This window comes from Bufo gargarizans, chromosome 1 (genome assembly GCF_014858855.1).
Source record: "Bufo gargarizans isolate SCDJY-AF-19 chromosome 1, ASM1485885v1, whole genome shotgun sequence".
Taxonomy (NCBI): Eukaryota; Metazoa; Chordata; class Amphibia; order Anura; family Bufonidae; genus Bufo; species Bufo gargarizans.
In genome coordinates this window covers 54,230,653-54,374,831 of record NC_058080.1, presented here as the reverse complement: position 1 = coordinate 54,374,831, position 144,179 = coordinate 54,230,653, and positions in this window count along the sequence as shown.

Sequence of the window (144,179 nt, the reverse complement as noted above, 5' to 3'; positions counted from 1 at the left end):
GTAGACTGTAGGTTGTTTTCCTTGGGAATTTGGTCTTCCTACATCCCAAACAGCTACCACATCTGTGAAAGCCCTTCTGTTGGAGCCAGTTAGTTATTGGCCTTTTTTCTTTTTTTCTTTTATTGAAGGAGCTATTTGGATTCCCAAGTTAGGGGCTCTTGAATATATGATTTTGGGGATTGGTGGAAGGAGCGTCCCTATGGTTTTGTCCCTATGTAGATGATGCCAATGGGATTTTATGATGGATTCTATTTGTTTAGCCTGAGTATTGTATGGTAAAATGATTCTAAACTCAGAATTATTTTCTTTTTTACATTTTTGTGTTGGTTCGAAGAAGGTTTTTCTATCCAACTCTTTTACTTTGACAAGGGCCTCATTAATAATTGTATCTGGGTAGTTCTTTTCCTTAAATTGTTTGCTCATACCTATGGCTTCCTCCTCAAACTTGTCCTCTTCCGTGCAGTTGCGCTTAAGGCGGCGGAACTGCCCGAATGGGACGTTGGTTAGCCACCTTGGTAGGTGGCAGCTAGAGAAAGGAATGTAGCCATTTTTGGCCGTGGGTTTGTGGAAAGTGTTACATACATATTTGTTGTTCTTTCGTATGATCTCAATGTCTAAAAATAGCGGAACACCTTAATAATATCTCTAAAGGGTATGAGAAACACTCGCTGTCCAAGCACTTCAAGGACGTACATCAACAAAATTCTAAGGGTCTGTCTTTCATGGCACTGGAAAGGGTGGATAAACATTGGCGAGGAGGCAACCAAATTGAGAGACTATCAAGGGCGGAATCTAGAAAAATCTATGAATTTGGTAGTCTCTTACCTAGAGGCTTAAATGCGGAGTTAGAAATTTTCGGGTTCATGTAGAATATGGGTGGTCCGTGTGGGTGTCGATGTAGAGTCGTGTTAGGCTGTTCTTTTCCAGCACCACGACTCTCCCTCTACCCCACACGTGCCACCCTTTTATCATCTTATCATCTTTTCTACTTTGCCACATACACTGCACAATAGGAGATAGTATATAAATAACACCTCTGAATAAATTTGGACATTTGGGAAGAGAAAGAAGAGAAAGGGCGCATTAAATTTGTAAAAGACGCAGTAAAACCGCATCTGCGTCTTTTGTAATAATGTGCGTTTTTTGTAAGTGAAGTGTGTTTTCTCAATGAAAGGAAGATTCAAATGAAGGATGAATAAATCCTCTAAAAAAGCTTTGGAACAGCAGACTTGAGTATGTTTGGTATTATTTATATTTTTATATTTTTATATATTTTGAAAGTGTATTTTTATTATATGTTTAAAACAAAGAAATGAAATATCAATACCTGATATGATACCCTATATCTGTAGACCAAAATGATAGGTACAAAATATGACAATGATTCAGATCGAGACATGAAAACAACGCATTAAAACAACATCTAAAAATGCTATATTGACCCTGAATAAAACACTCCAGAGTCCAGTCCGGACCTTGGTGACAACCAACACTAGTATAAATTACGAGGCTTTACAAGATGGGAGTATGCTACTGAGGAAGGGGACAGTGTTCCCCGAAACGCGTCTAGCGTCACACCTTTGGACGAATACCCCATCTTCTACCAAGTGCACTATAAAGGAAAAGAAAAAGAAACCCTTGGATCCATTGTTGAAATCATCGGAATACGTCATTCATCAGCGCTGATAGAGAAGGACTTTGCATATCCGGTTCAAATTTCCCGCGGAGAACACGTGGGACGCGACTAGCCCTGCAGCCGGGACGCCGGCCGATTCAGCTAAGCAGGGTCTCGCATTTAAGCCCTTACCTCCATCCGACGGCTTCAACTAAGGTAAGCCCACTATCTTAGTGGGTATAACATTTAGCCAACACCGAATACATACATTGCCTGTGAAGACTGGAACTATCGATACAGCGATATTTCTTACAAAAATAGCGCATCAGTCAGCAGGCATATACGGTGCAGCATTGGCCTATAGCGGTCAATTCGTTTATACTTATTGTGTTCAAAAGCATTTTGCACGGAATATTAGTGCTATATATTATAACATCAAGAAAAAGAATTGAAACAAAGAGTGGGTTCTCGTTCATTTATATGGACTTTGATACAAGTACTAGAGACTCATTTTCCACCATCATCTATTCAATTGAAACTGTATCTAAACCACTGGGTGAATACTTGTGTCAACTTGTCTTCTACATAATAGACTATCGAATCCAGGTGGAGACACTGTAACACTGTTTTCTGTCCAGCATTGAAATTATTGTCTCTTCTGTCATACTTAGAGAATATATATAGGAGATTGTTTCTATTTTCTATTTTACACATTTATATTATTGTTTTTGTATTTTAACTTATATTAGTAATATTAATAAAACCAATATCCTATATTTCCATATAAGAGTGACCAATCCTTCTTTTTTACATATTTACTTACCATTTTGAGGGGTGACTCATTTTTGGATTGGAGCACCTGTCCTGAGGGAAACAGAAGTGAGCGGATCCCCTTGTTTTTTGTCACAGTTCCAACTGTACACTGTAATTCTTCCCAGATATAATGTATGGATTAAAGCAAGAATGGGACTTATGGCCCTCTTCCCTCTCTACCTGTCTCAAGTCTCTTCCTTCAGAATCTATGAAGGGCAATACGACTGGCCAAGCCACGTCCAAGTGTGAAGGGTGTCTTAATAGTGTCCTTCACTGCAGTAAAGTCTTAACAGCTTTTGGTAGCAGATTACCTTATTGACTCAAGTGCTCTGCCTTGCAGACTCTAGATTCTCTAATGCTCTCCTTGGTCTTACTCCGTCTATGACCATGCAGATATCAGTAAGTCTCCGTAGCGTTTTGCACCTAAGAAGAGGGAGCACAAGTCACAGCTTCCTCGCTCTACAAACTCCAGTCTAGACAGGTGGGGCCAACCCATACCTAACCTCCTACAAGGGCTGAGGCAGGATTGTTAACCCTGGCTGTTACATCCATAAATAGTTATGCTGGCTATAATACATAACATGACAATATACAATAAATCATTTGCAGATACCCCCTACTCTATTGTACTGTACTAGGATATGCTATCAATTTCAGATAGGTGTCGGTTTCAACTCAGGAACCCTGTCCCATCTGCAGAATCAGCCCCTGAAATTGAAGAAGAGCAGCTACATATGCATAACACTCTCTGCATTCATTGCTATGGTATTTCTTGAAAATAGCTGAGTGAGCAAGCTTGGCTGCTTTCGGAAGTTCAATAGCGGCAAATGCAGAGTGTACTGCGCATGCACCGCCACCTCTCCATTCCCTACTATGGGAGGTCTGAATTTCTGTCAGCCCCAAAGCAGTGAATGGAGAGGTGGTCGTGCATGTGCGGTGCACTTCTCGCTGCTATGGAACTTCTGATAGCAGTGAATGGAAAGTGTGTAACGCATGCATGGTGCATGCATCCCAATCTTGGCAGTGCCAAATGGATCATATCTTAGGGGATCAACATCTCTGGTACATGTGTGTGATAAGGAGGAAAACACAGTACAAAGCACCTTCATTGTGTTATCTGTGTCAAGAGCAAGGTGGTTGATCAGGATGAACTCCTTCCCTGGTAGAGAATTGTCTCTAGCCAAAGTGGTGAGTGTCACATCCTTGTTTTAAACACCCAAAGCAAGCCCAGAATTACTGCTGGACTCTCATTTTTGGGCTTATTAAATAAATAAAACATCAGATAAGGGCCTCAATTGGGTTGTCTCACAAAGGCAACCCCTCTCACCCCTGGGTCCAAGTAAGGCTTTCCCCTCTAGGACATCCATTTACCCTAATAGGGCCTACAGACAGGGGGTGTCATTCTGAGACACCTCATTTAAAATGGCCCAAAGCCCACAGACCCATTAACCATTGTAAGGGTCTCTAAAACAAAACATCATGGTCTCATCTCTACAGGTCCTTCTAAAAAAATTAGCATATTGTGATAAAGTTCATAATTTTTTGTAATGTACTGATAAACATTAGACTTTCATATATTTTAGATTCATTACACACCAACTGAAGTAGTTCAAGACTTTTATTGTTTTAATATTGATGATTTTGGCATACAGCTCATGAAAACACAAAATTCCTATCTAAAAAAATTAGCATATCATGAAAAGGTTCTCTAAACAAGCTATTAACCTAATCATCTGAATCAACTAATTAACTCTAAACACCTGCAAAAGATTCCTGAGGCTTTTAAAAACTCCCAGCCTGGTTCATTACTCAAAACCGCAATCATGGGTAAGACTGCCGACCTGACTGCTGTCCAGAAGGCCATCATTGACACCCTCAAGCAAGAGGGTAAGACACAGAAAGAAATTTCTGAACGAATAGGCTGTTCCCAGAGTGCTGTATCAAGGCACCTCAGTGGGAAGTCTGTGGGAAGGAAAAAGTGTGTCCGAAAACGCTGCACAACGAGAAGAGGTGACAGGACCCTGAGGAAGATTGTGGAGAAGGACCGATTCCAGACCTTGGGGGACCTGCGCAAGCAGTGGACTGAGTCTGGAGTAGAAACATCCAGAGCCACCGTGTACAGGCGTGTGCAGGAAATGGGCTACAGGTGCCGCATTCCCCAGGTCAAGCCACTTTTGAACCAGAAACAGCGGCAGAAGCGCCTGACCTGGGCTACGGAGAAGCAGCACTGGACTGTTGCTCAGTGGTCCAAAGTACTTTTTTCGGATGAAAGCAAATTTTGCATGTCATTCGGAAATCAAGGTGCCAGAGTCTGGAGGAAGACTGGGGAGAGGGAAATGCCAAAATGCCTGAAGTCCAGTGTCAAGTACCCACAGTCAGTGATGGTCTGGGGTGCCATGTCAGCTGCTGGTGTTAATCCACTGTGTTTTATCAAGGGCAGGGTCAATGCAGCTAGCTATCAGGAGATTTTGGAGCACTTCATGCTTCCATCTGCTGAAAAGCTTTATGGAGATGAAGATTTCATTTTTCAGCACGACCTGGCACCTGCTCACAGTGCCAAAACCACTGGTAAATGGTTTACTGACCATGGTATTACTGGGCTCAATTGGCCTGCCAACTCTCCTGACCTGAACCCCATAGAGAATCTGTGGGATATTGGGAAGAGAAAGTTGAGAGACGCAAGACCCAACACTCTGGATGAGCTTAAGGCCGCTATCGAAGCATCCTGGGCCTCCATAACACCTCAGCAGTGCCACAGGCTGATTGCCTCCATGCCACGCCGCATTGAAGCAGTCATTTCTGCAAAAGTATTCCCGACCATGTATTGAGTGCATAACTGAACATAATTATTTGAAGGTTGACTTTTTTTGTATTAAAAACACTTTTCTTTTATTGGTCGGATGAAATATGCTAATTTTTTGAGATGCTGTATGCCAAAATCATCAATATTAAAACAATAAAAGGCTTGAACTACTTCAGTTGGTGTGTAATGAATCTAAAATATATGAAAGTCTAATGTTTATCAGTACATTACAGAAAATAATGAACTTTATCACAATATGCTAATTTTTTTAGAAGGACCTGTATGTGATGACTTCATGTCCAGAAGATGTCATGTGATCATGGCATTTAGTCACTGCTTTGCGATGTAAAGTTAGTCTTCTCATAATGGGAATTGCATGAAATTACCAAGCTACAGTAAGTCTATTTTTCTTTAAGCCAAGTTCAAACTTTGATAATAAATATGACTGTATGTTGAGAAGAAGGCGATTTGGAGCTCCAGCCCCCTATAAAGGTACTTTATCAAGCAACAATGAGCAGTGGTCAGAAATAAACTGTTCGTTCCTGATAATTGCCAACTCTTTTGTCAAGTCATTATCGGGAATGAATGTTAGTGGGAGCGTTCATTCCTGGTAATTAGATCCTTGGCCTATGTAAATGGGCACTAACACCAGCCAAATCTGACAATTTTTCCAAGACTGACCTACCATCTAATGTCTATTAGAGGTTCAGCTGAAGTTCATTTGGCAGATGTTGGAGACAAAAAGATCCAGTGGTGTCTGGCAATCGGTTAATCCCCATCTTTAATGAAAATACATATGTGCTTGTTTGAACAGGGAGTGCATGTGTATGGGTAGAGCGACCAGTCACTTAGCGATCTATTGAAGGGATGAGCTTGCAGGATCGTCATTCTTTCCAGGTGATCAGTGGCGTACCTACTATGGAGGCAGACCATGCAACTGCTACGGGGCCTGACATAATGACCATAAAGGTGTTGAACTCCTTCATTTTTCTGCAGTCATCACTAGGAGGAGTATAGAGCAAGGAGATTTTTTGCAGCTGCTGTTGCATTCAATGGTAACTGTACAAATTCCTATGCACTGAGCTCCCCCAAATGGCAGCTGCAAGCAGACAGCTTTATATTGTGTGAAGAGAAGCACCTTACATGATTTATGATATCTAAAATATTAATAATGTTCCACTTTTTCCAACATAAAAGTGCAACTTTTTTTCCTTTTCCTCTTCCACAAATCGCTCATTTGTCAGAAGTCCCACTTAGTGGAGAAGCATACACGGTTTTGCTTTGGGGCCCTATGAGATCTGTGTGCACTCCTGGAGGTGATGGCCCCAAATGTGGAAATTTGCTATACAGTCATGTTAAAAAATTAGGACACCCTTTGAAAGCATGTGGTTTTTTGTAACATTTTTAATAAAAGGTTATTTCATCTCCGTTTCAACAATACAGAGAGATTAAAGTAATCCAACTAAACAAAGAAAACTGAAGAAAAGTCTTTTCAAGATCTTCTGTAAATGTCATTCTACAAAAATGCCTATTCTAACTGAGGAAAAAGATAGGACACCCTCACATGTATTCCCTCTTAAATTGGCTCAGATCTCACACAGGTATATCACACCAGGTGCACATAATTAGTAGATCGTTACTCTGCATGTTGAATGAGGCTTGCCCTATTTAAACCTCAGACATTTAGTTTGGTGTGCTCCTGACTGTTGAAGTGAGAGTGAGCACCATGGTGAGAGCAAAAGAGCTGTCAGAGGACTTCAGAAAAAAGATTGTAGCAGCCTATGAGTCTGGGAAGGGATTTAAAAAGATCTCAAAAGATTTTGAAATCAGCCATTCCACTGTCCGGAAGATAGTCTACAAGTGGAGGGCTTTCAAAACAACTGCCAACATGCCCAGGACTGGTCGCCCCAGCAAGTTCACCCCAAGAGCAGACCGCAAGATGCTAAAAGAGGTCTCCAAAAACCCTAAAGTGTCATCTCGAGAACTACAGCAGGCTCTGGCTACTGTTGATGTAGAAGTACATGCCTCTACAATCAGAAAGAGACTGTACAAGTTTAACTTGCATGGGAGGTGTGCAAGGAGGAAACCTTTGCTTTCCAAGAGAAACATCGAGGCCAGACTGACATTTGCCAGAGATAAAGTTGACAAAGACCAGGACTTCTGGAATAATGTTCTTTGGACAGATGAGTCCAAAATTGAATTATTTGGACACAACAGCAGAGGACATGTTTGGCGTAAACCAAACACAGCATTCCAAGAAAAGAACCTCATACCAACTGTGAAGCATGGAGGTGGAAGTGTCATGGTTTGGGGCTGCTTTGCTGCAGCAGGACCTGGTCAGCTCACCATCATAGAATCCACGATGAATTCTACTGTGTATCAGAAGGTGCTTGAAGAACATGTGAGACCATCAGTTAGAAAATTAAAGCTGAAGCGGAACTGGACCATGCAACATGACAATGACCCAAAACATACTAGTAAATCAACCAAAGATTGGCTGAAAAAGAAGAAATGGAGAGTCCTGGAATGGCCAAGTCAAAGTCCAGATTTGAATCCCATTGAGATGCTGTGGGGTGACTTGAAAAGGGCTGTACGTGCAAGAAACCCCTCAAACATCTCACAGCTGAAAAAGTTCTGCATTGAGGAGTGGGGTAAAATTTCCTCAGACCGATGTCGAAGACTGGTAGATGGCTACAAGAACCGTCTCACTGCAGTTATTTCAGCCAAAGGAGGTAACACTCGCTATTAGGGGCAAGGGTGTCCTATCTTTTTCCTCAGTTAGAATAGGCATTTTTGTAGAATGACATTTACAGAAGATCTTGAAAAGACTTTTCTTCAGTTTTCTTTGGTTAGTCGGATTACTTTAATCTCTCTGTATTGTTGAAACGGAGATGAAATAACCTTTTATTAAAAATGTTACAAAAAACCACATGCTTTCAAAGGGTGTACTAATTTTTTCACATGACTGTATATTCCTAAGATAGGAAGACCTCTTCAAGTAGTACATTTATTTACACTCCCAGTAGAGGTAAGGGCCTATTCAGAGATTTGCTATGGAGTATTAGGATTTTTGTGTACACCCTACTGGTGAATTCCAGTACCGACGCCATGAGATTATGGTACTACAGTAGTTTAGAAGAGAACTGAAATATTTAACCATTAAGGTAAACCTCAGAAGTCGTTATCTGCCCGCTATGTCAGAAATCTCGGTTCAGAGGAAATCTTATGTTTTAGCCTATTGGTAATAATAGGTTCCAGACTAGGGGGGTGGGGGGAAATATCCAGCTTAAAAAAAAAAAAAATCTCTCATTTTTGTTCGGCAGTCAGACACAATGACTCTTATTACCCTGAAACAGCAATAAATCTTACTGCGGAAAGTAAGTGCACCTTAATAGCAGCGCTATATTTAACTGTCGGCTTTTACAGCAGGGCTATTGCTGTATTCATGCTATGTCATTATGTAGAATTGGAGATCTCCCACAGCGTGATGGAAATTTGACACACAATGAAGCGCACTATACATGTACTGCTCGGATAATGTTTGTTTCCTATCAGTCAGCTCATTTCCTAATACAGTGGATGGGGCTTTGCAGGATATGGCAGTGTTACAGCTAGATGTGGCCAAATTATCCAAGTCATCTGAGATTTACTGAAGATGATTCAGTTAAAAAGAAGAGTTTCACACCATCCATGGATATTACTCTGCATTCTGTTATTGTTCTGCTTGTGCCATGTAGATGGTGTTTACTGGTTCTCTGTAGTATCAGAAATGCAGGACAGCTTATAATATGGTATATAAAGGTTTCTACACCAGGTTTCGAGGCATTGCCGGACTCTGGAGGACACTGGTGGGGGAGGAGTACGGGAATGGGGAAGATGCTCCTTTTAGAACTGTATTATGTAAAACTTGTTCATGTTCCGTTGGCTAAAAACTCAATGATTTTCTATTATTCCCATTAGCATCCATTCAAATCAATGGGTCCTTCATAAAAATACACAGCAGCTGTGTATTTTTATCAAGGGCCCATTGGTTTGCATAGGCAAGTCTAACATGAGAATCGAAATTAAAAAAGTTCACATTGTGATTTTCTCTGCACCTTGATGTTCGGAAATGTCAACTGGTCTACTAACTATAATGTGTCAGCGTTCAGTCCATATACTGTCCATTCGGCACATGGACGTGAACATGGTTCATGTGAAAAGGCCTTAAATGAGGACGTTCAGTATCTGCAGTAGTTCTACCTGTCCCACAAGACCGTCATGAAGACTTTTTCCTGCTACGATGCAACTTTACAATGCTTGCTGCCCAGGCTACTTACATTTACACTGCACACATGAAAACCACAATGTCCCTTATAGGAGAAGCAGAGAAGATCAAAATGGGCAGGATCACTTAAGAGAACTGGGTAGACTCTGTGATTTTGATGGTTCACTTCACTGTAAGGTGTCTGTTCATATTAAGCTGTAGATTACATGCATTGTACATAACCATCAGTCATCTTAACACACGTCCAGAAGATGGTCGGAAGGTTGGACATGGCTGGCAATTGAGACATTGATATGGTAAGGGAAGTGAGTCCTGAGGTTTAGTTGTTCCTAAAGACCACACCAGGTGATGTGCAGTACCTCAGAATAGGGTACTTGCAAAATTATTTCTTGTGATTTAAATGCTATTTAAAGGACTTGTCCCAAGAAAAATTTTCTACATTTTGAAACCAGTCCCTGGATCTGAATACTTTTGTAATTGCATGAAAAAATTTAGTATAGACAGTGAGTGATTCACTGCAATCTATCTATATTACCTGCTGTTTGCCCTTTTTTTAATTCTTTGTCCTGCTCACTGAGATTGAAGAACATTCTCAGTTTCATCCTTCAACTGCCACCAGCTGTAGCAGAAAGGACACTTCCCCTGAAAAAGGACACACCCTCAAAGCTGCCAAATCTAGCAGAGCATTTGCAGCAGTGAAAGCACTCCAGAACCATACAGAGCTGGTTATTAGTGATGAGCGAGCACCAAAGTGCTCGTGTGTTCGGTCTGAACACATCGCGATATTCGTGAGCACCTGAGTATAATGGAAGTCAATGTGAGGCGACCAGGCACCTCCTGCTCAGGTGAGGGGAGGGTGCCTGGTTCATAGGAAAAGGTCTGAAAGTAATGGAAACGCCTCTGAAATCGATCAGGATCAGCAGGGGGACCATGTCTGGATGCATCTTGGACACCAATGTTGCTGCTGGGAACCAAGTTGGCTGAGTTGTACGCCACTTTTACAGCCTGACAAATAAACGCCCAAAACCCTGCCCCCACAAAAAAATCCCTTTTAGAGGAAAAATTGTTAGGAAACTCTTTCCTGCAGATTCAATTGTATATACAGTGTAAGTGCTGCATAAATTACAAGGAAAAAGAGATACAACCTCTATATCACATAAAGTAGGGCCTCAGTCACATGGTGCTACAATTGTTCAGGTAGTGGGACTCCTACACTCATACAGCCTATGCACTAAGTAAAAGGCCTGCCAAAAATGACAAGGAACAGGCACTCCAATGCACCTTTTATTACACATAAAGGAGGGCATCATACATACCCTTTAAAAATTATTAATAATAACCTGCTGCTGACCCTCAAAAAACATTAGGAGCAAGGGACTGCTGGTTACCCTCTTAAACATTATGGTTGAGGGCCTGCTGGTGAGCTGACCCTGGAAAACATTGGAGGTGAGGGCCTGAAGGTGAGCGAACCCCATAAAACATTATAGTGAGGGCCTACAGGTGAGCAGACCGTATGAAACATTGGAGGTGAGGGCTTACAGCTGAGCAGACCGTATGAAACATTGGAGGTGAGGGCCTACAGGTGAGCGAACCCCATAAAACATTATAGTGATGGCCTTATGGTGAGCAAACCCAATAAAACATTGTAGTGAGGGCCTACAGCTGAGCAGACAGTATGAATCATTGGAGGTGAGGGCCTGAAGGTAAGCAAACCCCATAAAACATTGTAGTTAGGGCCTACAGGTGAGCAGACCGTATAAAACATTGGAGGTGAGGGCCTACAGGTGAGCAGACCTTATGAAACATTGGAGTGAGGGCCTACAGGTGAGCAGACCATATGAAACATTGGACTGAGGGCATATATACTGTATGGAACAGGAGGAGGAGGATGAGGATGAGTAAACAAGATTCAAACATATTCCCTTTTTAAGTGGGGAAAAGTGTGCATCTGAATCTTGTGGATTGAGTACATTGTAAAGCATACATTTAAATTGCGTGTTTGTTCCTCATTAGCTCAGCGTTCCTCTGGTGGAGTGGAGAAGTCAGGGGGAAGCCAGGCCTTGTTCAATTTTATCTGAGTCAACCTGTCAGTATTGCCAGTGGACAAGCAGATACGCTTATCTGTTATGATGCCACCAGCAGCACTAAATACACGCTCAGACAAAATGCTGGCGGCAGGGCAGGCCAACACCTCGAAGGCATAGAATGCAAGTTCGTGCCACGTGTCCAGCTTGGACACATAGTAGTTGTGAGGCACTAAGGGATCATTTAGGACGCTGACACCGTCTGCTATGTATTCCTTCACCATTTTCCAAAACTATTCCCTCCTTGTACCACTAGGCCGCGCTTCAGGTTGAGGTTGCTGGCGGGGCGTCATGAAAGTGTCCCATGCCTTGGAGAGTGTTGCCCTGTTTTTGTTGAAACTGCTGTGTGTTCCCATTGTCTCCCTTCCCTGGTTGCCTAAGGAATTACGGACTCTGCCGCCAGCGTTGTCATATGGAAAATTCCGGAGAAATCTCTCAACCAGTACCTTCTGGTATTGCACCATTTTACTCGTCCTCTCCACCACATGAATGAGAGATTAGAAGTTTTCTTTGTAGCGGGGGTCGAAAAGGGTGAACACCCAGTAATCCGTGTTATCTAAAATGCGTATAATGCGAGGGTCGCGGGTAAGGCAGCTTAACATGAATTCAGCCATGTGTGCCAGAGTACCAACAGGCAAGATGTCGACATCAGGATGACTCTCCATCTCCATCTCCTCTTCCTCCTCCTCCTCCTCTTCGGCCCATCCATGCTTAACAGATGGAATTAAAGTTCCATGGGTACTAGCCTCAGTAGCAGAGGCAACAGTCTCCATCTCCTCCTCCTCCTCTTCCTCCTCCTCTTTGCGTGGCCTGGCCAACATATAGAACGTAGAGTTCCAGTGCGTGCTCACGTCGCACAACAGTCGGTGAGCTGGAAGCCGAAAGCGCTGCTGCAGCATTGACCAACCTGCTGAAGCTGTGGACGACTTGCGGAAATGGGTACACATGTGGCGCGCCTTCACTAGTAGCTCTGGCGAAAATGGGGGTATGTTTTGATAAACCGCTGAACCACTAAGTTTAAGATGTGGGCTAGGCATGGGATGTGTGTCAGGTTGCCAAGCTCCAAAGCCGCCACCAAGTTACGGCCATTGTGAGACACAACCATGCCTGGTTGTAGGTTGAGAGGAGAGAGCTCGGTCTGGTCCCTTATACCCTGCCAAAGCTCTGCGGCGGTGTGCTGTTTGTCCCCTAAGCAGATCAGCTTCAGCACGGCCTGTTTCCGCTTACCCACAGCAGTGTTACACTGCTTCCAGCTAGCGACTGATGGCTGCTGGAGGTGGAAGTGGAGGAGGATGAGGCAGAAGAGGAGGAGAAGTGGGGGTTGGAGCCAGTAACATAGCTGCTTGCAGAGACCCTGATGGACGTAGTGCCCGCAATCCTGGGCGTGGGTAGCACCTGTGCCATCCCAGGGTACGACTCACATCCCAGGGTACGACTCACTTCACCATATTCACCCAGTGTGCGGTCAGGGAAATGTAGAGTCCCTGGCCACCAGCCCTTGTCCATGTGTCCGTGGTTAAGTGGATCTTACCAGTAACTGTGTTGGTCAGGGCACGGGTAATGTTCTGGGACACATGCTGGTGTAAGGAGGGCACGGCACACCGTGAAAAATAGTGGAGGCTAGGGACTGCGCACCGAGGGACCGCGGCCGACATCAGGCTGCGGAAGGCCTCAGTGTCTACAAGCCTATATGGCAACATTTCAAGAGCCAGTAATTTGGCAATTAAGTGCTATGGCCTGTGGGTGGGTGGGTATTTGCGCTTGCGTTCAAGTGACTGTGGTATGGACATTTGGATGCTGCACTGGGACAGGGAAGTGGATATTGTTGCTGCTGGTTCATTCAAAGGACCAGGTGCAGGGCCAGAGGCATCCAGGCCTGCGTCTTGGACAGGGGATTGGATAGCACGTAACACAGGGGAAGAGGAGGCAGTGGTTTGACTCGCAGACCCACATTGTGGACCCAGGCGTTCGGCACACTTAGTAGGGTGTTTGGATGCCATGTGGCGGATCATGCTGGTGGTGGTGAGGTTGCTAGTGTTCATGCCTTGGCTCATTTTGGTACCGCACAGGTTGCAAACTACCACTCTTTTGTCCTCTGCACTTTCCTCAAAAAAGCGCCATACTGCGGAACACCTACCCCTTGCTAAGGTTGATTTACGCATGGGGGTGATCGGTGTAATAGTTACGGGCCTGTTGGTGTGGGCCGGCTTCTCCTTTTTGCAACCCCGTTGCCTCTTCCAGCCTGTTGCGGTGCTGCAGATCCCTCCCCCTCTGTACTGCTGTCCTCACTTTGCTTTTCACCTTCCCATGTGGGGCCAATGACCTCATCGTCCAACACCTCCTCTTCCACTTCCTCACTCTGATCATCCTCCTGTCTTGACCTAACCACAACCTCAGTGATTGACAACTGTGTTTTATCGTCATCCACCTTGTGAACTAATGATTGACGTTCACCACCGTCATCTTCTTGAGACTGTGATGGCTCAAGAGGTTGGTAATCAAGGCTAAATATCTCAGGTCCCTCTTCAAGCATGCTGGCCGCGAGGGCCAAATCTAATAGTGGAGCTGAAAAGAGCTCCTGGGAATATCCGAGTGTTGGATCACTTGTTTGGCAGGCCTCTCCATGGTGGGAGGAAGAATGATCTGAGCGAGGAGTTGGCTGACCAGACTCTTGGCTACAGAGACTGGACTTGGTGGAAGAGAGGGTGGTGCTTAGCCAACTGGAAGCATTATTGTCAGCAAGCCAACTGACCAACTGTTTGCACTGGTCTCACTTGGACAGTGTTGTTGTGCGCCGCTTAGCTAAGTTGGACATGAAGCTGGGTACGGTTTTAATACTTTTTTTTTTGTGCACTGGCAGCAGGCACAGTTTCATTGCGCCCAGTGCCACAAACTCTGCCTGAACCATCAGCATAACGCCCACTTCCCCGTCCCTTAGTGCTGGCCTTCTTCATAGTTATGGATTTTTTACTGATTGTGATGCTGGGTTTTTTACTGTCCACAAAAGACAGTTTTCAGATACAGGGCAGTATATGAAACGGAACAGCACAGATTTTGGACAGTATTTTAGCCACAGATTATTGTAATCTGCAGTACAGACACTGTTTTATGATGTTGTTTATATTTATGACTATATTATTCCCAATATATGGGCCTGAAGCGCACAGACGGTACAGAAATGCAATGCACTGCGATTAACCGCAGACAAGAAAACTGGGTGCTGATTTAGTGGCTCTGGATGATCTGTGGTGCGGCCGGCACTAATGTCTGAATTCAGAAAGTGAAATTTTCTAAAGAGCACAACAGGGTGGCACTGCCCAAAACTTTCTCCCAAGACACAAAAAACCTCCAATGCCGTGTTTTCCTCACTACAGATGGTGCTCTGCCTCCCAATCACAACAACTTATGCCACAAAGGAGAAAACAAAAATGGGGGTGGCACTCGCCAAAATAGCAGCTTCTTTATTTAGACATTATTGTTGCAGACATGGAGCAGACTTGGCATAGCGCAGGCAACAAGGATCGTGGCGACGGCTTGCTAGGGAGTGGGAAGGTGGGATCCAGTGGGCCCAAGTAATTTCTTGCCCAGGGTCCTATTAATATTAAAGATGGCCCTGTATATAGTACCCGATCTCATGTGGTTCGGCTCAGTCTTAGTCAGGGGGAGTTGCAGCAGAAGGGACAGATAGTGTAGGGACAGGAATTGTTTAGTGTTGAAAGGTGTTAGAGACCCAAAAGTCTTTTTAAGGACTATTGTTTTCTCTGGCTGCAATACATATTATTAGCGCAACCTGCACTAAATTGTGTGCAATTGTTTGGCCGCTGCTGACAGTGACACAACCTCTGCTACATACATCTGTTACATTAGCGCATCCTAAATATCTGTGACATTCAGTGCAATTGTTTGGCCGCTGCTGACAGCGACATTACCTGCGCTACATTTTCTATATAATGTTTGCACATCCTAAATATCTGTGACATTCAGTCTAATTTTTTCGCCGCTGGTGACAGCGACATTACTTGGGCTACATCTCCTATATAACGTTGGCGCGTCCTAAATATCTGTGACATTCAGTCAAATATTTTCCCCACTGGTGACAGCGACATTACCTGCGCTACATATCCTATATAACGTTGGCGCGTCCTAAATATCTGTGACATTCAGTCAAATTTTTTCCCCACTGGTGACAGCGACATTACCTGCGCTACATATCCTATATAACGTTTGCACATCCGAAATATCAGTGACATTCATTCTAATTTATTTGTGCATACACTTACAAAACCTGGGTCTGCTGCCAGAGCACAAGAAACACACTCATCCACGATACCTAGCTTCATTTCCCAGTTTGCAGCGTTGTGCAGGACACCACTCTCGAAGTCACACCAGTGCGACTAGGTGATCGGTTGGATTGCAACAGATAATGCTTCCAGTCGGTTAAGCACCACCCTGTCTTCCTCAAAGTCCAGTCTCAGTAGCCACAAGTCTGGTCAACAGAATCTTCACCCTGATCCTCCTTCCTCCCACCATGGAGAGTCTTGGCAAACAAGTGATCCCACACTTGGATATTCCGAGGAGCTCTTTTCAGCACCATTCCTTGATTTGGGCCTCTCGCCAAGCCCGTTTGAAGAGGGATTTGAGGAGATCTTGTGCACTAATTCCCAAACTCTTGAGCATCCACAGTCAGAAGAAGATGATGGTGGGGAACGTGTCAAGGTCTTACCTTATCCTCATGTGCAGACTGCAGTCTCTTATAACCTCTGAGTGTATCATCACTTGCCTGCTGCCTGGGCGTCGCACAGTAATGATGTGGCAACACCTGACTATATCAGTCTGCTCAGGCTTCAGGTTTCTCAGGCTTCAGGTGTTCCTGTATATAATCCGGCCTGGCTGACGTTTCCTCCAGCTCTCGACCCCGAATCAGCAGAAGTACCCGCTTTGGATCTGACCCCGGGTTGGACGACTACCCGCTTTGGACCTGACCCCGGCTTGGACGACTACCCGCTTTGGACCTGACCCCGGCTTGGACGACTACCCGCTTTGGACCTGACCCCGGCTTGGACGACTACCCGTTTTGGACCTGATTCTGGCTTGGATGACTACCTGCATTGGACTTGACCGGCTTCTTCCTAACCTCGCTTTCCCTGATGAATGTTTATTTAGGTTCCTTTAAATAAACAACTTTATTTTACCTGCATTTGCATGTGATCTGGTTTCCTGGCTCCCGTGACAGAACAGCAATTAGTGTTTCACAAGGTGGATGATGATGATGAAATACAGTTGCCAATAAGTCAACGGCAATTAGTGTCTCAAGAGGTTGATGATGAGGATTAGACAGAGTTGTCAATAAGTGAGGTTCTTGTTAGGTCAACAAGTCAGGAGGACGACCAGAGTGAGGAAGTAAAAAGAGGTAGTGGACAATGAAACCACTGACCCAACCTGGGAAGGTGGCAAGCCGAGTGAGGACAGCAGTACAGAGGGGAAGGCATCCGCAGCACCACAACAGGCTGGAAGAGGCAGTAGGGCGGCAAAAGGGAGAAGCCAGGCCACACTAAACAGGCCTGCAACTGTTCCCCGGAGCATCTCCTTGCGGAAATCTCCCTTTCTAAGGGGTAGGTGCTCAGCAGTCTGGGGCTTTGTTGAGAAAAGTGCGGACGATAAAAGAATTGTCATTTGCAACCTGTGCTGTACCAAAATGAGCAGGGGCGTGAACACTAGCAACCTCACCACCACCAGCATAATCCGTCACATCGCATCAACGCACCCTAATAGGTGGGCCGAACACCTGTGTCCACAATCAGTTTCTGCGGGTCACACCACTGCCTCCTCTTCCCCTGTGTTACATGGCCAATCCCCTGTCCAAGATGCAGGCCCGGATGCCCCCCGCCCTGCACCTGGATCTTCGCAAGCACCATCAGCTAGCACATCCACTTCTGTGTCCCAGCACAGTGTACAGATGTCCATACCCCTGGCCTTTGAACGAAAGCGCAAATACCCAGCCACCCACCCACAAGCCATACCACTAAATGCGCACCTTTTCAAATTGCTGGGCCTGGAAATGTTGCAATTTAGGCTTGTGGACAATAAGGCTTTCCGCAGCTTTCCACAGCCTAATGGCGATGGTCGTCCCTCATTACTCAGTCCCCAGCAGTCACTATTTTGCCCAGTGTGCCATTCCCGCCTTACACCAGCATGTGTCCCGTAACATCTCCCGTGCCCTGACCAATGCAGTTATTGAGAAGGTCCACTTAATGACTGACACAAGGACAAGTGCTTTTGGCCAGGGACGCTACATTTCCCTGACGGCATACTGAGTGAACGTTGTGGAGGCGAGGAGAAAGTCATACCCTGGGATGGCACAGGTGCTACTGCAGCGTCCCACTACTTGTGTGTGGGCACTGCTTAAAAGCACTTTTTTATATTATTAAGAGAACTAGGTTGTTGTGTATAACTTTGCATTTGTGTATCTGCAAAATCCCTGTTAACAGGCCTATTAGGTGTAATTTATACATCCCACCACTAGATGGGGATAATGTTCAGGTGCTATATATATACCTAGGTTAGGCCTAGTGAGGGAGATGATGATCAGGTTAGCTAGGAAAATGTAGTTCAGAAGAGAGCAGATCTGAGGCAGTCAGATCAAATTAGTGGGAGGAAAGATAGAGTGAAGACTTTGTAACACAGATTAGTGAGTCGAGCCAACTTCGCTAGGAGGTGATACTCAGATGTGAGGCGCAGAAGAGCGTTTTCCTTCTGTAGCCGGACTATAGACTTGCATCCCTGACCAGTAGGAGAAGAGTTTGCCTCCCTGGAAAAGAAACAAGCATTCCTAGGAATTCATCGGTGATAAGAGCCATTATTGAGGGCCACAGACACCTTTGCATGGTGGAGGTTTTATAGCTTCAGGCAGCCACACCAAACTTCTAAGAGACAGTTGAGTTTTCCTGTCTAATATATTCAGCTTGTAGGGAAAGTCAAGGAATATGATCCAGCACATCTAAAGGAACCAGGTACACCTAACCCACTGCTCCAAAACCAAGAAACCTAAACAGTCTAAAACAGTGGATTTGCAGAATTAACTATGTACCATCTAGAGACTGCATAATTGTAGTGCTGCAACCAAAAGACATCCAAAGTAAAAGTTGTGAGTTACCACTGTCTACCTCATTATTGCTACCTATGGTTGTACCACCATTAACGTTACTGGCGTCACAACAAAAACCATCAAGGGACTCAGCCGCAACAAGCAACCTAAGCATTCTTAACATCAAGGGCACCTCAACCACCATCTTGGCTGAGGCTTTCTACCACAGAGCGTGCCCCGGAGGATTTCGTGCTGTCCACCTCAACATTGTGCTGCCAGCCCAGGGAGGCTATCTGCTAACCGTGAGTAAACTGATGAACTGTGTGTTTTATCATTTGGCCCCTCATCGGTCCACCGTGCACCTCACGTGTTCCCCCTGCGACTGGCTGGCTGCACTACCGTCGCCAAGGATTGCGGGCCCTACTTCCATCAGGATTTCCGCCACCACCTACATTAGAGGCTGCAACCCCCTTCCCCTTCTCCTCTTCCACCTCCTCCTCAACTTCCACCTCTGAATTCTCATCTTGCAGCACCAGTCAGACATCAGTCAGTAGCTGGAAACAGTGTAGCACTGCAGTGGGGAAGCGGCAACAGGCCGTGCTGAAACTAATTTGCTTATTTGTGGCAGAGTTGTGGCAGAGTATAAGGGACCAGACTGAGCTGTGGCTCTCACCGCTCAACCTACAACCAGGCATGGTTGTGTCTGATAATGTCACAAGGAGGGAAAAGTTTCGTAAGATGGTGAAGGAGTACGTAGCAGACCGCGTCAGCGTCCTCAGTGATCCCTGTGTGCATTACAACTATTGGTTGTCCAAGCTGGACACGTGGCACGAACTGGCGCTCTACGCCTCAGAGGTGCTGGCCTGCCCTGCCTCCAGCGTTTTGTCAGAGCGGTTATTTAGTGCTGCTGGGGGCATAATAACTGATAAGTGCATCTGCCTGTCAACTGAAAATGCTGACAAGTTGATTCTTATCAAAATGAACAAGGCCTGCATTGCCCCTGACTTCTCTACTCCACCAGAGGAAACCGGCTGAACATAAAGGCACTTTAAATGTGGCTTTTATGGTGTATTGAATACATTGTATTCCCATGCACCCCTTCCACCACAAACAAGGGTATATGCTCAATCTTCCTTTTCTCGTCCTCCTTCTCCTTCAAATCATAGCAACAGGCTTATTAGGCTTCCCTCGCTCCTAATGTTTTAGAGGGTCAGCTCAGCAGCAGGCCCTCGCCGCTAATGTTTTAGAGGGTCACCAGCAGGCCCTCGCCCATAATGTTTTAGATTGTCAGACCAGCAGCAGGCCCTCGCCCATAATGTTTTAGAGGGTCAGCTCAGCAGCAGACCCTCACCCCTAATGTTTTAGATGGTCAGACCAGCAGCAGGCCCTCACCCATAATGCTTTAGAGGGTCAGCTCAGCAGCAGACCCTCACCCCTAATGTTTTAGAGCAGGCATCCTCAAACTGCGGCCCTCCAGCCGTTGTAAAACTACAACTCCCACAATGCCCTGCTGTAGGCTGATACCTGTAGGCTGTTCGGGCATGCTGGGGGTTGTAGTTTTGCAACAGCTGGAGGGCCGCAGTTTGAGGATGCCTGTTTTAGAGGTTCAGATCAGCAGCAGGCCCTCACCCCTAATGTTTTAGAGGGTCAGCTCAGCAGAAGACCCTGATCCCTAATGTTTTAGAGGGTCACCAGCAGACCCTCGCCCATAATGTTTTAGATGGTCAGATCAGCAGCAGGCCCTCGCCCCTAATGTTTTAGAGGGTCACCAGCAGGCCATCAATCATAATTTTTCAAGGGTGTGTATGATGCCCTCCTTTATGTGTAATAAAGGGTGTATTGTAGTGCCAGTTCCTTGTAATTTTTGGCAGCCCTTTCACTTAGTGCATAGGCTTTATGAGTGTAGGAGTCCCACTACCTGAACAATTATATACAGGTTGTATCGGAGTGCCTCTTCCTTGTAATTTTTGGCAGCACTTGCACTTTATGTACAAGTAAATTTACAGGAAAGAATGTTTCCTAACAATTTTTCCTCTAAAATTGATTTTAACAATTCCGGGAGGGGTATGTTTGATGTTACCGTACTACTATAGAAGGTCTCACTGCCTGAAGAACTTTTGAAATAAAACAAAAATAAACTTTATTAATAAATATCTCTTTTAATTCACTTCTCACACAGAGACAGGCAGATAGTGGGAATATATATATAGCGGGATAAAGCATATGTTATCCGCTAGTACCACTCTAATTCCCACACACTCTAGGAGGAAGGTGCATATAACTATATACCTGCACCTCCTTAAATTCCAACACTTTAGTGTAGAGTGGGGATTGAGTGTTATACCCACTAAATAAACACATATGGTGTCGACAGAGTTGTGCCTATATAGTTCCTTCATCTGTCACACTCTACTGCATTAACATATATATTTAGCCGTACACTATTAGTGCATACCCTGACCCACTTTAAGTTATGGTCATACACCGGCTGATTCTATATGAACTCAAAGGTCCCAGCTGACACTCCAAACCCCTGTGTACCACTGAAAGTCTGTATAGGATCGCTACATGGGGACACCAGTGTTAATCGGAAGACTTATATTTTGCAGGACTCCCTATTTATAGTCAATTGGAGCGCAGCATACCATATTACCACCACGTTGCAGCTACCTAAATATAATACTCTCAGCCCGCTCAACGCGTCTCTGTGTCCATTTGTTTGGATACTTTATCAGGTGCTAGGCTAGGATCTGAAAGGTGGCAGTCTGTCTAATATTTGACTACTCAATAAAGCTACTCAGGTAAAGCTACTCGCTTAATTTAGTCTCTATGGTCTCTCGGGATGAAGACAAAAGATCCACTCCAGTTCTTTTCTGAGTAGTCTCCTGTCCAAATTACCTCCTCTTAGGGATTGGCGCACATGCTCAATGCCTTGGAAATGCATTACTTTGGTATTCCCAGTATGCACCTCACCTACATGCCGTGCAATCGGCCCGCCCACCAGTGCCGTGACATCATCGGCAACACTGCAGGTGGAAGCCTCCATCTAGCAGTGTGAAAATATAAACAAACAAGCCCTTGTCTTGCACAATCCAGCGCAGGGAAAGCGAGAGAAGCCAGAGGGGTGAAAATGGGGTTATGTCCAGGTTCAGAGCCCCTATAAATTGGTTTTCTAAAAATTGAACAACCCCTTAAAGGATATGCCCCTTATAGGATATGGTATCTATATGTATAGAAGATCTTTAGAAAGCCAATTGTAGACATTCTTTCTTGTAAAAATCAGAAATTACAGGTCAGTCTGGAACAGGGGGACATATTTTTACAGAGTTCTATTATAATACAGTCATTCTGTCTTTTATATTACATGGGAATTGAAAAGCAGAAAATGCTGAAAATGAGTGATGGAATAGGAAATGGATTATTTTTTATGTCAATGTCAATTTTAATAGATTTGTATCTTTCGTAAAAGCCATACAGAAAAAATATACAAATTATATCTTACATATTCGTTATTAGGCTTGAGCGAATTGAGGTTCGGATCATAGATCTGAAGTCAATTCTTTAAGAAAAACTTAACAGCATTATTGACAAAGTTTTTTTAACAAATGGACTTTGGATCTATGATCAGAAGCTTGATTCGCTCAAGCCTATTTATTATTATTATAATTTTTTTTATAATTCGAATCAAAAATGGGCCAAAAACATGTCCCATAAGTGACCCATCAGCCACAGCAGGGTTATATGGGTTGTCTTTATGAAGACAATGGCTACATGAGCATCATAGAGGGGGGGCTCCTGCTCAAGTCCCCTCTAGAAGTCAAGACAAAAGCCACCCACATATTTCACAGGTGGCTATTAATCTGCCCACCATGTAATACTATACTTTCTCCGTAGTATATTCTTTATATACTTGGTTCTTACTTTTGTCATATGGAGCGATCACAGACCAGAAGCATATAAAAAAGGTCATGAATAGACCCATTCTAGAAAAGAAAGCCAATGCATGTGAATTAACCTACTCTTAGGGGCAACATGAAAGGCTCAGGAGGGCCATATGTAGCCCCCATTTGGACATTGCTGGCCTAAACCAATAGCAAGTATGATCTAATTAACAAGAAGTTTAAAACTACAGTAAACCATTGATAGGAAAAAATATTGCACTGGAAAATATGGAATTTTATAGATTACATTTGGGTAAAATGTACAAAATGTACAAAAATGTACAAACATATGTGGCAAAAGTAAGGGTGTATATTCAGTATGAATGCAACCTTCCATTACTTGGTTTGTACTCAGAAATTCTTTGATGTGGCCCTCAAGATGCAAAGTTTTTTAAATTCTTTTATCATCTCACATTCTGACTATTTTAGTATATTTTTGCTTCTTTTATACAATATAACTTTTTATGGTTTATTTATTGTGTCATTGTTTTTTTTAATAATAAAAATAACATTCTAAAATGATTATCTTAAAAATAAGTTTCTCGACAAGACAACTAGGGTCAGTATCTTATAGATAGACAGTGGTTGACTGCAGTGGCTTCCCTTTAACTTGCCTGTAGAAAAAAAAATGTTTTGCAATATACTTAAAGAAGCACTGGATTTTTTTTTATATTTTTTTATATTATGTATATTACTAACTCACCACCAGTATTCTAGCAGTATAATTTGTTGCACCCTAACTCAGTTCTATCCATACATTTTAAACCTTTTTATTATGGGAATCTGGTCATGGGACCACAAGTCTGACTCCCTGCTCTAATGTACAAATAGGAACATAGTCTCTCCCATGCGGCTGACTTCCTGTGCTCTACATTAATGACATGACGTCATCACTGATCAAATCCCTCATGGCCGCTCTCAGAGCCCTCCCCTCTCCATCTTCCTTTGTATATCCCTGTATAATGTCTCGCCTATCTAACGGACCAGGAGTGCAGATATAGAAAATGGGTGAGTGTATACAGTGATTAGCTGCACTTACATAAACCTCCTGACTCCCATTGTTGTCTGTACTATCTGTGTGTGCTAACTTTCCAGTTTAGTTCTAAAAGATGTAGCTACAAAGAGGTCTCCCTGCTTTCTGCATATAAGAGCTGACAGGGAATAGAGGAATAATAGGGGAGATAGGTTCAAGCTGCATAAGTGCAGTGTGAGGGGACAGCAGCTGTGGCACTAATCTGTCATGGCTGCTCCCTCAGAATAGTGCAGTCTGGTGAAACTCCACCACCTCTGTCTCTGCAAAGCCAGGCAAGATGGTTAATGTAGGAAAATCATAGCTGGGGAGTAGTGTTGTTCGAGCACCAAAGTGCTCGTGTATAGGGATGAGCGAACTCGAACCGAATTTTGGGGTGTCCGTGACACGGACCCGAACCCGGACATTTTCGTAAAAGTCCGGGTTCGGGTTCGGTGTTCGTCGCTTTCTTGGCGCTTTTGTGACGCTTTCTTGGCGCTTTTTGAAAGGCTGCAAAGCAGCCAATCAACAAGCGTCATACTACTTGCCCCAAGAGGCCATCACAGCCATGCCTACTATTGGTATGGCTGTGATTGGCCAGAGCACCATGTGACCCAGCCTCTATTTAAGCTGGAGTCACATAGCGCCGCCCGTCACTCTGCTCTGATTAGCGTAGGGAGAGGTTGCGGCTGCGACAGTAGGGCGAGATTAGGCAGATTAACTCCTCCAAAGGACTTGATTAACTGATCGATCTGCAGCTGTGGATCATTGAGCTGCTGATCCTCAATTGCTCACTGTTTTTAGGCTGCCCAGACCGTTTGTCAGTCACATTTTTCTGGTGTGATCGGCGGCCATTTTGTGTCTTGTGGTGCGCCAGCACAAGCTGCAACCAAGTGCATTTAACCCTCAATGGTGCGCTTGTTTTTTGGCTAAAGCCTACATCAGGGTGAAGCTGTCACACCAAGTGCATTTAACCAGCAATAGTCTGTTTATTTTTTGGCCATATACTACATCAGGGGCAAGCTGCGCCTGTCACCAAGTGCATTTAAAGCTCAATGGTGCGTTTGTTTTTTGGCTAAAGCCTACATCAGGGTGAAGCTGTCACACCAAGTGCATTTAACCAGCAATAGTCTGTTTATTTTTTGGCCATATACTACATCAGGGGCAAGCTGCGCCCGTCACCAAGTGCATTTAACCCTCAGTAGTGTGGTTGGTCAAGCTATCACACCAAGTGCATTTAACCAGCAATAGTCTGTTTATTTTTTGGCCATATACTACATCAGGGGCAAGCTGCGCCCGTCACCAAGTGCATTTAACCCTCAGTAGTGAAGTTGGTCAAGTTATCACACCAAGTGCATTTAACCAGCAATAGTCTGTTCATTTTTTGGCCATATACTACATCAGGGGCAAGCTGCGCCCGTCACCAAGTGCATTTAACCCTCAGTAGTGTGGTTGGTCAAGCTGTGACACCAAGTGCATTTAACCAGCAATAGTCTGTTCATTTTTTGGCCATATACTACATCAGGGGCAAGCTGCGCCCGTCACCAAGTGCATTTAACCAGCAATAGTGTGGTTATTTTTTGGCCATATCCCAGTCTAATTCTGTCACTAAACCCATACCGGTCACCCAGCGCCTAAATACTAGGCCTCAAATTTATATCCCGCTAAATCTCTCGTTACCGCTGTCCTGTTGTGGCTGGGAAAGTTATTTAGTGTCCGTCAAAGCACATTTTTTGTTCTGGGTTGAAATACAATTCCCAATTTAGCAATTTCATAATTTAGTGGTTTCTCCTATATCAGAGCTATTTGAAATCTATCCCTAAAAGGGTATATAATATTCAAGGTGCACATAGGGTCATTCAGAATAACTTCACACACACACGCTACTGTGCATATCCCAGTCTAATTCTGTCACTAAATCCATACCGGTCACCCAGCGCCTAAATACTAGGCCTCAAATTTATATCCCGCTAAATCTCTCGTTACCGCTGTCCTGTTGTGGCTGGGAAAGTTATTTAGTGTCCGTCAAAGCACATTTTTTGTTCTGGGTTGAAATACAATTCCCAATTTAGCAATTTAAAAATGTAGTGGTTTCTGCTATATCAGAGCTATTTGAAATCTATCCCTAAAAGGGTAGATCATATTGAAGGTGCACATAGGGTCATTCAGAATAACTTCACACACCCGCTACTGTGCATTTCCAAGTCTAATTCTGTCACTAAACCCATACCTGTCACCCAGCGCCTAAATACTAGGCCTCAAATTTATATCCCGCTAAATCTCTCGTTAACGCTGTCCTGTTGTGGCTGGGAAAGTTATTTAGTGTCCGTCAAAGCACATTTTTTGTTCTGGATTGAAATACAATTCCCAATTTAGCAATTTCATAATTTAGTGGTTTCTCCTATATCAGAGCTATTTGAAATCTATCCCTAAAAGGGTATATAATATTCAAGGTGCACATAGGGTCATTCAGAATAACTTCACACACACACGCTACTGTGCATATCCCAGTCTAATTCTGTCACTAAATCCATACCGGTCACCCAGCGCCTAAATAGTAGGCCTCAAATTTATATCCCGCTAAATCTGTCGTTACCGCTGTACTGTTGTTGCTGGGCAAGTTATTTAGTGTCCGTCAAAGCACATTTTTTGTTCTGGGTTGAAATACAATTCCCAATTTAGCAATTTCATAATTTAGTGGTTTCTGCTATATCAGAGCTATTTGAAATCTATCCCTAAAAGGGTATATAATATTCAAGGTGCACATAGGGTCATTCAGAATAACTTCACACACACACGCTACTGTGCATATCCCAGTCTAATTCTGTCACTAAATCCATACCGGTCACCCAGCGCCTAAATACTAGGCCTCAAATTTATATCCCGCTAAATCTCTCGTTACCGCTGTCCTGTTGTGGCTGGGAAAGTTATTTAGTGTCCGTCAAAGCACATTTTTTGTTCTGGATTGAAATACAATTCCCAATTTAGCAATTTCATAATTTAGTGGTTTCTGCTGTATCAGAGCTGTTTGAAATCTATCCCTAAAAGGGTAGATCATATTGAAGGTGCACATAGGGTCATTCAGAATAACTTCACACACCCGCTACTGTGCATTTCCAAGTCTAATTCTGTCACTAAACCCATACCTGTCACCCAGCGCCTAAATACTAGGCCTCAAATTTATATCCCGCTAAATCTCTCGTTACCGCTGTCCTGTTGTGGCTGGGAAAGTTATTTAGTGTCCGTCAAAGCACATTTTTTGTTCTGGGTTGAAATACAATTCCCAATTTAGCAATTTAAAAATTTAGTGGTTTCTGCTATATCAGAGCTATTTGAAATCTATCCCTAAAAGGGTATATAATATTCAAGGTGCACATAGGGTCATTCAGAATAACTTCACACACACACGCTACTGTGCATATCCCAGTCTAATTCTGTCACTAAATCCATACCGGTCACCCAGCGCCTAAATACTAGGCCTCAAATTTATATCCCGCTGAATTTGAATACAATACATTTGGCCAAATAATATTTTTGTTGTTGTGGTGAACGATAACAATGAGGAAAACATCTAGTAAGGGACGCGGACGTGGACATGGTCGTGGTGGTGTTAGTGGACCCTCTGGTGCTGGGAGAGGACGTGGCCGTTCTGCCACATCCACACGTCCTAGTGTACCAACTACCTCAGGTCCCAGTAGCCGCCAGAATTTACAGCGATATATGGTGGGGCCCAATGCCGTTCTAAGGATGGTAAGGCCTGAGCAGGTACAGGCATTAGTCAATTGGGTGGCCGACAGTGGATCCAGCACGTTCACATTATCTCCCACCCAGTCTTCTGCAGAAAGCGCACAGATGGCGCCTGAAAACCAACCCCATCAGTCTGTCACATCACCCCCATGCATACCAGGGAAACTGTCTCAGTCTCAAGTTATGCAGCAGTCTCTTATGCTGTTTGAAGACTCCGCTGGCAGGGTTTCCCAAGGGCATCCACCTAGCCCTTCCCCAGCGGTGAAAGACATAGAATGCACTGACGCACAACCACTTATGTTTCCTGATGATGAGGACATGGGAATACCACCTCAGCATGTCTCTGATGATGACGAAACACAGATGCCAACTTCTGCGTCTTTCTGCAGTGTGCAGACTGAACAGGAGGTCAGGGATCAAGACTGGGTGGAAGACGATGCAGGGGACGATGAGGTCCTAGACCCCACATGGAATGAAGGTCGTGCCACTGACTTTCACAGTTCGGAGGAAGAGGCAGTGGTGAGACCGAGCCAACAGCGTAGCAAAAGAGGGAGCAGTGGGCAAAAGCAGAACACCCGCCGCCAAGAGACTCCGCCTGCTACTGACCGCCGCCATCTGGGACCGAGCACCCCAAAGGCAGCTTCAAGGAGTTCCCTGGCATGGCACTTCTTCAAACAATGTGCTGACGACAAGACCCGAGTGGTTTGCACGCTGTGCCATCAGAGCTTGAAGCAAGGCATTAACGTTCTGAACCTGAGCACAACCTGCATGACCAGGCACCTGCATGCAAAGCATGAACTGCAGTGGAGTAAACACCTTAAAACCAAGGAAGTCACTCAGGCTATTGACATGTTTCAGCAAAAGGTGCTAGCTGGGGTGAAGGCTCTAGTATATCCTAAGACACCGAAAAATCTGGATACAGATGAAGAAAAGGCTCTTAAATGGCTAGGAACCCGTCAGGACATAGTAATAAAACCAGCGGACAAGGCGGGCAATGTGGTTCTGATGACAAAGGAATACTATGTCACAGAAGCCCACCGCCAATTGCATAATAAAGAGATTTATGAGGCCATCCAGACAGATCCCACGTATCGGGTCCAAGGCCTTCTTAGGAGCTTGCTTCACAAACATTGTGAAAATGGCACGCTCTCGCAAAAAATGGCGGAAAAATTATTGCCACCCTACCCATCTAAACCTTCGTGGTACTTTGTGCCCAAAGTCCACAAGTCACTGACCCACCCCCCTGGTAGACCCATCGTATCGGGGGTTGGGTCAGTGACTGAACCCCTGTCACAGTATGTAGATTGGTTGCTCAGACCTATGGTTAGTAGCATACCCTCATACGTTAGGGATACGTCGGATCTTCTCCAGACACTAAGGTTCCTCCCTTGGCAGGAGGGCTTTCAGTTGGTGTCGTTGGACGTAGAAAGCCTGTACACACGCATCCCCCAAGATGAAGGCATCAAAGTGGTAACGGACATTTTGTCAGAGATAGGCAAGAGTATGGCATTCACCAGTTTTATACATGATGCATTGGAATTAATTCTGAAGCAAAATGCCTTCAGATTTGGGGATGCGTGGTACAGGCAGAAGTTCGGCACTGCAATGGGCACGCCAGTGTCATGCACATTTGCAAACCTTTATTTGGCCAAATTTGAAGGTAGGTATGTATATACTGTTTCAAATCCTTTTGTCCAGTATATCCACACTTACCTTAGGTATATTGATGATGTACTGATTATATGGACAGGGACAGAACCAGATTTTGTAAGATTCGTAAAATATCTCAACGAGGTGAATGACATGAATATGTCATTCACTTATAAATTTGGGGGGGATCGTTTAGAGTTCCTAGACGTGTAGATTTCAGTAAGGGATGGTGAGTTGGTGTCCGAGGGCTATCGTAAGCCCACGGCCACCAACTCTCTGTTACATTATTCCAGCTACCACGACCCAAGTGTCAAGAGGGCGGTACCCTATGGCCAGTTCGTGCGATTACGGCGCATAAATAAGTTTGAAATTGACTATCAGCGCCAGGCCCAAGATTTGAAAAACAGATTGCTGGCAAGGGGGTACCCCCTCAGATTACTTAACCAGGCCATGAAGAAGGCCGCACGAGTAAAACCACAAATGTGCCCTGTACCCAGTGATAATGGAGGCCCGCAACAGACGCCCATGGAGAAAGCACACCCCTTTGTCTTCTCTTTCAAGTATGGACCAATGGCCCCCCTCATTAAGAGGGTTATAAGGGACAGTTGGTCCATACTTGAGGGAGACGAGATTTTAAAAGGGGTGTGCAGCACGATGCCCATCATAGCCTTCAGAAGATGCCACACCTTGCGAGACAAGCTAGTCCGCAGTAGATTTATAGAAAAAAAAAACGCTACATGGCTGGAAAACTGGGGCCCAAAAGGCAATCGCAGGTGTGGGCATTGTTCCTGTTGTAAATTTAACCCCCAATGGAAGGTCTTGGAATTTGGTGGGGTTCAACATAAGGTCACTTCTCTCATTACATGCAAAAGTAGGTATGTTGTATACCTCCTGAAATGCAGTTGCGGTAGGTTCTACATAGGAAAGACGATTAGGGGCCTTCATGAGAGAGTTAGAGAACATCTAAATTCACTGTCTACAGGGAGAGGTTGCATGCGTTTAATAGAACATATGAGAGAAGAGCATGCAGGGGATAGCGCAGCGCTAAGCTTTGCAGGTATAGAAATATTATGTAACTTACCACAGGGAGGTGACAAGCAAAAAGAACTCCTTAGACGGGAGAGCAGATGGATTTTGCGCTCTAACGCAATGGGACCCCTAGGGTTAAACGATAAGATTGATATGAGCATATTCCTGTAAATATCTGATGCTCATTTAATATGTGTTACAGATGGCTATAGTATTGAAACATTGTTTTTAATTGTTACATGTGATTCACTCACTCAGTTGGGACGTGGATAGTAATGACGCATACTGGTAAGCGCCGTTAAGGTGTAATGCCGGCCAGGCGCATACATTCCCACGTCACTCACCTGATTGTTTTAAAAGGACCAGGTGAATTGAGCACATGATTACGGGCCAGAGGAAGCACTTCGGTGCGAAACGGCCGTCGCCCATTCACCTGGTTGCATTCCGATGTTTGTGTCTGCTTACCACTGCAAATAAAGAAGCCTTGATTCAGCGCAAAGAAGGGGTGAGTGCCGTCCTTTTCTCTTACTTGTATTCACTTTTACTGGAAGTAACTTGCTAGTTACATGTCGGACAGAGCACCGCCAGCCAGCGCTTTCAATTATACAGCAGACATACTCGAACCTCTCCACACTGACCTGCCCGTGACACCAGAGATAAAAAAAAGGGGTGCGCTCTCAGCACTGCAGTGCCACTCCACTTCTTTTTCTTTGCAAACAGCGAGTCACTCAGGCTCCCCCTGCTACCTCTTCTGCTGCTGCCGCCTCGGCCTCTTCTGCTGCTGCCGCCTCGGCCTCTTCCTCCGCCTCTGGAGGAACGTTGGCACCTGCCGCCCAGCAAACAGGGGATATACCACCAACACCACCACCACCACCTCCGTCACCAAGTGTCTCAACCATGTCACACGCCAGCGTTCAGCTCTCCATCTCACAAACATTTGAGAGAAAGCGTAAATTCCCACCTAGCCACCCTCGATCCCTGGCCCTGAATGCCAGCATTTCTAAACTACTGGCCTATGAAATGCTGTCATTTAGGCTGGTGGACACAGACAGCTTCAAACAGCTCATGTCGCTTGCTGTCCCACAGTATGTTGTTCCCAGCCGGCACTACTTCTCCAAGAGAGCCGTGCCTTCCCTGCACAACCAAGTATCCGATAAAATCAAGTGTGCACTGCGCAACGCCATCTGTGGCAAGGTCCACCTAACCACAGATACGTGGACCAATAAGCACGGCCAGGGACGCTATATCTCCCTAACTGCACACTGGGTAAATGTAGTGGCAGCTGGGCCCCAGGCGGAGAGCTGTTTGGCGCACGTCCTTCCGCCGCCAAGGATCGCAGGGCAACATTCTTTGCCTCCTGTTGCCACCTCCTCCTTCTCGGCTTCCTCCTCCTCTTCTTCCACCTGCTCATCCAGTCAGCCACACACCTTCACCACCAACTTCAGCACAGCCCGGGGTAAACGTCAGCAGGCCATTCTGAAACTCATATGTTTGGGGGACAGGCCCCACACCGCACAGGAGTTGTGGCGGGGTATAGAACAACAGACCGACGAGTGGTTGCTGCCGGTGAGCCTCAAGCCCGGCCTGGTGGTGTGTGATAATGGGCGAAATCTCGTTGCAGCTCTGGGACTAGCCAATTTGACGCACATCCCTTGCTTGGCGCATGTGCTGAATTTGGTGGTGCAGAAGTTCATTCACAACTACCCCGACATGTCAGAGCTGCTGCATAAAGTGCGGGCCGTCTGTTCGCGCTTCCGGCGTTCACATCCTGCTGCTGCTCGCCTGTCTGCGCTACAGCGTAACTTCGGCCTTCCCGCTCACCGCCTCATATGCGACGTGCCCACCAGGTGGAACTCCACCTTGCACATGCTGGACAGACTGTGCGAGCAGCAGCAGGCCATAGTGGAGTTTCAGCTGCAGCACGCACGGGTCAGTCGCACTACAGAACAGCACCACTTCACCACCAATGACTGGGCCTCCATGCGAGACCTGTGTGCCCTGTTGCGCTGTTTCGAGTACTCCACCAACATGGCCAGTGGCGATGACGCCGTTATCAGCGTTACAATACCACCTCTATGTCTCCTTGAGAAAACACTTAGGGCGATGATGCAAGGGGTGGTGGCCCAGGAGGAGGAGGAGGAGGAGGAGGAGGAAGAGGGGTCATTTTTAGCACTTTCAGGCCAGTCTCTTCGAAGTGACTCAGAGGGAGGTTTTTGGCAACAGCAGAGGCCAGGTACAAATGTGGCCAGACAGGGCCCACTACTGGAGGACGAGGAGGACGAGGATGAGGAGGAGGTGGAGGAGGATAAGGATGAAGCATGGTCACAGCGGGGTGGCACCCAACGCAGCTCGGGTCCATCACTGGTGCGTGGCTGGGGGGAAAGGCAGGACGATGACGATACGCCTCCCACAGAGGACAGCTTGTCCTTACCCCTGGGCAGCCTGGCACACATGAGCGACTACATGCTGCAGTGCCTGCGCAACGACAGCAGAGTTGCCCACATTTTAACCTGTGCGGACTACTGGGTTGCCACCCTGCTGGATCCACGCTACAAAGACAATGTGCCCACCTTACTTCCTGCACTGGAGCATGATAGGAAGATGCGCGAGTACAAGCGCACGTTGGTAGACGCGCTACTGAGAACATTCCCAAATGTCACAGGGGAACAAGTGGAAGCCCAAGGCCAAGGCAGAGGAGGAGCAAGAGGTCGCCAAGGCAGCTGTGTCAATGCCAGCTCCTTTGAGGGCAGGGTTAGCATGGCAGAGATGTGGAAAACTTTTGTCAACACGCCACAGCTAACTGCACCACCACCTGATACGCAACGTGTTAGCAGGAGGCAACATTTCACTAACATGGTGGAACAGTACATGTGCACACCCCTCCACGTACTGACTGATGGTTCGGCCCCATTCAACTTCTGGGTCTCTAAATTGTCCACGTGGCCAGAGCTAGCCTTTTATGCCTTGGAGGTGCTGGCCTGCCCTGCGGCCAGCGTTTTGTCTGAACGTGTATTCAGCACGGCAGGGGGCGTCATTACAGACAAACGCAGCCGCTGTCTACAGCCAATGTGGACAAGCTGACGTTCATAAAAATGAACCAGGCATGGATCCCACAGGATCTGTCCGTCCCTTGTCCAGATTAGACATTAACTACCTCCCCTTAATCATATATTATTGGACTCCAGGGCACTTCCTCATTCAATCCTATTTTTATTTTCATTTTACCATTATATTGCGAGGCTACCCAAAGTTGAATGAACCTCTCCTCTGTCTGGGTGCCGGGGCCTAAATATATGCCAATGGACTGTTGCAGTGGTGGCTGACATGAAGCCTCATTCTCTGCTATGACATGCAGACTGATTCTCTGCTGTCATGAAGCCAGATTGTCTGTTACGGGACCTCTCTGCTCTGCCTGTGTGCTAGGCCTAAATATATGCCAATGGACTGTTCCAATGTTGGGTGACGTGAAGCCTGATTCTCTGCTATGACATGCAGACTAATTCTCTGCTGACATGAAGCCAGATTGTCTGTTACGGGACCTCTCTCCTCTGCCTGGGTGCTGGGCCTAAATATCTGACAATGGACTGTTGCAGTGGTGGCTGACGTGAAGCCTGATTCTCTGCTATGACATGCAGACTAATTCTCTGCTGAAATGAAGCCAGATCCTCTGTTACGGGACCTCTCTCCTCTGCCTGTGTGCTGGGCCTAAATATATATGCCAATAGACTGTTGCAGTGGTGGCTGACGTGAAGCCTCATTCTCTGCTATGACATGCAGACTAATTCTCTGCTGACATGAAGCCAGATTGTCTGTTACGGGACCTCTCTCCTCTGCCTGTGTGTGTGCTGGGCCTAAATATATGCCAATGGACTGTTGCAGTGGTGGCTGACGTGAAGCCTCATTCTCTGCTATGACATGCAGACTAATTCTCTGCTGACATGAAGACAGATTCTCTGTTACGGGACCTCTCTCCTCTGCCTGTGTGCTGGGCCTAAATATATGCCAATGGACTGTTGCAGTGGTGGCTGACGTGAAGCCTCATTCTCTGCTATGACATGCAGTCTAATTCTCTGCTGACATGAAGCCAGATTGTCTGTTACGGGACCTCTCTCCTCTGCCTGGGTGCTGGGCCTAAATATATGCCAATGGACTGTTGCAGTGGTGGCTGACGTGAAGCCTGATTCTCTGCTATGACATGAAGACTGATTCTCTGCTGACATGAAGCCAGATTGTCTGTTACGGGACCTCTCTCCTCTGCCTGGGTGCTGGGCCTAAATATATGCCAATGGACTGTTGCAGTGGTGGCTGACGTGAAGCCTGATTCTCTGCTATGACATGAAGACTGATTCTCTGCTGACATGAAGCCAGATTGTCTGTTACGGGACCTCTCTCCTCTGCCTGGGTGCTGGGCCTAAATATATGCCAATGGACTGTTGCAGTGGTGGCTGACGTGAAGCCTCATTCTCTGCTATGACATGCAGACTGATTCTCTGCTGACATGAAGCCAGATTCTCTGTTACGGGACCTCTCTCCTCTGCCTGGGTTCCGGGGCCTAAATATCTGAGAATGGACTGTTCCAGTGGTGGGTGACGGGAAGCCAGATTCTCTGCTATGGAACCTCTCTCCAATTGATTTTGGTTAATTTTTATTTATTTAATTTTTATTTTAATTCATTTCCCTATCCACATTTGTTTGCAGGGGATTTACCTACATGTTGCTGCCTTTTGCAGCCCTCTAGCCCTTTCCTGGGCTGTTTTACAGCCTTTTTAGTGCCGAAAAGTTCGGGTCCCCATTGACTTCAATGGGGTTCGGGTTCGGGACGAAGTTCGGATCGGGTTCGGATCCCGAACCCGAACATTTCCGGGAAGTTCGGCCGAACTTCTCGAACCCGAACATCCAGGTGTTCGCTCAACTCTACTCGTGTACTCAAGTAAAACACTTCCCGACCGAGCAGAATAGAAATCAATGGGAGAACCCAAGCATTAAACCAGGCACCCCCTGCTCTGAAGAGGGGAGGGTGTCGGGGCTATAGTTCGGTTTAGGAGTCTCTGCTCTGACTCCATTTATAGCTATGGATAATAAAATAGAGTTTCTGACAGCACACCACGTGAGATTTTCAATGCAATTAATGTTTTATTCACCCGGACATTACATCATTTTGAACAGCAACGTTTCGGGCTTACATATCATGCCCTTCATCAGGCAATATCTGTTAGAAGTGTATATATGGTACCAGCATCAGATTATGCCTGATGAAGGGCATCTCATCTTATTGATTGGATTCCAGTTGGCTGACACCTCACTCCAATTAGCTCTTGGAGATGTCATAGTCTAGGGGTTCACATACTTTTTCCACCTGCACTGTGAATGTTTACATGGTGTGTTCAATAAAAACATGGTAACATTTAATTATTTGTGTGTTATTAGTTTAAGCAGACTGTGATTGTCTATTGATGTGACTTAGATGAAGATCAGATCACATTTTCTGACCAATTTGTGCAGAAATCCATATTATTCCAAAGGGTTCACATACTTTTTCTTGCAACTGTATATACATATTTATATCATTAGTCCACTTATCCATATATTTTCATACAGGGTCATTTTAATTGTAAACATGATTTATTGGATCATGTGATTTCAGAATAGTTGCAGGGACATTAATGGCATCTGGTGACAAATAAATATACATATATATATATATATATATATATATATATACACTCACCTAAAGAATTATTAGGAACACCTGTTCTATTTCTCATTAATGCGATTATCTAGTCAACCAATCACATGGCAGTTGCTTCAATGCATGTAGGGTTGTGGTCCTGGTCAAGACAATCTCCTGAACTCCAAACTGAATGTCAGAATGGGAAAGAAAGGTGATTTAAGCAATTTTGAGCGTGGCATGGTTGTTGGTGCCAGACGGGCCGGTCTGAGTATTTCACAATCTGCTCAGTTACTGGGATTTTCACGCACAACCATTTCTAGGGTTTACAAAGAATGGTGTGAAAAGGGAAAAACATCCAGTATGCGGCAGTCCTGTGGGCGAAAATGCCTTGTTGATGCTAAAGGTCAGAGGAGAATGGACCGACTGATTCAAGCTGATAGAAGAGAAACGTTGACTGAAATAACCACTCGTTACAACCGAGGTATGCAGCAAAGCATTTGTGAAGCCACAACACACACAACCTTGAGGCGGATGGGCTACAACAGCAGAAGACCCCACCGGGTACCACTCATCTCCACTACAAATAGGAAAAAGAGGCTACAATTTGCACAAGCTCACCAAAATTGGACTGTTGAAGAGTAGAAAAATGTTGCCTGGTCTGATGAGTCTCGATTTCTATTGAGACATTCAAATGGTAGAGTCCGAATTTGGCGTAAACAGAATGATAACATGTATCCATCATGCCTTGTTACCACTGTGCAGGCTGGTGGTGGTGGTGTAATGGAGTGGGGGATGTTTTCTGGGCACACTTTAGACCCCTTAGTGCCAATTGGCCATCGTTTAAATGCCACGGGCTACCTGAGCATTGTTTCTGACCATGTCCATCCCTTCATGACTACCATGTACCCATCCTCTGATGGCTACTTCCAGCAGGATAATGCACCATGTCACAAAGCTCCAATCATTTCAAATTGGTTTCTTGAACATGACAATGAGTTCACTGTACTAAAATGCCCCCCACAGTCACCAGATCTCAACCCAATAGAGCATCTTTGGGATGTGGTGGAACAGGAGCTTCGTGCCCTGGATGTGCATCCCTCAAATCTCCATTAACTGCAAGATGCTATCCTATCAATAAGGGCCAACATTTCTAAAGAATGCTATCAGCACCTTGTTGAATCAATGCCACGTAGAATTAACGCAGTTCTGAAGGCAAAAGGGGGTCCAACACCGTATTAGTATGGTGTTCCTAATAATTCTTTAGGTGAGTGTATATATATATATACTGTATATATATATATATATATATATATATTCTTATGATGGAGCTATATGATATAATTTGATGAGTTAGGATCCATATATTCTCTAATGTTATGATGTCTGCAGTGATATGTACATCTAATTCCGTATTTTTGTTTGTTTCCCTGCATGGATATACATTTGGGTTTAGATATCCCCCCCCCCCTGTATGCAAGAGTATATTTGCCTTTAATATTCCCCTGATAGGCAATTTACACCTTTGTATACTCTATCCCCCCTTCTACCTCACAATCGCAGGTCATTCAATTATATTTTGCTGTTATGTTATTTTCTCATGTAACCGCACAATCAGCAGCGCATGTGCACCGATGCTTTGGTGGCCATATTGGAGAATGGCACTTACCTTATAACAAACAACACAATCCTGGGTGCACGATTTTCTGCGCCAATGAGGATTGGCACTGACGAACACATGAATGTGAGGTGGGAGTATCCTTGGGGATGGGCAAGTGCGCTCCATGCAAGAAAACAATGCAGACGTCACACAGGTGATCTTATTCTATTTTAATTAAATTTGGGGTATATATATAGAGCAACCATCCCACTGTCCCTCACTTCCCCCCTATTTTTCTCTTCCCTTTTTCAAGTATTTTACTATGCAGTATATATGTGACTAGTTGGAAGACATCCCTGCTGTGCTTACCTTGTATACCTATTATACCTAGTCTCATCCCAGCTGTACTTCTTTTACTTTCTCCTGTCCCACTGAAATGGTGGGAACTCCATTGTATATGTTTTTTTTTTTATATGTGTATTTAATAAAGTTATTTTTTTGTTAACAAAATGCTTGTTTGTGGTTTTTAACCTGACTATACACTATATCTATGTAGGTATTATTTATTGATCTGTCAGAAGAAAGGAAAAATGAGACGCACAATAGATCCTTTCTGTGTAGCAGCTGTTAGGTCCATTTGGTAGCCAAAAGCAGGTGTCATGCTTCGGTGTGGAAGGAAAAGGGGTATGGGGAAAAGGCCTGGAAACTAGGGAAAGGAGCAGGACTCCTCCTAGAGAAACCCTAATCAAAGTTTTGACTGACTGCAAGTATGAACTGACCCCAGAGGTAGCTGTGTTCATACACAGGAACCTAAAGTCCTAACTTACCCTGTAGGACCCTGGTAAAAATGTCAGGACAAGATACAACCTGTTCCTCCAAGCAGTAGGACGAACAGGAGTCTCCCTCAGGGCACCCAGGACCGACCTTATCCAGGTGAGACCTGTGAAAAGCTTTCACCTAACGTCTGGCATTTACGTTGGATGCTGGTAGACACATCCTCTCCTCTGGTCCATAACTCTTACAGTGAACGAGATACTGAAGAGATCTACAGAGAATTCAAGAGTCAATTATCTTGGCGATCTGAAATTCCAAACTACCCTCCACCATGACAGGAGCAGGTGGCAAGGAAGTTGGTTCCAAAAGTTCAGCAAATCTCTTCAACAAAGACTTATGAAACACATTATGAATCTTTAGAGCCTGAGGAAGTTCAAGACGAAAGGCTACAAGATTAATCATGGCAGAGATCTTATATGGACCAATAAACCTTGGACCCAACTTCCAAGAAGGTACCTTCAACTAAATGTTTCTTGTGGACAGCCACACAGAATCACCCACTCTTAGGTCCGGACCATTTATACGTCTCCTGTCAGCCACACGTTTATACTTGTTGCCCATATTCATCAAGTTATCTGCCATAAAGGTGACATTGATGACGAAAAAACATTCCTCCTCAGGAATACCAGAAGTATCAGAACCAGAAAATGTGCCAAACAGCGGGTGAAACCCATATGCCCCAAAAAACGGCAACTTATTAGTGGACTCCTGTCTACGATTGTTTATGGTAAACTCTGCTAAAGACAAAAATGAAGACCACTCTTCCTGATTCTCAGAGACAAAACATCTCAAGTAAGTCTCCAGACTCTGATTAGTGCGTTCCGTCTATCCGTTCGACTGAGGATGAAAAGCCAAAGAAAAGGACAGTTGTACCCCCAGTCTAGTACAGAACGCTTTCCAGAATTTAGAAACAAATTGAGTCTCACGATCCAAGACCACGTCAGAAGGAATGCCATGTAGTTTCACAATATTATCAACAAACACTTGTGCAAGAGTTTTAGCATTAGGTAGGCCCAGCAATGCTATAAAGTGCACCATTTTACTAAAGTGATCAAGTACCACCAGAATCATTGTCTTTCCTGAATAATTAGGTAGATCAGTGATAAAATCCATGGATAAATGATTCCATGGCCTGGCTGGGATGGGTAACGGAAGTAGAAATCTGGAAGGCCGAGTATGTGTCACCTCGGAGCGTGCACAGGTACTACAGGCTGACACATAGTCCTCAACACACTTACCCAACCCCGGCCACCAAAATCTATGAGAAATTAGGTCAGCAGTGGATCTGCTCCCAGGGTGTCCCGTAAGAACCGTACAGTGATATTCCTCAAACACCTTGTGATGCAATTTAGATGGAACAAACAATTTCCCAGAGGGAAAAGAATCCGGTGCATCTCCCTGAGCCTCTAACACCTTCACCTCTAGGTTTGGGTATAGAGCGGATATCACCACCCCCTCTGACAGTATCGGACTTGGATTTTCAAAATCACCACCTCTAGTAAAACGACATGACAAGGCATATGCCTTGACGTTCTTAACCCCAGGACGATAAGTGACAATGAAATTGAATCTGGTGAAAAACAAAGACCATCTTGGCCTGCTTCGGTCTCATTCGTTTTGCCGATTCCAAGCCAGATTTTTGTGGTCTGTGAACACCATGATCGGATGATTCGCCACTTGCAACCAATGACGCCACTCCTTAAAAGCCAGCTTAATGGCCAGCAACTCTGTTACCCACATCGTAATTTCTCTCTGCGACAGAGAGTTTTTTAGAGAAAAATGCACATGGGCGCCATTTACAATGTGATAGGCCATGCAATAAGACTGCTCCTACCCCCACCTTGGATACGTCCATTTCCACAATGAAAGACTGTGACACATCCAGCTGCACCAATATAGGGCAAAAGCCAAACACTCCTTAAAGGGAACCTGTCATCCACTTTATACTAACCTCACTGACGGAAGCATAAAATATTGACATAAATGCTGATTTCAGTGGTGTGTCACTCATGAGCTAAAAGTAAGTGGTTTCTGAGAACCAGCATCATAAGCATTGCAGTACATGCCTTGGAAAGAGTCAAATCTACTTGAAAAGTGTCTTGGTTATCCTTAATCTCCTGCACTCTCACCCATCTGCTGATGATTGGCAGTTCTCTCCTAGAGAGAATGGGAGAAAACTCGGTAGAAGACTGTCATTCTTCAGCAGGTGGGCAGGAAGAGCAGGAATTCATCAACAACCATGACTCTTCTTAGGTGGCCTTGACTCTTTTACAGGCCGAGTCTGCAATGATTGTGATGTTGGTTCTCGGCAACCACTTACTTTGAACTTTTAAATGACAGACCGCTGAAACCAACTCACCTGTCTCTACTTTATGCTTTAGTATGGGCACCATAAAGTTGATGACAGGTTCTCTTTAACCGTAGAAAAGGCTCGCAATGCTGAATCGAACCACACTGAGACATCCGTCCATTTTTTAGTCATGTCAGTTAAGGTTCTCATCACTGTCGAATAATTCTTAATACATTTTCGGTAATAGTTGGTGAACCCCAAAAACTGCATAAGAGTCTTCTGATTTCCGGGTTGATCCCAGTCCAATACAGCACGGACTTTCTCTGGATCCATTTGAAATCCCGAAGATGAAAACAGGTAGCCCGAACTGCACCTCCTGTACAGCAAAAACACACTTCTCCAATTTTGCATACAATTTATTATCTCTTAGGATCTGTATCACCTGTCTCACGTGATCCTGATGAGTCTCCACATCTAGAGAATAAATTAGAATGTCATCCAAATACAAGACTACAAACCTCCCCACCAGGTGATGAAAAATGTAATTCACAGAATACTGGAAAACCACAGGAGCATTGGTCAACCCAAAAGGCATGACCAGGTTCTCAAAGTGACCCTCAGGAGAATTGAAAGTCGTCTTCCATTCATCCCCTTCCTTGATCCTGACCAGATTATATGCCCCCCTTAAGTCCAACTTGGAGAACACCTTGGCACCAACAATCTGGTTAAACAAATCTGGAATTAAAGGAAGGGGATAAGGATCATGGACAGTAATCCTAAGGGTTCCGTCCATTTTTTTTAACAAAGAAAAACCCTGCTGTCACAGGAGATTTGGAGGGTCTTATGTGTCCTTTAGCCAAACTATCGGTAATATACTCTTTCATGGCCATTCTTTCGGGTCCAGAAAGTTTATACTGTACAACCTAGATTTGGGCAACTTAGCTTCGGGAATAAGGTTGATAGGACAATCATAATCCCAATGTGGAGGTAAATCCTAGCATCCACTTTCAGAAAATACATCGGAAAAATCAGATATGAAAGAGGGTAATGTTTTAGTGGTTAAAGCAGAAAAAGACATATTCAGACAATTATCAACGCGATAATCACCCCAATCCAGAATCTGTCTAGCTTGCCAATCAATGGTTAGATTATGCTTGCTTAACCACGGTAAACCCAGAACCAATGGAGCAGGGAGACCTTCCTTTACAAAACACGAGATAAACTCCTGACGAAAGTCACCCACACTTAATCGGATGTCATGCACCATCTGAGACAAACACTTCTGAGTAAGAGGTGCGGAATCAATGACAAAAACGGAAATGTTTTTCTCTAATGCACTTGGTGAAAACCCGTGCATACGGACGAACTGACCATCAATCAGATTCACCTCTGCCCCACTTTTGATAAACACCTCAATCCCCACAGTCTTTGATTCTAGCGCCACCTTGGCAGTCAGGAGAAATCGGATACTACCATTTAAAGACAAATGCACGCTCTTTGACTCCCCTCTTACTCCTCCAAGAGTCAGATGGGAATTAGACGTCCCCTTTCCTTTTTGACGCTGAATGCATGGACATACATTGATAAAATGTCTCTTTTGTCCACAGAAAAAACACACACCCTTCCAACGACTAATACTCTTGAAAGCAGATCCAGGAGTAGCTCCACCTAATTGCATGGGTTTGTCCCCAGACCTAAACTCAGGAGAATCTTCACCAAAATTGTTAGTGGAAGACAATACGTTATGTGATAGTACGTCCTGAGAGTGGGGGCCCCTAAATCTCTGTCTCAAGCGTCTATCAATGCATACAGCAAGAGACATAGCGGCTTCCAAAGACTAATGATTCTCATGAAAGGCCAAAGAGTCCTTCAACCTCTCGTTCCACTCAGTATTCGTAGCCCACCTCCTAAACTCAGAGCAATAGATCTCAGCAGAACGCTCTCCCTGACAAAGGCCACGTAACTTGGACTCAGCCAGGGAGGTCCGTTCCGGGTTATCATAGATGAGACCCAGAGGTCTGAAAAATTTAACCACTGACCGGAGGGACTGCGATGTGGCCGGCAGAGAAAAAGCCCAAGACTGAGCATCCCCTTTAAGCAACGAAATAACCACACCAACTCTCTGACTCTCATCCCCAGATGAGTGTGGATGTAACTTAAAATACAATTTGCACACCTCTCTGAACAAAATGAAATTATCACTTTCCCCAGAGAATCTGTCTGGCAACTTTAGGTTCAGGACAGGCCCTGTAACCACCACTAGAACCAGTAGCCTGTTGTCTCTGGATATGTGAGACGGTCGTGCGTAGGTCAGCCACCTCCAAAAACAGCCCCTGCAGTTGTTCGGCCAGTGCACCAATAAGATCCATGGCTGTACTGACATAAGCAAAAAAAGACTGGCGGTTTATAATGTTACACATCAGTGTGGGAGGGAAACCCACACCGAAAGTAGGAGGGAAAGGAGTATGGGGAAAAGGCCTGGAAACTAGGGAAAGGAGCAGGTCACCTCCTAATCAAAGAAAACCTAATCAAAGTCCTGACAAACTGCAAGTATGAACTGACCCCAGAGGTAGGCAAGTTCATACACAGGAACCTAAAGTCCTAACTCACCCTGTAGGACCCTGGTACTAATGTCAGGACAAGAGACAACTTGTTCCTCCAAACAGTAGGACGAACAGGAGTCTCCCTCAGGCCTAATCACAAATGACAGGGAAAAGAGCAACACCAGAAAACCCAAACAATAAACAAAATGGGAAGAAGACACTTAACTTCAAATGGCTATGGAAGCACAGGAACTCCGCCAAACTCCAAACACCAGCTATCCACAAACACTGCACAGCATGGTGGGAGAAGCCACAATAAATAGTGAAGGTTAAATGACCACATAAGCAACATCTGAGGCAAGGGGTGTGGCCATTACCAGAAACAACACAGACATGAAATGATCCACAAGGATCCTGTCAGATCAAACCACGTGCTGCCAGTCTCACAGATCTCCTGGCACCTGTCACTGGAACGTTCGTGACAGCAGGAGTAGGTACAAAACACAAAAGACATACAAATATTTCATTCACGTGTCATCTGTTTTGGATCCGCTCCAGTTTTTTTTTTGCATTACCAACCAATACTGATGATGATGAGAGTCTCAGTGTGGATAGGTAATAAATGTGCATATGGCAAATCCACTTTAAGCTCCCTCTAGTGATGGCTACAGGTGGCTACTGACCAAATGCTGATTGAGTGAAGGCAGGTGCTCCATAGACAGAATCCGTTTTTTGGGGGTAATTGTTCTGATGGATCTGAGGAAGGGAAAAATAATCAGTGACATCAACACTACCTTTCTGTTGACACCCTCTCTACTCTGTCAGGGGGCTCTACTTGTATAAGCGTTTAATAGAACAGGTTCTGTAGACATCTATGTGGAATCAGCTGACGATGGTGTAAAAGGCATGTGCTTCTTCTTGGTGCTAACATCGACCTGTAAGGCTGAGTTCATACTTGAGTTATTTGGTCAGTTTTGGCCCTGTGACTGCCCAAATAAGTGAAGTGTGCAGTAATTCTAAGAGCGACGCCTGTCATCTGCATGTCATACTGACTCACAGTATTGTTTCACTACCACAGCAGACTCCCTATGCGTGTTACTGCTAGGCACAGTGTTGTAAACCACTATAAAGGCTCTCTGCAGCCAGGAAAGAGCCGTTTTTAATTTGTTGAACCGACCAAATTTTTTCAAATACGCTCATCTCTAATTACATCTTTGCTTATTATAAGGATGTTATCTGTTTTTTATTTACTTTATACAGTAGATCATTGACAATTCCTTGACATTTAAACGTAAGCCATAGCAAGAACCTAATCTAAAAGGATTTCAAATAAAACCACAACCTCAAAAAACAATAAAATCCTAAACTGTGTATTTTATAAATTTACCATTAATGAAATGCCATGAAAGATTACTTTTAATCTCACAGTTCCAGAATCTTTTCCAATTATTAAAACTTAGAAAACATGAAGCCTCTGTGAAGGAAGGAGCAATGGCTGGTGCTTACTGCATAATGCTCTCCTGCAAAAAGTGCTGAGGAGAGATACAGCTCTTGCCTTGAAGACTCTCATCTAGGTGCATAGTTGCCGCAGACCCCTTTAAAATGAAGAAGTATTGGCTGCTCAAAGATCAATTAAGAATGCCCATTGATTAATCATACATGCCGTGTCTCCGGGTGATTATGAACTGATGATTTGGAGCCAGTTGTTACTAGGCTAAAAGCAATTCCGGCAGTTTCTAATCATGAGAGCACCACATGGTCTGATTGCTTTTATAGCGGGTTTATCAGAGGTTCTCCTTAGCATTATGAAGGGTTGTTATAAATTTCTTGGCTCAGACGACCTTTGATCATTCATATCTTTATAACACAAGATTACAATGGAGCAACCATAAAACTGAGATATTGTATCCCCTAACTGCAATGTAATAGAAGGGTGTGATCATTCGGCCTTAAGGGGGCTGTCTAGTTTAGGACACATTTTTTAAATATCCTATTAAGACATCGCAGACATTGAAGTCATTTGGTAGGATATGCTATCAGTGCCAGATGGGTGCACGTTCCACCACTTGGATTCACTCTTATCTAGAGAACGTGGTCCCCAAAATGACCACTGTGCACACTCATCATGCTCTCTATTCAGCACTACAGGACTTCCAAAAATAGCTGAGGAAGCACGCTTGGCTATTTTTGGAAGTCCCATATTGGTGAATGGAGAGCACACAATGCAAACTTCAAGGGTCCCTTCAGGATTTAGGAGCAAGTCACAAAGGTGGGATCTGCACCTATCTGACATTGATAGCATATGTGTAGTGTTCCACTAGGTAAATGTGGGCACTACACAAGGGTCAATTGGGCCACGTTGTTCTCCAACTCCTGAGGAACAGTGGCATGGTATTTTACATTACATTTTAATGTATATTGCTATGTTTTTATGTGTATTCTTCCCTGTTATGTGTGTATCAGACCTGTTAGGGTGTAGTTCCTCCTCCTAGACAGTAGAGGGAGCTAGGGAACCCCTAGTATAAATAGTCAGGTCCTGTTCAGGGAAAGTGGTGTGTGCAGAGTTGGGAGTTCAGAGTGTGTCTTTAGCCTGAGTAGAGCTGAAGGCCAACTACTGCCATGCAGCTAGATAGCCCAGGCTTCTAGCTTGTCATCAGGGGAAGAGTTGCCTCCTAAGAGAAACTTAGTTCCTACCAAGTGCAGAGCAGAGCAAACGTGTTTCCAGCCGAACCAGAGAGCTGAAGGGCAGAAGGATTTTATTTAAAGCAAGGAGATATACACCAGAGGAAGTTTCCCCTAACCAAGGATAAAGCCAGCAATAGGGCATATGGGCCTTGGGATTAAGGCAGACAGGAGTCTGAGGAAAAGTGCAGCCTGATCTGTAAGTATTTAACCCTCTGAGTATCTTGCAAGAACATTGTGCCTACCAATTGTTGTAAAGCCTGCTTGTGACTGCTGCTGACATATGGAACTTTGACTAAAAGACTTTATATAGTTAATTGTTCCAGTAAAAGCAAGTTTTGGTTCACCACAACATCGTGTTCCTCAATTATTCCTACCATAAATTAGTGTGCCACCGTTACCGGCACTGGCGTCACAAACTTAAAGGGATCTTGCCACCGGCACATTAAACCTGCAACACCCAGGGCGGAGCCTAGCTGTGACTGCAGATGGTTGTGTGAGACCTCGGCTCCTCCACACTCTAGCGATTCAAACCATTTAAATAGCGGTGACCCACTTAAAAATGGTCAAATACGGGAGAGATAGAAGTGCTGATGCTCCCGACACCCCGAGAACCCAAAAGAGCCAGCAAGCTATGCAGAGATTTCTTAAAAAGAAAGCACTCATCTCTCCAGGCGCAGGCCCTAAGATGGCGGCGGCAGCGGCATGTGAAGAAGGGGAGGACTCCGATGCAGCCAGCTCTCAAGGAGACACAGCGGAATCGAGAGACCCTTCGCCAGTTTCAAAATCCTTTCTCACAAAGGTACTGGGGCAAGCGCTTGAAAAAGCAATAAAACCAGTACTTAATGAACTGTCCGATATCAAATCGGAGATAGCGCAGATGGGACACAGGGTAGAAACTCTGGAAACCGCAACGCAAGAGATTGTGTCACACTCCACAGGAGTAGAGGAATACCTCAATTTTCACACTGCAGAGCTTAACAAAGCAATGTTAATGCTCGAAGACAAGGAGAATAGAGGCAGAAGACGTAATGTACGCATCAAGGGGCTACCTGAGTCCTGGGCCGCTGAATCCCTGCGCAAAGTCGCCCTGGAAATCTTTGCCGATCTACTTGGCGAGGAGTCGGTGGGCTCGATTGTAATTGAACGGATCCACAGGGCTTTGAGGCCCATTCCGAAGCCGACTGACAGGCCCAGAGATGTTATCTGCGGCCTTCTTTCATATGTGGACACCGCACGCATAATGGCGGCTGCCAGGGAAAAAAGACGAATTGTATATGACGGCGCAGACATAGCACTGTACCAGGACATTGCGCCCACCACACTAGCGAAGCGGCGCATAATGAAGCTACTCTTTGACAAACTGAGAGCGCAGAAGATCCCATATGTATGGTTGTATCCATTCGGAATTGCGAATATCAAGAACGGAAAACGCATCGCTATCCACACTCCTGACGACCTAGAGAGAGCCTGGGATGCCATCGGAATTCGCCCTGTAGAAGTCTCCTCATGGATGCCGATAGCACAATCTACGGACTTACCAAGCCTCCCGCAGATGGAACCCTGGAGGAAGATGCAGAAACCGAAGTCCAAGGCGAACAGAACGGCGACTGAGATGCGCTCCCCTCCAACTTGAAAGCTGATCCGGGGTTTGCAGGCCGCATCGCACGATGGACAGTTGGTACAACAACAGCTGACTGCTGTCCCTTAGAGAGCTGTCTCCTCATGCAGAGTTTGAGCTCTGAGTCTTCTCATATTTTCTTGTTTAGTCGTTTGTTACTTAACACAACATAACATATGTGGGAGTCATTAGGGCTCCGATGTGTGTGTGTTATTACAAAAAAAAAAAAAGGGTTCTATACATCTTTTAGATTCAAATGCATATATACATTAACGGTTTGCTTGTAGTTACATACCCCCCACCTATCTCACATAGATATTTCACCCTATAGCGAGTCAGAAAATGCTATCCAACCCAAGGAGGATGGAAAAGTGGTTCAGATTAGTGGGATCACCAATCAGTTGGTGAAATGAAAATTGGTTTGCAGGATGGAGTGTGTGGGGACAGTCCAGTTTCTTTACTCTCTCCCGACTCCTACTTGCTACACCCCTTACCAAGAAATTATTGTATTGATTAATACTTGCATTCTTCTATTTTTTTTCTAATTTTCTTCTTTGCCTAGTTCTATTCTATACCCTACTGCCCCCTTTCCCTTTCCCTCTCCCCCCTCTCCCACTCTGTAAAAGTACACGAATCTACTAAGCCAGAGAGGATAATAAGGATTGTGTCACTGAGAAGGAAATGGCGGAAATTAAAATAACAACCTTCAACGTAAAAGGCCTTAACTCTCCTCAAAAGAGAGGTCAGGTGATGTTAGCCATAAGAAAAATGGGCTCGCACATAGTCTTTCTACAAGAGACCCACCTACGTCAGAAAAAAATCCCAAAGTTACCATCTCGTCCATTTAGCCAATGGTTTCACAGCGCTCACCCTACTTCAGCTTCCAAGGGAGTATCTATTGCCATCCATCACTCGATACCTTTCACACTGAATCAGCAGTTTGCAGATGAAGAAGGCAGACTCCTGATTCTGAAAGGGGAATAGCCTCACGAAAATACACTTTAGCTAACCTATATGCCCCAAATAAGGCTACGGTCCAATGGCTTCTCAAAGCTTTGGAAACCCTAAAACACTTTGCAGAGGGTCAGGTGATACTGGGAGCTGATCTTAATCTAGTTCTCAATCCAGAAATCGATTCTTCCACCTCCAAGTCACACATTGCTCAGAAACACATTAGCAAACTACATAAAAAATTGCAGGACTTACAACTGATCGATGTATGGAGATATAGCAATCCCTTGGTTAAGGATTATTCCTTTTTTTCCAATCCGCACGGCTCCTATCAGAGACTCGACCACATCCTAACATCTGCTTCTCTTTTGCCCGTTTCCAGCAGTGCCGAGATCGGGAGTATCACCATCTCTGACCATGCACCCTGCCACGTGACCCTTGCCCTGGCCTCCTTACCAAGAAGAGAGTGGAATTGGAAACTGAACGAATCTTTGTTGAATAACAAACTTCATACTGAACAGGTCAGATCTCAACTGGAGCTGTATTTCAGGGTCAACTCCACCGCACACAGTACCTCTCCTATCGAATGGGAAGCACACAAGGCATACATTAGAGGTTGTTTCATCTCCATTGGTACTAGGGTCAAAAAAGAACAGCAAAAGGCCATAGATTTCATCCTAGCTCAGATATCGAAAATAGAAAAGCTAAACAAACTGTCTGCTTGCAGAAAAAAACAGGAAGAGCTAGCGGACCTTAGAGCCCAACTTAAAAAACTGTTAACCCATAGAGTGAGGAAACTTCCAGCATAAGGTATATGCACATGGTGATAAGGGAGGCAAAATGATGACCTCGATCTTAAAAAAAACTTAAAAATATATCACACATCTCCAAAATAAAAAAAGCTGATGGTAAAACGTCTGAAATAGCCGAGGCTTTTCAAAAATTTTATGAGGACCTATATAATCTAAATAAGGACAAACCCCCAGACCAAAAAGATACTAGGCAAACACTAATCAAAAATTTTCTGGATTCCCTGAAGCTACCGGTAATACGACCGGAGGACTTAGACTCCCGGACTACTCCAATTACGCTAGACGAAGTGGATTCCATTGTTTGTAGTTTCCCCCCGGGAAAGAGCCCAGGACCAGACGGTCTGCCTTTACTCTACTATAGGAGTTTTTGGGATATTCTATTACCCAGACTTACTGACGTGTGCAACTCACTATTAAAAGGAGGTCAACTCCCTAGACAGACCCAAGAATCTTATGTCACGCTTATACACAAAGAAGGGAAAGACCCCCAGAATTGCGGAAGCTATAGGCCAATTTCCCTTTTGAATTTGGACCTGAGGATTTGGGCCAAAATATTAGCAACTAGACTAGGTAAATTACTACCCTACCTAATAGGCCCGGAACAGTCGGGGTTCATTCAAGGGAGAGAGGGGAAAGACAACGCTTGTAGAATCTTCCATGCAATTCACGCAGCTAAAACAAAGAGATTCCCGTTGACCCTGTTGAGCATAGATGCTGAGAAGGCATTTGACAGGGTCAACTGGAACTTCATGAAAATGACACTTGAAAAATTTGCCATACCAGAACCTTTCATACACTCAATATTCACCCTCTATCAGCACCCACATGCTAGATTGAAGGTCAATGGTACCCTGTCCCCGACCTTTGAAATAACAAATGGTACGAGGCAGGGATGCCCTCTGTCCCCCTCCCTATTCATTCTAGTTGTAGAAACACTCATTCAGCTAGTCAGACAGGCCTCGGAAATCAAGGGAGTTGGCAGAGGTCAAGGAGATCTGAAATGTACTGCTTTTGCAGACGACCTTTTATTTTTGGTAACCAACCCCGAGACAGGACTAGTACATCTAGCCAAAAAAATCGAGATCTTTAGCTCAATCTCAGATTTTAAGGTCAATCATTCTTAGTCTGAAATTTTAAATATCTCTTTCTCTGAACCACGAGCTACTTCCCTAAAGTCCCTCCTTCCATTCCACTGGACCAAAGGCCCATTAAAGTATCTTGGGATTTTGATACCAAGAAATTTGGAGGACTTATATAAATATAATTTTTCGCCTCTCAAAAACGACACCACAAGCCTATTGCAGAAATACAATTTGCCATATTTATCCTGGATGGGCAGGAAGAATGTAATTAAAGCCTATGTTTTTCCCAAGATCCTTTATGTAATGCAAATGGTCCCGATCCACTTACCAAAAACATTCTTCCAGGAGATTAGACAAACCTTTTCTAAGTTCCTATGGAACGGGAAGAAATCTAGACTCTCACATAACCTTTTGATTAGACATAGAGATAAAGGAGGCCTGGGACTTCCGGAAGTATCAAAATATTACCATGCTATTCAGTTAAACAGATGGCTAGAATCAGTGGATCCCAAGAGACAATTAGATGTACAAAACCTTATGCGTCAAAGTGTAGGACCCGCACTCCAGAGACTCCTCTGGCTACCTGACATAAGCCAAAATAAGAAAGATTTGGACCCTCTATTGAAAGGGATTAGAGAAACATGGAAAGAGCTAAACAAAACTCTAGCACCCATCCCATCCCCACTCTTGCCAGCAAATCTCATTCCTGATTTACTAGGAAAAAGCAGAGACATTCATCCGGAGGTCTGGACATCATTAACCCAAGCTAGACTAAGGGACTTACTCCCTGACACAGAAGCAGCTATATTGAGTAGAATACCGGAGCAAATTAAGAATTCTGCGGGCTTTTTCCTAACGAAATCATACTTAGGTGCTGTGTGCGGTGAACTTGATAAGAGGTGCAACCCAGGTAGGTCTTTAACTGACTTCGAAAAGATCTTACTATCGCCACTTCCTAAACAGAGGAAAATTGCGTCACTCTATGCTTTGGTAGGAGCCGAGGGCGAGGTGAGAAAACCTTTATACGTCAGGGAATGGGAAAGAGAGCTTGACACTACCTTCTCGGTTCAGGAACTCAAGAAGGTTTTAGCCTTATCACATGGAACGTCACCATGTATACGCTTACAGGAAAACCATTTCAAGCTTTTATCGAGATGGTACAGAACTCCAGAGTTCTTACACAGGTGTGGTATGGCCCCCGATCGGTTGTGCTGGAGATGTGGCGGAGATGTAGGATCATTATCTCACATATGGTGGTCTTGCCCTCTGATTATACCTCTCTGGGAAAATGTCACTAAGATAATTAATAAAGTTGCTACTCCTGAGCTCAAGATCACATTAGAGATGGTTCTCTTTTCTCTACCATCTGACCTATATAGGCCATCTAAACGCAACTTGGTGACCCACCTTATTTCGTCAGCCAAGGCTATTATACCCCTCCACTGGAGAAACACCAATACTCCCTCAATACAGGAATGGAAAGCCAAAGTAAACCAAATATGCCAATTCGAAGAAATGACGAGCTGGATTAACAGAAGCCATGAGAAGTATTTGAAAACCTGGCAACCTTGGAAGAATCTGATCGAGGGTGAATGCAATGAGCTCACTTTAGGGTTGTTTTGAGGTAGTGAGCAAAGTTGTTGCTCATTATTTCATCATAAAGATACACATCCACTAGGTTCCTTAGATACCAGATAGACTTACTGGTTTTAGTCAGCGGTAAAACAGCCCCTTGTACGTTGTATATAATATTTAGCATTGCAGGTACTAAATTTTGAAGTGGGTAAGTGTTCACACACAGTCTAGTTGCGTTTTTGGTTGCACCGCGCTGCCTCAAAAAGTCCCAGAGGAAAAATCATCAGGTCAGAGCCATTCAAACTGATAGACATGGGTAAACATCGAAAGCCACCCGAAGCCTCCTTCACGTGCTTCTGTGGAGAACCAAAGGTTGCAGCAATAGTGAAGCACTGTCACCCAGGGTCAAATACAAAAGGGGTTTATTAAACTTACAATGTTTTAATAGAATAAAATCAGTGTATACAGAGATCAAACACCCGAACCGGTTTTCGCTCCAAGCTTCGTCAGGGGAGTCTGATCAACCAGGAGGAAAGAGTAGCACAAAAAAATCTGCACAGGTTACATCGAGCACACGGTCAGCAGGGATGAAATGATTGATCTTTGTCTCATTTTTTTACAGCACAGAAACCTGACATTTTAACAGGGGTGTGTAGACTTTTTATATCCACTGTATATATATATATATATGTATTAAGGCAATTTGCCTGGATTTGTGGGAGGGGCTGAGTTCCGCCTCCAGCCTATTTATAGCACTCCCCTTACCTGGCTCCTGCACCGTCTGAGGTCTGAGCTTTTGGAGAGAGAGTCACTTGAGGAGTCACTGGAGAGTTACTTACGAGTTGCTGAATTTCTGGAAGTTCGTCGCCATCGGTGTCCTGGATTTTGGAGCATACCTGTTTCCACTCGTCCTGCTTCACCCAGTTTCACTGTGGGTCGTGTTTGCCCGTTAAACTGTGAGTCATACACACGGTACAGCACGGGGCCTCACCGTTTTGTCCCCCTGTACAAACTCATTTTCATTTCACCACCATTGAACTCATGTCAGGCTTCTTGCTTGCGAGTCAGTTGCCAGATTTTATATGTCTGTCATGCCTTTCTAGGATCATGCATAAGAATACGACTGCACAGGAGCTCCGCTTCATTTACTAACCCAGCAGTAAGCCACCACAGGTGTATTGTGTTCAGTATGTAATTACCACCCATTCCAGTCCTCATTCAGTCCACTAACCTGCAAACTCACACACATCTATGCCCCTTTTTCTTGATAAGCTAGTACCATGATCTGGAAGTTATACGCTTGTACACATGCCCATCGGTTGCTCAATGTAACACATGTCACACTGCAATACACCCTTCCTTTTTCCATGGACTTCACCGCTCGGCATGCGCCGCTGACACAGGGCCCCCTCTGCCTCCGGTCCCGGATCCTCCGCCCCTCCTGTCACGCTGCCGATGGCGGCCGGCCGCGTCTCCATGGCTGGTCTGCGCACGCGCGGCCCGGCGGTACTGCGCATGCGCGGCGGATTCCGTCAGCGCATGCGCAGTGTCCCGACAGGCGTCCGCCGCCGCAGCTAGTACAAGGAGCCGCCGGCGGCTCTGTCCGGCCTCCCGGCTAGCCGGCGGAGCTCCGGAGCCGGCGATCAGCCAACCTACCCCCACCCACATAGGCAGCATGGTTCGTGGGGGCATCCAAGTCATGGTTGCTTCCAGGAACCACTTCATGTTAAAGCTTACCGCCATCAGGACAAGCAGCTCTCATGGGGGACCGCATGCCCAGCTGACTTGCACCCCGGTTGTCAGGCCCGGTCCTGGTATAAGAAAAAATAAATAAAAATAAATAATAAAATAAACCCGCCATATAGTCCTCGTGGTTACACGTTCTACGCTGGGAATTTACAAAAAAAAAACGCCACATAATCCTCGTGGTCACACGTTCCATGCCAAAAAAAAAAAAAAACATATAGTCCTCATGGTCACACGATCCACTTCGGAATACAAAAAAATAAATACAAAAAATACAAAAAATAAATAAACCCGCCATATAGTCCTCACGGTCACACGTTTCACAACGGTAATTCAAGCCACGGCACAGGCCTCATTTCGCACGTCATCCGTCGGTCACCCGCACAGACATCACGTTATGATCCTCTCAAGGTCATGCTGCTGTTCGTACCACAGTCCACTCTCGTCATACTACTTTCTGTCTACCCCCTTTTAGGCGGTCAAGCTTAGACATATTTGCGCTACACGTGTGTCCTGTGACTTTTTCTTGCTACCAGGTACGTACACCTGCTCGTAAACAATTGTTCTCCTTACATTTTGGATGGTCCAGTTGGGGTCAGTGTGCTGGCATTAGGGGCACAGTAATCCCACTAGGTTACCCCCTCTTGGCTTCGCCATCAGTTAGTGGTCCCGCGAGGCCAACACCCCGCCTCAAACGTTTAGAGGCAGCCGCCCATCGAGCCACACGTTAGTAAGCCGCCTCGCATGTTGCATAGAGAGGGCCTCACCTGTCACTCCCTTCCCCTAGTTCTGTCTTAGGCTGGGTTCACACCTGAGCGTTGCGCAAACGCGCGTTTTACGCGCGTTTTTGTCGCGCATTTTTATGCACGTTTTTTGTAATAGTAAACGCACGTTTGACGCGCGTTTGTGTGATTGACTACAGTGTCCTATGGCCACAAACGCGCGTCAAAACGCCCCAAAGTCGCGCATGTACTTTTTTGAGCGTCGGGCGTTTTACAGCGCGATCGTACGCGCTGTAAAACGCCCAGGTGTGAACCATTCCCATAGGGAATCATTGGTTTCTCCTTGTTGAGCGTTTTACAGCGCGTAGGAACGCGCTGTAAAACACTCAGGTGTGAACCCAGCCTTACAGTCACCGAGAGGCCTCACACTCCTGCCACTATGACAAGTGGCCTCATTAACCCCTCGCGCCAACACATAGATAGAGCCTCTCAAGCCGCTTGGCAATTAGCAGGGCCTCATCTGTCACAATGCAAGTATAATATTTTCGCCGTCCGGCCTAGCTAGCTTGCCAGCACAATCCTTTGTTTCCCAACACTAATCAACTGTTTTGTTTTAGTATGTCTCTGGAAGGGGTAGAGAACTTCTCCCTACCTGGCACCCCTGCTAGATCCGTCACTTCAGCCCAGGGAGACGGTCTAGCCAGTCCAGCATCCATCAGATCCTGGACAATCCCGCACATAACAACGGAGTTGAGGAGACGGCAAATCCCCTTCCCCGCCACGGCAAGGAAAGCGGAGCTTTTCCAGCTACTGCGCACGTCAACTAATAACGTGGATGCAGGGGAAGGACCTAGCCAGTCCAGTGCAGGGGATATACATGCCATGCTATCCTCTCTAATGACATCCATAACCAAGGTCAACGCCAGGTTGGAGAGGCTGGAGTCAGTCACCACGACCCTCTCCTTGGCAGGGCCACCACCGGCGGCGTCACCCACCGGCACCATCCGGATTGCCAGTGATCACGCCAACCGTTAACCTGGATGACCAAGAAGTCAGCCCGGCGCACATGATACCGGAGCACATAAAAAGAGATATCCTGGAAGGTAAGGATGTAAACCTGGCTTCCCTTCTGATTGCCTCCCAGGATGTGGTCGAGAACAAAACCTATGCCTACGACGATGTTGCGGTTGTGGTCAAGTCCAGGGATGCCCACCTTAATAGGAAACTGACTATTCCCGAATTTGTTTTGGCCTTTGGCATCTATAGGGATGTCATCTGTGCGGTCTACCCCAACAGAAGGGAGGAGTTCGACCTCTACATGCACAAACTGGTAGACCTGGGCAACAAATATGGGGGGTCAGCCTTCTATGATTATCATAGATCTTTTTCGGCGAAAGTGGCGGGGGCCTTCTCCCAGTACGGAGTCCGCTCCAACTGGGCAAAGATCGACACCGTCATATTTTGCCGACACTTCGCAGGCCTGAGGACACCAGCCTGTGCATACTGCTCCTCCACAGCCCACACCATCAATTTCTGTCCGAACACGGCAGACAGACATGCCCTCTCGCAAGGGGCCGGTCCCTCTGGGGTTTCGGACAAATCAGCCCGGGACAAACTGGGACGGCCAATCAAGTTTCTGGGCAAATCCCAGATTTGCAACTATTTCAACGAGGGGTCCTGCAATTACAGCGGGTGTAGATTACTGCATATGTACCAAATGTTTCAGGGCACATGCCAAGTCCATGTGTCCGAATAAAATGTTTGCAAAGCCGTATCTAACTACCATCAATATGCCAGTTTTCACCGCGTTCATGTCACAACACCCATCCAGGCATCTCACAGATTTCATAGTTTCAGGGTTGACAGAAGGCTTCCACACGGGTATCCTGCACATGCCAACTGGCACCCTGGAATGTCCCAATCTTCAATCCGCCCAACACAACCCCACTGCAATTGACGCCCTCATAACCCAAGAAGTAACAGAGGGCTTCGTGTTAGGGCCTTTCAAAAAAAAAACTTTCGCCACATGGCGCACCAACCCCATTGGCATCGTCACTGGGAAATCTTCCCTGAAACAGAGGCTCATCGTCGACTTGTCGGTGCCCCACGGTTCAGCCAACCCCAGTCTCAACTCCCTCATTCCCTCTGAGGAATTCTCCCTGCAATACACCACCATAGATCACGCCATCATACAAGCAGGGGTTGGAGCATGGCTCAGCAAAACCGACATCGCCAACGCCTTCAAATTACTACCAATACACCCTACACTGTGGCACCTTCACAGCATCAAGTGGTCCAGAGACTACTATTTTTTATCCCGGTTGACTTTTGGATCCAAGAGTAGCCCGGCCATTTTTGACACATTTGCGGAAGCATTATGCTGGTTGCTTTTAAACATAGCAAGGTGCCCGATGGTATTACATTACCTTGATGATTTCCTTCTGGTGGAAGAAAACACTTCCCCCCCCCCCCCCCCTCCAGCCTCAGAGCCACCATCAAGCTGTTCAAGGAACTTGGGGTACCCATCTCCACCAAGAAAACAGAGGGGCCAGACACAGTCATCACCTTCTTGGGTATTCAGTTGGATTCAGACACAATGCAAGCCAGTTTGCCATCCGGGAAGATTCAGGACATTCTCGCCCACATAGACAACTACCTTCAACTCGGCACCTGCAACCTCAAAGAACTACAGTCCCTGCTGGGCTCCCTGAACTTTGCCATGCGTATCATACCTCAGGGTCTCTCATTTATGTCACGACTTCTGCACCTCTTCCCTTTTTTCCTACACGATTCGCACAGGTTGTCCCTGGATGCCCACGCTACGGCAGATCTGGGCATGTGGAAGAGATTTCTATCCACCTGGAATGGCAGGAGCATGTTCCTCCCCAAGCTATCGGACTCCTCCCCCTCTGTCTGGTCAGATGCGGCATCTACCACAGGCTTCGCGGCCATTTTTGGGAACGATTGGCTGTGGGGCAGCTGGCCTTCTGCAGTCCAGGTGTCACGGCTGAGGATGGGGGAAACCCTCAGCCGTGCGATGCCAGGTGGTGTAGTGGCTACTCGGCCATGAGAACAGGATAGGGAGCAGGTCACCTCCTCACGCATCCCTACCCTGACCCTAACTCCTAACCTGCATGGGCCGACCTTGATGGTAGGAGGACCCATGCGCAGGAACCTCAGAGCCCTGTCTTACCCTCCGCAGATCCCTGAGCTAGGAGCTGGGTAAGACGACCTACTCCTCCTTGGCACGGAGGAGCAGGAGTCTCAATGGCCAAGCTGTTGGGAAAAGGGGAACACAAACAGCAATACGGAAATGGCAGGCGAACACCAAGTTCCACCAACCTGCCACAGCCTTGCTGACTGGATCCCTAAACAGACAGGGATCCAGAACCGTATGCTGCACAGAAACATAAGAAGGTCCCAACAGAACAACATGCTACACCACACACATAAAGACATAGGCATAACAACTATAATTTTTATGACCACAGGGGTGGCTCTCACAGGCAGGTCAAATACACAGGAGGCTGCTCCAGCTAGCAGGGCTGAAGCAACCTACTGAACCATGCAAGACACTCAGGCTTTATAGGCCAAGAAGCCACACCCACAGTCGGACACACCCAGTGACATCACTCACACACTGGGAAGAGGGTTAACCCTTCCAGCACCACAGGAAAGGAAAACACCAAACATACAGGGGAAGTGACCAAACTAAGATCACCCTGTGGCTGTTGCCGCTGGCAACGACATGGGTGGCAGCCGTCCTGGGAGACAGCCCGAAGGTCGAGACACTGCCACCACATGTACATAATACCAAACGTTGCCACGGGCAGCCACAGTGAAAGGACGATGTCCGTGCGCACCAAACATAAACTACAGTGCACACCAGACATACAACACAGAGTGCACCCAGACATAACACAGTGCACACAACACACTGACACCTAACATAAAGATAGTTAGATGCAACCGCATGCAACTGCAGCGAGCTGCCTAGCCACGCTCAGGCTGCTGCTGACACATACACATGAGACTACCGGTTGCCCGCGGCAACCACAAGTTAGGCCACACGCCAGCGGCCCTCACCTGTGGTTTAAACCTACACGAAACCGCAGGCAACCGCATGCGGTTAGAGAGTCACGGTCATAGCCATGGCCGTGACACCAGGATCTGGAAGGATTTTCCACTACCTCAGCTCTTCGAGATCTATCCCATCGTGGCGGCTGCCGTGGCGTGGGGTCATTTATGGGCAAACATGTCGGTCCGATGCTATTCAGACAACCAGGCGACCTGTCAGATCATCAACAAAGGTCGTTCCAAATCCCTCACAGTCATGAGGTTCCTGCGGAAACTCACTTGGTTGGCAGCTTGCAACAATTTTTTCTTACATTGCTTCCATGTCCCAGGGGTGTGCAATACGGCAGCTGTCAATCTGTCTTGCTTTAAATTTCAGGAATTTCATCAGGCTCTCCCGGCAGCAACGCCCACGGCCACCATCACTCCATTGTTTCCACAGCTCATTCTGGACTAGAAGTCATCATGCGGCATAGCCAGACTTTGTCCCGATTAGCACTATCAGACAATACGCATAGAACATACAACAGAGCGTTCACACTATTCAACAGGTTCCTGTTGGAACACAACATCACGCACCCTTTTGTCATGACTTCTCTTCTGGGGTTTGCTTCTTTCTGCCACCCTAAACTCAAAATGTCATACAACACCATCAAACTATATCTCACTGGCATTCAACACCATATGCTAATCTTACACCCCAATAACATCAGTTTCATGGCCTCGCACCAAATCAAAACCATACTCAGAGGTATTCAGAAAGCGGAACCCACACATTCAGCCCAGAGGCTACCCATAAACAATCATATTTTCAAGGCATTATCCGACTTACTAGACGCCAAGCCTTTTGAAGCAGATACCAACTCCATCATCAAAACAGCAATTTACTTGGCCTTCTACGGATTCCTGAGGCCCGGGGAATTCACTACAACCTCCACGATCCAAACCACACCTTGTCTCCTTTTTCTCCCACTTGGCGAAACACATGGATCATTACATCCTGACCTTACCTCACTCCAAGAACAGTCAGCATATACCCGTCAACATTCCGTATTACCCCACGCACAACAGATGGTGTCCAGTCAGGGTTCTGGATGCTTACATGCAACGTCACAAGTTTCTACCCTCTCAACCGCTACTTCAACTACATGGTTCGGTACTCACCACCACCACCTTCATGACTCATGTCAGGTCATTCCTCACACAACTGGGCCTCAACGCAGCCAACTACTCAGGGCACTCCTTTCGCATAGGAGCCGTGTCCACAGCCTCCAGTGCCAACATCCCTACTCATGTCATCAAAAAATTAGGGCGCTGGAAATCATCCGCTTACTCGCGATACATTCCCAATCCAGTACAAGAGTTAAGAGATGCTTTCCAAAACATGTCGGGTTGAGCTATTCATGTATTAATTGGCTACAATAAACTGGTTACTTCCATTTTTGCCCTCTTCTTTCTCAGGCCTACCTCATCCTCGGTTTCGGCACACCACAACCGACTGCGCTTATTTCCCTGCTTTCCTAGGGCTCCTCACTGTACTATTGTAAGCGCCTAACACAAATATATATATATATATATATATATATATAGACCTTGTAAAAATGAGAATGCAGCACACTATGACAAATGGGTGCAAGTCAGGCCAGTGTGGACCAGCACCTAGGTCCAAATGAACCAAAAGAGGAAAGAAGGCCAGCAGCACTCCAAAAATATAAAAAAAAACGTGTGGTTTATTAACCCAGAGTCAACAGCGACGTTTCAACAGCTTGAAAAAGACAGCAACAAGCTGTTGAAACGTCGCTGTTGACTCTGGGTTAATAAACCACACTTTTTTTTATATATTTGGAGTGCTGCTGGCCTTCTTTCCTTATTTATATATATATATATATATATATATATATATATATAATGTATAGGGTTGAGCGAACTGTAAAGTTCAGCTTCATACCGAACTTTAGGATTTTTGGACCCCGGACCCGAACCCGAACATTTCAGTAAAAGTTCAGGTTCGAGTTTGGTGTTTGCTGATCTCTTAGCGCTTTTTAAAATCAACAAGCGTTTAACTGTGTGACCTTAGAAGCCATCACTAATGGCATGGCTGTGATTGGCCAGTGCAGCATGTGACCCAATCTCTATATAAGCTGGATTCACGCAGCGCTGCACGTCACTCTGCTGTACTTATTGTAGGGAGAGGATGCTGCTGCTGTGAGGGAGAGAATAGGACAGAATCTGTGATCAGAACTCCAATTTAACTCAGCAATCTACATGGATTCAGTTGTGTGAGTGCAGTGCACAATCTTTTTACCCTGCCCTGAGCCCAGTGACAGAGAAAAATTACTTTTATCCGTCTGTCAGTTAGGTGGGAGGCGGCGGCGGCCATTTTATGCAAGCTCAGTTCACCAGGACTGCATCTGAGCTTTTGTGACATTCAAATCCAAACTTGAAATACTGCAATAATAATCTGGTTTTAAAAAAACACCCTTTTTTGGCAATATACAACATCTGGTGCCTTTGCAGGATTAGTCAGTATGCAACTTCAGGTAGAAATACAGCTATAATTTTTAAAAACACCCTTTTTTGGCAAAATACACAATTTTACAGCCCTTGCTGCATCTGCACTTGAATGAAATTCAAGCGTTATATACCGCTTTCAAATTCTGTTAGTAAAAAAGCACCCTTTTTGGGTAATTTTACAGCCCTTGCTGCATCTGCACGTGTGAAATTCAAGTGTTATATACTGCTGTCATATTCTGTTAGTAAAAATACACCCTTTTTGGGCAAAATACTTAATATTGCAGCCTTTGCTGCATCTTTCATTGTGAGATACACCCTTTACATACTGTTATTCTATTCTGCTATTAAAAAAACACCAATTTAGGGCAAAAACTTTAATTTCGGCCTAGTCTGCATCTGTACGTGTTAAAAATACACCCTTTAGATACTGTGGTTCTATTCTGCTATTAGAAAAACACCCATTTTGGGCAAAAATCTTGAGTTGCGGCCTAGTCTACATCTGTATGTGTGAGATACACTCTTTATATACTGTGGTTCTATTCTGCTATTAAAAAAACACCAATTTTGGGCAAAAAACATAATTTTGCAGCCTTTGCTGCATATGTCATTTTGAGATACACCCTTTAGATATTGTGGTTCTTTTCTGCTATTAATAAAACACCCATTTTGGGGAAAAATCTTTAATTGCGGCCTAGTCTGCATCTGTACTTGTGAGATACACCCTTTAAATACTGTAGTTATATTCTGCTATTCGAAAAACACCCATTTTGGGTAAAAAACATAATTTTGCAGCCTTTGCTGCATATGTCATTGTGAGATACACCCTTTAGATACTGTGGTTCTATTCTGCTATTAATAAAACACCCATTTTGGGCAAAAATCTTTAATTGCAGCCTAGTCTGCATCTGTTCGTGTGAAATACACCCTTTAGATACTGTGTTTCTACTCTGCAATTAGAAAAACACAAATTTTGGGCAAGATCCTAAATTTGAGAAATATGAGGAGAGCATCAAATGAGGGACTTGGCCCCGGTCATGGTGCTGCTGGTCGAGCTCCTTTTGCAGGGAGAGGACATGGTCAATCTGTGCCAGCTACACGCACAAGTGAAAAACCTTCCTCATGTGCGAGTAGGCGACAGAACCTTCAGCGGTATTTGGTCGGGCCTAATGTGGCTCTACGAATGGTGAGGCCAGAACAAGTACAGGCGATTGTAGATTGGGTTGCTGACAGTGCTTCCAGTTCCTTCACATTGTCTATCACCCAGTCTCCTGCTAAAAGATCAGAGCTGGCACCTGCAGCCGATGTCCATCAGTCTTTCACCTCACCCCCTTGCAAATCAGCCAAGCAGTCTGAGCCCCAAGTCATGCAGCAGTCTCTTCTGATTTTTGATGACTCTTTTAGCAGGGTTTCCAAGGGCCATCCCCCTAGTCCTGCCCCAGAAGTGGAAGAGGTTGAGTTCACCAATGCCAATGTTTCAAGATGAGTACATGGGAGGACCATCGCAGCACGTCTCGGATGATGACGAAACACAGGTGCCAACTGCTGTGGCTTTCGAAAGTGTGCAGACCGACAAGGAGGGCAGGGGTGAAGACTGGGTGGAAGATGATGTGGAGGACGATGAGGTCCTCAACCCCACATGGATACAAGGTCATGCGAGTGACCTGTGTAGTTTGAAGGAAGAGGCGGTGTTCGCTAAGAGCCACCAGCACAGCAGAAGAGGGACCAGGGTGCAAAAGCGGAGCAGCCTTCCCCTAGACAGTACGTCTGCTACTCCCCACGAGCACACCAAAGCCAGCTCCAAGGATTTCCCTGGCGTGGCAGTTCTTCAGACAACGTGCTGATGACAAGACACAAGTGGTTTGCAAGCTTTGCAATCAGAGCCTGAAGCGAGGCATAAACGTTCTCAACCTGAGCACAACCTGCATGACTAGGCATCTAAGTGCAAAGCACGAGCTGCAGTGGAGTATACACCTCATAAACCAAGAAAGGTCTCTGGCTCCTCCTACTTCCTCTTCTACTGCAGTCTCGGCTTCTTCATCCACCTCTGGAGTGAGAGTGCCACCTTCCACCCCACAAACAGAGGATCTGCCAGCAACACCACCATCTGGGTTACCAAGCATCTCCACAATGTCCCATGGAAGCGTTCAGCTCTCCATCTCCCAAACACTGGAGCGGAAGAGGAAGTACCCCCCTACCCGCCCGCAATTACTGGCCTTTGAAATGCTGTCATTCCGTCTGGTGGAGATGGAGAGTTTTAAAAGCCTTATAGCGTTGGCTGTTCCACAGTACATCGTGCCCAGCCGCTACTACTTTTCCAGGCGAGCCATCCTTTTCCTTCGCTGCACAACCAAGTGGGGGACAAAATCAGGTGTGCACTGCGCAACGCCATCTGTGGCAAGTTGCACCTCACTACGGATACATGGACCAGTAAGCACGGTCAGGGATGTTATATCTCCATAACAGCACACTGGGAAAATGCAGTGGTGGCTGGGCCTGAGGCGGATAGCAGTTTGGCACATGTCCTTCCACCACCGAGGATTGCAGGGCACTTCACTTTGCCTCTTGTTGCTTCCTCCTCCTACTCCGCTTCCTCATCCTTTACTGGCTCCTCATCCAGTCAGCAAAACACCTTCACCACCAACTTCAGCACAGCCAGGGGTAAACGACAGCAGGCAGTTTTAAAACGTATCTGTTTGGGGGACAAATCCCACACTGGGCCTTGATGGCCTTGAACAACAGACCGATGAGCGGTTGGTGCCAGTGAGCCTCAAGCCCGGCCTGGTGGTGTGCGATAATGTGTGAAATCTCGTAGCAGCTCTGGGACTAGCCGGTTTGACGCACATCCCTTTCCTGGCACATGTGCTGAATTTGGTGGTGCAGAGATTCCTTAAAAATTGCCCCGATATGTCAGTGCTGCTGCATAAAGTGTGGGCCGTCTGTGCGTGCTTTCGGCGTTCTCACCCTGCTGCCGCTCTCCTGTCAGTGCTGCAGTGTAACTTCGGCCTCCCCGCTCACCGCCTCATATGCGACGTGCCCACAATGTGGAACTCCACCTTACACATGCTGGCCAGACTGTGCAAGCAGCAGCAGGCAATAGTGGAGTTTCAGCTGCAGCACGCACGGGTGAGTCGCTCTGCGGAACAGCACCACTTCACCACCAATGACTTGGCCTCCATGCGAGACCTGTGTTCCTTGTTGCGCTGTTTCGATTACTCCACCAACATGGCCAGTGCCGATAACGCCGTTGTCAGCGTAACTATACCACTTCTATGGAGGAGGAACCATGTTCACAGCAGGGTGGCACCCAGACCAGCTTATGGCCATCACTGGTGCGTGGCTGGGGGCATACAGAGGACACAGATGATATACCTCCCACAAAGGACAGCTTTTTGTTGACTCTGGGCAGCCTGGCAGTGTCTCCGCAATGACCGCTGAGTATCCCACATTCTAACTTGTGATGATTACTGGGTGGCCACACTGCTGGATCCCCGTTACAAGGACAAGGTACCGTCCTTAATTCCCTCACTGGAGCGTGATCATAAGATGCACGAGTACAAGTGCAAGCTGGTAGACGCGTTGCTGGTGGCGTTCCCATCTGACAGCGGGGGCACAGTGGAAGCACAAGGCGAAGCAAGAGGAGTAGGAAGAGGTCGCCAACGCAGCTGGGGCACCGCCAGCACCTCAGAAGGCAGGGTTAGCATGGTCGCAAAGTGGAAAAGCTTTGTCAGCACGCAACAACAACCAGCACCACCAGCTGATATGGAATGTCTTAGCAGGAGGCAGCATTTCACCAACATGGTGGAGCAGTATGTGTGCACACGCCTACACGTACTGAATGACGGGTCTGCCCCCTTCAACTTCTGGGGCTTCAAATTGGGCACATGGCCTGAGCTTGCCCTTTACGCCTTGGAGGTGCTGGCCTGCCCTGCAGCCAGTGTATTATCTGAACGTGTGTTTGCCACGGCAGGGGGCGTTATCACAGACAAGCGCAGCCACCCGTCCACAGCCAATGTGGACAAGCTCACGTTCATTAAAATGAACCAGGCATTGATCCCACAGTACTTGTCCGTACCTTGTGCAGAAAAGACATGCATACCGGCCTTACCTAGCCATTGTTATACTACAGCGCAATTGCTCATTGTTGTACTTTTGATATTTCCCACTCTTTTGGAGTGTACCCTAATAAAAATAAAAAATAACTGTGTTGGCTACCTCGTCCTCCTCCACCGCCGCTTCCACCTACACAGCTACACGTACGTCCACCACCTCCTCAATATCCTACTCCATATGAACCTCCACCTCATAAATCAAGTGTTTTTTTTTTATTTGTACGTATTTTATTTTATCTAATTTCATTAAATGGTCTGTTACATTTTCGAGTGAAATTCCCAAATCTTTGGGTTTAATATACCACTGCTATACCTAGTTATACAGGTTCAACAAATTCACTAATTTGCCTGTTACATTTTCGGGTAAAATTCACCAATTTTTGGGTGTGATATACCACTGCTATATCTAGTTGGCAGGTTAAAAAAAATCACAAATTTGTCTGTTACATTTTCGTGTGAAATTCACAAATTTTTGGGTCTGATATACCACTGCTCTACCTAGTAGACAGGTAAAAAAATAATTCACTAATTTGTCTGTTGCATTTTAGGGTGAATTTCAGCAAATTTTGGGTGTGATATACCTTTGCTATACCTAGTATACAGGTTTAAAAAATTCACTAATTTGTCTGTTACATTTTCAGGTGAAATTCAGCAATTTTTGGGTATGAGTTACCACTGCTATACCTAATAGACAGGTAAAACAATTCACCAATTTGTCTGTTACATTTTCAGGTGAAATTCACCAATTTTTGGGTCTGCTTATACCACTGCTAAATCTAGTTGACAGGTTAAAAAAAATCACAAATTTGTCTGTTACATTTTCATGTGAAATTCACCAATTTTTGGGTCTGATATACCACTGCTCTACCCAGTAGACAGGTAAAAAAAAAATCACAAATTTTTTAGGGTGAATTTCAGCAAATTGTCGGTGTGATAAACCTTTGCTATACCTAGTATACAGGTTAAAAAAATTCACTAATTTGTCTGTTACATTTTCGGGTGAAATTCGCCAATTTTTGGCTGTGATATACCACTGCTCTACCTAGTATACAGGTTAAAAAAATTCACTAATTTGTCTGTTACATTTTCGGGTGAAATTCAGCAATTTTTGGGAATGATATACCACTCCTATACCTAATAGACAGGTAAAACAATTGACCAATTTGTCTGTTACATTTTCAGGTGAAATTCACCAATTTTTGGCTGTGATAGACCGCTGCTCTACCTAGTAGACAGGTTAAAAAATTTCACAAATTTTTCTGTTACATTCTTGGGTTGACATTTTACAATTTTTGCCGTGAATAAACCCCTGCTCTGCATAGGTGACAGGGACCAACATTTTTAAAAATAATCTGTTCCATTGGTGGGTGACATTAACCCATTTCTGGCGATGAAAAACCCCTGATCTGCATAGGTGACAGGGACTTAAATTTCTTAAATTCATCTTTATTTGCCCTTTCATTTGATCCTTCTGCTTTAATAATTTGTCCTATAATTCCACTTCATCCCATTGCAGCCATTGACCTCCCTTGGATGAGATCTCCTTTTCTCACGCTCCCTCTCTGGCGTGGAACCCTGATTCGTCCATAACCGTGATCAACATGGTAGGCTCAGAAAAGAACTTCGAAAGTTGATAGAGAAGATATCCAAATGGATGGTAGACGTCAGTCACGACTATGGTTTGGTCGTGACTCTTTGTGTCGCATGCAGTTGTCAGCGGTCTGCTTGTTGTCTACCGCAGGTGAGGGTATTTAGTATTGTTGTCTCACGTGTGGTTGCCGCTAGCAACATGATGTTGTTGGCAGTGTAGCAGCCTGAGCTGGTTGCTAGGCGGCTCGCTGTCAAGGCATGTGGTTGCATCTTGTAACGTGTGTTTATATGTGTTCACTTTCTATGTTTGGTGTGCACGGGATTTAGTTGTGTGTGCATTTCCCCTTTAAGTGACACTTACCTTGTCTGGTGTTGGAAGGGTTAACTCCTTTCCTAGTATGTGTGTGTGGCTGTGGCTGCTTGGGCTATTTAGCTCCTGGTGGATGCCTGTAGCTGAGGGGTTCTCCAGCCATGCTCTATGCTATAGTCATCCTCTTGGTCTCATCCAGTGAGGGCCACCCTTGTGGTCATAAAAATATATGTATGATGTTAAGAAGATGTTTTTATGCTCTTTATATTTATTGCAGCTATGGGTGTCCTGGGTACCTGTGTGATTTGCAGTGTGTGCTGTGTCCTTAATGTTTGTGTGGACATCAGTACTTGTGCACAGGTTCCAGTCAGCGTGTCTGTGTCAGGTAGGTGTAGTACTGGTTTAACTCCCCTGCCATATCCATATGCTGTATATGTTTCCCCTCTCCTTGATCCTTGGCCAGTGAGACTCCTGTTCGTCCGTGTCTAGGAGGAACAGGTCGTCTTACCCTGCTCCTAGTCCAGGGATTTCCTAAGGGCTAGTAGGAACCCTAGGTTCTGGAGTATGAGCCCTCCTACCATCTGGGTTGGCTCATATGGTTAGGACTCAGGGTCAGAATTAGGGACGCGCTAGGAGGTGACCTGCTCCCTGATCCTGTTGTCCTGGCCTAGCAGCTACCCTTATCCTATTGACATCACACGGTTGAGGGTTTCCCCCATCCTCATCCGTGACAACGTGTCACGGCTGAGGATGGGGAAAATCCTCAGCCGTGCGATGCCAGAAGATGTTAAGCGCTGCTTGGCCAGGACGACAGAATTAGGGAGCAGGTCACCTCCTATCGCGTCCCTAACCTGACCCTGACTCCTAACCATATGAGCCAACCCTGAAGGTGGGAGGGCTCATACACCGGATGCCTTGGGGTCCCTGCTAGCCCTCAGGATTGCCCTGGAACAAGGAGCAGGGTAAGACGACCTGTTCCTCCTAGGCCCGGAGAAACAGGAGTCTCACTAGCCAAGCTGCAAAGGGGAAAGAACATAAACGGCCTATGGATATGGCAGGAGGATGAAAAGCACTTCCACACCTACCTGCCACAGACACACAGACTGGATCCTGTGCAATACAAGCAAGTGTCCACACCCAAACACCAATGGACACAGCACACACACAAACACACAGGAACCCAGATCCATAGGTGCATAACATAACAAAGGAAAACATCAAGTGGACATCAACATAAAGCTAAGAGTGAAATATGGAAAATTTCAGCCCGCACAACCCCTAGCAGGTGCAGATTGCTATGGCGAAATAAAGATATAAATGTAAAAACACAAAATGCAATCGCACACTGCAACCAGCACTCTGCCTTGCCTTTATGCTGGATGTTGAATAAGGCATTGGTGTACATTTTGGCCAAAGCGTAATAAGCCACTCACCGCGTCAAGGTTGCCTTCATGAGTGGTCCCTAACACTAGTTCCTACCTTTTATGGGCCATGACAGCCACATAAAGTCCAGGGAGCGCGGGTACAGCATGCATGCCAAGCACACTCTGCTTTTAACCCCGTCCGGTGCCACCGGACGGGGTTAAAAGCAGAGTGTGCTTGGCATGCATGCTGTACCCGCGCTCCCTGGACTTTATGTGGCTGTCATGGCCCATAAAAGGTAGGAACTAGTGTTAGGGACCACTCATGAAGGCAACCTTGACGCGGTGAGTGGCTTATTACGCTTTGGCCAAAATGTACACCAATGCCTTATTCAACATCCAGCATAAAGGCAAGGCAGAGTGCTGGTTGCAGTGTGCGATTGCATTTTGTGTTTTTGTGTTTTTACATAAAGCTAAGAGTCACAGTTAGTTTATGACCACAAGGGTGGCCCCCACTGGCAGATGTAAATACCAGGATAGTGTCTCCAGCAAAGCATGGCTGAAGCACCCCTCAGCTTCTGATCTCCAACAAGGATTTATAGCCCAAAGTGGCCACACCCACGCGGACAAGCCCAGTGCTCACAGCCTAGGAAGGGAATTAACTAGAGTTGAGCGAACACCTGGATGTTCGGGTTCGAGAAGTTCGGCCGAACTTCCCGGAAATGTTCGGGTTCGGGATCCGAACCCGATCCGAACTTCGTCCCGAACCCGAACCCCATTGAAGTCAATGGGGACCCGAACTTTTCGGCACTAAAAAGGCTGTAAAACAGCCCAGGAAAGAGCTAGAGGGCTGCAAAAGGCAGCAACATGTAGGTAAATCCCCTGCAAACAAATGTGGATAGGGAAATGAATTAAAATAAAAATAAAATAAATAAAAATTAACCAATATCAATTGGAGAGAGGTCCCATAGCAGAGAATCTGGCTTCACGTCACCCACCACTGTAACAGTCCATTGTCAGATATTTAGTCCCAGGCACCCAGGCAGAGGAGAGAGGTCCCTTAACAGAGAATCTGGCTTCATGTCAGCAGAGAATCAGTCTTCATGTCATAGCAGAGAATCATGCTTCACGTCACCCAACACTGGAACAGTCCATTGTCAGATATTTCGGCCCCGGCACCCAGGCAGAGGAGAGAGGTCCCGTAACAGAGATTCTGGCTTCATGTCAGCAGAGAATCAGTCTGCATGTCATAGCAGAGAATCAGGCTTCACAACACCCACCACTGTAACAGTCCATTGTCATATATTTAGGCCCAGGCACCCAGGCAGAGGAGAGAGGTCCCGTAACAAAGAATCTGGCTTCATGTCAGCAGAGAATCAGTCTGCATGTCATAGCAGAGAATCAGGCTTCACGTCACCCACCACTGTAACAGTCCATTGTCATATATTTAGGCCCAGGCAGAGGAGAGAGGTCCCATAACAGAGAATCTGGCTTCATGTCAGCAGAGAATCAGTCTGCATGTCATAGCAGAGAAGCAGGCTTCACATCAGCCACCACTGTAACAGTCCATTGTCATATATTTAGGCCCAGGCACCCAGGCAAAGGAGAGAGGTCCCGTAACAGAGAATCTGGCTTCATGTCAGCAGAGAATCAGTCTGCATGTCATAGCAGAGAAGCAGGCTTCACATCAGCCACCACTGTAACAGTCCATTGTCATATATTTAGGCCCAGGCACCCAGGCAAAGGAGAGAGGTCCCGTAACAGAGAATCTGGCTTCATGTCAGCAGAGAATCAGTCTGCATGTCATAGCAGAGAATCAGGCTTCACGTCAGCCACCACTGTAACAGTCCATTGTCATATATTTAGGCCCAGGCACCCAGGCAGAGGAGAGAGGTCCCATAACAGAGAATCTGGCTTCATGTCAGCAGAGAATCAGTCTGCATGGCATAGCAGAGAATCAGGCTTCACGTCACCCACCACTGTAACAGTCCATTGTCATATATTTAGGCCCAGGCACCCAGGCAGAGGAGAGAGGTCCCGTAACAAAGAATCTGGCTTCATGTCAGCAGAGAATCAGTCTGCATGTCATAGCAGAGAATCAGGCTTCACGTCACCCACCACTGTAACAGTCCATTGTCATATATTTAGGCCCAGGCAGAGGAGAGAGGTCCCATAACAGAGAATCTGGCTTCATGTCAGCAGAGAATCAGTCTGCATGTCATAGCAGATAAGCAGGCTTCACATCAGCCACCACTGTAACAGTCCATTGTCATATATTTAGGCCCAGGCACCCAGGCAAAGGAGAGAGGTCCCGTAACAGAGAATCTGGCTTCATGTCAGCAGAGAATCAGTCTGCATGTCATAGCAGAGAATCAGGCTTCACGTCAGCCACCACTGTAACAGTCCATTGTCATATATTTAGGCCCAGGCACCCAGGCAGAGGAGAGAGGTCCCATAACAGAGAATCTGGCTTCATGTCAGCAGAGAATCAGTCTGCATGGCATAGCAGAGAATCAGGCTTCACGTCACCCACCACTGTAACAGTCCATTGTCATATATTTAGGCCCAGGCACCCAGGCAGAGGAGAGAGGTCCCGTAACAGAGAATCTGGCTTCATGTCAGCAGAGAATCAGTCTGCATGTCATAGCAGAGAATCATGCTTTACGTCACCCAACACTGGAACAGTCCATTGTCAGATATTTCGGCCCCGGCACCCAGGCAGAGGAGAGAGGTCCCGTAACAGAGATTCTGGCTTCATGTCAGCAGAGAATCAGTCTGCATGTCATAGCAGAGAATCAGGCTTCACAACACCCACCACTGTAACAGTCCATTGTCATATATTTAGGCCCAGGCACCCAGGCAGAGGAGAGAGGTCCCGTAACAAAGAATCTGGCTTCATGTCAGCAGAGAATCAGTCTGCATGTCATAGCAGAGAATCAGGCTTCACGTCACCCACCACTGTAACAGTCCATTGTCATATATTTAGGCCCAGGCAGAGGAGAGAGGTCCCATAACAGAGAATCTGGCTTCATGTCAGCAGAGAATCAGTCTGCATGTCATAGCAGAGAAGCAGGCTTCACATCAGCCACCACTGTAACAGTCCATTGTCATATATTTAGGCCCAGGCACCCAGGCAAAGGAGAGAGGTCCCGTAACAGAGAATCTGGCTTCATGTCAGCAGAGAATCAGTCTGCATGTCATAGCAGAGAATCAGGCTTCACGTCAGCCACCACTGTAACAGTCCATTGTCATATATTTAGGCCCAGGCACCCAGGCAGAGGAGAGAGGTCCCATAACAGAGAATCTGGCTTCATGTCAGCAGAGAATCAGTCTGCATGGCATAGCAGAGAATCAGGCTTCACGTCACCCACCACTGTAACAGTCCATTGTCATATATTTAGGCCCAGGCACCCAGGCAGAGGAGAGAGGTCCCGTAACAAAGAATCTGGCTTCATGTCAGCAGAGAATCAGTCTGCATGTCATAGCAGAGAATCAGGCTTCACGTCACCCACCACTGTAACAGTCCATTGTCATATATTTAGGCCCAGGCAGAGGAGAGAGGTCCCATAACAGAGAATCTGGCTTCATGTCAGCAGAGAATCAGTCTGCATGTCATAGCAGATAAGCAGGCTTCACATCAGCCACCACTGTAACAGTCCATTGTCATATATTTAGGCCCAGGCACCCAGGCAAAGGAGAGAGGTCCCGTAACAGAGAATCTGGCTTCATGTCAGCAGAGAATCAGTCTGCATGTCATAGCAGAGAATCAGGCTTCACGTCAGCCACCACTGTAACAGTCCATTGTCATATATTTAGGCCCAGGCACCCAGGCAGAGGAGAGAGGTCCCATAACAGAGAATCTGGCTTCATGTCAGCAGAGAATCAGTCTGCATGGCATAGCAGAGAATCAGGCTTCACGTCACCCACCACTGTAACAGTCCATTGTCATATATTTAGGCCCAGGCACCCAGGCAGAGGAGAGAGGTCCCGTAACAGAGAATCTGGCTTCATGTCAGCAGAGAATCAGTCTGCATGTCATAGCAGAGAATCATGCTTTACGTCACCCAACACTGGAACAGTCCATTGTCAGATATTTCGGCCCCGGCACCCAGGCAGAGGAGAGAGGTCCCGTAACAGAGATTCTGGCTTCATGTCAGCAGAGAATCAGTCTGCATGTCATAGCAGAGAATCAGGCTTCACAACACCCACCACTGTAACAGTCCATTGTCATATATTTAGGCCCAGGCACCCAGGCAGAGGAGAGAGGTCCCGTAACAAAGAATCTGGCTTCATGTCAGCAGAGAATCAGTCTGCATGTCATAGCAGAGAATCAGGCTTCACGTCACCCACCACTGTAACAGTCCATTGTCATATATTTAGGCCCAGGCAGAGGAGAGAGGTCCCATAACAGAGAATCTGGCTTCATGTCAGCAGAGAATCAGTCTGCATGTCATAGCAGAGAAGCAGGCTTCACATCAGCCACCACTGTAACAGTCCATTGTCATATATTTAGGCCCAGGCACCCAGGCAAAGGAGAGAGGTCCCGTAACAGAGAATATGGCTTCATGTCAGCAGAGAATCAGTCTGCATGGCATAGCAGAGAATCAGGCTTCACGTCACCCACCACTGTAACAGTCCATTGTCATATATTTAGGCCCAGGCACCCAGGCAGAGGAGAGAGGTCCCGTAACAGAGAATCTGGCTTCATGTCAGCAGAGAATCAGTCTGCATGTCATAGCAGAGAATCATGCTTTACGTCACCCAACACTGGAACAGTCCATTGTCAGATATTTCGGCCCCGGCACCCAGGCAGAGGAGAGAGGTCCCGTAACAGAGATTCTGGCTTCATGTCAGCAGAGAATCAGTCTGCATGTCATAGCAGAGAATCAGGCTTCACAACACCCACCACTGTAACAGTCCATTGTCATATATTTAGGCCCAGGCACCCAGGCAGAGGAGAGAGGTCCCGTAACAAAGAATCTGGCTTCATGTCAGCAGAGAATCAGTCTGCATGTCATAGCAGAGAATCAGGCTTCACGTCACCCACCACTGTAACAGTCCATTGTCATATATTTAGGCCCAGGCAGAGGAGAGAGGTCCCATAACAGAGAATCTGGCTTCATGTCAGCAGAGAATCAGTCTGCATGTCATAGCAGAGAAGCAGGCTTCACATCAGCCACCACTGTAACAGTCCATTGTCATATATTTAGGCCCAGGCACCCAGGCAAAGGAGAGAGGTCCCGTAACAGAGAATCTGGCTTCATGTCAGCAGAGAATCAGTCTGCATGTCATAGCAGAGAATCAGGCTTCACGTCAGCCACCACTGTAACAGTCCATTGTCATATATTTAGGCCCAGGCACCCAGGCAGAGGAGAGAGGTCCCATAACAGAGAATCTGGCTTCATGTCAGCAGAGAATCAGTCTGCATGGCATAGCAGAGAATCAGGCTTCACGTCACCCACCACTGTAACAGTCCATTGTCATATATTTAGGCCCAGGCACCCAGGCAGAGGAGAGAGGTCCCGTAACAAAGAATCTGGCTTCATGTCAGCAGAGAATCAGTCTGCATGTCATAGCAGAGAATCAGGCTTCACGTCACCCACCACTGTAACAGTCCATTGTCATATATTTAGGCCCAGGCAGAGGAGAGAGGTCCCATAACAGAGAATCTGGCTTCATGTCAGCAGAGAATCAGTCTGCATGTCATAGCAGATAAGCAGGCTTCACATCAGCCACCACTGTAACAGTCCATTGTCATATATTTAGGCCCAGGCACCCAGGCAAAGGAGAGAGGTCCCGTAACAGAGAATCTGGCTTCATGTCAGCAGAGAATCAGTCTGCATGTCATAGCAGAGAATCAGGCTTCACGTCAGCCACCACTGTAACAGTCCATTGTCATATATTTAGGCCCAGGCACCCAGGCAGAGGAGAGAGGTCCCATAACAGAGAATCTGGCTTCATGTCAGCAGAGAATCAGTCTGCATGGCATAGCAGAGAATCAGGCTTCACGTCACCCACCACTGTAACAGTCCATTGTCATATATTTAGGCCCAGGCACCCAGGCAGAGGAGAGAGGTCCCGTAACAGAGAATCTGGCTTCATGTCAGCAGAGAATCAGTCTGCATGTCATAGCAGAGAATCATGCTTTACGTCACCCAACACTGGAACAGTCCATTGTCAGATATTTAGGCCCAGGCACCCAGGCAGAGGAGAGAGGTCCCGTAACAGAGAATCTGGCTTCATGTCAGCAGAGAATCAGTCTGCATGTCATAGCAGAGAATCAGGCTTCACGTCAGCCACCACTGTAACAGTCCATTGTCATATATTTAGGCCCAGGCACCCAGGCAGAGGAGAGAGGTCCCATAACAGAGCATCTGGCTTCATGTCAGCAGAGAATCAGTCTGCATGTCATAGCAGAGAATCAGGCTTCACGTCAGCCACCACTGTAACAGTCCATTGTCATATATTTAGGCCCAGGCACCCAGGCAGAGGAGAGAGGTCCCATAACAGAGAATCTGGCTTCATGTCAGCAGAGAATCAGTCTGCATGTCATAGCAGAGAATTGAATGATTTTCCTAAAATATGACGTAAAGTCATGATTTTATGAAAGACACGGAGGCGAGTATTGCTTAACCCTTTCTTTACTACACACAATAGCAGCAAAAAATTCAACAACAAAATCCACTAATGGGCATACAGCCCTCCCCCTTAGTCACAGTATAAAGGGAGCACCCCTCAAGTCCTTCCTCCTCTTTCTTTGTCTTCACAACTCCACCAACGAAACAAACTGGAACAACAGGAACCAGGAGAACTCTAACGGAAAGTCCAACGCGTCTTGAACCACCGACTCGAAGGAAAGGCGGCAAACAGAAACTGCAGAAGATCCTCTCCACTCTTCACCGAAGTCGATGAGGTCAACCTTAAAAAGAAACAAACAGATAACTTCCAGCAACGCAAAAGCGTAAATCCTATTCACGTCAGATAGTATCAGACAAGGCAAGAAAAACATCAATAAGTTAACCATATTCACAATAGCCATAAATAACAATAATGACAAAAGATATATACATAACACAATAAACAAATCACATAACCCCAGGGAGGGATAATACATGGGCGGGGCAATACTCACCTCCGTGTCTTTCATAAAATCATGACTTTACGTCATATTTTAGGAAAATCATTCAATTTTATCTCAAGACACGGAGGCTCATATTGCTAGCTTAAAGTTGATTCACAATAGAAGCGAAAACATGTGGATCCGGCCTAAAGTAAAATTCCCTAAACGTGGAGACACGCGACCAGTCTGACAACTTCATGACGTCCTCCAGGCGCGCACCGGACAGAGTCAAGGAAATCGCCGAAGCGCCGCGAACAGAATGTGCCGTAAAAATAGAAGTGTCGATACCAGAGAGAGATAAAATCCACTTCACCCAACGCGACAGAGTTACAGCGGCAACCGGAGCAAAAGGCCTACGGAAAGAAATAAACAACTGGGAAGCAGAGGAGGACCTTAAGGACCGAGTTCTGGACTCGTATTCCCTCAGATATGAGACAGGACAGAGCGCCACTGAAGAAGGAAAAGAGGGATAAGACACCGACGTGATATTAGTTTTGGTACGCCGGGAAATATTGAATGTTACACCCTCTGGAGTAAAGGACCGGGCGTCATGATCTAACGCCCGGACGTCAGAGACCCTCTTACAAGAGATTAGGTGAAAAAGTGTAACCAATTTGGCCGATAACTGGCGAAGGGATAATTCTTCATTGGCATGCCAGGCTGACAGGAAAGATAAAACGGATGAAACGTCCCAAGAGCTAGAAAACCGAGGTCTGGGAGGCCACGCAAAGCGGGAGCCTTTAAGTAACCGGCACACCAGAGGATGACGTCCAGCAGAACAACCATCAAATCCCCTATGTCCGGAGGAAACGGCCGATCGAAAAACATTTATTGTACGATAGGCTTTACCTTCTTCGTAAAGAGAACTGAGAAACTGAACCACATTGCCTACAGCGGCCGTAGTGGGATCCAGGTTCCGAAGGCTGCACCAACCAGCCCAAGATCGCCAAGCCGCCCTATAGGCTCTTCTGGTCCCTGGGGCCCACGCACTCTCCAATAGGAAAATAGTCGTCTTCGAAAGTCCCTCGGTCTGCCAGGACAACCCGACACTCTGCAGGCCAGAAGACGTAGGGACCCCTCCAGCACCAGCGGATGAAGATGGTTCAGTGGATCCAGAAGTAGCGATGTCTGGAGAGGAAGTAATAGGGGAATCTCCACCAGAAGTTCCAACAGTTGAGGAAACCACGACTGAGTGCTCCAAAAAGGAAGTATCAGCACCAGCTTTGAAACTTGTAGGCGTATCTTGGCCAAAATCCGAGGAATCATCGAGAACGGTGGGAATGCATACATCACGTCCTCCGACCAATGTTGGAGAAAAGCATCTACTGCCTCTGCGGCCGGGTCCGGTCTCCAACTGAAGTACCTGGGAAGTTGGGCGTTCCAGCGTGACGCGAAAAGGTCGATCGAAAACGGGCCCCAACGAGATTCGATGGTAGCAAATATCTCCACGTCTAACCTCCAGTCGCTGGCGTCCGAGATGTAGCGAGAGTTCCAATCGGCCAGCGTGTTGTGTAATCCTGGTAGGTATTCCGCCACTACCGATACGCCATTGGCCAGGCAATAATCCCAGAAATCCTTGGCCAGGTGTGTCAGCATCCTCGAACGGGTACCTCCCATGGAATTGATGTAACGGACGGCCGAGACATTGTCCATCCGAAGGCGAATACAAGCCTGGGCCCTCCCACTGGTGAAGCTGCGGATAGCAAAGGAACCCGCCAGAAGCTCCAGAGCATTGATGTGTAAGTGGGACTCTACTGAGGACCAAGGCCCTCCCGTGGAAACACCCTCGCAATGGGCGCCCCAACCTGTGAAGGCTGGCGTCCGACTCTATCACTATATCCGGGCGTGGGCCGAACAGAGCCCTGCCATTCCAGGCAGAGAGGTTGGCAATCCACCATTCCAACTCGTCTCTCGTCTCTGGATCCAGAGAGATAAGGTCCGCATAAGAAGCACCGGCATGCAGGTGTGCGATTTTGAGACGCTGAAGGGCCCGATAATGTAGGGGAGCCGGAAAGATAGCCTGAATGGAAGATGACAAGAGACCTATCACTCTGGCCAAATGACGCAGGGAAATCTGTGGCAGGGATAGAGTGCGACGTAACTCCTTGCGGAACGAACGCACCTTCATAGGAGGGAGACTGAGAGTCAAGGACAGAGAGTCCAACTGGAATCCGAGAAACTCCATGGACTGAGAAGGAAATAGACAAGACTTCTCGCGGTTGATTATGAAGCCCAGAGCTGAAAGAAGATGAATTGACATCTGCAGGTGGGACAGCAGAGAGGCACGGTCCTCCGCCATAATCAGAATATCGTCCAGATAGATTATGAGTCTCACCCCCCGATAGCGGAGCCATGCCACCACCGGACGCATCAGTTTGGTGAAACACCAGGGGGCGGACGAGAGACCGAAGGGGAGGCACGAGAAGCGCCAAACCGTCCCCTGCCAATGGAAGCGTAGAAGATCCCTGGAAGGAGGTGCTATCGGAACCGTCAAGTATGCATCCTTGAGGTCTAACTTGGCCATCCAGTCCCCGGGCAGTAGCATGTCCCTTAGGAGATGGATGCCCTCCATCTTGAAATGTCTGTACCTGACGAATGCATTGAGAGCCTTGAGATTGATGACGGGACGGAACTGGCCTCCCTTCTTCTCCACCAGGAAAATACTGCTGATCACCCCTTGTGATCGAGAGGGGCCGGTTCTACAGCTCCCTTGAGATACAAAGCCCGTAATTCCACGTCTATGAGGCTCTGAGATTCCTGTGAACGGAACGTGGGCGGAAGCGGGGATGGAATCACCGGAGGGGCGACTAGCTCTATGTGGAAACCCCGAACCGTGGACAACACCCAGGGGTCGTTGGTAATGAGCGCCCAAGCATGAATAACATTTTGGAGTCTGCCCCCTACACAGCTTTCCGAAAAAGGGAGAAGAGGAGGTAGACTTACCAAATGGGCGTCTGAGGTTTGGGTTTCCTCTGTAAGGTCTTCCCCGTCCGGAAGCACCACAGGAAGGGAAGAAGGACGGTTGGTGTCTCTGATCGTGGGTAGGCGGGCGGTAGGACGAGAAGGAGCCTCAACCCGAACCTCGGGTCTGGAAAGAGGAACGGCCGGACAGACGGCCCCTGGTACTGCCGGCCCTAGTGGAAACCCTACTACTGAATACCTTACGCATTGACGTTTGGGCTTTATCCAATGCGGTAAAAGTCCCTACAAACTTCCCCAGTTCTTTAATGAAGGGATCCCCGAAGAGGAAACCCTGGGCATCCTTACCGGATTCTGACAGAGCCATATTAGTCAGTTTAGGCTTGATTTTTAACAAAATGGCTTTGCTCCGTTCAATACTCAGGGAGGTGTTTGCATTACCTGCCATGCAAATGGCTCTTTGGGCCCAACCACGGAGATCATCCGGGTTGACCATTTGGCCTTCAGCCTTGGCGGATTCCGCCAAATCAAAAATCTTTGTTAGGGGCCCCAAAATATCCAGTAACTTGTCCTGACAAGCTTTAAGGGCCGAGTCTAGGCCTCTCTTAGGGCTAAATCCTGTTTTGGACAGGAACTGGACCATCTTTGCGTCCACGACCGGTGTCTCGCATACCTTATTAGGTTTCGCCGGGCGAGGGCATTCTGCCCGGAGTTTGTTCCGTGCCTCTTTGCTAAGGGGCTTACGGACCATGGACTCCAGATAATTGGCAATGTGGGGTGCCGGAAGCCATTCCGCGGACCTGGGGTGATGCAGGGAGTCCGGATCAAAAAGTGCCTCCCCTGCCGGATCCATAAGGGAAACGGATTGGCCCGGGTCCGCCGGGTCGACCTCTATCGGTCGCCGGGGTAACGATGAAAAGGAGACAGATGTTCCCTGAGCAGGTGACACATCATCGTCAAATTCCACTGAATCATCATAGGATTCAATCAAAGCCTCCTCCTCAGATTCCCCATTAGAATCAGAATATAGCTCGGGATGAGACCGGGCAGATTTCCAATGCCATGCTTTTTCTGCCTGGCGCGGACAGGCTCTTTTGCGCGGCCGAAGCGCGCTGTCATTGGATGGGACAAGGCCATCATTTCTGGAGGCAATAGGGGCTGGTATAGGAATGGGGTTAGGGGCCACCATAGATGAAGTATTGGCGACTAGCACCTGGGATATGGATTGTGTTAATAATGAGGACATGGACCCCATGGCAGAGATAATGGCCTCAGAAATAGACCTCTGCAGGGTCAGGGCTTGAGGATCAGACGGCACAGGAGTAGCCCCCCCTGTAGATGGGATAATCCCCATATTATGTGGGGGACAGGGAGAGGGGGTCCCTTGGGCTGCAGGTGGAGCCTTCTGGGCAGACATAATCATGCACAATATAGTAGGCAGCACTGCCAAAGGTGAAACAATAATAGTAGGGAAAACTACCTGAAACTAGGCTAACCCAAAGGTAAAACTAACCCTAATAATGCTGGATAGGAGAAACACTAAGCAGAGTTAGTCACTCTGCAGTAAGAGGAGCCGCCGTTCCGAACTGCCGCTGGAGAGACCGCTCACCGAGTGAATACAGCGGTGCGGCTCACCTAAGATGACGTCCGAAATCCCGCGAAGCAACGCGAGATCTCGGACGTAGCAGCAGGGATGGCGGGAACAAGCGGCAGGGGAAGATGAAATGGCGCCCGAGACCCCGCGAGAAAACCGCAAGATCTCGGACGCAACAGTGCGGCGGCGGATAAGGTAAGAGTGCCGGCACAAAAACGAGGAGAAAACTACAAATATAAACCCCCGATTCACACAGACTAAGAGGAATAAAGGGGGGAGGGGGACAGACGACCTGAATGGGAAGAGGCAAAACAAATCTATAGAAAGTAGTCCGAACAGTTCAAACGAACTATAATAACCAGGGGGACGATTAACCCTAATATGATGGAAAAACAACAATATATATATAAAACACAATACCACCAACCCTTGCAAGCAGGAGGGTGGAATACTTAGCTTGTGTGCAGCAGCAAAGAAAGAGGAGGAAGGACTTGAGGGGTGCTCCCTTTATACTGTGACTAAGGGGGAGGGCTGTATGCCCATTGGTGGATTTTGTTGTTGAATTCTTTGCTGCTATTGTGTGTAGTAAAGAAAGGGTTAAGCAATATGAGCCTCCGTGTCTTGAGATAAAATCATGCTTTACGTCACCCAACACTGGAACAGTCCATTGTCAGATATTTAGGCCCAGGCACCCAGGCAGAGGAGAGAGGTCCCGTAACAGAGAATCTGGCTTCATGTCAGCAGAGAATCAGTCTGCATGTCATAGCAGAGAATCAGACTTCACGTCAGCCACCACTGCAACAGTCCATTGGCATATATTTAGGCCCAGCACCCAGGCAGAGGAGGGAGGTCCCGTAACAGAGAATCTGACTTCATGTCAGCAGAGAATCAGTCTGCATGTCATAGCAGAGAATCAGGCTTCACGTCACCCAACATTGGAACAGTCCATTGGCATATATTTAGGCTCCGGCACCCAGACAGAGGAGAGGTTCATTCAACTTTGGGTTGCCTCGCAATATAATGGTAAAATGAAAATAAAAATAGGATTGAATGAGGAAGTGCCCTGGAGTACAATAAAATATGGTTAAGGGGACGTAGTTAATGTCTAATCTGCACAAGGGATGGACAGGACCTGTGGGATCCATGCCTGGTTCATTTTTATGAACGTCAGCTTGTCCACATTGGCTGTAGACAGGCGGCTGCGTTTGTCTGTAATGACGCCCCCTGCCGTGCTGAATACACGTTCAGACAAAACGCTGGCCACCGGGCAGGCCAGCACCTCCAAGGCATATAAGGCTAGCTCTGGCCACGTGGACAATTTAGAGACCCAGAAGTTGAATGGGGCCGAACCATCAGTCAGTACGTGGAGGGGTGTGCACACGTACTGTTCCACCATGTTAGTGAAATGTTGCCTCCTGCTAACACGTTGCGTATCAGGTGGTGGTGCAGTTAGCTGTGGCGTGTTAACAAAACGTTTCCACATCTCTGCCATGCTAACCCTGCCCTCAGAGGAGCTGGCCGTGACACAGCTGCCTTGGCGACCTCTTGCTCCTCCTCTGCCTTGGCCTTGGGCTTCCACTTGTTCCCCTGTGACATTTGGGAATGCTCTCAGTAGCGCGTCTACCAACTTGCGCTTGTACTCGCGCATCTTCCTATCACGCTCCAGTGCAGGAAGTAAGGTGGGCACATTGTCTTTGTACCGTGGATCCAGCAGGGTGGCAACCCAGTTGTCCACACACGTTAAAATGTGGGCAACTCTGCTGTCGTTGCGCAGGCACTGCAGCATGTAGTGCCAGGCTGCCCAGGGGTAAGGACAAGCTGTCCTCTGTGGGAGGCGTATCGTCATCGTCCTGCGTTTCCCCCCAGCCACGCACCAGTGATGGGCCCGAGCTGCGTTGGGTGCCACCCTGCTGTGACCAAGCTTCATCCTCATCCTCCTCCACCTCATCCTCGTCCTCCAGTAGTGGGCCCTGGCTGGCCACATTTGTACCTGGCCTCTGCTGTTGCAAAAAACCTCCCTCTGAGTCACTTCGAAGAGACTGGCCTGAAAGTGCTAAAAATGACCCCTCTTCCTCCTCCTCCTCCTCCTCCTGGGCCACCTCCTCTTCCATCATCGCCCTAAGTGTTTTCTCAAGGAGACATAGAAGTGGTATTGTAACGCTGATAACGGCGTCATCGCCACTGGCCATGTTGGTGGAGTACTCGAAACAGCGCAACAGGGCACACAGGTCTCGCATGGAGGCCCAGTCATTGGTGGTGAAGTGGTGCTTTTCCGCAGTGCGACTGACCCGTGCGTGCTGCAGCTGAAACTCCACTATGGCCTGCTGCTGCTCGCACAGTCTGTCCAGCATGTGCAAGGTGGAGTTCCACCTGGTGGGCACCTCGCATATGAGGCGGTGAGCGGGAAGGCCGAAGTTACGCTGTAGCGCAGACAGGCGAGCAGCGGCAGGATGTGAACGCCGGAAGCGCGAACAGACGGCCCGCACTTTATGCAGCAGCTCTGACATGTCGGGGTAGTTGTGAATGAACTTCTGCGCCACCAAATTCAGCACATGCGCCAAGCAAGGGATGTGCGTCAAACCGGCTAGTCCCAGAGCTGCAACGAGATTTCGCCCATTATCGCACACCACCAGGCCGGGCTTGAGGCTCACCGGCAGCAACCACTCGTCGGTCTGTTGTTCTATACCCCGCCACAACTCCTGTGCGGTGTGGGGCCTGTCCCCCAAACATATGAGTTTCAGAATGGCCTGCTGACGTTTACCCCGGGCTGTGCTGAAGTTGGTGGTGAAGGTGTGTGGCTGACTGGATGAGCAGGTGGAAGAAGAGGAGGAGGAAGCTGAGTAGGAGGAGGTGGCAACAGGAGGCAAAGAATGTTGCCCTGCGATCCTTGGCGGCAGAAGGACGTGCGCCAAACAGCTCTCCGCCTGGGGCCCAGCTGCCACTACATTTACCCAGTGTGCAGTTAGGGAGATATAGCGTCCCTGGCCGTGCTTACTGGTCCACGTATCTGTGGTTAGATGGACCTTGCCACAGATAGCGTTGCGCAGTGCACACTTGGTTTTATCGGATACTTGGTTGTGCAGGGAAGGCACGGCTCTCTTGGAGAAGTAGTGCCGGCTGGGAACAACATACTGTGGGACAGCAAGCGACATGAGCTGTTTGAAGCTGTCTGTCTCCACCAGCCTAAATGACAGCATTTCATAGGCCAGTAGTTTAGAAATGCTGGCATTCAGGGCCAGGGATCGAGGGTGGCTAGGTGGGAATTTACGCTTTCTCTCAAATGTTTGTGAGCTGGAGAGCTGAACGCTGCCGTGTGACATGGTTGAGATGCTTGGTGACGGAGGTGGTGGTGTTGGTGGTACATCCCCTGTTTGCTGGGCGGCAGGTGCCAACGTTCCTCCAGAGGCGGAGGAAGAGGCCGAGGCGGCAGCAGCAGAAGAAGCCGAGGCGGCAGCAGCAGAAGAGGCCGAGGCGGCAGCAGCAGAAGAGGTAGCAGGGGGAGCCTGAGTGACTTTTTTTGTTTTTAAGGTGTTTACTCCACTGCAGTTCATGCTTTGCATGCAGGTGCCTGGTCATGCAGGTTGTGCTAAGGTTCAGAACGTTAATGCCTCGCTTCAGGCTCTGATGGCACAGCGTGCAAACCACTCGGGTCTTGTCGTCAGCACATTGTTTGAAGAAGTGCCATGCCAGGGAACTCCTTGAAGCTGCCTTTGGGGTGCTCGGTCCCAGATGGCGGCGGTCAGTAACAGGCGGAGTCTCTTGGCGGCGGGTGTTCTGCTTTTGCCCACTGCTCCCTCTTTTGCTACGCTGTTGGCTCGGTCTCACCACTGCCTCTTCCTCCGAACTGTGAAAGTCAGTGGCACGACCTTCATTCCATGTGGGGTCTAAGACCTCATCGTCCCCTGCATCGTCTTCCACCCAGTCTTGATCCCTGACCTCCTGTTCAGTCTGCACACTGCAGAAAGACGCAGCAGTTGGCACCTGTGTTTCGTCATCATCAGAGACATGCTGAGGTGGTATTCCCATGTCCTCATCATCAGGAAACATAAGTGGTTGTGCGTCAGTGCATTCTATGTCTTCCACCGCTGGGGAAGGGCTAGGTGGATGCCCTTGGGAAACCCTGCCAGCAGAGTCTTCAAACAGCATAAGAGACTGCTGCATAACTTGAGGCTCAGACAGTTTCCCTGGTATGCATGGGGGTGATGTGACAGACTGATGGGCTTGGTTTTCAGGCGCCATCTGTGCGCTTTCTGCAGAAGACTGGGTGGGAGATAATGTGAACGTGCTGGATCCACTGTCGGCCACCCAATTGACTAATGCCTGTACCTGCTCAGGCCTTACCATCCTCAGAACGGCATTGGGCCCCACCAAATATCGCTGTAAATTCTGGCGGCTACTGGGACCTGAGGTAGTTGGTACACTAGGACGTGTGGCTGTGGCAGAACGGCCACGTCCTCTCCCAGCACCAGAGGGTCCACTAACCCCACCACGACCATGTCCGCGTCCGCGTTCTTTACTAGATGTTTTCCTCATTGTTATCGTTTACCACAACAACAAAAATATTATTTGGCCCAATGTATTGAATTCAAATTCAGGCCTTTTTTTACAGACACCTAACACTATCTGGCTATCTATTTAGGTACCGTATTACACTAATACAGGCACAGCAGTAACCACAGATTTAGCTGACTATAAATTTGAGGCCTATTATTTAGGCGCTGGGTGACAGGTATATGTTTACGGACAGAACTAGACTGGGATATGCACAGTAGCGTGTGTGTGAAGTTATTGAGAATGACCCTATCAGCACCTTGAATCTAATATACCCTTTTAGGGATAAATTTAAAGTAGGCCTGATACAGCAGAAACCACTAATTTAGAGAATTGCTAAATTGGGAATTGTATTTCAACCCAGAACAAAAACTGTGCTTTGACGGACACTAAATAACTTGCCCAGCCACAGCAGTCGCCACAGATTTAGCTGACTATAAATTTGAGGCCTATTATTTAGGCGCTGGGTGACAGGTTTACGTTTACAGACAGAATTAGACTGGGATATGGCCAAAAAATAAACACACTATTGATGGTTAAATGCACTTGGTGACAGGCTCAGCTTGCCCCCTGATGTAGTATATGGCCAAAAAATAACCACACTATTGATGGTTAAATGCACTTGGTGTGACAGCTTGACCCTGATGTAGGATTTAGCCAAAAAACAACCACACTATTGAGGGTTAAATGCACTTGGTGTCAGGCTCAGCTTGCCCCTGATGTAGTATATGGCCAAAAAATAACCACACTATTGATGGTTAAATGCACTTGGTGTGACAGCTTGACCAACCACACTATTGAGGGTTAAATGCACTTGGTGACAGCTTGTGCTGGCGCACCACAAGACACAAAATGGCCGCCGATCACCCCAGAAAAAAGTGAATGAAAAACGCTCTGGGCAGCCTAAAAACAGTGAGCAGTTGAATAGCAGCAGTTCAATGATCTACAGCTGCAGATCGATCACTGAATGAAGTCTTTTGGATGAGTTAATCACTACCTAATCTCGCCCTAACGTCGCAGCTGCAACCTCTCCCTACACTGATCAGAGCAGAGTGACGTGCGGCGCTACGTGACTTCAGCTTAAATAGAGGCTGGGTCACATGCTGCACTGGCCAATCACAGCCATGCCAATAGTAGGCATGGCTGTGATGGCCTCTTGGGGCAAGTAGTATGACACTTGTTGATTGGCTGCTTTGCAGCCTTTCAAAAAGCGCCAAGAAAGCGACGAACACCGAACCCGAACCCGGACTTTTACGAAAATGTCCGGGTTCGGGTCCGTGTCATGGACACCCCAAAATTCGGTACGAACCCGAACTATACAGTTCGGGTTCGCTCATCCCTAGAATTAACCCTTCACACACCAGAAAAGGGAAGACAGCAACTTAAAGGGGAAGTGAATGCACAAACTACCCCGTGCACACCAAACATGGGAAGTGCACACCAATCACACAAGTTGCCAAGTGCAACCGCATGCACAACACAGCAAGCTGCCACGACACAGCTCAGGCTGCCATGCTGCCACATAAATACTGTTGCCAGCGGCAACCACAGGCGAGGCAATTACCACAGCCCTCACCTGTGATTGACAACCAAACAGCTGAGAACCGCATGCGGTTCAGGAGTCACGGTCATGGCCATGGCCGTGACACAACGTCACAGGGATGTGCGATCAGGCAGAAGTTATCTAGAGTCAACAAAGCTGCAGCAGGGCCTCTCCTGGCTAATTTTTCCAAATTCAAAATACCCCAGTGACATTCCTTATAATTTTGTATTAATCATTCCAATAACAGGGCATCTTAAGAGTACTGTATTGTTATTTATGGTCACTACCTCCCCAAGTCGGGAGTGGGTAATTGCCGCGCACCCCCTTCTTAATTCGGAAGCTTATGCTTCAATACTTTGTCCCACATTTCTGCTCGATTAAATTTAATTTCATCCATTGACCTCCCTTGGATGTGGTATCCCTTTCTCAGGTCCCTCTCCGGTCTGGAACCCTGATTCCCCGCCACCCGTGATCACCATGGTAGGCGCAGAAAAGAACATGGAAAGTTGATAGACCAGATATCAAATTGAATCGTAAACATCACAGGGACGTGCGACATGGTGGGGCAGTATGTGTGCACACGCCTACACGAACTGACTGACAGGGGTCTGCCCCCTTCAACTTCTGGGTCTCCAAATTGGGCACATGGCCTGAGCTTGCCATTTACCCCTTGGAGGTGCTGTCCTGCCCTGCAGCCGGTGTATTGGGGTGTACCCTAATAAAAAAAAAATATTAAAATAAATTTAAAACAAAAAAGCAGTGTAGGCTACCTCCTCTTTCACCACCGCCTCCTCAACCTCCTACTCCATATGGACCTCTTCCTCCTAGATCAAGATTATTATTTTTTTTATTTTACGTATTTTATGTTATTTAAAGTCATTTCCCTATCCACATTTGCTAGCAGAGCACTTGCCATGCTCCTAACCACATTTTGATGCCATTTGAAGGCCTTTAGCCCTTTACATAAAATTTTTACAGCCATTTTAGTGCTCAAAAGTTCGGGTCCCCATTGACTTCAATGGGGTTCATGTTCGGGGTCAAGTTCGGATCCCGAACGCAAACTTTTTTGTGAAGTTCGGCCGAACCCATCGAGCCCGAACATCCAGGTGTCCGCTCAACTTTTATCCAGGTGTCCGCTCAACTAGTTATCAGTCACTGACAGCTATAAGTACAGAAACGAGGAGTTATGAGTGACTGACAGGTGTAGGTACTGGAACGAGGAGTTGTCAGTGATTGACAGCTATCTCTATATTCACACGTATACACACAATACCATCAATTACTGATAACACCTCTCTCCTGTACCAATAACTGTTCACTAGAAGGGGAAAAGGTAAAATATATAAATGTATAAATTACAAGTTTAACTGAACCTTTTCCCACAAAGCTATAGATTACTCTGCTCGGCTTCTCCTGCTCTATAACTTGGTGCTGTCAGATTGCATTATATTTTGTGGAGAAAGGTCCTGTTTAAACAATAAGGAAATAAGAACACTACAGATCACCCTCTGCTCATGTTCTGACACTTCCAAGGTCTCCCATTGGTGCCTCTTTCTTTGTTACCCACAACTCAAGAAATATCACTGTTCAGCCTATCACTAGCTGTAGCGGTGACCTGCCTAAGCCACTGATTGCATGAGTGGTACCCTTTTCCACTGAGAGGGATCAGAAAACAGGGACTGGCGGGGCACTCTGGAGCATCAGAATAGAAGCTGTATGAATCAGTTAAATTAATATTACTTACTTAAAATGATTTAAGCTAGTTTGACCCTTTTAAAAAATATAGCTAGAAAACCACAAATTCTCTGAGTGCTTATGAGGATAATGTTGACCATTAGAGTCTATTTTCAAGAACATTGGCCCATCAGGTTCTGGACGATGTAAAATTTTACTACCAAAACATACAGATGTAGCCGAGCTGACATTGACTCTGATAACACATGTCACAGTGATATCTCGTAGCATTGTGTGACAAAAGCCATTGAAATACATTGAAAGAGTTAGTTAACCTTTTTGTGCCATTTTTGACTTAACACATTAACCATAAAGTTTAGCTTGGCTGCATCTGTAACATTAAGAATTAAAAACTGATTTCTCACCATAATCCAAAGATTTAGAATATGTTATTAGTGACTTACAGATGGAGGTCACCAAAGTGGAAAGTAAATGGAGAAGCAGCTGAATATGCATGAGGGTCTCTACATATAAATTAAAGACTTTCCTGAGGTGTGTGGAACAAGATGACCAGCTTTGAAAAAACAAACAAACATGATTTTCTGATACTTTGTGGGGTGTTTTTTATTCTGTAGGTGTTGTTATCTGGATGCTCAGTAGTTGTGATGTAAATTGAAGTCTGCCAAAGTTTTTTTTAGGGTGTCGAGATAATGTACTGAATTAGAAATTTTAAATTTTAAAAGTAAGGGTGTCACGGCTGAGGACGGGGAAAATCCTCAGCAGTGCGATGCCACATGATGTTAGGCTGCTCGGCCAGGACGACAGGATTAGGGAGCAGGTCACCTCCTAAAGCGTCCCTAACCTGACCCTAACTCCTAGCTGCATGGGCCGACCTTTAAGGTAGGAGGACCCATGCTCAGGAACCTCGGATCCCTAACTCACCCTCCGACCGGTCCCTGGACTAGGAGTCAGGGTAAGACGGCCTGTTCCTTCTGGACACGGAGGAACAGGGGTCTCACTGGCCAAGCTGCAGGGAAAAGGGGAAACACAAACAGTCTTACGGATATGGCAGGTGAACCGACTAGTTCAACCTACCTGCCACAGCCTTGCTGACTGGATCCCTGAGCTGGCAAACACATATCCACACACAGGAATCCAGATCCATAAGCTGCACCAAACAACAAAGGAAAATCACATAGACATCACACATAAACATGACATAAAGTTAAAGTGACATAATCTTTATGACCACAGGGGTGGCCCTCACTGGCAGATGGTATTCACAGGAGGCTGTTCCAGCTAAGCATGGCTAAAGCAACCCACTGAGCCATGCCAAACACAGAGGCTTTATAGGCCAAGAAGTCACACCCAACAGTCAGACACACCCAGTGACTCACACACACACTGGGAAGGGAGTTAACCCTTCCAGCACCAGGGAAGGGAAACACAAACTAAAAAGGAAAGTGTCCAACTCAAGAACACACTGTGCTTGTTGCCGCAGGCAACAACATGGGTGGCAAGCATGTCCTGGGAGTCAGCCCGAAGGCCGGGACACTGCCACCACATGTACACAATACAACCAAACGCTGCCACGGGCAACCACAGTGAAGGGAAGATGTCAGTGCACACCACACATAAAACAGAGTGCACACAGACATACAAAAGTGCATACATACACGCACACAACTCCAAGGAAACCACACACATACCTGTTGTCCGCGGCAACCGCACCTGAGGCAAACAGCAAAATGCCTCCAGCTGCGGTTGACACAACAACCCAAACCGCGGGCAACTGTATGCGGCTCCCAAGGAGTCACGGCCATAAACATGGTCGTGACAAAGGGCTGACATACAATATCTGTAATTCTAACTTAAAACAACATCTGTATCAATAGATATGTTATAAATAATGATAATTTAGCTTCTTTTTGGATTCATAAATGAAATTTTTATTTACAATCCAATCAGTAAATCTGCAAGAGAGCCAAATAAAGTTTTCTATCCTTCAGTTTTTTTATACTCTTTTACTAACTCTTTCTTTTACAATTCTCTAATAGTACATATCTAACCTTTAAGGACTTATTTGTTTTTAGCCTATTTTTTTAACGATTCTTTATTTCCCTAAGGAGCCCTTTCACTTTAATGGACATTTTTGGGTCAGTAGGTTCTGCTGATGCTTCTCTTTCCTTTTAATTAAAGTACCTGTGGATAAAAAATACACTCAACAAATGATCACAAAGTCAGTGGATTTTTTTTATTATTATTTTTTGGTCTATTTCAGTTTTATTATTAATAAAATAGTTACAATACCCAAAACTCATGACATTTGATGTTTTCACAAAATATTTTCTCTTCATATCAACTGAAGTTTTAAAAAACAAACAAAAACCATTGTCTCTCTACTGGAAGGACTTAAGAGTCAAGCTTAATTGCAGGTCACAGTGCTGTTTATTCCTGCAAAATCTAATTTATTGTAATATTGCATATTCATAAACACAGTGGAATGTTATCAGCTTATAATGCTCAAAAACTACCAAAATCATAAACAGCTTGTTTATTTGTCTGTAACTAGAGATTGGCAAATGTCCCAGAATTAGGTCCAATTTATTGGCAGATTCAATTTGAATAAATCCGTTCTGAAATGAAAGTGCCCCGATTGCCCTGAAAAGTGGTAGATGACACTTGATCCAATTTTATTTAAGCTTTTCAACACCAAGATGGTGGTACAGTAGTTATGTCAGAGCGACAGAGATATATATGTCTATGGGTAAACAAATTTGATTAGTGAACCTTAAGGTAGTAAATCTATCTTATCAACCCCTTACGCCTGTACAAATTGAGGTCTTAAGTCTTGGTTTCAGGTTTTGTTCTACCACTAAACCTGATCTTTTTCTTTTAGTAAATCTACAATTCTAGATCTACAATTATTTGCACGGAAACTGTCCTTTAAGAAGATCTTTGCCAGGAAACATGATTAGAGTGATCAGCTGGATTCTACTCAGGAAAGGGAAACACTGGGGGTGTTAAGGGAGCTATTGAAGGAACAAGAGGAATACAAAATAGGTGAGTAATCATCTAATTTTATACCCAAATCGACTAGATTCCCTCAGATTTTACTTTTTCCTGAAACAGATCTATTTGTTAAATTAGTGGCTGAGGAATTTAGCAAAATACCTGGGAACACCAATTTTGATCATCTCAACAGGAAGCAGAAAGAGGCTATCAGTCAATTACGTCAGATGAAAGGGGTTATTTTCAAACCTTCAGATAAAGGAGGCAATGTGGTAATATGGCCTACAAAAATATATGAAAAAGAGGCTTTTCAACAGTTGGGAGATGGAACATGTTATAGGAAACTGTGACAGAGTGTCTGGAGAAGTAGTGGACGGGGTCTATGTGTGCCCAAGATTCCTCACTTCTGTCATTTAAAAGCAACCAGGGAAATGTTCAGGAGAGGTCTCTGCAACTCGGGTTTGCATAAAACCTGTTCTTAGGGCCTGTGTTGCTGGAGTGGGGAGAGAAGGGTGGGCATCACTCCATCCGGACAGTCCGGGTTTTGGGCTGTCAGGTAATTACTCCTCAGGTGTGCTAGCCTGATATAAGGCTGAGAATGCAGACACAGCTCTCTCATCCTGGGAGCAGGTTACCTGCATGGAGCCTGTGAGAGCACTTCAAGAGGTATGGACTTTGCTATTTTGTGCAGGTGCTTGGTATTAAGCAGGCACTTGGTCAGGGAGGGTTCATGCTGTATAGTTAGAGCCGGACAGGCTTAGGATTTTTGTTTGTTATGTTTTATGTTCTGTACCTCAACCTGAAAATAAAACTGGCTGAGGTCAGTTAGACGAAGTTCCTGCCGTGTGGACTGCAACTTCTTTGGTGTGCCTGCTAAACTGTGCCTGTCTACCCAGGAGACGACAGCCCCGCTACCTAATCCCTTACAAAACGTACATTTAATCCCCTTTCTAAATATCAAACAGGATTGAAGGGAATTCTCTCACAAGCCCATGATGAAGGGCTTTTGGATATTCAACAAGTTACAGGTCTGATGGTGGAGGAACCTTACCATACCGACATTATACTTACTTTCAAAACTGCTCAAGGATTTCCATACATCACCAGGTAGGCCAATTGTGACAACTTTATACACCCACTTTGTCAATTGATTAATTTTTATTTGAAACCATTTGTGGAATTATTACCATATTTTACTAAATATAGTTTTGATCTTTTAAGAAAAGTCAACGGTATTCATATTCAGCCAGACATGCTTCTTGTCACCTGCGATGTCGAATCCCTTTATACATCCATCAGATATTCAGATGGGATCACAGCAGTGGCTCGTACAGTGCAGATGAGTAGTTTGGATTCAAAACTTGGTGAACTCATTTGTAGAGCATTGGACTTCGCCTTAAAACATAATTTTTTTGACCTGCGGTTTGTGGCTTTTACCTGGTGCGGCGGCTGTGGTCGGCGGTGCCATCGGGTCCCCATGGGGCTGTGGGGGGGGGACCCGATGGCATTAAAGGCAGCGCGGTGCCTTACTGAGGCATCGCGCTGCCTTCCAGTGAAGAGCCTGTGAGACCCAGCCCCCTGGATCTCACAGGCCGGAAGCTGTATCTGTAATACACACAGTATTACTCATACAGCCAATGCATTCCAATACAGAAGTATTGGAATGCATTGTAAAGGATTAGACCCCCAAAAGTTCAAGTCCCAAAGTGGGACAAAAAATGTAGTGAAAAAAAATGTTAAAAAAGAAAGTTTCCCCCCCAAAAAATTAAAAGTTTCAAGTAAAAATAAACAAAAACGTCATTTTCCCCAAATAAAGTAAAAAAAAATTGGTAAAAAAATAGGGGGAAAAAAGTATACATATTAGGTATCGCCGCGTCCGTATCGACCGGCTCTATAAACATATCAGATGACCTAACCCCTCAGATGAATACCGTAAAAAATAAAAAATAAAAACTGTGCTAAATAAACCATTTTTTTGTCACCTCACATCACAAAAAGTACAACAGCAAGCGATCAAAAAGGCGTTTGCCCCCCAAAATAGTGCCAATCAAACCGTCATCTCATCCCTCAAAAAATAAGACCCTACCTGAGATAATCGCCCAAAAACTGAATAAAACTATGGCTCTCAGAATATGGAGACACTAAAACATGATTATTATTTTTTTTCAAAAATGATATTATTGTGTAAAACTTACATAAATAAAAAAAAAAGTATACATATTAGGTATTGCCACGTCCTTATCGACCGGCTCTATAAAAATATCACATGACCTAACCCCTCAGATGAACTCCATAAACATTTTTAATAAAAACTGTGCTAAATAAACCATTTTTATGTCACCTTAAATCACAAAAAGTGTAATAGCAAGCGATCAAAAAGCCACACGCACCCCAAAATAGTGCCAATAAAACCGTTATCTCATCCCGCAAAAATCATACCCTACCCAAGGTAATTGCCCGAAAACTAAAAAAAATTATGGTTCTCAGACTATGGAAACACTAAAACATGATTTTTTTTTCTTCAAAAAAGAAATCATTGTGTAAAACTTACATAAATAAAAAAAAGTATACATATTAGGTATCGGCGCATCCGTGACAACCTGGTTTATAAAAATATCACATGATCTAACCTGTCAGATGAATGTTGTAAATAACAAAAAATTAAAACGGTGCCAAAACAGCTATTTCTTGTTATCTTGCCTCACAAAAAGTGTAATCTAGAGCAACCAAAAATCATATGTATCCTAAACTAGTACCAACAATACTGCCACCCTGTCCCATAGTTTCTAAAATGGGGCCACTTTTTTGGAGTTTCTACGCTAGGGGTGCATCAGGGGGGCTTCAAATGGGACATGGTGTAAAAAAAAACAGTCCAGCAAAATCTGCCTTCCAAAAACCGTATGGCATTCCTTTCCTTCTGCACCCTGACGTGTGCCCGTACAGCTGTTTACGACCACATATGGGGTGTTTCTGTAAACTACAGAATCAGGGCCATAAATATTGAGTTTTGTTTGGCTGTTAACCCTTGCTTTGCTACTGGGAAAAATGGATTAAAATGGCAAATTTTCCCAAAAATTTAAATTCTGAAATTGTATCTCTATTTTCCATTAATTATTGTGGAACACCTAAAGAGTTAACTACGTTTGTAAAATCAGTTTTGAATACCTTGAGGGGTGTAGTTTCTTAGATGGGGTCACTTTTACGGAGTTTCTACTCTAGGGGTGCATCAGGGGGGCTTCAAATGGGACATGGTGTAAAAAAAAACAGTCCAGCTAAATCTGCCTTCCAAAAACCGTATGACATTCCTTTCCTTCTGCGTCCTGCCGTGTGCCCGTACAGTAGTTTATGACCACATATGGGGTGTTTCTGTAAACTACAGAATCAGGGCCATAAATATTGAGTTTGGTTTGGCTGTTAACCCTTGCTTTGTAACTGGAAAAAAATTATTAAAATGGAAAATCTGCCAAAAAAGTGAAATTTTGAAATTGTATCTCTATTTTCCATTAATTCTTGTGGAACACCTAAAGGGTTAACAAAGTTTCTACAATCAGTTTTGAATACCTTGTGGGGTGTAGTTTATATAATGGGGTCATTTTTGGGTGGTTTCTATTATGTAAGCCTGGCAAAGTGACTTCAGACCTGAACTGGTCCCTAAAAATTGGGTTTTTGAAAATTTCAGAAAAATTTCAAGATTTTCTTCTAAACTTCTAAGCCTTGTAACATCCCCAAAAAATAAAATATCCTTCCCAAAACGATCCAAACATGAAGTAGACATATGGGGAATGTAAAGTAATAACTCTTTTTTGGAGGTATTACTATGTATTATAAAAGTAGAGAAATTGAAACTGGGAAATTTGCAATTTTTTACACATTCTGGGTAAATTAGTTTTTTTTATAAATAAAAATGATTTTTTTACTTCATTTTACCAGTGTCATGAAGTACAATATGTGACGAAAAAAACTATCTCAGAATGGCCTGGATAAGTCAAAGCGTTTTAAAGTTATCAGCACTTAAAGTGACACTGGTCAGATTTGCAAAAAATGGCCAAGTCCGTAAGGTGAAATAGGGCCGAGTCCTTAAAGGGTTAAGGAGAGTTTTTATCTTCAGATTGCTCCGTAATATGCAAACATATTCCTGGGCCAATGGGAACGTGTGATCTTCATGTCTAATCTGGTACGATCAATTGACAGGGTCCAATTTTGGACCCGTTATATTGATGATATTTTGATTATTTGGCATGGATCCACCCAAGAATTGGAGGGATTTATGGCTATATTGAATAAGAACTCATACAACATTAAACTGACAAATAAATATAGCAAACAGAAGGTGGATTTCTTAGATGTGGAACTACTGGTGGACCCTATGGGATACATTCAAACTGATCTGTACAGGAAGCCTACAGCTACAAATACATTGCTACATGCATCCTCTGCCCATTCTGATCATTTAATTAATAATATTCCCACAGGACATTTTTTTTTTACGATTAAAACGTATCTCTTCGGATGAGGCAACGTTCAAACAACAAGCATCGGAACTCACGGGTAGATTCTAAGAACGAGGCTACAGCAATAGATCAATTAAGAAGGCTTTAAGGAGGGCATTAAATAGAAATCGTAAGGTGCTTCTACATACTGAGAGGAAAAGAGAAACTAATCACTAATTTAAATTCTAGGTGTGACCAACGTGTTATTCGACAAGCCCTGACAAAATTCTGGCCAATCCTCAGAACTGATGTGGACCTCTGTGAATATATACCTGACAAACTGAAACTTACTGTAGATCTGAGAATTTGAGAGACATTCTTGTCCGAAGTCATCATCAAGGTGAGAAACCGGGTCGAGCCTTTGGCTCTAAGGGCCCAAAATGGGGGTGTTCCCCCTGCGGAAAATGTGTGGCATGTTCAAATATTGATAAATGTGACACCTTTCAGGATGCTAGTGGTAAGGATACATATAAGATCACTGACAAGATTGACTGTTAAACAATTGGAATCATCTATCATGCTACTTGTCCATGTGGAAAGGTTTACATTGGGATGCTACCAGGGAATTAAATAAATGGGTACGTGAACCTGTACGGGACATCTTTGCAGCTACAGATAGTGAATTAATTTCGAGCTTCAAGTCCATACCCAAGACTTAATCATGATAGTAATGGTGATCTCCTTAGGGTCAGGGGTATTGATTGGGTCTATCAGACCATTCAAGTAGGTGATTAGAAACAATTAGCACAGAAAGAAACCAGATGGATTCACAAACTTTGTACGCTATACCCTAGGGGTCTTAATGAATATAATAGTTTTGCCCCATTTCTTTGATGAGAATATTTCCCTGTTGGATGTTTGACTTTAATCTCCTAAAGGGAATGAATTAAAGGTGGTTGCAGTTGAGATTTATTTTTCCCTGTGTACTATTTGGTTCTACTTTTTTAACATAATGGGTGCCCCCCATTCTTTGCTGGATGTGGTGTTTCTATTTTTTGAAGGGTCTTTTTAATTATTATTCTTTATTATCTATTTTTAGGTTCCACTTATTATATTGTATCTTTTGGATGACACCGATCTGATTTTCATCCATAATGGATAATATCTTTACCTGTCTTTGGATATCTCATGGACTTAATTTATAAATGAATTGTACAATTTAAAATATGTCCTGTATTTAGGTTTTGGTTTTGCAATCTATCACATTTCCACTTATTCTAGATTCATATTTTCTTTTGCATACGCAAAAAAACGGTTTGTTTTTACTATTGGTGTGGGGAGAAGTGTGGGGGCACCTGTGCGCAGGGTGCCCTAGCACAATTGGTCTTCCCCTTCACACCATAATATTATTGATTACTTACCTGTTGTTATTCCTGTTTCCTCTTTGAAGTTATGAGGAATTACTCAATGTCTTTAATATATTGATGTAAAATATTATTTTTTCATGCAGTACACCTTGCATGTTTGCACTATTAGCACTTTAGCATGGTTGCACTTTAGTAAGCTTTGTTTTCACCAGCACGTTATTTTATTATCATGTCTCTTCCCAATATTAAGAATTTTATCATGGAATGTAAGTCTTTATTTATACAATTAGTTACTGTTATGCATCTTTATATGTTTTTGGATAGAGCTATATATTATTAATCTGGGATATTTATTTGATATGATCATTTTTATCATATAAAATCAGGTATGTTTAGGTGTATTTGCTATTATTCATTAATTACTTTTTTATTATATGTAGCTCGATATACTCTGGATGTTTTTGCTTTACTCATGGTCTCTATTATCATGTTGTTTTTTATACCTGCACAGCTACCGGGTCTTTAATTGGGGACCTGCCCTTTGTATATTATCTTTTATTTGTTATTTTTGATATTCGGAGGCTTCTTTGAATTATATTTATGTTCCTGCGAGATTTTGGATGCATTCATGTGACTTTACAGTCATGTGACTTGACTCTGTGTGGTTCTTGTCCTTGCCGGATCGGTGGTCATGTGTCCGCGATATTTTGTCTGGATTCATGTGACTTTGTGGTCACATGACTAGAGTCAGCGCCGTTTTCAGCCTCGCAAGATTAGTGATCATGTGCCCGCTGTCTTGCGATGCCTGTATGTTTCCCAGTGTGTCCCTAATCTCGTGGGATCTAGGCAGTTATCTTGTAAGTTTGCAGTATACAGGTTACACGGCGCCATCCTTGTTGGCTGGAATGAGTTTTTTGTACAATCAGGTCTCCAATTTGAGCAATCAGTGTGGTGCAGGTACATATAGGTGGATGCAACTATTCATTCTCTCCCTGACTAAGCCATTGGAAAAACGCGATGGTTAAGTGGCCAACCATTATGCAGACTATTTTGTGGCTCTGTGGTACCGGGCTCATATGCGGCTTTTTGTGGAGTTGCTGTGTGTACTTGACCTTCAGACATAATCCACTTGGATATGATACAACTTCAATATTCCTTTTCCAGGTATCTATTGTATTTTGTATAAGATTATAAATCTCTGCATGTGAGTTAGTCCCCTACTAGTTAGTTCATGTTAATCTTTTTCCTCCTACAATCATGTGGATTCCTCTCATTTTAACTTCTTTGTATTTTAATTGACTTTAATAAAGGTAATATATTTTTATTTCTTTTGTGGAATATTTTGATTAGTGTAGAATTAATGAACTCTTTATCTGTAACTTTATTGATATGTCATGATCATAGCCAAATTCACCTATAGGCACAGTAGGTATACGCCAGTAGGTATCCCTGCAGCAAATAATAATTACTAGAGGGAAAATTTCCAAGGGAATATACATCCGATCATTTATTCTTGCAAAAATTATGGTTCGTGGTGCTGCAGAAATCAAGAAGAGGACACCCAGGAGATTTCTAAATTTGCCCATGCATTACATTGCTGCCCGTTCATCCATTTTCAAAGACCGCCAAACAAAACGGATTAGTCCTTTATACACCAGGCATTTAGGGGGTCATTTATTAAGACCAGAATTTTAGATGCCAGTCTTAATAACCCCCATAGCTGGCAGTGGATCCACCCAAGTGAATAGGCGCCGGCCTCTACATAACTTCGGTGCACCCAGTGCCGGTCTAAATGTAAAACAGCATTCTAGCTGGCTTAAATTTAAACCATTTTCTTTGCCTAAAACAGAAAATGATAAATGAGATGGGCCTGCCGGTCTACCCCCTTCCCTGCCAATGTCGCACCCCCTTTTCAGTCCTGGCGTGAGCGGGGGTAAAATAACCTTTGCACCGTAATCTGCAACAGATATATGCCAGAAAACTGGTAAACTAGTAAATGACCCCCTTTAAATCTAATACTGATCATGATCAACTACAAGAAAAATTGAGCCAAAACTGAATGCGAAGAAAAAAAAAAAGAGGGAAGCAATGGATGAAATTAGATACTATAAGACCAATTATGTGGACTCCTGACCATCTCGAACATATCAGTTTGTTGGACGTCCACAAGTACTGATGTGTTATGCTAGCCTGTCGCCATATTGTATTGAGGTTCTTAAAAGGGGTTGTTCTATGAAAAAATTTCTGCAGTTTTAAAACCAGCACCTGGATCTGAATACTTTTTTAATTGCATGTAAATAAAAATTCTGTATAGTCTCTGAGTTATTCTATAAAATGCATCTGTATAGCGCCACCTGCTTTTTTTTTCTTATTATTTCTCTGTTCACCATGCTGAGATGGCCACACATGTTCAATTCCATCCTTCAACTGCCTCCTGAACTGTGATAGGGAGTGAGCTGTAACAGAAGGGAGAAAGGACATGCCTACTGAGCGGCAACAGAAAGGATATGTTTCCGGAGCTGTAGCTCAAAGGGCACTCCCCCTCCCCCGAGCTCCAACAGTATGGACATGCTTCCTGAGCTGGCAATTTTAAATAAATGTAGCAGAGCAATTGGAGCAATGAATGAGGAGATCTTTGTATCCATGTGAGGTACAGGGCTGGTTCTAGCTTTGTTAGAAAGAGATTGTCATGTAGTATGCGATGTCTGATTTTCATTTTCTACATTAATCATGGGATAACCCCCTTTTAGAAACTTTGTGAAATGGTAAGGGCACAGCTTTTGCCAAAATTACCACCCTAGGCATTTATCGGGGTGATATCTGTTGACATAACTATTCTATATTAATTACATTAAGGCTCCATTCACACGTCCGCAACGTGTTTTGCGGATCCACGGAGCCGCGGATCCGCAAAACACGGACAGCGGCAATGTGTGTTCCGCATTTTGCGGACCGCACATTGCCGGCACTATAGAATATGCAGACAACAATAGGACATGTTCTATTTTTTTCGGCAACGGAATTGCGGACCCGGAAGTGCGGGTCGGCAATTCCGTGTCAGGGCAGCACATCGTGGATTGAATGGGTCTGCAATTCCATTCCGCAAATTGCCGAACGAAATTGCGGACGTGTGAATGGAGCCTAATTGTAGAAAGTTATTCAGTACAAAGGCTACAGGCAAAAATGGCAAAAAAAAGTAAAAAGCAAAAACATTATGGAAGTCAATGGGAGAGAGAGCGTATCACGATAATCAGATATTCAGGATTTTCGGATGGCGCCTCCTCTCTTAGTAATTCCACATTTCCACAGACTTGAAGAACTCCGCCGCCTTTCAATATACTAGAGAAATCTTAATTTAGCACTTAGTGTTACCCTTCACAGTCAATAGCTGCAGGACCATTACAACGGCTGTGAGTGTCAGGGTGATGTGGCAATGCTGTTGACTAAAAATCTGAATAAACCGGTATCCACCTTCTCTCCACATATAACTGTGATTACAGACTGTAAGATGCTGACAAGTGCACTTCATCACAATGATGATGGAAATTTCTAAATATAATTTTTTTATTTTTTGCATCTTTTTGTCTTGACTAGCAGTTTTATTAATATCTTCTTCTGAATTCACATGCTTTTTTTGTGTGGAAAGAACTCCTTGTAATGACTATACTGTGAGTGTGAAACTAGCAGATATCCTGATTGGATGGCCATAAAAAGTATATAAAATGCACCTGTAAGACTGAAGAGCAATCAGTCAAAAGCAAAATAAATATAAAAATAAAAATAAAAAATGAAATTTTACCACAAAAATATATTACAGAGTTTGATTTCTAGATGATCAAACTTTCTAGAAAATTTGATTGCAGATTTACCTGGGGGCAAGGTAAGTATAAATTACGAGGGGCCCAGGCATTGGGAGGGTCATTAGAGGGATGACCCTTTTAATTTTAGTTCTTAAAGGGATTATCCCATGCAAAAGTATTACTATGCGATGAATCCTGCAATGAATCCTGCAATAAACATGCAATAAAAATATTGTTAGTTTTTTTTTTAGGTACAATACATTTTCTTCTCTGGTAGTGCTTGTACCCTTCCCATGCAGTCAGTGGTAGACTACCAAGCTCAGTAGCTTTCCTGCTCTCTTTCACCCTATTCATCCCTATTTCTAAATTCATAGAAGTCTATAGCTCTATCTCTCTAGACAATGGAGAAGAAAATTGTGGGATCCTCATATACCAATTGTATTTCTAGGGCTATATGTGAGAGATTACTTTCTATGCAGAGGGTTAACAAGAGCTAATTGCAATGCATCCTGGGATTTGCAGGTGCTTGATTGCCTTATGTGAGCTGCTACCCACCTACAGAAAGGTAAGAAAGTTCCTACAAAGATAAGTTAGTGAAAATAGTTCATAATTTGTGGTATAAACCCTTTAAGGTGCATTATAATTACAACTATGTCCCCTTCCTGTAATGCATCCAAAATGAAGCAAATCATCTGAAGTCAAAATGTACTTTTGTGTATATGCAGTACCCCAAACCTGAGGGTATCTGCAATATTTGTTATATTTTATGTTTTGCTATGTTTCCTTTTAGCATGTACACCACATGAAAAGGTATGGTTGGCAGGGATGGGGGTAAACCACCCTGCTTCTTCCCTCTTGGTAAGGGTGCATTTACATCACCATTTAGCTTTCCGTTCTTCTGATCTGTCATAAGAAAAGAGAGACAAAAAAAACAGGATCCATTAAAAAAAAAAAAAAAAAACAGATCCTGTTGCATCAGTTGTCATCTATTTGACCCATTTCTGTCTGAGATCCGTTTTTTAGACAGGGAAAAAAAGTCCTGTATGCAGTACTTTTGTGCCCTTCTAAAAAAAACGGATCTCAGATGGAAATGGCTTCAAACAGATGACATTTGATGCAGCAGGATTAGTTTTTTTACTGGATCCTGTAAAAGAACGGATCCTATGCAATCCTATGTATTATGTCCGTTCCTTTTTTTTTTTGCCCACCATATACTGAACCATTCATTTCAATGGGTCCACATAAAAATAGAAGTCACTCTGTGTGCATTCTGTTTCCGTATTTTCGTTATTACCGTCCGGAAAAAAATAGAACAAGTCCTATTATTGTCCGCATTACGGACAAGGATAGTACTGTTCTATTAGGGACCAGCTGTTCCGTAATGCAGAATGCACAAGGACGTCTTCCGTATTTGTTGCGGATCCGTTTTTCTTCGGATGGCAAAATACATACGTTAGTGTGCATGAGCCCTAAGGGTGAGTTCACATAATCATTATGGATTCCGTTATTGTTTTCAGTTATAACATGGTTATAATGAAAAATAACGGAATCCATAAGACGAAAGTCAAACATGGTTATAAGGGAAAATAATAGCATTCTTAATACAGAATGCTAAGTAAATGAGAGATGGAGGGGTTAAAAAATAAATCAAAATTAAACTCACCTCATCCACTTGTTCGCAAAGCCCGGCTCATCTTCATTCTTCTTCTTTGAGGACCTGGGAGGAAAAGGACCTTTAGTGACGTCACTGCGCTCATCACATGGTCCATCACCATGGTGATGGACCATGTGATGAGCGTGGAGCCATCACATGGCCATCATATGGCCCATCACCATGGTGACGGACCATGTGATGAGTGTAGTGACGTCACCAAAGGTCCTTTTCCTCCTAGGTCTTCAAAGAAGATGAGCCGGGCTTTGCGAACAAATGGATGAGGTGAGTTTAATTTTATTTTTAATTTTTTAACCCCCTCCATCCCTAATTTACTTAGCATTCTGTATTAAAAATGCTATTATTTTCCCTTATAACCATGTTATAAGGGAAAATAATAAAGATCGGTTCCCCATCCCGATCGTCACCTAGCAACCATGCGTGAAAATCACACCGCATCCGCACTTGCTTGTGGATGCTTGCGATTTTCACGCAGCCCCATTCACTTTCTATGGGGTCTGCGTTGCGTTAAAAACGCACAATATAGGGCATGCTGCGATTTTCATGCAACGCACAGATGATGTGTGAAAATCACCACTCATGTGCACAGCCCATAGAAATGAATGGATCTAGATTCAGTGAGGGTGCAATGCGTTCACCTGATGCATTGCACCCGCGCTAAAACTCAGCCGTGTGAAAGAGGCCTAAGAGAAGAAAATCCATGGAAATCTACTTTTAAGATCATCTTTTCTCAGAGTGGGTGAAACAGTCTCCATTTTCTAGAGACAGCTGGAAACCTGATCTTGTACTTTCCTAGCTGCATTTTATTTGTAAAAAAAGACTATCTGAAAATGATCAGACTGTATTATCTCTCCATCAATCCATAAAGTTACATTTACTGACACAGTGATGTCCGGCTCAATAACGGCACAGATTGTAGAACAATCTCATTTTCAAGGGATTTTACCATAACTACTAGCAGAATAGCAAATCTTCATCTATAACCAGCTACAAATAGAGGTAAAATGGAAAAAATATCCAACGCTATGTATATAAAATCTATCTCTCTCTCCAGAAATTCACCCAAATTGAATCTCAAGAAATACTGATTCTAAGGAATCCATTTCTTTTTGTAACATTGGGGTTGAACCAGAAAGAAGTGAAGTGGAGTCTTAAGCTAGTTTCACACTAGTGTTTACAGATCTGGTAGTCTGTTCCAGTCGGGCACAACCTGCAGGATCCGTCATTGCTGGGTGCTGCCAGAATGCCATCCGGCCCCATTACGTATAATGGGATCCAGTGGAGATATGGACTAAAACCTCGTAAATATTCAAAGAATTGGCCACATTTTATGCCGGAATAGCCTGCCGAAAGGCTGTGCCAGCACTGTGAAACCAGCCTTAAAAAGATTAAAATAGTCAAATCAAGATGGCATACACCCCCATATCCTAAGAGAATTAAGTATTGAAGACTCTGTAATGAGGGGTCAGTATTGGGCCCTTTTCTCTTCAATATATTTATTAATGATCTTGTAAAAGGCTTGCACAGTAAAATATTAATGTTTGCAAATGACACAAAATTGCTTAAAGTAATTAACACAGAAGAGGACAATATACAGCTGCAGATGCACATGGGAAGGAATAATGCAAGTCACCAGTACATACTAAATGGTAAAACACTGGGTAACGCTGTCATGGAAAAGGACCTAGGAATTTTAGTGAACAGCAAACTAAGCTGTAGAAACCAGTGTCAGGCAGCTGCTGCCAAGGCCAATAAGATAATGGGTTGCATCAAAAGGAACATAGATGTCCGTGATGAGAACATAGTCCTACCACTTTCCAAATCATTAGTCAGACCACACATGGAGTACTGTATACAGTTCTGGGCTGCTGTGAACAAGGCAGACATAGCAGAGCTGGAGAGGGTTCAGAGGAGGGCAACTAAAGTAATAACTGGAATGGGTGGACTACAGTACCCTGAAAGATTATCAACATTAGGGTTATTCAATAATAAGATGACTGAGGGGAGATCTAATTACTATGTATAAATATATCAGGGGTCAGTACAGAGATCTCTCCCATCATCTATTTATCCCCAGGACTGTGACTGTGACAAGGGGACATCCTCTGCGTCTGGAGGAAAGAAGGTTTGTACACAAACATAGAAGAGGATCTTTATGGTAAGATCAGTGAGACGATAGAACTCTCGGCCTGAGGAGGTGGTAATGGTGAGTTCACTAAAAGAGTTCAAGAGGGACCTGGATGCATTTCTGGAGTGCCTTTTGGCAGGTTCTAATTCGGGTGCGGGGATTAGGTGAATTACGTAATGGATTCCGTTCTCACGGAATCCATAACGTAATTCAATGCCGGCATGCCAAACCGAATGCCTTTAGAGGTACAAGCTAGAGATATGGGCTTTGTATCTGGCATTTTAAGCTTTCAAACAATACAAGAATGACAGCAATATGTTTAGTACAGGGGAAGATATCACTGTTAGAAATCGGAAAGCAGTGAATACAGATGAAAGTAAAAGTAAAAGCAGGTTTTACCCACAATTATTCCCAACTCGATTTCAGTGATAACAGTGATATGTCCTCTGTTGCATGGACTTTAGCTGTCATTTTGGTATGCCAGCTTTCAAACAAGACCAGTTGCTAGCTGCTACCATTAATGATATATCAGCAGCTAAAACAGCTCGCCTGCCTTTCACTTTCTGCCTGAGCTCAGCTCGGACAGAACAGTTAAGTACTTTTCCTACAGCCCAAGCTGAGCTTGGGCAGAACAGTAAGGTGGTTAAAGAGACTTTATGGCCTATTGATTAACTGTGTAGCCATGAAACCTGTAACATCTGTGAAATTGTATTTTGTGTGCTGTGAAAACGATTACTGGCCTATTTCAGTACAAAAATAAATACGCATTTCACTGTTGCAGTTATTTGTGGTGAAGGCGATTAGTGGCCTATTTTAGTACAAAAAGAAAAATAAATACGCATTTCAATGTTGCAGTTATTTGTGGTGAAGGCGATTAGTGGCCTATTTCAGTACAAAAATAAATATATATACCTAGTTCACTTTTGCAGTTATTTGCGGTAAAAGCGTTTAATGACGTATTTCAGTACAAAAAGAAAAATATATAGGCACTTTACTGTTGCAGTTATTTATGGAGAAAGCGATTACTGGCCTATTTTAGCACGAAAATAAAAATATATACGCAGTCCACTGTTGCAGTTATTTGCGGAGAAAACAATTACTGGCCTATTTCAGTACAAAAATGAAAATATATACGCACTTCACTGTTGCAGTTATTTGTGGAGAAAACTATTACTGGGCTATTTCAGTAAAAAAAGAAAAATATAAATGCAGTTCACTGTTGCAGTTATTTGTGGTTAAAGTGATTACTGGCCTATTTTAGTACCCAAAAAATATATATACGCACTTCACTGTTGCAATTATTTGTGGTGAAAGTGATTACTGGCCTAATTCAGTACAAAAATAAAAATATATACGCACTTCATTGTTGCAGTTATTTGTGGTGAAAGTGTTTCGTGGCCTATTTCAGTATAGAAAAAGAAATATACACGCACTACACTATTGCAGTTATTTGTGGTGAAAGTGTTTAGTGGCCTATTTCAGTACAAAAATAAAAATATATTTGTCGCTTTTAGGGGTGTTTTATATTGCTTTTAATTTATTTAATTCAGGTAAAAGTATGTCAGACAGAGAAGTGCCAGGCCATGCACAGAGAAGTGGCAGAGACCTAAATGTTTCTGGCGCAGGCAGAGGTCGCAGCAGAGTAAGGGGGCGTGGCAGCAGGTGTCTAAGCGAGAGGCCTGAGCTCCCGGTGTCATCTAGCGGTCATGTCTTGACCAGTAACCCAGTGGTTGTTGATTGGTTAACTCGGTCATCCACTTCATCCCAAGTGACATCAGACACCCCCAGCCAACAGTCGTTGGGTTCGTCGGACACAACCCTTAGTTTGTATGGCCCGGGAGGAGGCCTTGTGTCCTCACCTGTCCTGAACCTGCCTATGTCCTTTGCTGTTCCATCACCCACAGAAGTATTCTATGCTGTGGGCTCAGCTCCACTATACAGCGAGGATGAGCTACTAGAGGACAGTCAGCAGCTACTGACCAGCCAAGATCTGGAGGAGACATCTGCCACTTCCTCCGCTATTCAGGCAAGTAGTGATGAGTAGAGTGGCGTGGGAGGTGGTGTTGCGAGCGGTCAGGCTCGTGACCCAGAGACCGTTAAGGAGGACATTAGTGATGTGCAGACGCTACTCGATGATGATGAAGACGATCACATTTTGGAGCCGGGTTCAGAAGGGGCTTTAGCATCATGAGGAGAAGAGGGTGGCAGCTTGCCCTTGAGGTAGCGGCAGAGCCAGCAACTCGCTAGCGTGGCCGGGAGTCAGCAGGGTCGGAGTATACCTCCCGCTTTGCAGCAGCCTACCTTCCTGGAAAGGAGTGGTGCACTGGTTCACGGAAGCAGCAGCGGTAGCAGTCATTAAGTGAGTAGTGTTGGGGGTAAAATCAGCTTCTCGGCGGTGTGGCAGTTTTTCGTGAAGCCTGCCGGAGGAGGTCAACATGGCGATATGTTGAATATGTCAGCAGAAGATGAAGCGTGGCCAGGGTGCTAATGTTGGCACAATGGCCCTGCGTCAACATTTGCACCGTCACCATAAAGTGACATGGGAGAACCGTGGCTCTGATGTGGTGGTCCAGCCTGCCGCATCACACAGTGGCATGCCGCACCCGATATCAGGCAGTCAAGGCTCCACCACCTCAGCTGAAGGGAGCTGTCTGTAGTTCCCATTGTCTGCTGTTCCTGATGCTCCTGCTCCTCTTACTCCTCGTCAGTCATTCCGTCAGCAATCGATCACTGAAGCAATTGCCAAAACACAACAGTATGCATGCACTCATCCAACGCTGCAGAAGTTGAACATGCTACTGGCCAGGTTGCTGGTGCTGCAGTCCCTCCGTTTCCAAATGGTGGACTCTGCACCTTTCAGAGAACTGATGGCTTGTGCCGAGCTAAAGTGGAGAGTCCCAAGCCGTCATTTATTTGAGAAAAAAGCAGTACATGCCCTGCACAAATATGTAGAACAGAAGGTGGGCCAGTCCTTGAGCCTGTCGGTGTCTGCCAAAGTGCACGGCAGCGCCAACGTGTGGAGCTGTAACTATGGTCAGGGACAATGTCCTTTATGGCCCATTGGGTAAATGTGGTTCCTGCAAAGCCACACCCGCAATTTGGCCAGGACACGCAGAGTTAGCCCTGGAAAAGCTGTCCTGCCCGGCCAGTAGTGTGGAATCAGAGCGGGTGTTTAATGTGGCGGGGGCCATAGTTACCCCAAGGAGAACTTGTCTGTCCACCCAAAATGTGGAGAGACTGACCTTTGTCAAGATGAATCACGCGTGGATCAGCCAGGATTTCCACCCACTAATGCCTGATGCATCTGATTAGATCATCCATGCTGCCTCACCCAAACCTTGAAAAAAAGAAACCTGTTTCTTCTGGCTACCTACCTCAGCTATTACTCTGATGCTGCCCCCCGCCTGATGCCACACATCTGATGCTAAGTGCTCCTTATTTCACCCGCCTTCGTCAATGGGTACTGGTATTGCCACCCACCACCCCACTTTGTCACTGGGTCACTTTGTGGTCTTATGATGTTGCTGCTGCCATCTCCACACTATGTCACCTTCCCTGTCTGTGGCATCCTGATGCTGGTGCTGCCATAGCCACATTATGTCACCTTGCCACTCTGTAGTATCCTGATGCTGCTGCTGCCATATCCACACTGTCACCTTGCCACTCTGTGGTATCCTCCTGATGCTGATGACAACTCCAGACTCGGTCATTGTGCCACTGGGTGGCCATCTCATACTGCTGCCAACTCCAGACTCGGTCACTGTGCCACTTGGTGGACTTCTCCTCATGCTGCTGCCGCCACCTTCAGACTCGGTCATTGTGCCACTCGGTGGCCTTCTCATACTGCTGTCAACTGCAGACTCGGTCATTGTGCCACTCAGTGGCCTTCTCCTGATGCTGCCAACTCTATACTCGTTCATTGTGCCACTCGGTGGCCTCTTTTTGATGCTGCCAACTCCATACTCGATGGCCTTCTCCTGATGCTGCTGCTGCTGCTGCCGCCCTTCAGTGGCCTCCTTTGTCCTTATACAGCTGCCAACTCCAGACTCTGTCATTGTGCCACTCCGTTGCCTCCTCTTGATGCTGCCAACTCTATACTCTATCACTGTGCCACTCGGTGATCTTCTCCTGATTCTGCTGCTGCTGCCGCCATCTCCAGACTCGTTCATTGTGCCACTCAGTGGCCTTCTCATGATGCTGCCAACTCCAGACTCGGTCATTGTGCTACTCAGTGGCCTTCTCCTGATGCTGCTGCCACCAACAATAGACTCGGTCATTGTGCCACTGGGTGGCCTCCTCACACTGCTGCCAACTCCAGACTCGGTCATTGTGCCACTTGGTGGCCTTATCCTGATGCTGCTGCTACCACCTCCAGACTCGGTCATTGTGCCACTCGGTGGCCTTCTCATACTGCTGCCAACTGCAGACTCTGTCATTGTGCCACTCGATGGCCTTCTCCTGATGCTGCTGCTGCCCCCACTCGGTGGCCTCCTTTGTCCTTATACTGCTGCCAACTCCAGATTCTGTCATTGTGTCACTCCGTGGCCTTCTCCTGATGCTGCCCACTCTATACTCGGTCATTGTGCCACTCGATGGCCTCCTCTTGATGCTACCAATTCCATACTCTATCATTGTGCCACTCGATGGCCTTCTCCTGATGCTGCTGCTGCCGCCACCTCCAGACTCGGTCATTGTGCCACTCAGTGGCCTTCTCATACTGCCACCACCTCAAGGCTCTGTCATTGTGCCACTAGGTGGCCTTCTCCTGATGCTGCCAACTCCAGACTCTGTCATTGTGCCACTCGATGGCATTCTCCTGATGCTGCCAACTCAAGACTCGGTCATTGTGCCACTCCGTGGCCTCCTCATACTGCTTCCAACTCCAGACTTGGCCATTGTGCAACTTGGTGGCCTTCTCCTGATGCTGCTGCTGCCACCTCAAAACTCGGTCATTGTGCCAATCGGGGGCCTCCTCATACTGCTGCCAACTCCAGACTCGGTCATTGTGTCACTCAGTGGCCTTCTCCTGATCCTGGCAACTGCATACTCTGTCATTGTGCCACTCGGTGGCCTTCTCCTGATGCTGCTGCTGCCGACAACTCCAGACTCTGTCATTGTTCCACTCTAGTGATGAGTGGCAGGGGCAATATTCGAATTCGCGATATTTTGCGAATATTTGGGCGAATATTCGCCATATATTCGCGAATTCGCGAATTCATGATCTACAGGCATTATTTTCTTGATTGAAAAAATTCGCAAAAATTCGCATTCAAATTTTCGCATAAAAATTCGCATGAACTGGTATTTTCCCAAAAATCGAATATTCGCAATTTCGAATATATTTAGCGATTTTCAAAATATTCGCGAATTCTCGAAGTGCCGATATTCGCGATTAAAATTCGCAATTCGAATATTCGTGATCAACACTATTCCACTCTGTGTCCTCCTAATACTGCTGACAACTCCAGACTCGGTCATTGTGCAACTCGGTGATCTTCTCCTGATGCTGCCAACTCTAGACTTGGTCATTGTGCTACTCGGTGGCCTTCTCCTGATGCTGCTGCCACCAACACTAGACTCGATAATTGTGCCACTCCATGGCCTCCTCACACTGCTGCCAACTTCATACTCGGTTATTGTGCCACTCGGTGGCCTTCTCCTAATGCTGCTGCTGCCACCACCTCCAGACTCTGTCATTGTGCCACTCGGTGGCCTTCTCATACTGCTGCCAACTCCAGACTCTGTAATTGTGCCACTAGGTGGTCTTCTCTTGATGCTGACGCTGCTGCTGCCACCTCCAGACTCGGTCATTGTGCCACTCGGTGGCCTCCTCTTACTGCCTACACCTCCAGACTCTGTCATTGCGCCACTCAGTGGCCTTCTTCTGATGATGCTGATGTCATAACCTCCAGACTGAGGGATTGTGCCACTCTGTGGCCTCCTCATACTGTTGCTAACTCCAGACTCTTTCACTGTGCCACTCATTGGCCTTCTCATACTGCTGCCAACTCCAGACTCGGTCATTGTGCCACTCAGTGGCCTTCCCCTGATGCTGCTGCCACCAACTCCAGACTCAATCATTGTACCACTCGTTGGCCTTCTCATACTGCTGCCAACTCTAGACTCGGTCATTGTGACATTTGGTGGCCTTCATCTGATGCTGCTGCTGCCGCCACCTCCAGACTCGGTCATTGTGCCACTCAGTGGCCTTCTCCTGATGCTGCTGCTGCTTCCACCATCTCCAGACTTGGTCATTGTGCCACTCGGTGGCCTCATCATACTGCTGCCAACTCCAGACTTGATCATTGTGCCACTCGGTGGCCTCCTCATACTGCTGCCACCTCGAGACCCTGTCATTGGGCTACTCTGTGGTCTTCTCTTGCTGCTTGAACCTCACTACTATGTCATTGGTCCCCTCTGTGGCCTTCTCATGCTGTTCCCACCCTCCCCACTTCATGACTGGTCCACTATTTTGCCTTTCGGCCTGGCTGACATCATTATTTATTTGACCTTTCTTCTGATCTGTCAGAAGGAAAGAAAAATTAGACGCACAAGGGATCCTGTCTGTGTAGCAGCTGTAAAGCCTGTATGGTCCCTTTAGAATTGGCTTATGATTTGGTAGCCAAAAGCAGGAGTTGGTACAAAACACAGAAGACATGCAAATATTCCATTCACGTGTCATCTCTGTTTTAGATCTACTCCTGTTTTTTTGGCATTAGCAATTCTGATGGATTATTGAGCAAATGCTGACCGAGTGAAGGCATATGCTCTACAGACAGGATCCGTTTTTTGGGGGTTATTGTTCTGACGGATCAGAGGAAGGGCAAAATAATCTGTGACGTCAACACAAACTTACTGCTGACACCCCCTCCACTCTGTCAGGCGGGCTCTACTTGCATTAACGTTTAATAGAACAGATTCTGTAGATATCTATGTGGAATCAGCTGATGACGGTGTAAAAGGAGTGCGCTTCTTCTTGGCGCTAACATTGACCTATAAGGCTTAGGTGATACTTTAGTTTTTTGGTCAGTTTTGGCCCTGTGACTGCCCAAATAAGTGAAGTGTGCAGTGATTCTAAGAGCGACCCCTGTCATCTGCATGTCATACTGACTCACAGTATTATTTCACTATTACAGCAGACTCCCTATACGTGTTACTGCAAAGCACAGTGTTCTAAAACCCTATAAAGGCTCTCTGCAGCCCGGAAATAGCAATTTTTTTACTTAATTCGCAGCGAATAAATTCAGATAGAAACAAATCTTTTCGAAAGGTAGGTAACTTCTCCTGCACTAGCCACGAGGTTGTGGAGACGGAGGCCAATGTACTAATTACCACTTGGGAAGCCACGGTCTGTAAAGTATCTCTAACAATTAGTGAGTACTCAACATTAGTGTTAAGCGTGAATATTCGAATATCGAATTTTTTTAGCGAATATCGGCACTTCGCTAATTCACAAATATTTAGAATATAGTGCTATAAATTCGATATTTCGAATATTGTTTTTTTTTTTTTTGATATTAGGGATGAGTGACACGGAACCGAACCCGAACATTTTAGTAAAAGTCCAGGTTCGGGTTCGGTGTTCGTTGCTTTCTTGGCGCTTGTTGAAAGGCTGCAAAGCAGCCAATCAACAAGCGTCATACTACTTGCCCCAAGAGGCCGTCACAGCCATGCCTACTATTGGCATGGCTGTGATTGGCCAGTGCAGCATGTGACCCAGCCTCTATTTAAGCTGAAGTCACGTAGCGCTGCACGTCACTCTGTTCTGATCAGTGTAGGGAGAGGTTGCAGCTGCGACGCTAGGGCGAGATTAGGCAGTGATTAACTCCTCCAAAAGACTTCATTCAGTGATCGATCTGCAACTGTGGATCATTGAACTGCTGCTATTCAATTGCTCACTGTTTTTTGGCTGCCCAGAGCGTTTTTCATTCACTTTTTTCTGGGGTGATCGTGGCCATTTTGTATCTTGTGGTGCGCCAGCACAAGCTGCCACCAAGTACATTTAACCATCAATAGTGTGGTTATTTTTTGGCAATATCCTACATCAGGGGCAAGCTGTCACCAAGTGCATTTAACCATCAATAGTGTGGTTATTTTTTGGCCATATACTACATCAGGGGCAAGCTGAGCCTGTCACCAAGTGCATTTAACCCTCAATAGTGTGGTTGGTCAAGCTGTCACACCAAGTGCATTTAACCAACAATAGTGTGGTTATTTTTGGCCATATACTACATCAGGGGCAAGCTGAGCCTGTCACCAAGTGCATTTAACCCTCAATAGTGTGGTTGTTTTTTGGCTATATCCTACATCAGGGTCAAGCTGTCACACCAAGTGCATTTAACCATCAATAGTGTGGTTATTTTTTGGCCATATACTACATCAGGGGCAAGCTGAGCCTGTCATCAAGTGCATTTAACCCTCAATAGTGTGGTTGTTTTTTGGCTATATCCTACATCAGGGTCAAGCTGTCACACCAAGTGCATTTAACCATCAATAGTGTGGTTATTTTTTGGCCATATACTACATCAGGGGCAAACTGAGCCTGTCACTAAGTGCATTTAACCCTCAATAGTGTGGTTGTTTTTTGGCTATATCCTACATCAGGGTCAAGCTGTCACACCAAGTGCATTTAACCATCAATAGTGTGGTTATTTTTTGGCCATATACTACATCAGGGGCAAGCTGAGCCTGTCACCAAGTGCATTTAACCCTCAATAGTGTGGTTGTTTTTTGGCTATATCCCACATCAGGGTCAAGCTGTCACACCAAGTGCATTTAACCATCAATAGTGTGGTTATTTTTTGGCTATATCCTACATCAGGTTCAAGCTGTCACACCAAGTGCATTTAACCATCAATAGTGTGGTTATTTTTTGGCTATATCCTACATCAGGGTCAAGCTGTCACCAAGTGCATTTAACCCTCAATAGTGTGGTTGTTTTTTGGCTATATCCCACATCAGGGTCAAGCTGTCACACCAAGTGCATTTAACCATTAATAGTGTGGTTATTTTTTGGCTATATCCTACATCAGGGTCAAGCTGTCACCAAGTGGATTTAACCCTCAATAGTGTGGTTATTTTTTGGTTATATCCTACATCAGGTTGAAGCTGTCACCAAGTGTATTTAACCATCAATAGTGTGGTTATTTTTTGGCTATATCCTACATCAGGGGCTTGGCTGTGCTTGCTATTTTATTGAGGGGTGAAATACAATTGCCAAAATAGCAGTACCCTAAATCTGGTGTTTCAGCTGTGGCCAGCCAATTGGAATACTGTCTGGTGTCCGTCAAAGCACAGTTTTTGTTCTGGGTTGAAATACAATTCCCAATTTAGCAATTTCCTAATTTAGTGGTTTCTGCTGTATCAGACCTACTTTAAATCTATCCCTAAAAGGGTATATAAGATTCACGGTGCAGATAGGGTCATTCTCAATAACTTCACACACACGCTACTGTGCAATTCCAAGTCTAATTCTGTCCGTAAACTTATACCTGTCATCCAGTGCCTAAATACTAGGCCTCAAATTTATATTCAGCTAAATCTGTCGTTACTGCTGTGCCTTTATTAGTGTAATACGGTACCTAAATAGATAGCCAGATAGTTTTAGGTGTCTGTAAAAAAAGGCCTGAATTTGAATTCAATACATTGGGCCAAATAATATTTTTCTTATTGTGGTGAACGGTAACAATGAGGAAAACATCTAGTAAGGGACGCAGACATGGTCGTGGTGGTGTTAGTGGACCCTCTGGTGCTGGGAGAGGACGTGGCCATTCTGCCACAGCCACACGTCCTAGTGAACCAACTACCTCAGGTCCCAGTAGCCGCCATAATTTACAGCGATATTTGGTGGGGCCCAATGCCGTTCTAAGGATGGTAAGGCCTGAGCAGGTACAGGCATTAGTCAATTGGGTGGCCGACAGTGGATCCAGCACGTTCACATTATCTCCCACCCAGTCTTCTGCAGAAAGCGCACAGATGGCGCCTGAAAACCAACCCCATCAGTGTGTCACATCACCCCCATGCATACCAGGGAAACTGTCTGAGCCTCAAGTTATGCAGCAGTCTCTTATGCTGTTTGAAGACTCCGCTGGCAGGGTTTCCCAAGGGCATCCACCTAGCCCTTCCCCAGCGGTGGAAGACATAGAATGCACTGACGCACAACCACTTATGTTTCCTGATGATGAGGACATGGGAATACCACCTCAGCATGTCTCTGATGATGACGAAACACAGGTGCCAACTGCTGCGTCTTTCTGCAGTGTGCAGACTGAACAGGAGGTCAGGGATCAAAACTGGGTGGAAGACGATGCAGGGGACGATGAGGTCCTAGACCCCACATGGAATGAAGGTCGTGCCACTGACTTTCAAAGTTCCGAGGAAGAGGCAGTGGTGAGACCGAGCCAACAGCGTAGCAAAAGAGGGAGCAGTGGGCAAAAGCAGAACACCCGCCGCCAAGAGACTCCGGCTGCTACTGACCGCCGCCATCTGGGACCGAGCACCCCAAAGGCAGCTTCAAGGAGTTCCCTGGCATGGCACTTCTTCAAACAATGTGCTGACGACAAGACCCGAGTGGTTTGCACGCTGTGCCATCAGAGCCTGAAGCGAGGCATTAACGTTCTGAACCTTAGCACAACCTGCATGACCAGGCACCTGCATGCAAAGCATGAACTGCAGTGGAGTAAACACCTTAAAAACAAGGAAGTCACTCAGGCTCCCCTTGCTACCTCTTCTGCTGCTGCCGCCTCGGCCTCTTCTGCTGCTGCCGCCTCGGCCTCTTCCTCCGCCTCTGGAGGAACGTTGGCACCTGCCGCCCAGCAAACAGAGTATGTACCAACACCACCACCTCCGTCACCAAGCATCTCAACCATGTCACACTCCACCGTTCAGCTCTCCATCTCACAAACATTTGAGAGAAAGCGTAAATTCCCACCTAGTCACCCTCGATCCCTGGCCCTGAATGCCAGCATTTCTAAACTACTGGCCTATGAAATGCTGTCATTTAGGCTGGTGGACACAGACAGCTTCAAACAGCTCATGTCGCTTGCTGTCCCACAGTATGTTGTTCCTAGCCGGCACTACTTCTCCAAGAGAGCCGTGCCTTCCCTGCACAACCAAGAATCCGATAAAATCAAGTGTGCGCTGCTCCTCTTCTTCCACCTACTCATCCAGTCAGCCACACACCTTCACCACCAACTTCAGCACAGCCCGGGGTAAACGTCAGCAGGCCATTCTGAAACTCATATGTTTGGGGGACAGGCCCCACACCGCACAGGAGTTGAGGCGGGGTATAGAACAACAGACCGACGAGTGGTTGCTGCCGGTGAGCCTCAAGCCCGGCCTGGTGGTATGCGATAATGGGCGAAATCTCGTTGCAGCTCTGGGACTAGCCGGTTTGACGCACATCCCTTGCCTGGCGCATGTGCTGAATTTGGTGGTGCAGAAGTTCATTCACAACTACCCCGACATGTCAGAGCTGCTGCATAAAGTGCGGGCCGTCTGTTCGCGCTTCCGGCGTTCACATCCTGCCGCTGCTCGCCTGTCTGCGCTACAGCGTAACTTCGGCCTTCCCGCTCACCGCCTCATATGCGACGTGCCCACCAGGTGGAACTCCACCTTGCACATGCTGGACAGACTGTGCGAGCAGCAGCAGGCCATAGTGGAGTTTCAGCTGCAGCACGCACGGGTCAGTCGCACTGCGGAACAGCACCACTTCACCACCAATGACTGGGCCTCCATGCGAGACCTGTGTGCCCTGTTGCGCTGTTTCGAGTACTCCACCAACATGGCCAGTGGCGATGACGCCGTTATCAGCGTTACAATACCACTTCTATGTCTCCTTGAGAAAACACTTAGGGCGATGATGGAAGAGGAGGTGGCCCAGGAGGAGGAGGAGGAGGAGGAGGAGGAAGAGGGGTCATTTTTAGCACTTTCAGGCCAGTCTCTTCGAAGTGACTCAGAGGGAGGTTTTTTGCAACAGCAGAGGCCAGGTACAAATGTGGCCAGCCAGGGCCCACTACTGGAGGACGAGGAGGACGAGGATGAGGAGGAGGTGGAGGAGGATGAGGATGAAGCATGGTCACAGCGGGGTGGCACCCAACGCAGCTCGGGCCCATCACTGGTGCGTGGCTGGGGGGAAACGCAGGACGATGACGATACGCCTCCCACAGAGGACAGCTTGTCCTTACCCCTGGGCAGCCTGGCACACATGAGCGACTACATGCTGCAGTGCCTGCGCAACGACAGCAGAGTTGCCCACATTTTAACGTGTGCGGACTACTGGGTTGCCACCCTGCTGTATCCATGGTACAAAAACAATGTGCCCACCTTACTTCCTGCACTGGAGCGTGATAGGAAGATGTGTGAGTACAAGCGCACGTTGGTAGACGCGCTACTGAGAGCATTCCCAAATGTCACAGGGGAACAAGTGGAAGCCCAAGGCCAAGGCAGAGGAGGAGCAAGAGGTCGCCAAGGCAGCTGTGTCACAGCCAGCTCCTCTGAGGGCAGGGTTAGCATGGCAGAGATGTGGAAAAGTTTTGTCAACACGCCACAGCTAACTGCACCACCACCTGATACGCAACTTGTTAGCAGGAGGCAACATTTCACTAACATGGTGGAACAGTACATGTGCACACCCCTCCACGTACTGACTGATGGTTACAGCCCCATTCAACTTCTGGGTCTCTAAATTGTCCACGTGGCCAGAGCTAGCCTTTTATGCTTTGGAGGTGCTGGCCTGCCCGGCGGCCAGCGTTTTGTCTGAACGTGTATTCAGCACGGCAGGGGGCGTCATTACAGACAAACGCAGCCGCCTGTCTACAGCCAATGTGGACAAGCTGACGTTCATAAAAATGAACCAGGCATGGATCCCACAGGACCTGTCCATCCCTTGTGCAGATTAGACATTAACTACCTCCCCTTAACCATATATTATTGTACTCCAGGGCACTTCCTCATTCAATCCTATTTTTATTTTCATTTTACCATTATATTGCGGGGCAACCCAAAGTTGAATGAACCTCTCCTCTGTCTGGGTGCCGGGGCCTAAATATCTGACAATGGACAGTTACAGTGTTGGGTGACGTGAAGCCTGATTCTCTGCTATGGCATGCAGACTGATTCTCTGCTGACATGAAGCCAGATTCTCTGTTATGGGACCTCTCTTCTCTGCCTGGGTGCCTGGGCCTAAATATCTGACAATGGACTGTTCCAGTGTTGGGTGACGTAAAGCATGATTCTCCGCTATGACATGCAGACTAATTCTCTGCTGACATGAAGCCAGATTCTCTGTTATGGGACCTTTCTTCTCTGCCTGGGTGCCTGGGCCTAAATATCTGACAATGGACTGTTCCAGTGTTGGGTGACGTGAAGCCTGATTCTCTGCTATGACATGAAAACTGATTCTCTGCTGACATGAAGCCAGATTCTCTGTTACGGGACCTCTCTCCTCTGCCTGGGTGCCTGGGCCTAAATATCTGACAATGGACTGTTCCAGTGTTGGGTGACATAAAGCATGATTCTCTGCTATGACATGAAGACTGATTCTCTGCTGACATGAAGCCAGATTCTCTGTTACGGGACCTCTCTCCTCTGCCTGGGTGCCTGGGCCTAAATATATGACAATAGACTGTTACAGTGGTGGGTGACGTGAAGCCAGATTCTCTGCTATGGGACCTCTCTCCAATTGATATTGGTTAATTTTTATTTATTTTATTTTTATTTTTATTCATTTCCCTATCCACATTTGTTTGCAGGGGATTTACCTATATGTTGTTGCCTTTTGCAGCCCTCTAGCTCTTTCCTGGGCTGTTTTACAGCCTTTTTAGTGCCGAAAAGTTTGGGTCCCCATTGACTTCAATGGGGTTCGGGACGAAGTTCGGGTCGGGTTCGGATCCCAAACCCGAACATTTCCGGGAAGTTCGGCCGAACTTCTCGAACCCGAACATCCAGGTGTTCGCTCAACTCTAATTGTTATATTTTTTTCTTTGCCACTTCCCTAAAGTAGTTCTTACCTGTCCTTAGGATTCCTGGCTTCCTGGGTGCTACAGTCAGTGCCCGTTGCCGCTTCTGCCGACTTCCGTGCTCATGGGAACGTCTCCATACTAGAATGTACTGTCGGATTTGAGAATTACGTTGAAATCGCAATTCGATTAATTCAAGTTATAATAATCGAATTTCGATTTCAACTTGGACCTTGTTTACTATGGTTGGCTTGGTAGAATTAGTGAAGATGACGAATGTATTCGTCATATTCCTCAAAACGAAGATAACGAAGTATTCTCCATCTTCGTTTTAGCTACCTATTCGTTAACTTCGCTAATTCTAGCAATCAAATAGGAAAGTTGTCTATAGAGACAGCTAAGTTTAATTCGTTATGCGATTATATTACTTTGCTTTTTTTTATAAATAGAATTATTATAATACTTGATAATTATTATAATTATTTTATTTATAAAAAAAAAGCTAAGTAATATAATCGCATAACGAATTAAACTTAGCTGTCTCTATAGTTAACTTTCCTATTTGATTGCTAGAATTAGCAAAGTTGACGAATAGGTAGCTAAAACGAAGATAGAGAATACTTTGTTATCTTCGTTTTGAGGAATATGACGAATACATTCGTGATCTTCGCTAATTCCAGATATCAAATCAATAGGAAAGTAGCCTTAAGTTACAATTGCAATACGCGATTATTTAAATCGCATATTAATCGTGATAACTAGAAAAATGACGAATATTCGATTTCAACGAATATGAAACGAATATTCTAGCGAATATTCGCGAATTTCGTCGAAATCGAATAGGGCACCTCCCGCTCATCACTACTTAACATTGATAACTCTGAAGATATCATCTTTATTAAGTGACAAATATCAATACTAAATGCCAAATATTAATACTAATACAGCTGAATGATATTGAAGCTATCACTATAAAGCGGATGCAATATATAAGAAGAGACATTTAAACATATCACTCTTTTATTTCAATACCGAGACTATAGAAGACACAATATATAAGAAGTAACATTCAAATGTATCATTCTTGCATTCTGTTAATGTGAAAAAACTAATAACCATAATATTAAAAATGGATCATAGGCAAAGGAATTAGAATTTTTGTGGGCACAATAGAGACAAAGTGTGTTACTAATTAGACAACAGTATATATAAATGTGTCACCATTGATAAGCTATTACTATCATCTTTAAATGTGATATTTATTGGGACAGTTTTTTTGTAGCTGTATGGATTTCAACTATTTAGAACTGAATCAATGAGAGCCACATGATATCAGTGGAATTATTACACATACAGCTTTCACTGTAATATTGCCACTATAAATCACATGATTCTTTTCTTTTTTCCTTTATAAATCTTTTTTTATATAATTTTTAAACCATTTAATAATTTTTTTTTAGCTTTCTGTCTATTACAAGGCATAATTTAGTTTTTAATCATGTTCTAGAACTGATTTTCATTTATTACTTATTACCTATTATTTATTATGTATGTAAATGTGTAATATTAAATATTAATCAAGATAATACTCTCTCTGGATGGTTACAAGTGTAGAGTTTCTGTCTTAAGTATACATATTTAATTGATTGCTTTGACGGGGTGAGTCAAATTGGCAAGAGCACCTTATCCATAGCAACAGGAAAGTGAGCCACCGTATTCTTTAGTTATAGTCAAGGTTCAAGTTTACCTATTGCTATATATAGAATTATAGATCTATGTTTTTCTTGTACAAATACATGTTAACGTATGAAACCTTGTTATTCAGGTCCTTGTCCTTCCTTAACTTTCCTCTTGGCTCAACAATCCCAGGATGTGTGACATGAGATCATCAGACCAACTTTGGGGGGGAAAAAAAAAAAAAGGGTTCACTATACTCCATCAGGAGATGTGTATGCATATTAGTCTGTGTGGTTACCCATTGGTTGTGATGGGAATTGCAGCAGGTGGAAACTAGAGTCCTAGACAAAATTTACAGAAGGTTAAGCATGAAAACATCTGTGTACCTAATTTTGAAAAAGTGACATCTTCCTCGCCATCCAGTAACCTGTAGACTACCTTTCCGTACCTGTCAGCTTAATGTAAATGTTTAGAAGCCTTCTAAGTCACAACTTAGCGTGAAACTAGTCAGGGTGAAGAGGGGGATGTAGCTGCAATTAGACTGTATGCAGCCTGAGGAACATGTTATAGTCTCTCAGCCTACATGAGGAGGGGGATCAGTATAAAATATCATATTTAGTCATTTCTCTGATTGGTCATAGAACACGGCTCTGACATCACACCAGAAACAGTCCATGTACTCACTCAAATATTCAAAAATGTACCTTTACAGAAATAATGCAGAGAGATGGAAAACACTGAAAGTATGCAGATTACATGCAACCTTTTTGACTAAACTACACCTAATATTCTGCACATCTACAGCCCTCAGTGTTCAGCTGTTATAGACTGGGAGAAGATGTGGCTGGTAGAAATGAGCAAGTTTCTTAAAATTTGATTCTGGTCCATTTTGGCCAAATCGTCTATTCAATATGATTATTTTCCCAAAAAAGTCTACCTAAATCAAAAGGGCTCTAATTGCCTGGACAAGTCTCCTTTTCTCTCCTATCCTCAATTCTCTTGAATCTCATAAAAATCTGACAAATTCAAACTTTTTGAAAAATTCTGATAGAATTTTCAAATTTCAGAATTGATTCACTCATCTCTAGCGGCTGGCCATTCATTTTCCATGTAGCTACAGGGATAATTTAACATTGCAAATAAGCCATATAAATGAATGGTGCATGGGGAGGGGGCAGTCCTACTGGACCTTTCTCTATTCTGGCTCATGGAAAAGGGTCCTAAAGAGACTCCTTTACATTAAGTCAATATGTCCTAAACAACATATAGACAGGTGTGGTCGTCATGAGACCAAAGGTCCTTTTACAATCCAAATACTGATGTATCATTCCTTACCTTTCCTCCTGGCCCAACATATCTTGAGATGTTTTGTGCGTGATGACCAAGTTAAAAAAACACAAAACAAAAACAAAACATGATTTTAAGATATTCTGTCAGGAGATGTCTATCCCACACATGTCTATGTACGGCCACCCAGTGGTTGTGATGTGAGTCTGCAGTGTGTTAGGGGCTTTGCTAGCATGCTACAATATTGTATTGGTTTCATAAAAAAAGTCAAACTAAGGTAAAGGAGGACACATATGTATATTGAATTTTGTATGGACACTTCTTGGACCACCTTTAGAGTCACTATGGAAGACCAGAGTCTGTCTTGATGGATCACATCTACATACAGAACCCAAGAACTAGAGTAGGATAATTTATGTAGAAGGGTTTGTCTGCAGAGCTCTTGATATATTGTTATCTGTGTGTGACATAACACAATAGAGCACCGCAGTCAGAGCTTTCAGCATCTAGAAACTTGTATGTTAATTACATCACTTACCTAAATCGCTAATAATTTACAGCAGAAGGTATAAAAAAAAAAAAATCTACAAAACGCTGACATCCATCCAGAGTCTCTATGTGTCAGTGAATCTAAATGAAGGAACAGAATAATTTGCATTCAAATATCAGAATTACTAATTTCTTGCTAGGAGACACATGATGCTGCCTCTTATTTTTAAAGACACATAAAAGTTCTATGGTTTTGTGAAAGAAATAGGGAAAATGAAACCTTGAAGCATCTCTATGGAAACTCCATATAGAAAGTAACAGTTAAGTGCACTAAGGGCGGGCCCAAGTCGCTCTGTGCACTCTTGCTCCTTCTGCTTCCTCTGCCAGCCCCTCCTTCTCTTTCTTTATTTACAGGGAAAGGTCCCTTCATAGTCATCTCGCCTGACCATGTAAATCAGGAAGATATGGAGGAGCTGTCAGAGGAAGAAGGAGGGTGCAGTCTCAGGCTTCCGCACAGCTGCACGGGTGAGGCGCGCTGGCAGGCCACACCCCCGGAGAGATGGGCACCGGGTTGAGTTGCAGCTCAGCTGCCCTGTCACTTTGAAGATTGAAAAATGTCCTATGAAGCGCTGAGTCCCTGGACCTATCAGGTTCTGATCAGGGACTTGGCGCTCTATTTAAATTCCCTCCTAGCGATAATCCTTTGCTAGTTATAGTCCTTGACTATTTACGTAGCCGTGCTCCCGGTTCTGGTTCTGTGTGTGCTTTTGGATTGTACATATATTGGACCTCAGCTTGATTTTTACCACTCTCTGCCTTGTTATTTGGTACTGTGTTTCCTGCCTGCTTCTGATCTCAGCTCAGCTAGTTGACTACCCTATGCCTCGTTAGTTGGTACTGTGTTTCCTGCTTGGTTCTGATCTCAGTTTGGCTACTTGACTAACCTCTGCCTCATGATTTGGTACTGTGTTTCCCATCTGGTTCAGATCTCGGCTTGGCTATTTGACTACCCTCTGTCTCTTGTTTTGGTACTGTATAATTTTGCCTAGGTCCAACCAATTATTTTGTGTTGTTTTTGTCTCTATGTGTCACCTGTCTTGCACCTTAGTAGACTAGGGAACGTCGACCAGTTGTGGACTTGCCACCTAGGGCTTGCACTGCAAGTAGGCTGGAAAAGCGGACCCTCTTAATTTAAAGGGGTTGTGCAGCGACCTCAGAGGAGCCAGTGTAGAAATGGGAGTGGTAGTGGCCCTGATAAAATGTTGTGTCACGGTGTACTCCCTCAGGCCTTTGCTCCCCAGGGATCTCTGCAGTGGAAATATAGTACTGAAGAATGAGGCTGAGGTAAACGTAACAAAGTCTTTTTACTAAGTGCAACTTGAAATACATACAGTAGCAGCAGGCTTTTAATACATTTCTTCTCTTGAATCAGCAAGGAATCTGGAGGCAGGTTGGATGGCTGCAATTCCTCCCCTATGTGAAAATGGCCTAGTGGATGTTTGGTGATAGGTGGCTTGGCTGTAGTCCCTCACCTTACAGCAGTGTCTGTAAATGCTGATCTAGCAGTTCACACTGCTGTCTGGAATCTCAAGGCTTTACTTGAGGAAAATTGGAGTAGTTCTCTCTGGAGAAATCTGCAACAGGAGCAGGATCTCTACAATAAATTGTAGTACTCCCAGGTCTTTGGTACTACATACCCCCTTTGGGAAAGCCTGACCTTCTTCAGGCTGTGCTTGTGGTCCCTCCTGGTAGTCTTTCATCAGGCCACTCTTCAGGCTAACCCCCTTCTTCCCATTGCTGTGAAGTTACCAGGTTAATGTTATAAATGTTTACACAAAAAGAAATTGCCTAGGCTAACATTCCTAACTACCAGGGGGCTCAGTCCAAGATGGTGCCTAGAAGGGGTGCTAGCTACTCTAAAACTACCAATTTAATACAATCCTCATCTGTGGGGCTCTTGTGTACCAGAGTCCTTGGGATCCACAGTGGGGTAGATAAGATTCTTGGGCTTGCGGCTCTACACCAGAGTCCCAGAAACACAAAACCCAAGCTCACCATTGCTCAGGTATGTTTGAGTCCTGAAGATCACTACCAAGCTTAGGAACGTTGCAGACAACAAATCCCCCACTTGTGGTTTTAAAAGGAGAGTCCCGGAAGCATAGAATGAGGGGCTCAAGGAGCTTTGGTACATGAGATTCCTTCTTTGGGTGCTTCTTGTTTTTGAATGTTTCACCCCTTCCTCTCAGGCAAGATAGACCCAAAAACCCAAGAAATGAATGGAAAAGGGAACAACAGGTGCAACTTGGATGAAGGGGAGTCCCATACACATACGGGTAGCAAAATACGGGCAGATAAAACAAAGACAAATTGGGGCTAGTCTCAAGTATCTAACCCTCCTGAAGCTTGTTGGGCTCCTAGGTTTTAAATAGGTCAGTGGCCGCTGCTCCCCTGCTACTCAGCAATCTCTGCAAGCTGCTGTCTCCATTGCTCCGGTCTATGTTCCCTTATGGCGCATGTGGGCCTCTTAAAGGGCCAGTACATGGATCTGCAAATCCTTCCCGAGCCAATGGCTGAAGTTTCTTTGGTATTTAAGGCAGCCTCCTCAAGGGGAGCGTGCCTGAGCTTTGAGGTAATCTAGTCTCTAGTAACAAGCAAATGTGTTTTCTCTTGTCTGTCTACCCATGTACTATACTGTGCCTGTCTACTGTTTCTGCATTTTGCTGCCTACCCTGACCTTGGATCTGCTACCTGAACTATGCATATACTCAGCCTGCCCTTACCTTGGACTGTGTTCAGACTTCATATGTATTGCCTTGTCCCTTGGTGCTTCTGATTTTCTCTTGCATCTTACGTGCATTATTCCTGCATTATCTCCCACCTGTGTTCCTGTGAGTTCTCTAGTGTTTGCCTGCTCCACCAGTGTGTTCCTGTTCTTCTAGTTTTCAGTGTGAAGTTCTTCTGTATTTTCTGTTGTTCTACCCAGTATTCAGCCTGTTTGCCTTGCCTGAGTCTGCTCACCTCACTGCTTGAAGCTTCTCTCTGTGCCTTCATGTTTCTCTACAGCCAGGACTCCAAGTAACCAAAAACCTGTTTAAGAGCCTGTTCACACATAACTGTGGGTTTGGTGTGTATTCTGCATCCTTAGCTCTCGGTGCTTGCATCGGAGTCCCTTACCCCAGTAGGTGAGTTGGCAACCACACCAGGACTATCCCAGGAAGTAGCGGCCTGGTTCTTTCCCCACAGCAAAGTCTAAATCCCTGTATAGGGAAGGGCCAGGATAACGCCCTTAGGGTTAGCCCTAAGTCAAAGCAGTTGGTTGGCACAGTGGGTCCACGCCCACTGATCTGTAATCGTTTTTCCAGCTTTGGTGAAGAACTTCAGGCCTGGTCAGAACACAGCCACTAGCTTGTCACCTTCTGGATCCTGGATGCAGGTCCCGCAGGTGGGGGTATTCTGGATGGCTAAACCTCCAGCATGAACTCTTAATAGCCTTGGTGACCTCCTGTGGCAGAATCTGGAACTGTAATCTGGAATGCCCAAACCTCGTAGAAATGATAAACACTGGGCTCACAAATGTGCTATGTTTCTAGGGCAATAACTGAAGGCAGCAGCATGTCGGAAGAGGCTGCGCTCCTTGTTCCCGATTCTGACGGCATGGTTAACTCTGCCTGAGTCCTCTTCGGGGAGATGAGCGTTCCTGGGATAATGATGGCCACCCTAAAGGTTCCACGGCTTACATGGTTTAGATGCCTCCATCCCCATTGCCATCCGGGGCATGGGACTGGCCGAGGTGTCAGACCTGGGCAGCCGTGGCCCACTGCTGTATCTCTGAAGAGGAGGGCTTAAGCTCATTGAATAGGTGGGATTGGACTATTTGAAAGCTTGGAAACGCCCTGCTGGGCCCTTTGTGGCTCATTTGTATATAGAACAAACACAATTTTCTTGCAAACACAAATACAGCATTAGTTACATAAGCAAAATATTGCTGACAGATTCCCTTTAAACGCTTCCAGCTCCCATGGATAATAATTTGCAGCTTGCAGTGCTGCATTTTAAAATTTGCACAGATGAAGGAATAGCAGATAAGTTTTGGGTATATGTGCACCCCGCAGGTACCACAGAATTTCCATGTGAGCACAATAAAGGGTCACAGCAGTATGGATTTATTTTTAAATGCTCATCTGTTCAATTCCCTGCTGTTCCAGTGTCACTGTTCTGATGATCCTGATGATCTTTGATTACTTTCCTTCAATAAATGGCATTCCATATAAGCAAATGCCCACCCTAGACAATCACTGGCCTCTGTGCCGATTCTAGTATGTTTGGCATGTGACCCTTGAGGCAACTTATTTGCTGCAGTGGTCACGATGATATCATCATTGCAGAACAACTAAACAAAAACTGGGGGGTATACCAGCACAGCTGCACTAGATAGGCAAGGGATTGAACAGATGGTTATTGGGTTTCCTTTTATGTTATTAACTTGTTGTTTTTTCACCATTTTCTTTTGCATTTCTTGTTACAATGTTAATGGGTGTTACGGACAGTGGATGTGGATCTACTATACCAACCAACTTGTTTGGCTTTGGGGTAGACCTAAGGATGTTATCCTGGTAGTGCTCCTATACAGGGTTCTGGCCTCCTCTGCAGGGGTGCCACCAGGATGCTACCTCTTGGAATAGCGCCAGCGTAGTTGGCAGATGACTCACAGGTGGTAGAATCACTGGTGTGCAACACTGAGAGATCAGGCAATTCTCATGGTTTGGAGACAGACAGAGAGCACACCTTAATTGGTAAACTGGAAAGCTAGGAACTTACAACTTAGTAACCTATCTCTTGAGAAAGATGCCTTAAGTACACACAGGAGTCCAGCCATTTGCAGGCAGAGATCGGAGCAACTGTGCACTACCCCGTTAAGAGCCAGGAAAAGCGTTCATGGCCTACAAGGCAGAGGAAGATACCTTGCAACCAGGCTGAGACCTCCAAAAGAGGCCTTGTAGACATGCTGCGACCTCCAAATGAGGTATTGTAGCTAGGCTGAGACCTCCAAAAAGGGACACAGGACTTCAATTAAGGAGGCTCAACAGGGACCAGCCACAGGGCAAGGGCTAGGTGAGTGATGCGGCACCCTGGGTAGCGGGATGGCAGCGGGCACGAAGTGCCACCCTGACAATAGGGAAGTTTTATCAGAGATAACCCCTATCATACTGCAGTCATAACTCAGTCCTTCTCACTATGATTTTTTCAGCTAGATATAACTAGACTGATAGCTTGTGCTTTCTCTCTATGTTGGTTACGTATGAAAGCTGACAATACAAGATTGCCATAGATTTAGAAATGTATTGACTGTCGCTGAACATCAAGTAGCCTGTAGATCACCACACTGTTAATACAGCGACACCACAGAGCCATTTTCCTCCTACACACTCCAGGATATATGAGTGTCAGAGGAGCTGTAAAGACTTTTAATATGTCCAAAGACGTGTGACATTTGTTTGATTTTCAGTAATTTGCTTCTTTCTGGCCTATATCCTGTAATGGCCCTGAGTCTCCAGTGGGTGCCAATTATTTTGCCGACATGTACAATTTGAGCTATTTTAAGGGATTTTCCAGGAAAATGTTATAAACATTTATGGTTATACCTGTACAATAAAGGGGACAGTTCCTAGCAGATTGTGGGGGCTCGATGGAACCTCCACCGATCAAACATTGTAGTCTATCCTTACCATAGTCCATCAATGTTAATGGAGTTGCAGATCAGGAACCCCTTTAATATGGCCAGGTAGGGGGCAGTAAACACAGAATATTAATCAGCTATGGCATACCCACTTCACCAGCCCCAGTGCTCTCCTGCCCTACAGGTGGGAGCTCTTCTTCTGCCATCTGCTTTTCCTCCTTTTCCACATCATCTAATATCGATGAAAATATGTCATCAGGAACATCCAGCTCCTCCTCTCTCTGCATCTTGCTGACTTTTCTAAGACATGGAGACTTTGCAAGAAGTAAAATCAGCAAAAGATGAGGATGGTCATCATTAAGTCCTGGCGCACCTAAGGGGTACAGACTGGATGGTATTAGTTGGCACGCTGGCAGTGGAATAATAAGGCTTTCATCTTATTGGTATTGATTTACATTTATGGCTGATGTAGGAATAAGTAAATGTAGGAATAAATAAAAGTGATGCAAAATAAGTCTCCCTGAACTCTCCCAGCACTCACCCTACACTCTTCCTGTACTCTCCTTGTGGTCTCCCTGCACTCTCCCTCTCTAATATTCTTCTATGAATTGTTTTCAGCAACACTGTTCCTAGCCCATGATCGCTTGCCACGTCTCTCCTTATGTTCAGCTTACAGAACATTGGCGGAGACAGCACGGGATGAGAGTTTACAAGGCTGTGACAGGGGATGGCTGTTTGCGGATTGGCTGGCTGCACAGCATTATTGGTGATCTCACGTTCCTCTGCTTCTCACTTTATCTTTGTAACATGTGCAGCCGCCATTTTAGGAAAAACTGATTAAAGGGGTTATCCAATCCTAAAAAATGACCCCCGCCCCCATGTGCAGGGTCCCCCACACTCAATATACTTATCTGGGTCCCCGCACCGCTGCTGCTTCTCTCTGTGCCCGGATGAAAGCATCCGGTGTCGGGGGAGACGCTAGGGAGACTCATCCCCATCCCCGTCTGCCATTGGCTGCTCCGCCCCCCCTGACACCGGGTGTTTTCATCGGCGCATGGGGAGAAGCAGCAACGGTGTGGGTAAGTATATTCAGTGTGGGGGTCAGCATAAAGTGGGTGGGGGGCTTTTTTAGGATTGGATAACTCATTTAAATACCACAAAGTGCAAATAAATTTGGATTTGTTTCAAATTAAAGTATTTATAAACTTTGGACAGAATTCCACTTCAAATGCTTTTCTACGCCCAACACTAGTCATGAATATGTTACTGGTGGAGGCCGACTCCCAGCACCCCTGAGGATCAGCAGTTTGAGGAGATTGTGGTGCCCCACTGCTTACCAAGCAGAGCACTGTCCATTTTATATGCAGCTGGTATTGCAATGAATGGGACGGAGCTACTCCTAGGCCCTATTGATGAATGAGATGTCACATGGCCTAGGAAGAGACTGCAGAGCTCACGGAGCACCACAGCCTCTCCATACAGAAATAATAACTATTGGGTGGCGCACGGAACTGAAGATGTCAGGGGAAAATGGAGGGAGGCGGGCCCAAGTTGGGTAGACACTGCCCCGGGCCCATGATGCACTTAATCTGCCCATAAAAGCAGTTTATACTTTGTCAATCTCAGCTTAATTGCATAAAGTTTTCCTTAAGGTGTTCTTTATTCATTTTCCGTCTCCTATTCGAAGTAATCCACAATGAACAGTCTGCATAACAATAGGATGCATAGAAGGTCCAGGTCGGCCAGATCGGGAACCGCTCTTTTTTAGTGGTTCTCTGCTCTTGCACATAGAGGTTGGTCCTGGATGGAGAATGCCCTTCTATGATGTGGCCTACAAGGTATATGGACAGGGTTGGTCATGATGAGAAAACCATAGAAGGATGAATGAATGGACAGACAGATAGATAGATAGATAGACATAGGGGGCTCCCTTATAATTTAAGGTTGTTTTTATGTGAGTTGTAAGCCTGGCTTTGTTTTGTGTGGCTGCACCAAATTTATGAACGGGTGCACCTTAATAATATATGTGGCTTGAGCGTAATGTGGTTTACTCCTTTAAAGGGCTTATCCACTACTAACAAATGCTCCCCCATATGCCTGGCCCTTCACACTGATTCTATTTAGGCTACTTTCACACCAGTGTTTTTGCTGGATCCGTCATGGATCAGCAAAAATGCTTCCGTCATAATAATGCAACCGCATGCATCCGTTCTGAATGCATCTGGTTTTATTATCTCTAAAATAAACAGGACAGATCCGTCTCTAAATCCACTGTAAGTCAATGGGGGACGGATCCGTTTTCTTTTGTTGTGTCTGAAAGTGCAGATGTAAAAGTAGCCTTATTACCTGGCTCCCTGCGTCGCTCCTGATCCCGCCGCCACCAATGCTTCTCCCCGTGTTCAGATGAAAACATCCAGTGTAGGGGGGTGGCAGCCAATGGCAGGCGGTGACGGGGACGAGCCTCCCTAGTGTCACCATTGATGCAAGGGAATCTCATCCCAGTCACCGCCTGCTATTGGCTGCTGACCCCCAATACCGGATGTTTTCATCCACGCACAGGCATGGGGAGAAGCAGCTGCAGCCGTGCGGGGGGGACCAGGAGCGGCGCAGGGAGCCAGGTAAGTAGAATCAGTGTGAGCGGCACTGCATATGGGGGAGCATTTGTTAGTGTTGGATAATCTCTTTAAGGGTAAAAGTAAAGCAGAAGTTGTCTGGCGTGAGATGCAACATTTGAAAAATTTGCACATAGTAAATGAGCCATAATCCCGGTCCAATCTGGAGTTTTCATCTTGAAAATGGAGCTCCTACAGAATTGACGTAGAGACCAAAATTTGGGAAAAAACTGCCGAAATTTGCAACTTTTGTAGACCAGAAAACAGGCGTGCCATACTGTAGTTCATAAATGAGCGGCATCGTGTGTAAATGTCAAACTAGAAACAAAAAAAAAGACCGGTAATTGCATGACCTGCATACGACGCCCCTCCATAAAACCTGCATTCACAGTGGAAGTCAGGCCGATTTCCCAGCGCTGCATTCTGAATTGTTTGAAGAGGTCACGTTCATTTTTCTCCGCTTATTCACAGACACTAAAAAGTGTTTTTTTGCTTTCAGTGAGAGGAATAAAATCACAGACTTCCAGGAAACAGGTAAAAGCAAGCAGATGTTCCTGTACAATGATACCCTGTCCGCTCCCCTGCTGTGCGTCTGATCGCGCGGCTGGATATTTTGCAGAGATTATAGCGGTCTAATCTCAGCCTCGTGGTTTGCTCTCTTTTTCTGGCTATTATGGAACGTTGCTCGTATTAATAACAGTTTGACGTATGAATGTTTAACTACGGTTTGTGAGAAATGGAAATGGGAATAAGAGAGGGCAAACGCTCTAATCAGATTCTTATAGTCCGTATTATATATCACAAATATCTCCGGATTTACGACGCATGGTCGGTCTTAAGTTGGATGGCACCTGTATGGTTTGTTCTCTTGGCAGCACCCCTTGCCCCCCCTATGGTGCACTTTCATAAAGAGTACACATAATAATGTGAGGTGCCCTAAATAACAGTGTCAAAGGCTTGATAAATATCGCTTCCGTACAGTTGCCGATATATCAATTAGAGATGAACGAAACTATTCGCAGATTCGGAGATTTGTTCTGAATTTTTTTGTCACCAAATCTTTTCTGGTTCGATTCGTGCGAATGTTGCAAAGAGGCGCCCAGCTCGTAAGCAAACAATAGTCTTCTGTAATTGCAGTCAGTTGCGGCCAAGAAGTAGCCGCAGTTTTGCGACGGCAACGATAAAAGTACATACAGTTACACCTGATGCTGTATCAGAGCGAGGGGGCGGCCGAGGGAAAATGAAAAAACTCGTAAAAAATGTATGAAACAACATAGGAGCTTTTCATAAACAATCTGGGTTGTAGAGGACTAGAGAGGGTTATATACCGATTTCCAAGGGAATGGGAGCAACTTTGGTTCGGAACGAATAGATTCAGTCCCGAACTGAACTTTTTAAAAAATTTGGTGAATCCGAAACGAACCGAATCTTGGAAGATTTGCTCATCTCTAATAGCAATGTTATTCAGTGCCGCCATCCTATAGTAGAAAAATAATATACTGGATGGTTCCGATGTAGTCATGCTCTACAATATCTACACACTGACATACCATACTCGAATAATACCACCAAACAGTGACCAAATAACACCTCCATACATAAACAAATCTAATAATGGTGTTATTTAATGTCTAAATAATACCGCTATACAAGTCATATTAAAGGCCTTGTCTCACTTCAGCAAATAGCATTTATCATGTAGAGGAAGTTAATACAAGGCACTAATGTATTGTGATTGTCCATATTGCCTCCTTTGCTGACTGGATTGATTTTTCCATCATTATTATACACTGCTCGTTTCCATGGTTACGATCGCCCTGCAATCCAGAAGCGGTCGTCGTGAATGCACACTATAGGAAAAAGCACCAGCCTATGTGTGGTCCCGCGGTCCCGGCCACCAGAGGGGCCATCACTTTTTCCTGTAGTCTGCAAGCACGACCACCGCTGATGGATTGTATTATGTGATGGTAAAATAAGTCCAGCTAGCAAAGGAGGCAATATGGACAATCACAATACATTAGTAAGAGCCTTGTATTAACTTTAACTACATAATAAATTCTGTTTGTTGAAGTTAGACAACCTCTTTAAGACTTAACGGCCAGGCAATCTGTGACGCCCCTTAACTAGGGCTTTATGATATGAGCTGTGTGGCTGCTCAGGTTAGCCCTGATGAGGCAGAAATTACTGAATGGTGTCATAAGGCGCGGTTAGTGGGTTATTTCACTTTAAAGGGGTTGCCTCACCAAGAATATTCCAAATTTTTTAAACCAGCCCCTGGATCGGAATACTTTTGAAATTGCATGTAATTAAAAGTTCAGTATAGCCGCTGAGTTATTTAGTGACATCTATCTGTATAGCGCCACCTGCTGTTTTCACTTTTTCAAAATGTCTCTGTCTACCTCACTGAGATGGAAGCACTTGCTCAGTTCCATCCTTCAACTACCACTAAGTGCAGCAGAAAGGACACACCCTCTGAGAAAGTACACACTCCCACTGAGCTGACAGCTTGAAGTAAATCTAGCAGAGCAACTGAAGTAATGAATGGCAGAAGCTCTGGATCTATATGAGGTCCAGGGCTGGTTCTGGCTTTGTTAGAAAGATATTGTCATGTTCTATATGATGTCTGATTTCCATTTTTTACATTAATCATGTGATAACCCCTTTAATATAAGGATTTTTAAATTCAGATCACTTTTCGCTTCTGTCATTGATGACACACACACACACACACACATGCTGGCCCAGGGATTTTTCCAACTATGGGGATTGGGGAACAAACCTTTGTACGATCATTCATTAGCAATAATTGGCCCGTGTAATTGTGAGCAAAAGCTCATTTGTCCGGCGAGTACATCTTGACAGCGGCACCAAAAACCATTGTTTATGGTCATCACAGTGCCCCGTGTAAATAAGGATGTGGTGACAACAAACAATGGAACTGTATGGGGATGAATGATCGTAGTACGATCATTCATCCTTTATGGAAAGGCCTGTAAATGATGTAGAATGAACATTTTTCATTCCTAATTGATGGTCACTCCGTTGTCCCGTGTCGCCTTACTTGGAGACTTTATTTGCTATTGTACCTACTAAGGTGCAGGCATGTGATATTATTCAGGGAGTTTTTTTTACCCATTTTGTTTGGTTTGTGTAATAGTTTTTGCCCCCAAATTGCAATTTAAGATGTAGTTACATAGAAGAGAAAGAGTCGACTAGCACCTCTTTATCATTATAGTCCAATTCAAAAAAATCTGACACAGTGACATACTGCCTTTATCTCTGAGATGTTTGAAAGAAAGCTAAAAATGTAAAATACTAGCAGAGGTCCACGGGTTGCCCTGTGAAAAATATTCAGCATTTCTTATACGAACATCTGCATCTGAATACTTTTGTAATTGTGTATAATTTAATATTTTGTATAGCCAGTGAGTTATTCAATAAATTGTACTTGCATAGCACCATCTGCTGTTTGGTCTTTTCCTTTTTGCTCTGTCCACTTTACTGAGGTGGTCGCACATGCTCAGATCTATCCTTCAACTGCTAACAGCTGGATCTTCGTTTAGAACCTGTGACAGTTGCAGAGAAAGAGAGCTGCATCAGAAAAAAACACAAACCCCTGAGCTCTGACAGTTATTAGTAGAACGCTGCAGCAGAAAGGGCATGCCCCCTGAGCTGAGACGGTTACAGGGAGAGAGCTGCAGCAGAAAAAACATGTCCTTGATAAGGCACATTCCCCCCTGAGCTGTAACACTTTTAGGGAGAGAGCTGTAGCAGTAAGTACACACCCCCTGAGAAAGAACATTACCCCTGGACTGTAACAGTTAAATGGAGAGAGTTGCAGCAGAAAGGACACACAGCCTGGGAAAGGACACACCCCTGAGCTACCAGCTTTGAAATAAATCTAGCAGAACAATTGGAGCAATGAACCGAGAGATCTCTGGATCCATGTGAGGTACAGTGCTGGTCCTAGCTTTGTTAGAAAGAGATTGTCATGCTCTATATGATGTCTGATATTAGTATTTTTTTTTTACCGTAATCATGGGACAACCCCTTTAACTCCTTCCTGACATCCTTTGTACATGTACGGTGGATGTCAGTTCTTTAAATATGCTTCGGAGTGCCATAGCAACTGGCTACCAGCTCACAGAGCAGACAGCAGACACCCATGGCTAATGTCCATGATCAGCAAATTTAACCCCTCAGATGCCGTGGTCGTAATATTCTAAAAAACTAATATATAGCAATATAGCGAATATTATGTAATGATTATGTAGTAAGTCAGTGATAATATCTGACACTGGAAAAGCTGAGTAATAACTCAGAATAGATAGAGTTATTACCCAGCTTTCCCAGTGTCAGATATAATCCTAGTGTTGATCACAAATATTCTAATAATTGCGAATTTTCCATGCAAAAGGCTACATTAATAAGCTTGTCATAAGACTCAGTCTAATATTCTTGTCAGAAGACTATGAAACCAATAGAGGGCACTATTGAGTTATGAACAACGCCATCTATTGGTTTCATAGTCTTCTGGCAAGATTATTTGTCTTGTCATAAGACTGTGAAACCAATAGAGGGTGCTGTTCATAATCATAACTCAATAGCACCCTCTATTGGTTTCATAGTCTTCTGACTATAATATTTGTCTTCTCATAAGGCCGAATGCACACGGCCGTGTTCCGCGGCCGAGAGTTGTCCGTGGTATGCCGGGCTGGATTCCTGTTCAGAGCAGGAGCGCACGGCGTCATTGGTTGCAATGACACCGTGCGCTTCATGCCGCCGCTGCACTACAGTAATACACTATACAAGTGTATTACTGTAGTGCAGCGACGGCATGAAGCGCACGGCGTCATAGCAACCAATGACGCCGTGCGCCCCTGCTCTGAACAGGAATCCAGTCCGGCATACCACGGACCGCTCTCGGCCGCGTGCATTCGGCCTAAGACTGTGAAACCAATAGAGAATGCTGTTCATAACTCAATAGCGCCATCTATTGGTTTTCATAGTCTTATGACAGCTGAAAAAACAAGGCAGATTCTGCTCATTTGCATGTCTTTTCCATATGCCCATGTTTATGCAAATGAGTTTTTACATGACAAAACTGTATAGAAAGGTTATTAAATATTATGTTAGGACAATCGGAAAACTTTTTGTCACCCTAATGATATTGATCTAGGTGCGCAGGTCCACCCAAGCCATCCAACAGATGCAAAATAACTTTGAGGTTTACTGGCTTTCAGTCAGATGAGAGCTGGTTTGGAATGTCTCATAGTGCACAAGGCTGCCATTGTAAGGTATGCTGGCTGTTATCTGTCTCATGGATGGATTGGACACATACCTGGCTTTTGGCATATAGCCTTTGTGTGGTGTCTATTGTATGTTGTAGATAATAGGAGTCTAAGACACATCCAGCTATCCTCTTAATGCTGTTACCAAACCTTTTTGAGGAGGTTCCCATCAATTTCTATTAATGGGCATCACCACACCCGAAAATGCCTGTATTATTGAGATTTGGAATGTTTTACAGCTACCCATTACATTGTATGCAATATTAAAGGTGCTGTTAGAAAGTACAACAAGTCCTCATACAGGTATGTGAACAGAAAAATAAAAAAGCTATGGCTCAAAGAAGGCAGGGTGTAAAAAATGCAGAGGCAAAAACTGAAAATCGCTGTGTCAGGAAGGGGTTAGGTAAGTGGCTGCTATCTGAAATTTTTTCTCATTGGTTTCTAAGTTTAGCATTGCGCGTACATTGCATATTCTGTGTATTACAAGGTACTGTAGTAACAATGCAAAAAACAAAGTCAGTCAGCACCTCCTAACAAAGTGTAAAAAACCTGACAAATCTGCAAATATAAACAGGTACGAAAATGCATCATAGCTCTGTGGGAGATAAAATATATGTAGGCACTGAATGTTTGAATAATTTTACTACATACATTGCATTACTGTTGTGTTTGAAGCAGAACTTCAGAGAAACTCTTCACAAATCTTATGGGAAGTGACAGCGAACTGCTTGCCACCACTCAGTGTGTACACTGGTACAGGAAGAATCACTGTGTGGGGGGAGCAAGCAGGACTCTCACTGTCTCTTCTAGGAGTCATGTCAGTATTTACTCTGCATTTACTAAGAAATAATGCACCAGATCATATAGACCTACAGTACAGACCAAAAGTTTGGACACACCTTCTCATTCAAAGAGTTTTCTTTATATTCATGACTATGAAAATTGTAGATTCACACTGAAGGCATCAAAACTATGAATTAACACATGTGGAATTATATACATAACAAACAAGTGTGAACAACTGAAATATGTCATATTCTAGGTTCTTCAAAGTAGCCACCTTTTGCTTTGATTACTGCTTTGCACACTCTTGGCATTCTCTTGATGAGCTTCAAGAGGTAAGTCACCTGAAATGGTCTTCCAACTAGTCTTGAAGGAGTTCCCAGAGATGCTTAGCACTTGTTGGCCCTTTTGCCTTCACTCTGCGTTCCAGCTCACCCCAAACCATCTCGATTGGGTTCAGATCCGGTGACTGTGAAGGCCAGGTCATCTGGCGCAGCACCCCATCACTCTCCTTCATGGTCAAATAGCCCTTACTTTCAAAATTTTCCCAATTTTTCGGCTGACTGACTGATTTTCATTTCTTAAAGTAATGATGGCCACTCTTGCCATAATACAAATTCTAACAGTCTATTCAGTAGGACTATCAGCTGTGTATCCACCTGACTTCTCCTCAACGCAACTGATGGTCCCAACCCCATTTATAAGGCAAGAAATCCCACTTATTAAACCTGACAGGGCACACCTGTGAAGTGAAAACCATTTCAGGTGACTACCTCTTGAAGCTCATCAAGAGAATGCCAAGAGTGTGCAAAGCAGTAATCAAAGCAAAAGGTCGCTACTTTGAAGAACCTAGAATATGACATATTTTCAGTTGTTTCACACTTTTTTGTTATGTATATAATTCCACATGTGTTAATTCATAGTTTTGATGCCTTCAGTGTGAATCATAGTCATGAAAATAAAGAAAACTCTTTGAATGAGAAGGTGTGTCCAAACTTTTGGTCTGTACTGTATATGATATATAGCTCAGCCTCTCTCCCTGTATCATACTATATAATGCTCAAATAGAAGAGGTAATTCACCTCAAATGTTCTTTCTAAAGGGATTATCACACAAAAAAAAATAATATATATATACATATATATATTCTGTATATATAAAACAGGTGTTATTCATGTCATTTTAACTATATCAATGAATAAAATCGCTACATTTCAGTGTAATTTTAGATTCTTTGCTCACCGGTCTGCAGCTGTGGTCTCTCCAATTTCTGTGGGCGGGCATCAGCCTGTCACATAAGAAGATCAAGCACCTGCATCTCCCAGGAGTGTATTGCAGGAGGGCATTGCTAACCCTTTTCTCCTTCACATAGAGCCCCAACAATTTTACTAATAGCAATATAATATGTAGTTCCCCCCTCCCCCAATTTCCTTAACTATCTAGAGAAAGATATACTGTATCTATATATTTCTATAATGAGATGTATCTGGGTCGCTTCACTGTGAGATCGCTACTCTAGCACTGAGAAGAGGAAAGAAGTAGGGAAGCTACTGAACTTGTTAGTCCACCAATAAAAGCAGGAGAAGGTAGAGCAGAAGAATAAACAGCAGGGGGAGCTACCAGAGATAAAATGCAATGCACATAAAAAAAAGTAAGAAAAAATTAGCTATTTTTAATTGCACATATATTACATTAATGCTTCATATTAAATGTTTTTTCTTAGTAAAATACAACTTTTTTGTCAGATAATCCATTTGAATAATAAAAAAATAAAAAAAATAATGAAGGTAGGGGGGCAGCATATGGAATTATAGAGCTGGTATTAAACTCAATGTTAAAAATGTGATTGCAGTGAGCTCCCCCTAGTGGTGGCTGTAGGCAAAGGCTCTGGTTGTGTGACAGGAAGTAAGGGAAGCAATTTAGTACGAAGGACATCTCACCAGGGGCCCCATAGCAGTATTACAAAAAAGCACAGGTTCAAAAGACACTTGTGTAAGCAACCCAAAATAACCTTTGTCGCTGATATTAGAGTCACTGGTGAAAAACATGGATTTTTCATGTTTTACATTCACTTGCTTTCTGTATTAAAGTCAATGGAAACTGACCGAGAAATAGATTGGAAAAACTGATGCGGACTGATGTGATTTTTCACATGAGTTGCTCAATCCGTAACCCATTAACCTCAATGAAAAAAAAGGAAACATGAGTCATGACCAATGATGATGGAGCTGTATTTTTTACAGGTCTCAGAATCTATCAAAATATCTTTCTATTAACCAGTATTTCTTTAATGCAGGTACAGTATATCCATATTTTACACAGCCCAAATGCATGTAAACAAATGAACCAACTTTTAAAATTTCAAATTTTGTGTAGAAAGCTCTGCTCCACAATTACAGAATGTGTAGCCATGGCTACAGACTACAATCAGCCCCTTTGTGTAGTCAGATCCTATGTTTTACCCCACTTCCTGCATCTTCTAATGTATGTAGGTTACCAAGACAAGGGTTTTGAGCAGTTATTTTTTTGCAAAAGGGGGCAGTAGTATCTTAGAGTTCACATCTGCAAAAAGAATTCCATTCTTCCGTTCCTTCACGGAGTAGAAAAACAAAATTCAAGCTGTGGTAGATCCGTCAAGTGAGGGACTTCAACAGCCCCCCGGTTAGACGAAATTGGCTCATAATGGGGTCTAGCAGGTTCTTCACAGTATCTGTCATATTTCCCCCAAAAATAGTATGCTCTGTAAATATGACCAAATCTTCAATGGAGGCTCCAAATCTATAGAGCCTTTTATCCTTATCACAGGAAGCATTCACACACGGTTTGCAATGTCCACATTAACAAATATCATAGCAGTTATATGTTCTTTCTATAAGATTCTGTAATAGCAGTTCAAGCATAAAAGGTCCATCAAACCAACATCTAAATGGATATGAATACTGACAACCACTATTGGACACAAAAAATGTGCTCAAAGCAGTTGTTAATTGACATTATTGGACTTCCTCTATAATGCTTGAACTTGTTGGGTTCTCCAGAGTGAGACCTTCTTTGTAGCTCTGCTCTGTGGTTAATATGGGGGACTCTCCATTAACCCAAATGGAAAACCCCTTTAATACTAACTATATAAGCTATCTCTAAGATATGGCACTTGGCAATGAAGTACAGAAGCTTCTTGCCATATGGCCACAACATGGAGCAGAAGCTTCTTGCCATATCGCAATGTTCCTACACAATAGGGCTGACTGGTTTCTACAAAAGATGTAAGATGTTCACACTGCCCAGATGTGTATCAGGCAAATATCTACATGGATTTTTTTTGTAATCTATTATGTTAGGTCTTGTTTGGACAACCCAAACATAGGATATGACATTGTGTATTACATTATGGATAAGACAAGCCGCCCAGCATCAATCTCTCATCTCCCCAGCAACCACAATGGCTGATTCCCCATTTCTTCTCCGCACTGTAACGAGACGTAATTATGATACGCTCTGTTTTCTTCCCCCAGCCTGAATGACAGCCCAGCAAATTGTGGTGTAATCTCTTCATACTTGCAGTTAGGAAATAAATATGGAGAAGTAAATTATAATAAACAATGCTAAACCCCTGGGAGGGGGAGAAACACATTCACATGCAAGGCAGACAATTCAGATGTTACATCTGGAAATGGCTGCCAGGGGGCTCGGCAGATTTAACGAAAATGAAGGGAAAATAGCTCAACACCTGCTGGATTTCTAAGTTCTTTTAAGTTGTTTTTGTTCTCTGGCATGAATTTTAAACTTAATTTTAATAGCTAATATAATCTCTAAGGTAATGCCGCTTTAAGAATTGAATTTGCTTTGGAATTGTTCGGAGGTCTGAGCTTGACACCAGCCCAGGTGAAACACCTGCTTTCTCTCCATATATAATTTCTCAGTGTGCGGTTTGTTGCATTTACCACATCATCTCTTGATTTGGCTCGGATTCCAGGGCAGCAGTAGAATGAAATGTACTGTGTCCTTCGAAAACTTTGCAATGAATTTCTTCCAGAAGGAGACTTGACCGGAATACTGGATCTGTAAACAGTCGCCGTGAATACCAAACAGCTGAACCACATTGAACTTTAGCCACATATCGATGAGAGTGACTTCTACGGGCAATGGAGTAGGTTTTTTAACACAAGTTTAAATTAAGGTAGCCTAAACTTAGAGGAGTTAGAGATGTAGCAGCTGCCAAAGGTACAACCTGTGTCGCTATTTAGATAGAGTGCCACGATGCCCATATTTTATGTGGCATAAAAAAAATTGTATCAAATGTATTAAAAATGTTTCAGGCATTGGTGGCATATCACTAACATATGCCACAAATGTCAGATAGGTGTGGCTTCTACCTCTGGGATCCACTCCTATCTCTATAATGGTCCCCTTAAATTGAAGATAGCACATCACGCAAGCACAGCCACCCTCTAATTACTTATATAAAAGTTCCAATAATAGCTCAGCTATTTCCAGGACTCCAAAAGAAGAGAACGGAGAGCTTGCTTTGCATGATCGGTGATCTCTCCATTCACGTCTATGAGAGTTGTGAAAATAAGGATTGAGCATAGAATTCCCATAAAAGTGAATTGAGAGTGCACCACATATGCACAGTGCACTATGGAGATAGGAGTAGGTCCCAGAGGTGGGACCTACACCTATCTGAGATTGGTGGCATATCCTAGCAGTATGTCACCAATATCTGAGATGACACAACCCCATTAATTTTATTTAACCTTCTCTGAGTCTCTTCAGAATTTGTCCAAATCAAATCATTAATAATTCAGATTTTAATAGACCTAAAATTTTTGCAAAATTTGGATCACATGATCACATGTGATTTGTTAAGAATTAATTTGCTCACGTCTATATACCACCCAATGAGGCAATTGTGTAGAAAATTACTGTTCTTTCTGGCACAAAAATCGAATTAATGCAGCAAATACAAAATGTGGCACAAATCCAGAACAAAAGATGTTAGAAGTGAGACGCAACCACATTAATCAATTTACCACAGTCTTTTATAGAAGGAGGTTTGCTGAATTGACTCAATTGGTGAAAAAATAAATAAATAAACAGGCAAATGATGGGGGCCGTGCCCCACAGGATAGTCCATTCACTGACTGGAGAGTGAGGATCTACCAGCACTGCATGTGAGCTGCAATCAACGGATTAAAGCTGATGGCTGTGCATGCTCAATATTGTACTGAGGGGCGTAGCTATAGGGAAAGCAGTTGAAGCTGCTTTGGGGACCTAACTCATAATGCACCCACCCAGGAGGAGAACTAAAACAATGTATTGTCAGAGCCCCCTCAGCAGTATTATACAATGGCATTATATACAGTAACACTGTAGAAAATGGAGCGGCTGCTAGGCCCTGTCCGAGAGAACGATCTTGACTAGCCACAGAAGTGGGAATTGCACGGGAGGAAGGGGTTGCGTAGCAGTTGCTGGGGTGGGGCGTTCGGTTTGGGGTGGGGCCACTGATTGTACATGCTTCCAATTGGCACAAAATCCCAGCTATCTTCAACTCAGACTTCCCAGCTATCCTGGTTTTGCATATACCCCTGATAACAAGGTGTTTTTTTTATATATATTCAAAACACATTTTATCAGTATCTGGAGAAGAAAAAAATAATAAAAGTGAACAGAAAATACTCTCGACCCCAGTGTTTGACAGTCCTTGTAGGATTTTTAGCAACTGATTAGTGTAGGAAGGCGCAAGGGACCGCCATTGACGGAAGGTATGTGTAAAGGATCTCCTGACACCCCGACTGGGTACCTCCATTCATGGATGCTCCTAGTGCCTCCCGAGGACTCCAAGCACTCCACTCGACACCGATACCACCACAGGAACCAGGAACAGGAACAGCTCTTACAAGAGCTAGGAGTAATAGCCAGGGGAGTATACACGTATAGCAATCCCCCACACACATGAGACGAGGCTCTATGTTGAATGTAAAACAGCAACTCTTTAATGGGTTATTTTTCAGCCTTTTATGCAGGTCTCCTAGCAAGGGACACTCTCCCTGGGGCACTTGTAGAGGACTGTGACAGTTTATATTTTAGCCAATCACATGCATTTACAGTATTGAAACCTTCACAGCAATTGTACACAACACCCCCTTCCCTCTGTCTGTAACGCAATCAACAAAATACAATGAGCATTGTCTTTGACGCAATTAACTAACACACTGGCATTGTCTGAGATGCAATTAACTAACACACTGGCATTGTCTGAGATGCAATCAACAAAATACAATTACCAATAACACAAAGGCTACAACCCACATAGAATCCTCCCCTCTGCCTGTGATATAATCATGGTACACCATGGTTAACATAATCATCACAGGCAGGAGAATACACAATGTCCTCTGTCCTGGAGACAACCGAGTTGTAATTCAATTATCTCTCAGGACAGAGGGCAATCGCCAATACACACAGAGAGACAATGGAACAGACCTCACTACTCAATGTATACAATGTACCACCCTTTACAATTCCCATAGACATTTAACATACCAATATAGTACAAATAAGTTGTAAAAGTCTCTTGGGCCTGGCTGTACTCATGGCTTTTCTGTCCAAAACAGTTCCACAGATTTAAGCTGTGCGGCCGGTCTGTCTTCTCCTTCAAAGTTAGTATGGGCCATAATCCTGAGGCAAGAGGCTGGCAAACAGGCCCCTCCAAAACCCAGTGGCAAGGTTGGTTTCGCCACAGTATGTGTCACCGAGATTCCTGGCCTCGTGAGGTAAGAGCCGGTAATTTTAAATGTCAGCGACAGTTAGTGCTGATTGACACTATTTGTTAGTTAGTATGGCGGTAGAGCAGACCCGGGCCGACTCTTATTGGGAGCAGCCAAAGTGCAGGGTGGGTGGCTGCTCCCCACGCTCCAGGCCGTGTTTTGGCTGGGATATTAAAAGCCAGCCAGCAGTCTCAGCTGTGTGGATTATCCTCCACTTCACAGTGAAGCTGTGGACAAGCTGTGGTTTTGGGAGCTCTCTGCACTGAGGTCTGAAGGCCGTGTGTCAGACGAGAAGGCCGCCTTACAGCTTGCAAGTGGACTTTCTGAGGCTGAGCATTCAGCCGGGTGTGAACTGACACCCAGGATACCAGGTGAATGTTATTTAGTTTTTTCTGTGTGTGAACAAGCACCAAGCCTGAAAAGGGACTGTTCTGTTATATTATGAGTGTTAATAAACTCTGAAGATTGATTGAAACCTGATCCATTGCCGCTATATTGTGTCCGCTAACCTGCCTACCAGAGCGAATCCCCACAAGGGATAAAGAGGCTTTTCCAGACTGTTCCAGATTTAAAAAACTAAGGGGGGTCATTTATTAAGACTGGCATTTTATATACCGGTCTTAATAAAGCCCTGCACTGGCGGTGGACCTGCTGCAGTTATTTAGAGGCGCCCTTCCTTGCTGTCTTACATTTAGACCCTTTTCTATGCCTAAACCAGGTATAGAAAATGGTAAATGAGACGGGCCTACCAGCCCGTTCCCTTCCCCGTCTACGCCATGGCCACTTTTTTAGACATGGAGTGAGCGGGGAGAAGTCGCAGATTGCAGTCCAAGGACCTTTGCTCCACAATCTGCGCCAGAAATACATCTAATTTAGTTGTATTTCTGTTTAATAAATGACCCCCTAAGTGGCTGTGGTTTAATGAAGAGGTTGTGTTTAGTTAAGGAGTAGGCTTTAAAGAAGTGGTGGGGTTTTTTAAGAGGTGGGGTTTAGTGTCTGATTTTCTAATGCAGAGAGAGAGGAGGAGGGATCCTATTGCAGACAGTTGCCTTACAGTCAGGAAAAGGTTGCAAGAAGGAAGAGAGAAAACATATCTGATTTCCTGGGAGACATTTAGAAGAACTCTTCGTATTACTCAGTAGTAGGGATGAGCGAACTCGAACTGTATAGTTCGGGTTCGTACCGAATTTTGGGGTGTCCGTGACACGGACCCGAACCCGGACATTTTCGTAAAAGTTCGGGTTCGGGTTCGGTGTTCGTCGCTTTCTTGGCGCTTTTGTGACGCTTTCTTGGCGCTTTTTGAAAGGCTGCAAAGCAGCCAATCAACAAGCGTCATACTACTTGCCCCAAGAGGCCGTCACAGCCATGCCTACTATTGGCATGGCTGTGATTGGCCAGAGCACCATGTGACCCAGCCTCTATTTAAGCTGGAGTCACATAGAGCCGCCCGTCACTCTGCTCTGATTAGCGTAGGGAGAGGTTGCGGCTGCGACAGTAGGGCGAGATTAGGCAGATTAACTCCTCCAAAGGACTTGATTAATCGATCGATCTGCAGCTGTGCATCATTGAGCTGCTGAAATTTAATTGCTCACTGTTTTTAGGCTGCCCAGACCGTTTGTCAGTCACTTTTTTCTGGGGTGATCGGCGGCCATTTTGTGTCTTGTGGTGCGCCAGCACAAGCTGCGACCAAGTGCATTTAACC